Below are 144,179 nucleotides of genomic sequence, written 5' to 3' on the forward strand. Positions count from 1 at the left end.
AACACGAATTTTTTGGGTAACAGTTGATCCGGATGTCGATAAGATTGTTATAAACAAAGAACTTGAGGAATTACATAGCAGCGATTTTTCGCAAAACAAAATATTTTTTTGTATTTTTTGGGTGATTCTCAGCAAAAAATGGTCTCACAAGTTTTTTCGTAGGACGCGTAGTTTTCGAGATAAACGCGGTTAAACTTTAAAAAAATCGAAAAAGTGTAATTTTTGAACCGGAATATCTTTTGATTAAAAATAAAATAGCAATTCTGATTACTGAATTTGAAAGTACAAGTCAAATTCTATCGGTTTTGATTATTTGCATTGCTAAAAAATAAGTTTTTATTTGTTAAATAAAGGTATAAACACATAGTGTTTCCTGGGCCCAATGCATGCGTTTTAATGGACGTAAATGTATGTAGAAATTCTGTATGCGCGCCTACTCGTTCGATTTCAAATTAGAAATGCATTGAAAACATCATTCAATCACTATGTGTTGATAGCTTTGTTTAACAATAAAAAAATTAATTTCTAGCAATGAAAATAATCAAAACCGATAGAATTTTACTTGAACTTTCAAATGCGGTAAGCAGAATTGCTATTTTATTTTTCAATCAAAAGTTATTCGGGTTCAAAAATTGCAATTTTTCGATTTTTTGAAAGTTCAACCCCGTTTATGCCGAAAACTGTGCATCCTACCAAAAAACTTGTAAAATAATTTTTTGCTTAGAATGACCCAAAGAATACAAAAACATGTTTTGTTGTGCGAAAAATCGCTGTTATGTGATTCCTCAAGTTCTTTGTTTATAACAATCTTATCGACATCCGGATCGACTGTTACCCAAAAAATTCGTGTTCTACGGGTGAAAATACATAAAGAAAACTTGGGTAAGTCCATCTGAATTAAGGAGGCCGTTGTACCCCTACTGGCGACAGGACTATAAGTATGTTCTTGGCTGACACATTTCCAGACGGTCTTTTGAAGATTCTCACCTCCAAAAAATTATGTTCTTAGAGGCATTAAAATTAAAACTTTTTGGGGCGCCAAAGTCTCATTATCTACAGGGTGATTGATTATTGGAGTAAAGCTCAATAGATCCGCTATAGTAATATATAGCAATAAAAATTATTAACAAAAATGGTAGCCAACTTTGAGCTTCATATTACAAAATTAGTTAGAATGTTACAGGGTGTCCGATAACACAGTGGCAGACAAAACTTTTGTTTTTTTAAATGGAACACCCTATATTTTATTTTTTATTCGAAATCCTTTTAACTTCTCCATCGCAAAAATATAAAAGTTTGTTATCTTGTACAGGGTATTTACAAAAGTTCTTCCCTTTAATTTTATATGAAAATTGTAACAAGTCCAACTCCCTGTATAAATAAAAATAAGCAATGGTTTATTAATGCCATGTTTTTTATTTATTGTCAAAATTTTCAAAAATTATTGACATTGCTTTTTTTATATCAAATACAGGGTGAGTCAAAACGCCAGTACATTATTTTCTCAGAAATTTTAAATGGAACACCCTCTATTTTATATCACTATTGAAAAGTACCACTACCGTACTTTAATTTTTATATAACATTCCCTACATCCAAATTTATTAGTTTTCGAGGTATTTTCATTTTCAGAGCAAATTATTTTAGGTGTCTAAACTTTTCCATATTTTAAGTAAGCCATGACTGAATTGACAATTCACGATTACTGATTATCAATTCGGTAATCAATGTAGGAAATAAAGAAATAAAAATATTTTTTATTAAGCTAATGCCTCGACAACTAATGGCCATTGGCATGATCTCTCTCCTGTCGTTTCCCCATTACTGAGGATCGTGATTCCTTCCAATATTCCTAACAATGTTTCTCCATTGGTTTCTATCTTCAGCTGCTCTAAGAGCTTCGCAGAATGAGTTTTCAGCTGAATGCTTTATTTGGCATGATAGGTATGGTGAATTTTTGCAATCAGGTACCTAGTGTCCTGTGTAGTGTGTGCGTTGAGTAAGTGTCTTGTTACTTTGCAAATTCGACGTATTCTCTTTGCAAAGAGACGCTAATTGTATCCGAACATCTGCGGTCCCTTCGGTGAGTACCGATCCCACAGGGACAGAAACTATATTCATTTATTAATTTATAATAAACCAAAATATTTTATTAGTAATATATTTTACAAAAAAAACACAAGCACAACATGCAACATTTTTTAAACAATTAAACACTACTTTTGTATGTAAATGTAACAAATAAAGAAAATAAAAATAATTTATTAGTAGGTAATAAACTTTACAAAAAAAAACACACAAACACAAAATACAACATTTTGTGAAGACAAAACACTAGATACTTTTGTATGTAAGTGTAACAATGTTACAAATAAAGTTACAGTAATACATTTTACAAAAATAATCATGTTTGAAAAAATTAAAAGCTACTTTTAATAAAATATTTTTAATATTTAATTACATAAGGTTTCCAAAATTACCTCCTAACACAGGTAATCACGCCTAAAAACGATCATTCAATGAGCTACTTTCACTACGAAGTATTTGTAAATTAACACATTGAAATACACTTTGTATTCTATTTTTCATCTCATCCCTTGTTGTTGGAGGTATTCTATAAACTTCATTATTAACGGAACCCCAAAAAATCAGTCCAGTTTATTAAATTCTGGTGATTTGGGTGGCCCCACTACTGGTCCATTGAAAAATGAAAATATCTCGAACACTTATAAATTTAGACATAGGGAATGTTATCTAAAAATTAAAGTACGGTAATGGTACTTTTCAATAGTGATATAAAATACAGGGTGTTTCCATTTAAAATTACACTCAAGGAAAAAGGTACGTAATACCTATCAATAAAAATATTAATTCAGACAACAAACGCAATACATAAAAATTGTCCAATTCTTGGTTTTATTAGAACAACAAAGCGATGTTCATCAATTCATTATTTTCGTTAGTTGAGCCAATGTATTACGTTTATTAAATGGCTGAACATTCATTATGTATACCATAATATCACTTTATTGATATTACGAACTCTGTTCATTGAGTAAACGAACAGTATTCGTTGAAACAACAACGTCGTTAATTGACCTACGAAGATTATTCGTTGTGTCAATAACAGTGGTATTTCTCCTAACGTATTTCGTTTATTTCTACAATTATTTCCGTTTATTCTTACAATTAATTCCGTTCATTCCCACAATAAATCCGGTTATTCTTATAAAGCAATTCTATTCATTCTGACAATCACTTTCGTTCATTCCTACTATGAACGTATTTTATATTAATAATTACCGAATGCATTAGCCCAATGTATGATATTGATTAATAATAATAATTTTTTGAATTCCCTTTTTTTGTCCTAAACCTAATGGATCACTGTATAAGTGAAATCATATTATGATTTCACTTATACAGTGCGCTGGAATCCCTTATTAACTTATTTATTTTTAGCACATAAGCAAAATGCTCGGAGAGGTTGATTTTTAAAATAATCAAAGTATATTATAACATCAATGTTTCGAACTTTACACGATCCCTCTTCAGGTGACAGGCATAACTTTGATTTTTTTAAATGGGAAGTTCATCATGTGACACCTCATTTAAAAGCGTCTAAAATGATGATTCCAAAAATGTATAACACTTTAATACTTTTTGAGAGCGCAGGTGCAAACTTGCGATCGAATTCTTTTTAAACGCATTCATTTTTTTGGAATCCTGAGAAAACTAATAAGTATTTTTGAAAACTTTAAAAGCAGAATAAAAGACTACATTATTACCGAGGGCTGAAAGTCCCTTAGAATAAACAAAAAGTTTCTTTTGAATGGTATATTTGAAAATAAAAATCATACTAAATTTTCTCTTTTTCACCCCGGTGACTTATTAAAATAATCATTATAGAAGTTCTCAGGGAGTTCAGAGGCTCGATAATACTGTAATATTTTATTCTGCGTTAAAATTTTCAAAAATACTAAATAGTTTTCTCAGGATTCGAAAAAAAATTAAAAAGAATTCGACCGAAATTTCACAATAATAGACACACGAAAACTTCCTTCCACTACGTACTACACTTGTAAACGAAATGAAATTATTATTCGGCACTTCGGCAGAGGTAACAGCATTGTTTAACAAATAATTATTTTTTAAACAATGGTAACACAGAGAAGCTAGGGGTATCACGATAAGGAAAAGCCGTTACATTTCAAATGGTCAAGCAAAACATTTATAGTCTCAACAACTACGTTTATTGTCACCATGAACGCATTGATTGTGGTTATTAAACGCAGTAGTAGATTGATTAATGCATTCGTTGTCACAACAATCAGTTTACATCTATACAATAATCATATATTACTCTATATTAACAACATTTGTAAATCGTTTTAATGAAATCTGTACACTGTCACGATAAACCAAGGTAATTGTTTGTCATCTACGAAATCAAGAAAGCGATCTGTTGCCAAAATTAACATTATTTATTACATTTATGAAACTAAGTTATTGGCTGAATAATTTGAGTGTTATTGATTAATGTACTCTAGTTATTTTCACAATCATTATTCAATCATTGTGACAATAACCAAATACATTCGTCAATGCCTAAAAGTTCGTTGAAACAAAAAATTAAATTGTTGTTACAACGAAATACTTTTCAATAATCACTGTTAATCAATATTATGAACTAAATTTTTTTGAGTGTACTGAGGAAATAAGGTACTTGAGTTTTGACTCACCCTGTATTTGATATAAATAAAATTAGCAATATCAATCATTTTTGAAAATTTTGACAATACATAAAAAATATGGCATCAATAAAACATTGCTGTTGTGCGCCTTCTTATTTATACAGGTAGTCGAACATAAGGCAGTTGATGGAAAAATACAGGAATAAAGAAACAAACGCTCATATGGTATTCATTGATCTTGAGAAAGCATATGATAGAGTTCCTCGAGAGATTCTGTGGTGGGCACTCAATAAGAAAGGAGTCACTGGTGAATATGTAAAGATTGTGAGGGATATGTATGAGGGAGTAACGACTAGTGTTAGGACAGGTGTGGGAGAGACTGATAAATTTCATGTGAAAGTAGGATTGCACCAAGGCTCTGTGCTTTGTCCGTAATTATTCTCATTAATTTTGGACCAGATAACAGCGAAACTACAGGGTAACATTCCATGGTGCTTAATGTATGCTGATGATGTCGTGTTAGTAGGAAATAGTGAAAGAGACTTAGAACAAAAACTGGAACAGTGGAGACAAACTCTGGAGGAAAAAGGTTTAACACTTAGTAGGACAAAAACAGAGTATTTGGAATGTTCATTTAATGATGGAACTACTACAAATAAAATGGTATCTTTGGATGGTGAAATGATTGTGAAAAGCTATAGTTTTAAGTACCTAGGATCGGTATTACAGAGTAATGGAGAAATAGATGGAGATGCATGCAGTAGAATTAGGGCTGGATGGATGAAGTGGAAAGAAGCGAGTGGTGTGTTGTGTGACAGAAAAATTCCAATGAAGCTGAAGGGAAAATTCAAAACAGCCATAAGACCGGCTATGATGTACGGAACTGAATGTTGGGCAGTGAAAAAGAAAGAGGAACAACGAATGCATGTGGCGGAAATGAGAATGCTTAGATGTATGAGTGGAGTGACAAAGAAGGCTAAAATTAGAAATAAGTATATTAAGGGAAGTCTAGGTGTGGCACCAATTGATGCCAAAATGAGAGAGTATAGGTTAAGATGGTTTGGTCATGTTCAACGTCGAGACGTTAATCACCCAATACGAAGAATAGCTGAAGTGCAGATTCATGGAAGGAGTAGGAGAGGAAGACCAAAGAAGACTTGGGGGCAGACGATAAGGCAGGACATGTTGGTAAAGGGGATTAACATTGCTATGACCCAAGATAGAGTTGTGTGGAGAAATGCAATTAGGGAAGCCGACCCCGCATAAGGATAAGGCAAAGAGAATGATGATGACAGGTAGTCGAACTTGTTACGATTTTCATATAATAGTTATTTATGATATAAGTGTTAAAAGTACACGTTTAAGGTACGCATGTGAAAGTTTGCAGAATGAGCGATAGCGAGTTCTCCAATTCACATGAGTGTCTTAAAAATGTACTTTTTGACACGCATATCATACAATATTTTTTCTACAAACGTAATTACAGGACAATATCTACAAAAACTTTTACTTGAACTTGACTGACATTCCAATTTTATATATTTTTTTAATTACATCAAAATTTCATATACGGTCAATACGAACTGCAGTGCCTTAAAATTTTTTTAAAGCACTAGTGCCTTAAAGTAGCATTTTTAACGCTCGAATGGATTGCTAAAAATTGCATTTTTAACACGGTTGTAGAAAAAATTGGTTATAACTCTGTAAATATCCTGTATAATACCGGGTGTCCACTTATATTTTGAACACCCAGTATATTTTTTTGCAAATTAAAAGAAAAGTCATTCACCTATCCAGCGATATAAAGTAGCTTTTCAAAATCGGTTGTAAAATCACTGAGTAATTAATTTTTAAAATGAGGGGTGCAACGTGGATATCACATACCTAAATAACATAACTGAGCAAAATGATATTATGTTATGTGTTTTCCACATTACATCTTTCATTTTAAAAATGAATTGCACAGTCATTTGGCAACCGATTTTAAAAAAAAATTATATCGCTGGATAAGTAAATGACCGTTTTTTCAAGATACAAAAAAATATACTGGGTGTTTTAATAAATAAGTCAACAACGTTTTTTTTTTTAAATTCCGCCATTTTTTTATTTAAAAACGATACAAAAAATGGTCACTTACCTAAAAACTTGAAAAAACGATCATTTATCTATCCACTGATATAAAATTTTTTAAAATCGGTTGTCAAATGACTGAGCATTTAATTTTTAAAATGAGAGATGCAATATGGAAATCACATAACTTGGTTAGTAGGTACTCTGGGCTAATTAGCAAAATTAATGGAAAAGTTATTTACCAGCAATTTTATTACTGGAATCGAATTCTAAGATCCTATATATTAATAATATAGGTATGCAAAGTCCGCAGATAGTGTGCTACTTTTTTTATAAACAAAATGGCGCCGACAAATCGTATTTTTTTCAATTATTGCTCTATAACTCCGAAGATTTTAACTTTACAACAAAAACACTCAAATAAAAATTCACCGCAATAAAATTCTGCATAGAGATATGTTTTTTAGGATTTGCTCCGACGAAAATTTTCCTCGGAAAATGCGTGTTTTCCTAACAAAAACTCTAATTTTCAAATAAAGTTTTAGGTAAGTAATTATTAATCAATAATTAAATAACGTAGGGACATCAAAGATTTCTTTGTATAGATTGTAATTCCAGAAGCCGGTGAAAATTAAACAAATATTTTAGCAACAATTCAATTGTTAATTAACAATTTACGATCGCAATAATAACCAAAATAATCATGATACATTGATCAAACTTATAAAGATTATAAAGATGAGATGCTTATTTAATATTTTATCGACAAAATATAAATTTTTCTTTTTTTGCATAATCTTTAAATTAAAAAAAAATAGTTATAATACGCTGGTCTAATTAGTAAAGTACAAAGAAAGGTTATTTACCAGCAATTTTATTGCTGGAATCGAATTATAAGATCCTATATATTATTAATATAGGTATGCAAAGTCCGCAGATAGTGTGCGACTTTTTTTATAAACAAAATGGCGCCGACAAATCGTATTTTTTTCAATTATTGCTCTCTAATTCCGAAGATTTTAACTTTCCACCAAAAACACTCAAATAAAAATTCACCCCAATTTAATTCTACATAGAGGCAGGTTTTTCCCGATTTGCTCCGACAAAAATTTTCCTCGGAAAATGTGGGTTTTCCCAACAAAATCTGGAATTTTCAAATAAATTTTTTGGGCCAGTAATTATTTATCAATATTTATATAGCTTTGTGAAATAAAAGCTTTCTTGGTATAGATTATAAATTCAGAAGCCGTTGAAAATGAAACGAATATTTTAGCAACAATTCAATTGTTAATTAACAATTTACAGTCGCAATAACAACCAAAATAATCATGAGACATTGATCAAACTTAGAAAGATTATAAAGGTGTGAGGCCTATTTAATATTTTGTCGACAAAATATAATTTTTTCATTTTTTTTCATAATCCTTAAATGTTTAAAAAATAATTGTTATAAACAAATTAACATTTCTCAGAAATTGTTTATTATATTCTAATTTTAAAAAATACTTAAAATGCGTATTTCATAGGGCTTGAAAATGAATGCTTTAAAAAAATTTTACAACCATATGCAAAATATTTATGAAGCAGCAAAGTAAATATACGAATTCTCCGTTGTTTATAATTTGTTTTAATTGTTTCAAAGCTTAAAAGTGAGTCTATGGTACAATCTAATTACTCACAAAGAATGTCAAAAATTAGTGGAATGGTTATATTTTAATCAAAGATTAAAAATACTTTTTTTTTGTAATTTTTAGCGCAAAAGTAGGCCTGATACAGAGTCGGAGCTAAAATTTTCACTCGAAGCGACTGACACGCAGCATACATTATTTATTAAAAGTGTACTTCGCGCGGCCGATCGTCGCTCCGAGTGAAAATTTTAGCTACAGTACTGTATTATTCTACTTTGGCGCGTGTAAATTACAAAAAAATATATTTATAATCTTTAATTAAAATATAACTATTAAACTGATAATCGATATTTTTTTGTAAATAATTAGCTTGTACTTTAAACTCACTTCTACGCTTTGAAATAATTAAAAAAAAACTTTAAACACCGTAGTAATCGTATGTTTATTTTGCTGTTTCACAACTTTTTTGCAAATCGTTGCAAAAAAGTTTTAAAGCATTCATTTTCAAGATATTTAAAATGCGCATTTTAGCTAGTTTTTAAAATTATAATATAATAAAAATTTTCTGAGAAGCGTTAATTTGTTTATAACTATTTTTTTTAAACGTATAAAGATTATACAAAAAAATAAAAAATTTATGTTTTGCCGACAAATTGTTAAATAGGCATCTCATCTTTATGAGATTTCAAGGTTTGATCAGTGTATCATAATTATTTTGGTTATTATTGCGACCGTAAATTATTAATTTACAATTGAATTGTTGCTAAAATATTCGTTTAATTTTCACCACCTTCTGGAAATATAATCTAAACCAAGAAGGGTTTTAAGTCACCAAATTATTTAATTATTGGTAGATAATTACTTATCTAAAACTTTATTTAAAAATTATAGATTTTGTTGAGAAAACCCGCATTTTTCGAGGAAAATTTTCGTCGGAGCAGATCGGGAAAAACAAGTCTCTATGTAGAATTTAATCACGGTGAATTTTTATTTGAGTATTTTTGTTGTATAGTTAAAATCTTCGGAGTTATAGAGCAATAATTGAAAAAAAAACACGATTTTCGGGCGCCATTTTGTTTATAAAAAAAGTAGCACACTATCTGAGGACTTTGCATACCTATAATATTAATATATAGTATCTTATAATTCGATTCCAGCAATAAAATTGCTGGTAAATAACTTTTCCCAAAAATGGTCTATTCTCCGATAATCAGCCCAGACTATAGTTGGTATGTGATATTCACGTTGCACCTCTCATTTTAAAAATTAATTACTCAGTGATTTGACAACCGATTTTGAAAAACTTTATATCGCTAGATAGGTGAATGACCTTTCTTTCAATTTACAAAAGAATATACTGGTTGTTCCATTAAAAAAAAAGTCAACAACGTTTTTTTCAAAAATCCGCCATATTTTATTTCGTATTTGAAAGCGATATAAAAAATTCAATCAATTCAGACAAAACTTTTACTAAAATAAAACATTCCAGTGAAAACCGCATATTTTTATCTTGAGCCGTTTAGAAGTTATAGGCAATTAAAATGGGGGGAAATATAAGTGGACACCCGGTATAACAAACCTTTATATTTTTGTGATGGAGACGTTAAGAGGATTTCGAATATAAAATAAAATATAGGATGTACCATTTAAAAAAAAACACAAGTTTGGCCTAACACTGTGTTATCAAACACGCTGTAACATTCTAACTAATTTTGTAATGTGAAGCTCAAAGTAAGCCACAATTTTTGTTATTAACTTTTATTGCTCTCTGTTACTATAGCGGATCTGTTGAGCTTTACCCTACTAATCATTCACCCTGTATATGATATCGATATAAAAGTGGATCTAGTTCGTTTGCAGCATAATTAAGGTTCGTAAATTATGTGAACGCACCCACATAAAATGTTCGTTTTATACACATTCGTGAATTTATAACAATTTTTTGACCATTCGAATCGAAATCCACCCTCGAAATTCGTAATCAGAAGCCAAAAATACATAAGAAATACTTGGGTTTGCCCATCAGAATTGAAAAGCCACTGTCACCTCTATTTGGCGCCTAGACCTTATCCTCTGACCAAATATAGTAAGATTTGTTTTTAACAGAGAGGTTTAACATTTATAGAATTATTACTTATACTGAAAAAATGCATATAAAAAGGTAAATCAAAGAAATTGATTTTTTTTTCAATCTCTGAATATGTACTATCTTACGACTAGCTACAAGTTATTATTCCTTGCAGAGGTCGAATAATAATCTGATAACACAGGCACAATTTACTATTTACGATAACAAAATATACTTGTAAAGATAAATTTTTTTTATTATTAGAAGCAAACAAGGACAGGGTTGGATTTGTTAGGAATTTTATATCAGTCGACCCAATTTTCCCAGAAATTTGTAAAAATGGATGTCTTTTAATTTTTGCAGAGATTTCTGAAAACTAATTTACCAAAACTTTTAGGGGAGTGCAATTAGAACGAAAATATGCATTGTTTCGGAAAAATTAAAACAAGCTTATATTTTTCTAAAACTTTTTCTGTTAGTTTATATACACGTTAAAGTAAAAAGTTCTTCTCACAGATTTGGCCGCTAATTGTTTATTAATTGTTTAAACAATAACAATTGAAGACCAAACGGAAGAAAGGCGAAATGTCAATTTTTTATTATTTTCGGGTCAAAGCATCAATATGTAGGTTTTTAGTAATAGTTTTATGTGAGTCATTCAAACATGGGAAAAAGACGAATCCTCATAGCTTAAAACACGTTATAAAATTCTTCGTATAGGGAAGAAAGGCGAATGGTCCTCGCGTAAATCCGAGAAAGGTGGAATGTCAGTGCTTGTCGGGACGTCGGGGGAGTACACGCCACATTTTGTTTACTAAAAACGTTAAATAAAGTGCGTATTATTGTGCTCTAAAATGACGGATAGTGAAAGAGATGATACGGGTCGCGAAAAAACACTAGAAAAAAGAAAATTACAGGTCGAATAAATGAAGAAATGAAGCGGTTAAGACAACAGAGCCATGAAACAGGTGACGATTGTCAATGTAGAGAGACTTAAGTGTTTTAAAACAGTAGATCAGCAAAACCGATCAAACATTAGAAACAATTTTAACCGTATGGTGCGTGATAAACAAAATATTTATTTGGCAGGCCTAATAACGTTAATGCCCGTAAAGCAAAGAAGAGCCCGAGATGAAGCTACATCAAGATTGCAACGTATTCTTTTAGAGTTAGAAAAACGACTGACGATAAAACTACTGACGTCCCAGTTTGTTTTAAAGCTTTTCTAAGCCTTCATTGAATTGGTCGGAAGAGTCTTGAAAATATTCAAAAAAGTTTAAAAGCTACTGGTAGTGCACCAATTGACAAACGCGGAAAACATCCAAAAAAACACGGATTACCAAAACAACAGCTAGATGGAAGTTATTGAACACATAAAGCATTTTAAAGGAAGGGAAAACCATTATAGTAAAAATAAAACTAAAAAAATGTACCTTCCGGATGACTTAAATATTAAGAAAATGTTACACTATGTACAAATCCGTTAAGGGCGCTCCTGTGTCTTACGAAACATATCGAAAAATTCAACGATCTGGTCCACTTGAGTCAGTTTTGCACATCTGAAAGGGCTAGATGGTTCTATAGAGGCTTACCTTCCAACAAAAACGTAAATAAAATGGGGAGAAAATAATAAAAGCTAGACAAATGAAGAACAGAAAAAAAAATTGTTGGTCATAAATTTCGCTTTTTTCCCGTGTTTGTAGTGACTTGTGTTTATATAAAGCAATGTTTCTAAGTTTTGCGTTTTATTTTAAATTCCGTTGATTAAATAATACGTTACAAAATAACTATGAAGATTAGTTAAATGAAGAAGTACGCAAAATATTTAATTATATGATGAGAGTTAGGGTTTGAAAGTTAAAAATTCAATTTTCTCGAATTAACCTCTTTGTGACATTTCGCCTTTCTTCCGTGTGGTTTTCAATTGTTTTGTATAAATATTTTTAAAAATATCGTTAAATTCATCATTTTACTTTGATCAAATATGTTTCTATTTTGTTTTTGATTATGCTGAATCCAAATATGGCATTACAATTTGAAAATTCTTATACAGAAGCTCTTATACAGTATGTTGCGTAGCTAGGAACCACATGGAAAACTTTTATATTATCAATTTTACGAAAAAAAGTTATTCCTAATAAAATGCTCTGGATAGTCAAAAATCTAAAACTCAACCATCAGATATCAAATTTTATCAATTTTATACGAGTTATGTCAAAAATATGAATTTCGTTAAAGCGTAAAGTACCTTTATATTCCAGAATATCAAAAAATGCTATTATGAAAATTTGTTTGAAATTATAAATTATGTCTAAATATACAATTACATCATTCTAACCAAAAAAAATTTAAATTTTTTCTCAAATTACGGATACTCATCCTCATTTTATTTCAGTTATGATAACTATTTTATTATGACTTTTACGAAAAAAAGTTATTCTTCATAAAATGCCCTCCCTGGTCTAAAATCTAAGATACAACCATTAGATATCAAACTCTTTTTATTTAATTTTATACGAGGTATGTAAAAAATATTAATTTTTCTTAAGAGTTAAGTGCCTTTATTATTCACGATATTTTAATTAGGAGGATGTAATTGAATATTAAAACATAGTTTTTAATTCGAAACCACTTTTCTTAATAACAATTTTCGATATTGTGAAATGTAAAGGTAATTTACTCTTGAGTGAAATTCATATTTTTTGACATACTTCGTATAACATTAATTAAATTTGATATTTGATGATTGCTTCTTAGATTATATACGATGCAGATTATTTTATAAAGAATAACTTTTTTTCGAAAAACTGATAATAAAAAAGTTATCAATAGGTTCGAAGTTACGCAGACATACTGTATAAGAGCTAAAAAGAATTTTTTTTGCTGCACATTTATTATTGTTGAAGCTTATTATTAAATGTATTTTAGGTAAGTTTTACAGAAAAAAGTTTTGATCACTTTGTATGAACATTTTTTTAGCTGGTTATTTTCGGTTTTTGTATTACATTTTTGTTATCTTTCTTAATTTTCTTAAAAATTATTATTTCATCTCTAAAGTAAAATAATTTAGTGTATGTTAAACATTACATCCTAGTCTTTAAAAAAGCACTTATAAAACTGTGATAGATCTGTTCAAACTTGAGTAATATCGTCTTAAAGTGGTGGCAATTCTATAAAACTACGAAGATTTCAAAAATTACATTATTTAAGACGTCATATCATTTGAATTAAATTTTTTAAATTTTTTTTAAACGAAACATCATTTAGTAAGATGTTTGAAAGGTAAGTTGTGCAAAATTGAGAGTCTTATAAGAAAAATTGTATTAGTTACACATTTTTAAATCATTTTTAAACAAAATTAATGTAAGGCTCATTTTCCGCCCACACCTTACTTATGCCCATACATTTTATTTGTTTCTATTATAACCATAAGATAGCTTAATTATTCTTTTTTAATGTTCGATTTGTAAAATTTCATTTGATGCATTAGTTAAAGAATTACATTAAAATAACTCAACCGTGCACTTCCCCGTACCCTAGTTTAGAGTGTGCCAATGTTTGTGAGAAGGGTGACTTTAGCATTAAAAATAAAAAAATTATAGACGCTACAGATTTAATTTTAGAAAAATCTTTATAAAAGTTATTTTTTGTAAAATTTTCTGAATTTTGCAATGGTCAAGTCAGTTTTTTTCTAAAATTTATATTTTCGGAGTTATTTAAAAAAACAACTAATTTCGCAGTTTATTTGTTAAATAAAAAATGAAGCACCCACTTCTCGAGTAGAACTTTTTGATATGTTGTTTATTAAACATTTCTTAATGAAATTAGAAAAAGTTATATCTTGTTTGATTTTTTACGAAGTGAAAATCTGTATGCACTCCCCTATTTAAGCATTACCGATATGAATCTAAAATAAAATAAAATCGAAAAACAAAATGAACTAAACTATAAGGAGACGAAATAGTATTTTTCGTTCAAATAAAACAGTGTCCTAGTAGGCGAGTGGCACACCCCTAATTTGAGCCTTAGAAATCTAAAAAGCGACCATGACAGGTGAATGGCAAATGTTTATCACTCTTTATATTTACGAGGTCGCTGAACCCGAATATGAAGTTTATTTTCATCTAGAATGGGTGAAACATGTTCAAAAATCAAATTTTAAGCAAAAATGCGAAAAATTTATTTGATGATTTGTACGAAATGTTCAAAAAAATTTAAAGAGGTATTTCTAATTTCTAAACATTTTGTCGTAAAATTTCGTAGTTTTATGTTTACTTAAAAAAGATGAGTGAAAAACTTTTTAGTTTATAATTTTAACCAACACAGCATTAAAACATAAGTCATGAAGAAGTTTTCTGGAAAGTTTCAAGTCAAAATATGTAACAGGAAAAAGTTTTTTTTATTGGCTTTAGGATTAGACCATGCGGCCAGAAACAAATAAATAGTACATACATAAACATAATATATCTTATCTAAACTATCTAATTAGTAATCTAAGTTAAGGTTATCTAAGTCTGACCGACCTTTTTGTTAAGAATATATATAATAAACATTTTATTTTCAAAGTGAATTTTTGCTAAATTAATCTTAATAAAAATTTTGGGATAAGGACAAGGGTCACACTTTTCTCATTCAAGGGTTTTTCTTTTTTCTTAATAATTATTGATTACCTAAATACCTACCCACCCCACACGGTAAGGCAGGCATGTAGGCAATCAAAAGGAAAGACATTTAAGGTTACAAGGCTAATCTAGTCATTCTATAACTTAATTTTACAGTCATATAGGAAAAACAAAATCAAATCAAAAATACGTTTATCCCTCAGTGCCAAAAGATACATAACATTATAGCGACCGTAAACGTTTAAATTTCTTAAATTTTTTGTAAGAATATTCGACTGATGTGTGTACTTCTTACAATTAAAAAATATATGATCCAAGTCCGCCGTTTCATTGCAAATATCACAAAGATTGGTATCAAATATTTTTATTTTGTATAAATGTGCCGGATAGCAAGCATGTCCAAATTTCATCCCAGATATGGTTGTTATGGATCTTCTCGGATAATCGTAATTTTTAAACGAGTAATTTTTTCGAATATCGGGTTCTAGCAATGTATATCTTGTGCCTTTTGTCAAAATAAAATGTTTATATTGTTTAGACCATTTTTTATATAAAATTATCCTTAGAAATATTTATTCTCTCATCTAATGTTAATAAGGATGTAGCATCTTCTCCCAACTGTATGTTTTCTTTAGCCGCTTTATCAACTTGTTCATTAAATGTGATACCTGCGTGTGCTTTCACCCACAAAAAAATAAATTTACTAGTTTTTTGCATTTGAGAGATAGACCGGTAAGGATCTGTGAAAAAACGTCTATTTTTGGATGTGAAAGGTGGCATTCGGATTTTTGCAGATAAAGTTAGGTGACACCTTCAGTAATAATAATTGACTTATGCTCCTTCTCAAATATGCCGGAACATTAATAAAAAAATAAAATATTTAAAAATTTTGAAAAATGCCGATTTTTCCTGCTTTATTTGCTTATAACTTTAAAACGATTGGTTTTGGAACAAAGTCGTACAAAAATAAAATAAAGATAATTGAATTTTGTATGATATACGACTGGTCAAAAATGTCTTAACATATTACCTTTTCTGCAATATAGCAATAAATACAAAATAAGGGGGCAAAATACGCCTGTTGATATTCAATATTTTTAACCACTTTGGTGGCACTTATAACCTTAATAATTCGCTAAGAAATTATTTGTAACATACTTAAAGTGTGTACCAAATTTCATTAAAATCGACCTAATAGATTTTGCATAATAAATTTGCAATCTAAATGTTTTTAAAAAAGTTCAAATTTTTTAAAATCTTTCTGAACAAAAAGTAGACCATTTAGAAGTTGTCTAATTTTTTTACACATAAAGAGGTGCTCTACCTATCTAATACACTATACAGAATTAAAATCGGATTATTTAAGGGGCCTCAGCAATGTTTTAAACTTATAAACAATTTTTTGGCTTATGGTAGGGGAGCCCAAGCGGGGATTTTTGCAGTTACTCGAGCGCGTCAGATTAGCATATGGGGAGAAACCTGGTACCCTGCAGATAAACCTCTACCATATATTGGCTCTTAACACAGGGGAGTTCGTTAAAAGGGTCCCGAAAAATAAAATCTATCCTTAAAAAACTCGAAATTGTCAGATTAAGATAAGGTAAGTTAAATACATGCAAAAGAGTGTATATTTTAAAAATCTGACGATTTGAGCCGGGCGTAAGGAAATGGGTGAGTCCCAAAGTTTCACAAGAAAAATGCGAATATTTCGCGAAATGAATGACAGGTCGAAAAACTAAAAAATACGTGCTCAATATTTTTTAAAAATCTATCGAACGATACTAAAAACGACTTCCCACGGAGAGGGGTGGGGGATAAATTTAATATTTTAAAAACGAATCCCGCGATATTTCGCGAAATGAACATCAGATCGAAAAACTGTAAAATACACTTATTCAATATTTTTGAAAAATTTATCGAATGGCACCAAACATGAACCCCCATGGAGGCGGGGTGGGGGGTTACTTTAAAATCTTTAATAGGAGCCCCCATTTTTTATTGCAGATTTGGATTTCTTATGTAAAAATAAGTAACTTTTATTCGAAACATTCTTTCGAATTATGGATAGATAGCGTTATAATGGGAAAAAACGAATGTTGGAAATGGAAAATTAAATTAAAAAATGGCAAGCGCCCACTAAAATGAAAAAATTTACTTAACTTTTTTTGGTTTTAGGACCTACTCTTTACAAACCAATAGTTCTCCATAACGCTCGAGTGACTGCACATTTAGCATACTTTGCTCCTCTACCATTATAAACAAATAGCTTTGTTTAATAATAAAAAAATTAATTTTTAGCAACGCAAATAATTAAAACTGGTATAATTTGACTTAAACTTTCAAATGCTTTCAGCAGAATTGCTATTTTATTTTTTAATCAAAAGTTATTCGCGTTCAAAAATTGCAATTTTTCGAATTTTTGAAAGTTCCACTGCGTTTATCTCGAAAACTGTACATCCTACGAAAAAACTTGTAAGAACATTTTTTGCTGAGAATTACCCAAGAAATGTAATTCCTCAAGTTCTTTGTTTATAACAATCTTATCGACATCCGGATCAACTGTTACCCAAAAAAATCGTGTTCTACGGGTCAAAAAATATATAAAAATCTTGGGTAAGTTCATCTAAATAAAGGAGCCCGTAGCACCCCCTCCTGGCCACAGTACTAATTTTTTTATAAGCCAAAAAATTGTTTATAACTTTAAAACATCTCTGGAGTGATGGAAAATCATTGAATAAGGACAGGCTTGTTTGCCCCCCTTATTTTATATTTATTGCTATTTTGCAGCAAGGGTGATAAATTAAGACATTTTTAACTAATCGCATCTGATATAAAATTTAGTTATCTTTGTTTTATTTCTATACGACTTTGTTACAAGATGAATCGTTTTAAAGTTATAAGCAAAAAAAATTAAAAAAAAAACGAAATTTTTTGAAATTTTTAAATATTTTACTTTTTTTATTAATGTTCCGGGCATATTTGAGAAGGAACATAAATCAATTATTATTAACGAAGTTATCACCTAACTTTATCCGCAAAAATCTGAATGCCACCTCTCACATCCACCTAAAAACAGATCCTTACTGGTCTAAGAGCAAAGTTTTTATTTTGGCTATGTAAGGATGACTATATGAGGAGTTGATTTGTAAATGTGATTGTAAACTTGTATGGTATGTTAAACAGTAAATGGTAAAGTTCAATTAGTTACCACTATAAACAGCCCGGATTAATCGATAATAGTATAAAAGGCCCGGTTTCAGGTAAAATTTATATTAGGCTTTATTATGGGATTACCGTCTAGTCAGTGTTAATTGCAAAAGACCAACTCTGTCTACCTCGGTGGCTTATCGCTCTGGGTGGGTCTTAACAATGGGCCAGGTCAGATAAATTTAATAATATTTACGACCGCACTAATTGAACTCAAACCATTTACTGTTGAACAAACCATACTGTAAACTTGATTGAAGTTGATCATTTTATTTCGTAGTATAGTCTAGTCTACACTATCATAAGCTCCTTTAATATCAAGAAATAATGAAGCTTGGTAGTCATTTCGAGAAAGACACAGCTGTGTATCTGTAACCAGTTGACCAACAGCATCACCAGTGCCATATTTTATTTTAAAACCGTTCTGAATTTGAGGAGAAGCATTTGTGTTCTTGAACCACCATTCCAATCTGTTTTTGACAATCCTTTCAAACATTTTTAATATACATGGTAGCAAAGAAATGGGTCTGTATGATTCGCTTTCATCTGGGTTTTTATCGGGTTTCAGAATAGACACAACAATAACTCTTTTCCACTCTTCGATACATTCACCGCGTATTAAAATGTCCTTCATTATTTGGGTTAAAAATATTTTAGCATTCATTGATAAATGATAGAAAAATAGAAGCATTCGAGATGTGGATGTACCGCAGGATGTTGAGAATATCGTGGACAGAGAGAGTGACAAACATGGAAGTGTTGCGAAGGATGCAGAAAGAAAAAGAACTAGCGCTTACTATTAAAAAGCGCAAACTGCAATACTTGGGACATATAATGAGGGGACAAAAGTACCAGCTACTACAATTAATTATTCAGGGAAAAATAATAGGTAAAAGATCCATTGGCAGAAGAAAACATTCATGGTTGAAGAATTTAAGAGATTGGTACAAGTGCAACAGCTGCCAATTATTTAGATCTACGGTATCAAAAATACGCATAGCCTTGATGATAGCCAAACTTCGGAACGAGGACGGCACCTGAAGAAGAAGAAGGTAAATGATAAATCATAGGATATTGATTTGATCATATCCAGGAGAGGTATTTTTTCTATTATCTAATGCAAAGTCAATGTCATTTAAACCTATAGGCTCCAAAAATATGATTTTTCTTGTTTTATTCTCGCTTGGTCATTCAATGGTTTATATTGTTATACACCATTGGCGGAGCTATTATATCGAAAAAATGATCTTAATAGTTAGAGTTACCAGATTTCTTAGTGGTTTTAGTATGTCTTTGCATTTTTTTTGCTTGGGTCCAGAGCTCCGTAACTGGAGTATTTTTGTTTAAATTCGCACACCACATACGCCAGTTATATTTAGCTTTTTCTTTGAGATACTTCTTAACTCTGGCTATAACTTCTTTGCACATTATGTAATTTCCCAGAGTGCTATTTATTTTATAAATATGCAGTTTGTGTTTTCTCTCTTTTATAGCAGCCTCACATTCGTTGTCCCACCAAGGTGGTAAAACTTTTGTGAATTTATTTCTAGGAGCCTTGTTTATAGGTATTGCTGTTAAGGAAAAAAATTAAGTATGTGACTTTATATACGAGTAGCACACAAAAACGCTTACAGTGGAACCTCGATAAGTCGGATTAATCGGGACCGCGGCCAATCCGGGTTATCGAAAATCCGGGTTAGCCGGAGAATATGGTAAAAATTAATAAAATATGGTATACTTACAGATAAACTCGATTATTAATTCAAAAACATGAAATACATATGCACAGTACATCTGAAATACGTACAGTTGTATACGGTATTGTTTATTTCTTGGTAAAAAACTCAGTCAAACTGAAAAAATGCTTGTTCTGTCTGATGAAAATCGGTCCGGGTTAGCCGGACTTCCGAGTTATCGGAGGCCGACTTATCGGGGTTCTACTGTATTTCTCGAGATACTGACCACAGTGTGGTGAATGGATAATTGTGGTCATAATTTATGTTTTTGATGGTGCTGAAAACGAAAATGAGATTTATTTTAAATTTTATGTGGGGGAACATTGTCAAAATCGCAATTTTACCCCAAAATAAAAAAAGACGAAATCAAGTTTCTTTGCGTTTTACTCGCTACAACTCTGTTCTATTTTAATATTTTTTTCTGAAATTTTTACAGTAAATATTTGTTACCTTTTTAAAGACAATGAATTCTGTTTCAATATTTTACTCTTATTTCAGTAAAAGTTATGAATTTTCTAAATAAAAGGTGCAGATTCCTGAATTGCAAAGTTCAGTCGCAAAAGTTGAGTGACAAAATTTGATATTTAGCTTTTTAGGTAATTAAGTTTATGTTAAAATACATATATAGAGTACAAAAAAAAATGTTTTATAGAAAAAAGTGGTTCAACTTTTAGTTTAAAGAAAAACATGATTTCATTTTTTTTATTTTTAGGGTAAAATTGCGATTTTGACAATGTTCCTCCAATTAAAATTAAAAACACACCTCATTTAATTTTTAGCACCGTCAAAAATATAAAGTATGACCAAAATTAGCCATTCACCACACCGTGGTCAGTATCTCGAGAAAGAAGCGTTTTTTGGTGGAGTGCCACTCGTATATAAAGTCACATACCCTGTGTTGGTTAAAATTATAAACTAAAATTTTGTTACTCAATAAACAAGAAACTAACGAAATCTGACGACAAAATGTTTAAAAATTAACAACTCTTTTTTAAGTCTGTTTAAACATCTCAGAAAAATTTCATTATAATCTAAATACTTCAAGGCTGATACAGTAATAATTTTCGAAAGGAAATATTTACAGCAACCAAAGATACAATGAAAGTTATAATTGAAAAATCAACTAAATTGATTTTTCTCATTTTACATAAAATTTTATTTTTGAACATGTTCCACCAATTTTAGATAAAAATAAACTTCATATTCGGATTCCCCGACCCCGAAGACATAAAGAATGACCAAAATTGGTCATTCACCTGACAGATGATTTTCGTGGTCGGTATAACGTGATTTTAGGGGTTGCTGTCGCTCGCCTATAATAGATAAGTATGTAGATATTATCACATATCACTACTAGTCCGGCAAGGATTGTTATGCGCGCAAAAAAATTTGATGAAATGGCCTATGCGTCAGTCGCCAGTCAGGCGCCAGTCACTGCTATCACACTGTAAACAACGCTGTGCGCATGCGTACGTGTACTAGTAGTCCATGTGGTGAGACCGCCCCCGTCTGAAAAACATTTCTAATTCGGTTTCTCTGCGGATTCATATTCAAAAATGTCCCCTTTAAACAAATCTGAAGGGTGCCGGACGGAATTTTTGTGCAGAAATTGTTTAAATTTTTTTTTTTAACAAATACATAAGATCACCTTTTATTGCTCCAAAAAATATATTTTTATATTTTTAGGTTTTTTGGGTCATTCTAAACAAGAAAAGTGTCTTGTGATTTTTCTCAAAAATTGACAGTTTTCGAGTTATAGGCGATTTAGAATCTAAAAAATGCGAAAATACGCATTTTCGAGGCCCAAAAACTCATATTTAAATTAGTATTTTGAAGGGGGCCAATAACTTGGATTAAAGTTTAAAAATTCCTTTTCAATATTCCGAAGAGTGATCGGGTCTAACTTCAATTTAGACCGTAGTTTTTTAATTGTTAATTATGCATATCCATCCGATTTTTTGGCCGGTGCGGGACTCTCTATTGCAAAAATCTACCATTTTCCTCCGAAAAATATTTTTTCTGGATTCTTTGGTACATTCTAAATAAAATAAGTTTCCTGACATTTTTCTTAAAAGTTACTAGTTTTAAAGTTATAAGCGATTTAAAATGCGAAAATGTTTTTTGTCATTTTTCGGATTTTAAATCGCATATAACTTTAAAACTATTAACTTTTGAGAAAAATGCTAAGAAACTTATTTTATTTAGAATGATCCAAAGAATCTAGAATAAATATTTTTCGGGGGAGAATAGGAGATTTTTGAAAATAGTGCGCGCCGCACCGGCAAAAAAACCGGATGAACACGCATAATTAACACATAAAAAGCTAGGGTCTAAATTGAAGTTAGACCCGATCACTCTACGCAATCTTGAAAAGGAATGTTTAAACTTTAGTCCAAGTTATTGGCACCTTTCAAAATACTAATTTAAATATGAGTTTTTGGGCCTCGAAAATGCGTATTTTCGCATTTTTTAGATTTTAAATCGCCTATAACTCGAAAACTGTCAATTTTTGAAAAAAATCACAAGATATCTTTCTTGTTTAGAATGACCCAAAAAATTTAAAAATATATTTTTTGGAGCAACAGAAAGTGATCTTATGTATTTGTTTAAAAAAAATTGTTTAAACAATTTTTGCCCAAAAATTCCATCCGGCATCCTTCAGATTTGTTTAAAGGGGACATTTTTGAATATGAATCCGCAGAGAAAGCGAATTAGAAATGTTTTTCAGACGGGAGCGGTCTCACCACATGGACTATAGCAGGGGTGGCCAAGCTTCTTGATATTCCGAGCCACTTTTCCAAAGTTGAAATTTTTCGCGAGCCGCAATTAAATATCTACGTATTCAAAAATAAAACTTTTTTAACAGAACTACATTTATTGAAAACAGAAATAAAATTACGCAATATTATCTAAAACTTAATTACATTTGTTTTCCTTCTTTTGACAATTTTTTAAAATTTGGTGAATAATTTGTGGCAGCACTTCTCAGTAATTATTTTTGAAGTCGCGTAAAATGACTAAAATGTATAATCCAAATTACAAATTATATCCGTAGCAATAGTTAAGCCGGTCACTCACGATACTGCGGCGTCGTTCAATTTTGTCGAATTCGACTAAATTGACAACAATTTTGATCGTGTGTGACCGTTCATCCAACAAAATTGTTACACTTTTACCACAAAGAGACTAGCCTATCTGCTGCAGTACTGCAGAATTGATATTATCGATGGTTTTATCGAACGACACCGCAGTACCTTGAGTGGTCGACTTCAAAATCGGTATTGAGTCGGTTGATTACTGACTTTTATGTCGCGCCACTCTTAATGTTCGTTCGGGAAATTTTCGATGTGTCATATCATTTTTAGCTCGGATGGAAATGGAATTTGTTATAAAGTAGCATTTAGTCTTTCATATTTGTTGTCAGTAATTTAAAAACATTTTGAAATACATATGGAACGATAATAATTTTTTTAAATAATAACACAAAATTGAAAAGGAACTCGGGTACATTTATCGAGAGCCACAAGTAATCCTTCAAAGAGCCGCATGTGGCTCGCGAGCCGCAGTTTGGCCACCCCTGGAGTATATTATAATCAGCTCTGATAAGTGGGTTCGCGGGTGCCTGTCGGCGACTAGTCGGCTACAAATTAGTAGCAAAACGCATGCGTACTTTAAAATGATATAATTTAAATAATATCGTTAAGAGATAAATATACACTGTGGGCCGAAATAAAGAAGTACATTTTTTAGTTGAAAATATCTTTTTGGTTTTTTGGGTGATTTAATTTCTTTTTGCAGAGCTAATAGCCCAACATGTCCTCAATATGACTGCAAATTTGGAAGCAAAAATAACGTACAGGGTCGGACTTATCAAAAAAATTATATAACGGTGCATTTCAGCTCGTTGCAAATGAAAACTGTCTTAGCTAAAATTGAACTGATATACTCTTTGGTAGGTTAACTATCCAGAACACTTCAGTATAAACGAAATTTTTCAAAATTGTCGGATTCGCAAAATATCATTTTTTAATTTAAATAATGTTCAGAAAGCGCCTTCGCCATAAAATTTAAAAGATCCCGAATTTGTAAAATATAATTTTTTTCTTAAATTGGGAAATCTTATTCGAGTACTTTTCTAATGTGTTTACCAGAACGAAACCCTCTTAAATGAAAATTAAAAAAATGAAAATATCTCGAAAACTAATAAATTTGGGCATAGGGAATGTTATATAAAAATTAAAGTACATTAATGTTACTTTTCAATAATGATATAAAATACAGGATGTTCCATTTAACATTACCTACTGAGAAAATAATGTACTTGCGTTTTGACTCACCCTGTATTTGATATAAAGAAAATTAGCAATATCGACCATTCTTGAAAATTTTGACAATACGTTAAAAAATATGGCATTAATAAACCATTGTTGTTTTGCTTATTTTTATTTATACAGGGAGTTGACCTTGTTACGATTCTCATATAAAATTGGTTATAACTTTGTAAATACCCTGTACAACATAACAAACCTTTATATTTTTGTGATGGAGAAGTTAACAGGATTTCGAATTTAAAATAAAATATAGGGTGTTCTATTTAAAAAAACAAAAGTTTGGTCTGCCACTGTGTTATCAAACACCTTGTAACATTCTAACTAATTTTGTAATGTGAAGCTCAAAGGTGGCTAAAATTTTTGTTATTAACTTTTATTGCTATCTATTACTATAGCGGAGCTATTGAGCTTTACTCTACTAATCAATCACCCTGTAGATATTAACTAATCAACAGAAAAAATCAGATGGTTAATAATTATTTTTCATGACCTCGTTAATTATACATGTTGGAGAATTTTTTTGATAAGACCTTGCAATTTGGAAGACACATAACATTTTGGCTAATTGAGATAATTGCCTTGAGAATTACCAAAAAAAAAACCAGTTAGTAATAATTCTTTGAGAATTATCAAATCAACATATTTCCCCGACTATAATGTAAGACATACATTTAAATATTCAAATAAAAATAAAATAAACAAGCCAGGCAATTTGCGATGGATTTTTAACTCTTCAAAATGCATGGGTATACGTATACTTGCATGGGTATATATATTTAATATTAATATTATATCGCACCTCCGCTCAAAGAGTGGCATAAGTCAAAAAAGCAAAGTTTCGAGAAAACGACGTTTAAAGTTTGTTCTACAAAATTTTCGGGTTTAATTCAAAATCTATTAAATTAGAATAATAGTTATTTATTATATAAGTGTTAAAAGTACACGTTTAAGGCACGCATGTGAAAGTTTAAGCACGCATTCTTGTTATCTGCTGCTTTTTCTGACGATTAGAATGGCAGACGGCACACGTTGGTTATTAACTTCTTGATTGTTGATATGTGTTTTACTGTTACAGTTTTTTGGAAAGAAATCTAACCTTTCTCCCTTCGGGAGCTTCAAGTCATCCACACCGGTGATGGAACTAAGGCTGACACAATGGAGACCATGAAATTTAGGCTGCAATGACCAAGACCGTAGCTGCTCTGACCTAGGGCCACAACATCTGCCCAGATCAAGAGAAGTCCACAGCAGCACCATTCAACATCAAGAAGTTACCATAGAATAGAATAGAATAGAAATATGCTTTATTGTCACTGAAAATACAAATTTTATGGAAAAAGCTTAAAGTCAGAAAAAATAAATAAATAATATCTAACAATAACAATAACAAATACAATTTTCTGAAATTTGGTAAATCGTCAATATAAAAAAAATATACATAAATACAAAATATAAGTTAATAAAGTAAAGAAAAAAAAACAAAATCGATATATTGCAACAATTTATAGAAATTGCAAAGTGAATATACAACAAAGTAAACTATTTATAGACATATGAACTAATAAGTTTAAGCTGTTGCATGTGACACCCAAATATAGATAAGTTTGGTTACTTGTACATTACTGTAATTTCTTAGTTAGTCATTAAGAAACTCTTCTACTGAATAATATGGTCTTTTAGATAGATGAGCTTTTGTCATTTTACGGAACTTGGGGAAAGATGTTGCAGATTTGAGTTGTAAAGGAAGATGGTTGTATAGTTTTTTTGCGGAATATAATATAGATTTCTTTACTAACTCAGAGGACGGGATCGGTAAATAGACATCAAAATTTGAATTTCTGGTGGAGTAGTCATGACGAGGCCTTGCTGGAAAGACATGCATGTGTTTACGAATTAAGCAAACAGTTTCTAAAATATATAAAGATGTAAGGGTTAAAATGCCGTGATCTTTGAAGTAACTTCTGCAATGTGTTGTTCTTCTGAGGCCAAACAGATACCTTATTGCTCTTTTTTGTAATTTAAAAATAACATCTAATTGGGCAGCTGTACTAGAACCCCAAAAAGGAAGACCATATCGAAGATGAGACTCGAACAAAGAAAAATATGTTAGTTTAGAAGATGCTAAATTGAGTTCTTTCGAAACAGATCATATAGCACAGCAGGCTGAGGCGAGTTTCTTACTTAACACATCGATATGAAGGGACCATTTGAGGTTGCTGTCTAAAAAAATACCAAGAAATTTTACAGAATCAACGGTAGAGATATGGCTGTTATTAACAAGCAGGGGTTGAAGAGCACTTTTATAGGATAATGCTACTGTCTTATCCACGTTAAAAGAGAGTAAATTAGAGTCAGACCAGGTTTTTATCGTAAGCAAATCAGAAGTTATAGTTGCATGAAGAGATGCAATAGTTGAGTTGCTCCAAGTGATACTGGTATCATCAGCAAAAAGAAAAATTTTTCCATCGATTTTTAAGTTAGTGATGTCATTTATAAAGATAAGGAACAGTTGAGGACCCAATACTGAACCTTGTGGTACTCCACATACAATGTTTTTGAGACTAGAGTCAGTATCATTTGCTAACTAGTTGTTTCCTATTATTCAAGTAAGATTGGAACCAATTCAAAGAAATACCTCGAATCCCATAGAAATTTAGTTTTTTAATCAAAATGTCGTGATTTACACAATCAAAAGCTTTGGCATAGTCACAGAAAACAGTGGCAGTATAAAGATTATTGTTTAGTGCTTGGTAAACCTCATGAAACACAGAAAACAAGGCATCAGTGGTACATTTATTAGTTAAAAAGCCGAACTGATTTTGGGATAAGATGTTGTTATCAATGAGAAAGGACATAAGACGGGTTTTTATGAGTCTCTCAATAATTTTTGAAAGTACTGGTAGTAAGGCAATAGGTCTATAGTTGCAAGCATTAGATTTTTCACCACCCTTATGAAGGGGAATAATAATGGCTATCTTTAGGCACTCTGGGAATTTGCCTCTTTCAAAGGAATCATTAATTAGTGAGACGAGGTTTTCCAACACATTTTCTGTGAGATTTGAGAAGATTTTTATGGATAGTCCATCAGTACTACAGGATGATTTGCTTTTGATACTATTGATAGTTTGGATCAGTTCAGATATATCGATTGGTCTTAAAAAGAATGAATTCGAGAACACTCCTGAATTGGGGAGATAGGAAATGGAATCTTTTTGTGGCAAAATAGTAGAAGTTATATTTTTACTCACATTAACGAAATATTCGTTTAGATTTTCCGGGTCTGGAAGGGCAAATGTTTGAACTGCGTGAGTTCTATTTCGAAGATCGTTTATTATGGACCAAGTTTCTTTTGCAACACTTTTAGAGCTTTCCATACGATTTTGATAGTTAGGCTTTTTTAGCTGATTTGATGAGTTTTAGATAGGTTACCCTGTACTTGGTGATATATTGAGTGACAGAGACGTTGGTAGCAAATTTCTTGATATACAATAGTGAGCGCATATTTTTGGCTGATATGCGAATACCTTTTGTAGCCCAGGGTTTGTGATGTTTTGGCTTAATTGAAATTAAAGGAAATGCCTTATTGAAGATAGAGACAAGCTTTTCTATAAAATCATTGAAATTATAGTCCACGTCCGCAGAAGGAAAATGCCACTCAGAAGTTAAGCATAAATTTTGAAATTTATGAAAATTCCGAGCGGAAAAAATCCTACCTAAACGTCGGGTTTTCGAGGAGGGTTTGCTGAAGATGTTAAACTTCGTAAATACTGCTTCATGATCTGATAATCCCGCATTAATAATTGTAGAGCAGACATCAAGGGGTGATAAATCTGAGACAATATAGTCAATTATGGTAGATGAAGTTTTTGTAATCCTTGTAGGAGAATTAACGTGCATTGAGAGACCATATGATTCAAATATGTTGACCAAGGACATTTGGGTAGCACAAGCAGCATCATAATTAATGTTGAAGTCCCCGCATAGAATTTTTCTGCTTCTATGAGGCAAGTCATCTAACAAATTTAGCAGGTTCTGAAAAAATAGTTCCACAGGGGAGTCAGGTGATCTATAGATGCAAATAATGTAAAGATTAAGATTTTTATTATAAACTGGGGAAAACTCAAAGAAGGCTTCATTTAACAGAAAGTCATATTTTGTAATCAGAGAAAAATCATTATTTCTAGAAAGAATTAGGGTGCCTCCATGAGCTGAACTTGGACGATCATACCTAGCAATTGTGGTATATTTTTCTACAAAAAAAGGCTCGTTGACTTCAAGCCAGTGCTCTGTAACCGCAACTATCGGGGGAAATCCTAATTCTTCCAGAAACAAAAATAATTCGTCAGTTTTATTTCTTATAGAACGAATATTAATCAGAACCATACTAAAGTTGTCATCACTAAAATTATTCGAGGTTTCTAGTTCCTCAGAACACGTCGTGTTATTTAAAAATTTCGTCTTGGAGAGCTAGTAGAATAATAATTTCGGTGACATTCCCTTCATTTTTGGAGATGTATGATTCTTTCTGAACTTAGAAAGGACCTATAAGCAACAAGATCAGCTTCCACCTCAGCTGGGCCAATTCCATAGGCATCATTAAATTCTAGAAGAATTTTTCTTAGTTCCTCAGTCTTGGTAGGTAGTTCTTCGGAAGCCAAAAATAGTTTCACACTGGTGTTGGTATATCCATCACAAAATACTGAGGCAGGCTGGTCGTGTAGGAAAGCAAGATGTAGCTTAATTGCTTTTAATATATCCGGTTCCCTTAATCTTGCTAGAAGATATCGACTGTTTGAGTTATTGGTTAATCTAACTCTTGGTGGTGTTAAAGGATCCAAATTTATGGATGGTTCCAAAGTATCTTTCTTAATGAAATTAATTTGGGGACGGAACGGATCTTTAGATTTGCAAATTTCGATGACCTGCTTGTCAGTAAGTATATTTGTGTTTTGAACTTCATTTTTGTTTTTACTTGGGATGGTAATTGGATTTTCCAAGCTAACTGGGCTTCTGATGTGCTTCGGTTTCATATTTGCCTCAGATGAAGTTGTTGGTTCGGAGCATGAGGATTCTGTAGACCATTTAATGTTTACACCAGGTGGCCAAATTTCCTTATTAAATAATAAGTCAATAGATGTTTTAGACTTAATACCTATTTTGAATGAGGACCCTGTTGTTGTGTTGGCATCTTTAAGAAGGGCATAACATCTTATATATTCCTTGATACCTAGCTTCTCTTTAATGTAGTGAACTACTTGAATAGGAGTGTAAATTGGGGTTAAGTTGCTAATAACGACAAAGTGGCATTTATCTTCTGCACTTTTTGATTTTGTGACTGGACTAGCTTCGAAATGTTGAGTGTCTTCGGTTTGAGTACTTGAAGTGGCATACACAATGTCTCTCTTCGACACATCTTTCTTCGTTGGTATAGCAGATAGTTTATTTGAAAGATTACTCATTTGATTAGATATTTCACTTACGTTTGAAGAGAACCTATCTAGTCCCAATTTTATCTCAGATGAATTTGAATCTTGGACTTGCACCTTAATCGTGTCATTGGAACAGCCGAAAAAAACTGACGATATATTGAAGATATCTTGTTCCATCTGCCTTATCGATTTTAAAAGATATTCAGGGTTTAGCAGGTTATTTAATTTATGTATCTCGTCAAGTTTTTTCGTAATATAGTCTAATTTGCCGTCATTTTTGGTTAATAAATCATATGTCTCGATGAAAGTTGGCAAATTATCAGTGAGTTTTTTTGTAACTTGAATTAAGGCGTCAAAATTCTCTTGTGGTATTTGATTTTTTGAAAGATTGTTAATTTTTTCATTTAGATATCTGAGACTAGGCGAATCACATAAAGTACAGAAAAATCTTAAATGAGAATTTTTTGGGTCCAGTAGAGTTTTTGCCGTTGTTTTATTGAGACCAGAACATTTGATGCAAAAATACCGTTTACAATCTCCATTACAACGTATCTGATATTTTTCGTTTTCAGAAAATTCAGCTAAGCAAATTTCACAATTTTTGGACGTCATGGTGTCAAGGTTAAATATTATACAAATATTTAACTAGGTCGTTTAAACTTGGTGATGTGATGATATTAATAAAAAAAATAAAACACTTACAGCTAGTATTCACAACACATCAAATCAAAACAAATAACAAAATGTGTAAACACAAGAAACAAAACAAAACATACAACCGTACGCTTCCAGTGCTGGTTAACGTAACCATCAGCTACCAAAAGCCATAGGTATAATCCAGAATTGTTAGTTTTTGTCAAGAATTTGAATAAATTTGTTAATGCAATTTACTATGTCATATTTTTGTTATACCTTTCATCATCATCATCTTGGTGCTACAGCCCTTAGAGGGCCTCGACCTTCTCAAGCTTTCTACGCCATTCTGTTCTGTCCCTTGCTTGAATTTTCCAGTTGCCGACTCCGATCTTCTCGACATCCTGTGTTACCCCGTCCATCCACCTCAGCTTTGGTCTACCCCGTCTTCTCATTGCCACGGGTTGCGCTGTTAGAATAGTTTTTATCATGTTCGATTCAGGGGCCCGGGCTATATGTCCTGCCCACTGCATGCTGTTTCGCTTAATTATAGTGATAATATCTTTTCCACCAAACGTATGCTTGTAGATATTCTGCAGTTCAAAGTTATATCTACGCCTCCATATTCCGTTCTCACAGACCGCTCCGAATATCTTACGCAGCACCTTTCTTTCAAAAATCGACAGAGCGGATTCATCTGTTTTAGTTAGCGTCCATGCCTCTGATCCATATGTGAGAACGGGGACTATCAATGTTCTATACAGCCTTATACGAGTTTTTTGAGACAGACATTTGTTAGCTAAGTGCTTTGATAGACTGTGATAACACCTGTTTGCAATTATTATTCGTCTTTTTATTTCCTCTGATGTGTTATTATTGGGGTTAACCGATGTTCCTAGATATATGAACTCTTTGACCGCTTCGAAGCTTTGGTCATTGATGATTAGATCTGCGTCAACATTTCCAGCTCTTGTGTTTTTGTTAGTCGCCATGAATTTTGTTTTATTTCGATTTATATGTAACCCCATTTGTTCTGCTGCTGCTACTAGCTCGGTTAGGATTTCCGCAGTTCTCGCTCTGGTTCTTGTTATAATGTCCATGTCGTCTGCATATGCTAGAATTTGGACAGGTCTATTGAATATTGTTCTCCTGCTATCTATATTAGCGTCTCGTACGACTTTTTTTAATGCTACATTAAAAGGTTGACACGCCAGCGCATCTCCCTGCCTTAACCCCCTATGTATTTCAAATGGGGTTGACGAGTGGTTTTGAATTTTTACTGCTGATATCATCTTCGCCACTGTCACTTTTATCATACATATGAGTTTTTTTGGAATTCCTAACTCATTCACAGCGTTGTAGAGACTTGGTCTTAATACACTGTCATAAGCAGCTTTAAAATCGACAAAAATATGGTACATATCTATGTTAAACTCTTGCGCTTTTTCCAGGATCTGCCGTAGCGTAAAGATCTGGTTAATGGTTGAACGTCCACGCCTGAATCCTGCCTGAGATTCTCCTAGAAACTTTTCGGTATAAGGCTTCAATCTCTCGTGCAAAATGTTTGACAATATCTTGTATGCTGTATTTAGGAGAGTTATTCCGCGGTAATTATTGCATTCCAGTTGGTTTCCCTTTTTGTGTAATGGGCATATTAAGCCTAAGCTCCATTCTTCAGGCATTTGCTCCTCAGACCAAATTTTACAAACAATTTCTCGCATCACCTTGGTGAGCTGCTCTCCACCGTGCTTACATAACTCTGCTTGGATGCCATTGCTGCCTGGGGATTTCTGGTTTCTTAGTTTTTCTATAGATATTTTCACTTCTACCGAGGGGGGTTCCACGAGTTCCTCATTTCGGTATTCCAGCTCTATATTGTTAGTAGGTTCCCCTTCCAGTAACTCTCTAAAGTGCTCTACCCATCGTAACAGGATATCCTCTTTGTTGTTAAGTAAGTTACCTTCCTTATCATTACAACAGTTGATTCTCGGTTTGAATTCTTTTCTAATAATATTTATTTGATGATAGAACTTTCTTGTTTCTCCGTGACTGATATGGGTTTCGAGCCGTTCTAATATGTCATTTTCCGAGTCTCGTTTCTTTTTTCGGTGTATGCGTTTTTCCTCTCTCCTTAAGTTTTTGTATCTATCTATTGTTGTCCTAGTTTTCTGTTGTTGCATGGTTCTAAATGCCTCGTTCTTCTCATCTGTTATTTTTTTGCAGTCTTGGTCGAACCAGTCGTTTCTTTCTTGGGTTCGGGATATTCCTAATGTGCTTTCGGCTGCTAATTTCAGAGCCTCCTTGCAGTTGTTCCACATTACCCTGCTTGACTGGTCGACTGCCCAGGTGTGTTCTAGGGTTTCTTTTATATGTGACTGGAACTGTTTCTCTATGTTTTCATTTTTTAGCATATGTAAATTATATTTTACTTGTCTAGTGCCCCTTTCTTTCTTGGCATTGGAAATTCTTTGTCGTAACTTGGCCCCTACCATGAAATGGTCTAAGTCAATATTTGCGCCTCTGTAACTTCTGACGTCCATTAGGTTTGTAAAATGCCTTCTGTCAATTATAACATGGTCAATTTGATTTGTGGTGTGTCCATTTGGTGATATCCAAGTTGCTTTATGGATATTCTTATGATTAAAACATGTACTTCCCACAATTAATTCTTTGGAAGCTGCCATACTAATAAGTCTTAAGCCATTGTCATTAGTAACGTCGTGAAGACTGTGTTTACTACCAATATAATCTTGGTAGCATATCTCCTTTCCTATCTGGGCGTTCATGTCTCCAATGATTATTTTAATGTCGTTTTTGGCACAGTTATCATATGCTCTTTCGAGGTCTTCGTAGAATATTTGTTATATCTTTATTGAACAATAAACATGATTAGTTAAAACTATTGTTTTGTTTGCTTCCATTCTAAATTTTCAGAGTTCATTTCTAATATTAGGACAAGGCGAACACACGCCTGAGTGACTGAGCTAAACTGAGGGTGTAGCAATGGCTATCTTGGATGATTGAGGTAATATTTTCGAATATTGTTTCAATTAGCTGGGGTAGTCCATCGCTTATTTCGTTACACTGGCCTCTAACGAAATTCACATGAGTGCCTTAAAAATGTATACTTTTTCTACAAACGTAATTATAGGACATTATCTACAAAAATTTTACTTGAACTTGACTGACATTCCATTTTAATATTTTTTTGACATTACATCAAAATTGCTTATACGGTCAATACGAACTGCAGTGCCATAAAAATTTTAAAGCACTAGTGCCTTAAAGTAGCATTTTTAACGCTCGTATGGAGTGCTAAAAATTGCATTTTTAACACGGTTGTAGAAAATAACTATTATAATGGTTTTTGAAGCTCTATAAAATAGCCTATGTATATTAAAAATATTAAAAATAGACGTCACAGACTGTATAGTGTCACAGAGTTGTGACACAATACAGATAAAATATCGAAAAATTTACGAAATATGAATTATCAAAAGTGACACTTTCAGTACAGAACATAATATCATTATTAGTCTGGGCTGATTATATCGGAGAATAGGCCATTTTTGGGAAAAGTTATTTACCAGCAATTTTATTGCTGGAATCGAATGTTATGATTGTATATATTAATAATGTAGCTATGCAAAGTCCGCAGATAGTATGCTACTTTTTTTATAAACAAAATGGCGCCCGAAAATCGGGTTTTTTCAATTTTTGCTCTATAACTCCAAAGATTTTAACTTTACACGAAAAACACTCAAATAAAAATGCACCGCAATTAAATTCTGCATAGAGACGTGATTTTTTCTATTTACTTCGACGAAAACTTTCCCCGAAAAAAGCGGGTTTTTCCAACAAAATCTTTAATTTCAACTAAACTTTTAGATAAGTAATTGTTAATCCATAATTAAATAACTTGGTAATGTGAAAGCCCTTTTCATATAGATTATAATTACAGAAGCCGATGAAAATTGAATAAACAGTTTAGCAACAATTGAATTGTTAATTAAAAATTTACGGTCACTATAATAACGACAATAATTATGATGCATAAGAATAACTATGATTTTTTCATAAAAAGACACTATACCTATCTAATTCACTTTACAGAATTGGAATTGGACTATTTAAGCGGCCTCAGAAGTATTTTAAAATTATAAACAATTTTTTGGCTTATAAACAAATAGAATATCTCGGGAAATGTTAAACTAAATTAAATCGTAAAAACGGTATTCGAAAAATAGCGGTAGGACGCTTCTTTTGAAAGAAAAAACGTTTAATTATGATGAGTAGTTCCTGAGATACAATCGGTCAAAATTGACCGAAATTTACGGCAAAGATATAAACAACAGGATCATAATTTTCAAACCATCACCTTTTTATTTTTGTCCTCTTTCTCCACACCAGTTTTCATATCCTTAAAATACTCATAACATATATTATTATAATAAAAACTATCGATAATACGTGTGAAAATTGCCAAAAGTAGCAAAATTCCAATCAAAAATTAGGTTGGAGAAAATGTAACCCTCAAAGTTCAAAATCGGTATACGTTACAAAAATGCATTTTCTCGGCTTCCCATCGAGCAATTTCCTTCATTCTTTTTTTGTTCCCAACTAACTCGAGGAGAGCCATCGATCTAACGCATTATTAAATATCAAACTTGCTTTTGTTTTGTTATAATAAGTTAATTTATTTATTATAACACAAAATTTTAATTTGTTTAAATAAAAATTGTTTAAATAATTATACAGCTTTCAAATGAGAACGTTTATGTTTTTAACTTTAAAAGGTACAGTTGTAGTAAGTTTATCTAAAAAAAGCCTACAACTGGAAAAAATATGTAGTTTTCTGTTCTTATAAATAAATTAATCTATTCTAACAAAACAAAAGCAAGTTTGACATTTAATAATACGTTAGTTCGATGGATCTACTCGAGTTATTAGGGAACAAAAAAAGAATGAAGGAAATTGCTCCATGCGAAGCCGAGAAAATGCATTTTTTTAACGTATACCGATTTTGAACTTTGAGGGTTCCATTTTCTCTAACCTAATTTTTGATTGGAATTTTGCTATTTTTGGCAATTTTCACACGTATTATCGATAGTTTTTATTATAATAATATATGTTATGAGTATTTCAAAGATATGAAAATCGGTGTGGAGAAAGAGGACAAAAATAAAAAGGTGATGGTTTGAAAATTATGATCTTATTGTTTATGTCTTTGCCGTAAATTCCGGTCAAATTTGACCGGTTGTATCTCAGGAACCACTCGTCATAATTAAACGTTTTTCTTTTAAAAGAAGCATCCTGCCACTGTTTTTCGAATACTGTCTTCACAATTTAATTTAGTTTAATATTTCCCGAGATATTCTATTTGTTTTTAAGCCAAAAAATTGTTTATAATTTTAAAATATTCCTGAAGCCGCTTAAATAGTCCAATTTCAATTCTGTAAAGTACATTAGATAGGTATAGTATCTTTTTATGAAAAAATCATAGTTATTCTTATGCACCACAGTTATTGTCGTTATTATAGCGACCGTAAATTTTTAATTAATAATTCAATTGTTGCTAAACAATTCATTAAATTTCCATCGGCTTCTGGAATTGTAATCTATATGAAAAGGGCTTTTACATTACCAAGTTATTTAATTATTGATTAACAATTACTTATCTAAAATTTTAGTTGAAAATTAAAGATTTTGTTGGAAAAACCCGCTTTTTCCGGGGAAAGTTTTCGTCGAAATAAATCGGGAAAACACGTCTCTATGCAGAATTTAATTGCGCTGAATTTTTATTTGAATGTTTTTGGTGTAAAGTTAAAATTTTTGGAGTTATAGAGCAAAAATTGAAAAAAACACGATTTTAGGGCGCCATTTTGTTTATAAAAAAAGTAGCACACTATCTGCGGACTTTGCATACCTATATTATTAATACATACAATAACAAGATTCGATTCCAGCAATAAAATTGCTGGTAAATAACTTTTCCTTGTATTTTGCTAATTAGCCCAGAGTATATTATTATCTGGTTAACAGACTTCAACTTTTTAATGACGTAACTTTAAATACAAGTAACAACATTAAACACAAAATACTGCAAAGAGAAAGATAAATAAGTGATAAATGCTGTCACTTTTCTTGAGCGCATACGCAGATTGTTTTGAATAAAGTAATTTGAATAAAGTAATATACTGTCTTAACTTGACAAACGACGCACATCGTAGATGAACAAAAATACTTTGCACAAGTCGATATGTGACAGTGTTTGTGTTCGGTGCGTCGTTGATTTTGGATAATCGTATAATGACAATAATGTCATCTAACGATAAATACTTGACCCATAGACGTGACACTTTGTGAGATCGGAGTTTATAGTTTTATTAAACTGTTGATGCAATAACACTCTTTGAGTGGAGATGCGATATATGTAGATTTAATAACTCGGGTATAACTACTTAAAATCAGTCCGGTACTGTTTGTTAGCAATCTCGTGATAATGATTTGACATTTCTAACACAAATTTCGTCAGGTCAAGAATACGAAACTACAACAATTAAATGGAGTAACCAATTAGTCTGACCCTGCAAAAGTTATTTGACAAATTATCTTAAGTTGGCGAAATTGTCTTCTCCAATTATATATCTAAATCTTTTACAGCTACTTGGTGAAAGTTACGTGTCCGTTAACAAAAAATACAGGAAGTGTAAAATACAGTTCATCATCTTGAAATTATTTTAAAATATTTTTTACCACCTACCTATTTGTGGCAAACAGTCAGTAAGTATAAATGGAAAATATTCCCAAATATTCTTTATTATCGTTGTTAAAAATTATTCAAATTTTTTTGAAATATAGTTATATAATATGTGAAAAAGACAGTTTATGTTTCCTTTCGATTCAGAGGTGATACACAATATCGAGACAGCTGTTTCTGCCTTACGGCGTCCTCAGTGGAGCTGCGTTCACACCTCTGAAGCAAGACGAAACGAAACTGTTTATTTATATGGAATTTCAAAAATAGTTTAAAATCTCTTACGTTTAAAGTACTTTTCACTTTTATCTTTACTTTTTGTTAAGTTCAAACAAGAAAAGTTTTCAGATTTAAATAGTTATTTATTATTTTAATAAATTTTATATCTGAAACATTTTTTCTTTAAGAGATGTCGCTACAGCGTCCTAAAAGTGGATTTAAAACTATTTTTGAAATTCCACATAAATGGACAGTCTGTCACAAACAACTTTGTTTAAAACTTCAAGAATGCACATATTTTGCACTTCAAGTAGACGAAAGCGCCGATATAACAAACATAGCACAGCTACTCATATTTGTACGATTTTATTTTTATGAACAATTTATAGAAGAGTTTTTGTTCTGCAAAAAACTTGAATCGAACACTACAGAGGAACTCATATGTCAGGTAAATTGACAGGGCTAGTAGCAAAAATAAAGAGAATTGCTCCTGAATGCCGAAGTACACATTGTGTCATACACCGAGAAGTGTTAGAATTAGAAATAATTAGTAGAAATATTTCTGAAAAATTAGAATCGGGGGGAGCTTGCCCCCCCCCCTTGGAGGTACGCCAAAATCTTCAAAATATTTCAGGTGGTACGCAGTTGCTAGAAGGTTGGGAACCTCTGACTTAAAGCATCATTTGGATACCACAATAAAATCACCAATTGACATATCTTAATATTTAAAGGAGAGTTAGTGCAGTCACTGAAGGTGGATATGAGCTATTACCTCCGATTTCGTTGGACCTCCATCGATTTTCATGAAAATTGGTGTGTTTAGAGGACATCTCAAGGAACAAAGGTGACATGGTGTCAACTTGCGCTTTTACCCTGGGGGTGGTTACCACCCCTTCTCGGGGGTGAAAATAATTTTATTAAAATTATCCCCAGAATTCGATAGAGGGACAAATTCTAAGCAAAATTTGTTACATAAAGTTATTAAAATTTTATTAAACAAAGATTTTAATTATTCGTGAGAAAAATGCATGTTTTTAACCGATTTTTCATACATAACTCAAAAACTATAAGATTTTACAAAAAAGTTATTATTACCAAAGTTGAAGCTAATAAAAATTAAATGAACTGCTAACTGGAAAAACCTTTTATTGTTAACTAAAAGTGAGTTATAGGTAATTGAATGTAAGTATATTTTTTTCTGCGAGTAACCAAATCTAAATAGTCAAGCTTAAATAACGGGAAAATGATGCATTTTATATAAAACATAAGCTTCTTAAACAGTTGTCAAAGTACTTAGAAATATCTATCAAATCAGCCCCCGAACAAGTTGATAGCATTAAAATGTATGCACCAAATATTTTTCAAAATTTATCTTTTAAAATTTTTTCCAAAAAAGTTATTTTTTTTTAATAACTCCGTTAATTTTTACGATATCAGGTTTGCCTAAAAACTATTACGCCCGGTTTCATAATCAACTTAAAGTGAACATTAACTAAAGTTCACTTTAACGTTGAAATTTACACATATAATATGAATTGCATTGATAAAGGTACCAACCTAAAATTTAAAAGTCCACTTTAACTGATTATGAAACCGAGCGTTAGAAAGTTTAGAAAGTTAGAAACATTAATTAAATGGCTATTAAACCACGTTGAATTTATCTTTTGAACCCCTTACTTTTTTTTTAATAAAAGGTTAAATGGCCGCGGTTACATGGTTCTCGCATCAAAATGTAAGCTTTAAACGTTTTAATCTCGGTTATTTTTTACCCTAAAGAAATAGTAAAAAAGTAAAATATTTGATACAGAAAAAACTAAAATTTTTACGTATATTGAGTATTTTTGGAGTTATTATCAAAAAAAAAGGAAAATTACGATAATAATAAAAATTCTGAATTTTTTTAAATTACATCTTTTTTTTTTCAAAAATATGCATTCTAAACCGTTCAAAATTGTTGAAATTATTACTTATGCTAAATTCTTCTAAGGATTACGATAAATTTTAATTTTTGTGGAAATGGCGTTTTATTTTTCACTTTTTCCTAAAAAGTTCTAAACGATTCTCTTATTTTCATCATAACTTGCTTAATTGTGATGCTATTAACTTCTACTGCAGCTCATTTGATAGGTTCTCCGAAGTGCTTAGCAGATATATTTTATAAAATGCATCGTTTTCCCGTTATTTAAGCTTGTGTACTTAGATTTGAGTACACGTCGAAAAAAAATATACATTCAATTACCCATAACTCACTTTGAATTAACATTAGTTTAGTTCTTTAAGTGAAGAGTGTATTCAATTTTTTATTATCTTCAATTTGGGTAATAATAACTTTTTTCTAAAAGCTTATAGTCTATATCTAAGTGAGGAGTATATTCAGATTTTTATTATATTCAATTATGGTAAGAATAACTTGTTTGTAAAAGCTTATAATTTTTGAGTTATTCGTGAAAAACAGCTTTAAAACATGCATTTTTTACGAAAAAATAAAATTTTTAATCTTTAATAACTCAAAAAGTATTGATTTATATTAATAACTTTATATAACAAATTTTGCTTAGAATTTGCCTCTCTATCGATTTATGGTATTATTAAAAATAAATTCACCACCCCCGAGAAGGTATGGCAATCACTACCACGGTAAAAGCGCAAGTTTTTTTTTTTTTTTTTTTTTTTTTTAATGGCTTTGGCAGTTTGCCATACAGCCAGTTACATGTTTTTTTTAATCTCATTAGGAGCAGTAAAAAGTTTATGAATTATTTTCAATTAAATATAGACTAGAATAGATAAATTTAAAGTTGGAAATCAATACAACAATTAGTGAAAAGAAGAGAAAATTTTATATATATACATACACATTAACAAGGGTCACACGCTTCACGTCCAGGGGCCCATCAGGACATTATAATATAAAACATATACAGGAAAACTAGGCCACGGTAAATAGGATTAAACATATAAAGGAGAGAAAACAAAGGTAAACAGTAAAAACAAATTATTATTATTTTTTTTTATCTAAAGAAAAATATTACATTTGGCCAAAAAATCGATTATGCAGTCGTAAATTAATCTGTTTTGAGTCGCTAGAGCAGATAAAACGTTAAACGGAGATTTACCGGTAATGTGAACTATATTATTATATAATAAGGTGGATTCCAGATTATTTTTGGCACAACCAAAAATTACATGATCTAGGTCACCTTCTACTCCACATTCCACACAGTTTTTACTCTCAACCACATGAATTCTTGCAAGATGAGCAGGAAAGCAAGCATGTCCAAATTTTAGCCTAGATATCGTTGTTATATAACGCCTAGGGACATTATAGGTTCTATGCCAATGTGAAACAGGGACAGTTGTGTGTAAAGAAGTGTATCTATTTGGGTTGGTAAAGCAAAACTCAGACCATAGGTCACTCCATTTATGTTTCAAGGCTGCCTTACGTGTGGCAACCAAATCAGAAATACTTGGTAGATATTCTGTGGTTTCCCCTGAATAAATACTTAATTTGGCTAAATGGTCCACATGCTCATTATGTTTAATCCCACTGTGTGCTTTTGCCCATATAAATATCACATTTTTTTTATTTTCTTTAAATTGTTTCACCAATTTTTTAATTAATATTATGTAGGGATTGGAGTATGTGCTTGGAAAAATAGGTTGGTTAATAGCTGTGAGAACTGACATCGCATCTGTAACAATAATAACGGAGGATTCCCTGTTAGAAACAAAAACTAGGGCTTGATATATGGCAATTGCTTCCGCACTAAATATGGAAATATTTGCTTTAAATTTGAACATTTTTTCTACCTTTTCCATGGGGATGTAAAAGGCACATCCTGTACCGTCTCCTGATTTGGAGGCATCCGTGTAGATAGTACTGTGGTAATCCCAATTGGATAAGATGCTTGTTATAATGTTGTTATTTGCTCTTCCAGTGTTTACATAATTTGGTTTAATAAATTTAACGTCATAAAAAAATGTTTCAAAATCATTTGTATCTGTGTGTGATTTTAAGTTAATAGCTTCATCAGCAGAAACTGTGTTTTCTCTAAGAGCTTCACATAGGGTTGGAGAGTTTTTCTTCATCCAATATTTATTCGTTAAATCATAATTGTTTAAATTTATTAATTCGGTATAAAGGAAAGTGTTCTGGTGTTTAATTTTCAGTAAAAATTTTTCGGCCAGGAAATGTCTTCTAAGAGAAATTGGAGGCTCAAGTGCTTCAACATAAAGGGGCTCAATAGGAGTTGTCTTCATGGCTCCAATACAGATCCGCAGACACTGGTTTATAAATATGTTTAATTTGTTTAGTAAGTTCTTGCTGGCAGATCCATATAACCAACATCCCTAATCTACGATAGAGCGAATGTACGTCCTATAAAAAAGTAAGGAAGTCTGAACATCTGTTCCCCACCAAGTTTTAGTTGTCATTTTCAGAAAGTTTAGGCCTTTTTCACATCTATTTAACATATATTCTATGTGAAATTTCCATGTGAGTTTGTGATCCAGTATAATGCCCAAATATTTAACTACCTTTTTAAAAGGAATTTCTCGCTATTTTACTATAAATGTTTCTATATTGGGAATATTATGTCTACTGAAAATGGTCATTACTGATTTTGTGGTCGACAGTTGAAGGTGATTTTCTTCCAACCATATTTCTACAACATTGTAAGTATCCATTAAAAATCCAAAAGCTTCATCTCTCTTCTTTGTTTCGCAGTATATGCTGAAGTCATCTGCATATTGGATAATCTTAAAAGGATATTTTTCCAACTTTAATTTATGTAGGTCAGCTGTGTATAAATTGAAAAGCAAAGGACTTAAGACAGCTCCTTGTGGAATTCCTGTAAAAACATATCTTGGGCCTAATAAACGGTTGTTAAAATCCCTGACATAAACATGTCTTTCTGAATATAATCCGACAATAGCATATACTATTGCCTTAGGAATTTTAAAATCAATAATCATTTTTTTACTCAAAATATTTAAGCTTAAGGTGTCATATGCTTTCTCAATATCAATAAAAATTGTTGGAAGATAGTTATTTCTAGAGAAATTATTTTGAATATTTGTTACTAAGGTTGTAAGTGCATCTAGCGTACCCACTCCTCTTTTGTATGCAAATTGATAGGGCGTAAGCAGGTCTTTTTTATGTAGCCACCATTCTAGCCTATGTTTTAGCATACGTTCGAAAGTTTTTTGCACACATGATAGCAGAGAAATCGGTCTATACGAATGGACCAAATTAGGGTCTTTACCTTGTTTAGGAATCGGTGTGATTATAATTTTTCTAAAGTCTTCAATGCATTCACCTGCAAGCATCTCATCAAAAATTTGTAGAAGAAACCTTTTTGCTTAAATTTGGTAGGTTCTCTAACATTGGATACTTTATTTGATCAAAACCCGGGGCAGTACATTTTTTATTTATTAAAGCATAATTTAGTTCATTAATGTGAAATTTTTTTGCCAAAACATGATTTTTATCTAAGAACGTTTGTTCGATATTTACAGTGGAAGGAACAGTCTGGGGAGCTACATGATTAAAAAACTCATCTATTAAATCATCATTATGTGGCTTACCCAGGTTTATTGCTTTACGATTCATTTTTTTTGCTTGTTTCCATATCATGCTCGCTGGAGTATTTTTGTTGAGATTGGAACACCATTCAATCCAACTTTTTTTAGCTTTTTCTTTTAATGTTCGTTTAGTAAGTGCCATACATTTTTGGTAAGCAAGAAAATTATCTTCTGTGGGGGTTTCTTTGTATACTCGCAGTAAATGTTTTCTTTCAGAAATTATGTTGTCACATTCTGCATCCCACCAAGGTGAAGGTGTTCGATTTTTGCACTTAAATGGTCTGTATTCTCTTAAAGTTCTTTGTGCTGCATTATTTATACAATTGATTAAGAATGCATATTTTTCTTTGGTGGTTGGATATTCTGCATCAGTAAAATTATAAAAATAGTCTTCCACAATCTCTTTATATTGCTCCCAATTAGCTCCTTTTAGGTTCCATCTATATCGCGGAACTGTGATATCCTGCGGAATTTGTTGCATTGCAAGAGTTATTTTTATCATAAAATGATTCGATCCTAGTGTGTCGGAGTAAACTGCCCAATCTATATCACTAGCTACATCCGAGGAGCAAAAGGTAACATCTATCATAGAAACATTGCAGCCTGGCCGGGTAATGCACGTAGGTTCGCCCGTATTCATAACTACAAAATCACAATTATTACTTGCTTCAATGAGTTGTTTACCAATAGAATCGTTTTTATGCGATCCCCAGGTAGAATGATGCGCATTAAAATCCCCACCAATAATACATGGAGTTGAAAATTGCGAAAAAATATTTACCCAATCAGTCGTGTTGGTTTTAATGTCCGGTGCCCTATAAACGGAAACTATACTTAAAATTTTATTGTTGAATTTAATATTAATACCACAAACAAGAAGGTCGACATTAAAATTGGAAACTATGCTTAATTCTAGGTGTGAAATCGATTTTTTGACCAAAATGCAAACTCCAGAAAAACCATCTTGTCTATCCTTACGAATTACATTATAACCTAAAAAACTGTATACTTTGTTGGGTTTAAACCATGTTTCACTTATTATTGCCACATCAATATTATTATTTACAAGATAATGCATCAAACTATTTTTATTGGAAACAGCAGAACGTGCGTTCCACTGACAAATATTTAATGTCTTTAGTAATGGAGTGAAGGTTACTTTTTACATGTTTCCTCCAACACTTTATTTATTCTTGTTTGAATTAAATCATTATTTAAATTTTTTATATCTTCAATAGTATGAATACTTTTTAAAAAATCAACTATACAATCTGCAATTGACTTTACAATGTTTTTATTATTTAAATCTTGATAAGTTGGTGGATTATTATTTCGAGGCAGTGGTTGATTAGGGCCAAACTGAAAAGGGAACATCGGTTGTGGAGGAGGAGTGTCATTAGAAATTCGACGTTTTTTATTGCTGTTGCCGGTAGGACTACGTGTAGGATGTGTGGGCAAAACATAATTGCTATTTTTCTTAAAATTGGAGTGTAAAAAGGAGTTAGAATTTCCAGACCTGGATTCAACTGCTGGTAAAGGCGGAAAATTTTCGTTGGACAAAATAGAAAAACTATTTTTAACAGATATTCCCGAATAAGACATTTCATATTTTTCTCTTGCTTCAATAAAGAAATATTCTCCACAACCATAATATTCTTAATTTTACGTTGTTTCTCATAATGCGGACATTTTCTTGAAATGGAAACATGGTCATTAGTTCTGCAATATATACAGCGAATTTCTGAATCGTTACAAACGTGATTTTCGCCTTTTACGTTACTACATTTAATGCACAATTCCTCAACCCTTTTACAGTTCCCGGAAATGTGTCCAAAAAGCAGACACCGGAAACATTGAGTAATTCTGCTGAAAAACCGCTCTACCGAAAAATAAACACTATTTATTGAAATATAATTGGGTAAAATATTCCCTTCAAAGGTTACAATGACGGTTTTTTTTGGGACATACTGTATATCACCATCCTTTTCTATTCTACGATGTGTACGTTTAACATCAACTACTGTTGCGGAAGATGTTATGTTATCTAAAATATATTTCGTATCGTATTGAGTATCAACATCTCTTATCAAACCCTTAATTTCCAATAAATGATTTGGTATAAACGCTACAAGATCATTTTCTGATAAAAGAGGATTGTTTACCAAAGCATTGGCATCGGAACATGTTTTTAGACAAACTTTTATTCTATTTTTTCCAACGCTTCGAATTTGAATAATATTCTTAACGTTCAATTTCTTATGCAAAATATCTGCCACACATAAAGGATGCAACCGACCTGCATTTTGAATATTTTTCCGTTCGATATAAACACAAATATTATTCAAATTATACTTATCTCCATTCCTTAGGTTAAAAAGTTTAGGTATTTTGTTTTGTTTATGAATATCCTTTTCATTATCACTAATGAGCTGACGACTGGTTCCAGCTGTTGCTACAGAACAAGCAGTGGTATCCATCTCTTGTACGGGGACCGATTCATAATTCGCATCACTTTTAGAGTTATTTACACTCACTGTCTGGTTAATCGTTTCACCTAACGGCGTCTTTATATTTACAGCTTCCCCCATTTAGGGGGAGCTATTTACACTCCGTACACTTTATCGCAAAAAGAGTTTAAACTAGTTTACAAAGTAAAAATTAAATAATTAATAGCCGATATCGGTAATTATCACTGGTTTTGTTGATAGAAATACGTCCGGTACCTATGAAGTCTATCACGATACTGATAAAGCGCAAGTTGGCATTATGTCACCTTTATTCATGGAGGTAACCTCTAACGATTCACCAATTTTCATGAAAATCGATGGAGGTTAGATGAAATTGGAGGTGAAAACCTGCAGTGACTGCACTAAGTGGATTGAAAGATATTTTCCCTAATTTTGACATTGCTTTTTACAGTTATTTGTGCATCCCAGTTGCCAACTTGTCACTGGAAAGGTCATTTTCGAAAATGTCAAGAATTAAAAATAACTTCCCATCAAGTATGACGCAAGAACGTGTTTAAACAATTTGTCGATTTTGTCAAGAAAAAACATTTTTTTTTTAAGTCTCTTTTTGAAAAAGTCTCTGATGTGATCGAACTGGAATGACATTTTTTCCTGTTATAGGTATGTCGGTTAAAACTCAGACGCAACTGGCTAGATATTTTAGTCGATAATTTTTTTTGTTTTTTGCCAATTTGGCAAAAATTTGCAAAATTATTAACTATTTAGTAATTATTAACTATTTAGTAATTCTTTTTTGTCAATTTTACTAAAATTGGCAAAATTACCGACTAAAATATCTAGAAAGTTGCGTCTGAGTTTAGCGAACAGACTATATATAAACATCGTAGTTTAAATCCATTTTAAGTGTATTTTTATTTAAATGAAAATTTCTGCAATTTCTGCATTTTTTTCGCAAATATAGTTCATGTTTGAAGGGCGGCTACAAGAGAATTGTCTATGGCGTCAATGTACCTAAACGCGGCCCTATACAACATTCTTTGCTTAAAATTAGGTATTCTATCAATATCTGAGGTTATTTTGGAAAAAAAAAATTCCACCACCGAAAAGGGGTGGTAACCACCCCCAGGGTGAAAACGGGGTTCGGGTCAATATCACTTTTGAAGCTAAGGGTAGGATAAGCCTAATTCCAAAATTTCATGTAAAACGGTTCATAGTAAAATATTTCTGAGTAGTCCAAAGAAATAAGATTTTTCTCGTGACACATCCCCGTCCAGGCCGAAACCAAATTTTTTAAGTAGCATGGACATCTATATTAATAACCAATATGTTTCCTGCAGCCGATTTTGATGATATACATAGTTATAAACAAATGAAGATCAAAAAACGGTAAATTTTCGCTTTTTTCGTCAATAACCATAAAGTTAACCATTTTAAACAAATTTGAGAGTAAGAATCTCATAAATCGTCTAAAAACTTTCAATATGGCGTTAGCTGAATATGTCTATCCTTATTGGTTGCTTAGAAAATTGCAAAATAAATCATACATTTTGAGTTTTTATAAATATTCATAACTTATGTAAAAATTAACTTAGAACCTTCTTATTACACGAATTGCTGAGACTTCTGGTACTTAAATTATATTTTTAATTTCAAAGCAATTGGTCAACTAGTTTAAAACTTATTTAGTTTGTTTATCCCAAATTCATTTTTTTTGCAACAATACAAGTCAGAAAATTATGAGGTTACAGTAAGAATTCTGACAGTTTATGGAAGAAGAACATCTATGCTATTGACTTAATTAAAAAAAAAGAGAAAAAATAATTTTAAACAGTGTAAAATTATTTTGCAAATACACGTTGATTTTTTGCTTACTAATAAACAATTAGAATAACTTTTTAACCCTTACTCGTAGAAAAATTATTTTTTCATATTTGGAAAGAATGAATTTTTATACACATTTAGAAAGAAAAACAATTGTCCTAGAACAATTATGGACGAAGTTAGCCCCCCTTTTTTTAATTCACATGTTTTTGCAAAATAATTTTGCAGTATTTAGAATTATTTTTTGTCATTTTTTTTAATTAAATTAATAGTATAAATCTTCTTCTTTCATAAACAATCCAAAGTATTACTGTAACTTCATCATTTTCTGACTTATAGCGTTGCAAAAAAAAATAATTTTGGAAAAACAAATTAAATACCTTTTAAACTATTTGACCAATGGCTTTAAAATTTAGGGTATAATTTAAGCACCAGAATTCTCAGCATTCCGTGTAATAAGAACGTTCTAAGTTAACTTTTACATAAGTTATGAATATTTGTAAAAAGTCAAAATTTTTGATTTATTTTGCAATTTTCTAAGCAACCAATAAGGATAGACATATTCAGCGAACGCCATATTGAAGTTTTTTATACGGTTTATGAGTTTCTCATTCTCAAATGTGTTCAGAATACTTAACTTTTTGGTTATAGACGAAAAAAGCGAAAATTTACCGTTTTTTGATCTTCATTTGTTTATAACTATGTATATCATCAAAATCGGCTGCAGGAAACATATAGGTTATTATTATAGATGTCCATACTACTAAAACAATTTATTTTCGGCCTGGAGGGGGTTGTGTCACCAACAGGATATTTTTTTCCTTATTTCTCTGAACTAGAGCTAAAAAGCTTCAATGACTGCACTATTTTATTTCGGCAGTGGAGTAGCATTCTAGTAGTGTTCTCAGATCGGTCAGATCTTCTGACCTTCTATTCTATAATAATTATAATTTTAAATGTATTGTTGTCCTCGTTTATGTTAATGAAGAGCCCAGTGATCATCCTAAATACGTAAATTATCATCTATTTGGTAAATATATACTATAGAGTTGATAGTATTAGGTTGGTATTATCTTCGAAATTATATCGAAATAATTGTTTATTAGTCGTGAAATTCGTTCTATTTTTATTATATTATTGTTGTCAGTAAGATACTCCTGATCATTGTGAAACGATATCACGATTACTGACAGCACGACAGTGGTGAAAGTGATTTAGAGTGGTGAAAAAAAATTGAAAACATTAATTGCATTACCACGAATCAGTGCCAATACCAAGAAATAAAAGTTAATGTAATTAGTAATTGCGAGAGTGTTGTAATTAGGTGAGTAAGTGTATAAATAAATTTAGAGGCACTATTTCGTGCTACACTTAATCTCTGAAGATACATATCTGTAGCCACATATCTGTAGCCATATATCTGGCAGATGCTTAAGTAAGCAAATCAAGAAAAAGTAAGGAGAAGAAGAAGAAGTGTTCTGGCAAAGGTTGATACGTGCGTTTAACTAAATTTTTGAGAAAAGCATTTTGAAAATTTGAATCATGTTTTGCCAAAACAAAACCGAAAAGTAATCAACATAAGATATCAAAAAATAACATATAATATATCAAGTTTTGTCCTAACTAATAAGTTAAAAGCAGATATATCATATTATTGTCATTCTCATTTTTAAGGGTTTTACCTTCATCATAGGCAGACCAAACTCTACTATCTTGAAGAAATGTTATTAAATAACATATTAAGCAAATAAACGGACCTATCAGAACATCGGATTAATCAAGTTTTGCCATACCACTACAGATATAGTACATGCTATATAGGTAAAAATCAACCATTACCTTCGAGTTCGGTTAAATTCTATTGATTTTCATGAAAATTGGTGAGTGTAGGGTGGGCTGAAAAAACACTTTTTGTTTTTTTTTATTCGCAATACATCACAAAAGTTGTTAATTACCTGTCTGAGTAAAACTCTGAAAAAAAATTCCAAATAAAATAATGTTTTCCGTTCGCGCATTGCATTCAAACTTTTAAAAATTTGTGAAAATTTGCTGTTTTCTTTAATTTTTTTAAAAATACAAAATGTATTATTATGAAAACGCAATAGGTCCTAATGATGAGTTTAAGGCATGAAGAAAACAAAAAAACGACGAATTTAATAAATTTTTATTGTTAAACGTTCGCGCAAAGCAGTTAAATATTACAATTTCTCACAAAAATGACCGATTTTCCAATTTTTTTTACATCACATTTACTTACTCAAATAACTATAATTAGAACAAAATAAAATAATTAAACAAAAAACAAACAATTTTATTAAACAGTTTGCACTGAAAAGTCAGATTTTGTTGAAAATTCAGGCATAATGGACCGTGACAGGAGGGTGGTTCTTATCAAGCCATCTCTTGCGTCTACTCCACACACTTTTTTTGAAGCTTCAGAAACGAGCTTTACACACCGTTCTACTGCTTGTGTGTGACAAGGAAAATCATCAAAATCAGGTGCCAGAGGTGTGCCAGAGTGTATCAGTTGTTTAATTTCTTCATCCGTGATCCTCCTTAAAAGGGGAGGAGGAGAAAGTTTACACGTGTCCCAAAAAATCATGTCGGTGTAGTCTGTAGCATCGAAATTTATCCTCGGAGTGTAGAAATTTCGTATTAGCTTTCCCTTCATAAGCGATCGTGCTTTCCAAATTCGGCGCAACCCTAGTTCTCTGATGAATCTACTTTAATCAACTATCATTGTAAGAAGCAAATTTTCGGGATGAGCGAAAAATGCGTTCCGCTCAATCACAGGGTCAATGACTTGCAGCAAGTTTTGAGATAGATAGCGTGATGTTCTGATGGTTTCAAAAACAATTTTCGGACCATCTGTAAACTTTTTGCTTGTTTTAATTTTGAACCACAGAGGCATATAGCATTTTAAAATAAAATGTATTAACTGCTTAACCTCTTCAGAGGGTATTTACATGCTTACATAAAGTCGGAGTACTCGATTAGCCGCAGTCAATCACCTTGAATGTGAAAGGGGGCCAGGATCACGGGCCGCCAAATCTTCTGAAATAGTACCTGTATTGATGGCAACAGAAATGTCAAGTAGGTACATTTGATCCTTGCTCAGGACTTTTCTGTCTATAATAGGTATGGGGCAATCCACAGGCTCAAATTGGACCGGCGGTAGTTTTTCACAGCCAACAAGTTTTTTCCCAATTGGTCCACTGAAAGATTTTGGCCCTGTGGTTACTCCATCAAAAGTGGTGAAAAAGGTGGCGGAACGGTAGCTCATTGAAGTGCAGCAGACAAATAGCCCACTGCACTGGTCTTCTAACATGCAACTCAATCTGACGAATGACACCTTTTTTCCAACCTGTATTAATCACCGTTCCATCACTCCCAATCACATCAAGTTCTTCAAGGGAAATCCCTTGTTTAGCCAAATAGGCAACTATAGAAGAAGCTATGTCTTTGGATAGTCCTGAAGAGGGAGAAACATGGCCAATATATTTTGATCCAGGTTCTTGAATGAGGGAATAGTGGTCTTCTTTCTCAGTTTTTCGAAAGCGCTTTGAATTAATTTCTTTTATTACTATGGTTTCATCTTTTCTCCCATCAAAGTACAATCCATGTAATGCTTCCTTAATCGATTGACACTGCAAAAAATTTCTGTTTTGAGTTTTTCCTCTGCGTATTTTATTTTTGTCAATAACTTGGGAAGTGTCTGTGTCATTAATGATACCAAAATCTTGAAGGACAGATGACGCGATCGCGGCCGTGGCTCGATCAGAGACTCCGAAACGATCACTAGCTAGAGATGTTGTTTTGAGATTGATCCTCATCTGCCATGGTTTTTTATTTTTGACAACTCGGTGCCGCACTGGAGGGTCGTATAAGTCAAGGTCATCATCACTATCAGAATCTTTTTTCACCTTTATAAACTGTACGTTTTCGTCAGATTCCTTAATTATTCCTCTCGACGTACTTGGCTGGGGCTCTATGTTCTTGGCTTTTCTGTCAAGCCGTTTCGCTAATTTGAGTGTTTCCTGCAAGTCCAACGAGCAAATCTTTCCCAAATCATACCTTCTTTGTAGATAAATAAATCGTAATTCAATAGCTGGAATTTTGTTGGCTTTCTCACAATGACAGTTTATTGAAATCGTGCACTTGCACTCACTCAACTTAGTTTTTTTACAAGTGCAGTTCACGACAATTGGACATTTACACGCAGCCATATCAAAAAGCAAGGCAGAATCACGTTTGAACTCGTCAATCTTTTTTTTGAAATCGGGTTTGTTTATGTCACGATGCATGGTAAGATTTTCTGATTTTGTAGTACTTATCATGGTACTTATTAATAAGTTGCACTATTCTTTCTTTGGTCACCGAAGGAATAGAAGCTTTTGAATACAAATTCATTATCTTTGTAGCAACCGTATTAGCTACTTCACTAAAGCTCACTTTTTTGTTGTTAGTGTAGAGTGACATCTCATACCTTACTTGGAAGCAGCACAATAAGACATCTTCGTAATTGGGGAGTTTATTATTTGGAAAATCTCGAGGATTACCAAGAATCGGGCATTCAAAATCCTTTCTTGTAGTGACTTTTTTACACGACATTTTTTACCAAAATTCACTAACACGATGAACAAAACAAAATGTTGAAAACGAACTTGAAACAATTTACAAATATGACTTCGGTAATGGATAGGTAGTAGGTAACTGAGGAAGGAAGGTTAGACGAGATAGAGAAACACTCGAGTGAAGAGTGGGGAGTGTTGGGAAGAACCGGTTTCCCCCAACAGATCATATGATCTAGAGTAACCTCCGTAACAACCGCGTAAAGTAAATTCGCCCGGGCGGAAACCGGTTTTACATGATTTTTTGCATTCGATGATTACTTTAGAATACGACCATATGAACTGTTCAAACCGCAGCTTCGGTGGGAGATTGAAATAAGCGGTACTTATTATTACTAGTTTTGTTCAAAATTAAGCAAAAAGTTGTAAAAATACCATGTTTTACACGATTTGCGCGGTCAGTTAATGTTGAAAAACTACTGATTTTGAAGTAAAAACCTCACATGTAGGTAGGTGGTATATAATTTATTAAAAAAATTTTTCTAAAAATGATCCAAGATGGATAAAATCACAAACGTTTTCGGACCAATCAGTCCATCATCAGGTGGTAGAAACCTAAAATAAGCAAACCACTGTATTAAAAAAGCCAAGATGAAATTTGACTGTCTGAAAGTTAGGAAAATTACAACATGTGGTTACTTACTACAGATCCAGAGTAGTTGGAACTAGCTACATATTTAGGTCAAAAGACCTTAATGTAATAATAATTATGCCATTTAGGCTACAAAAATGTCGACAATAAGTCGATGTCACAAGAAATTAAATTGCAACGGTATTACAAAGTGGTCTTCATCTTGGCCTCAAACTGACAGACTAAAATATGACATTGAACGGATATTGACAAGACCTTCTAGGGAATTTTGTGTGTATGTAGTTATATTGTATTTTAGAAATGCGAAAAATATAAAAAATATTTTTACTTAACTGAATGAAAAATTATTTTTTATATTTTTCGCATTTCTAAAATACAATATAACTACATACACACAAAATTCCCTAGAAGGTCTTGTCAATATCCGTTCAATGTCATATTTTAGTCTGTCAGTTTGAGGCCAAGATGAAGACCACTTTGTAATACCGTTGCAATTTAATTTCTTGTGACATCGACTTATTGTCGACATTTTTGTAGCCTAAATGGCATAATTATTATTACATTAAGGTCTTTTGACCTAAATATGTAGCTAGTTCCAACTACTTTGGATCTGAAGTAAGTAACCACATGTTGTACTTTTCCTAACTTTCAGACAGTCAAATTTCATCTTGGCTTTTTTAATACAGTGGTTTGCTTATTTTAGGTTTCTACCACCTGATGATGGACTGATTGGTCCGAAAACGTTTGTGATTTATCCATCTTGGATCATTTTTAGAAAAAATTTTTTAATAAATTATATACCACCTACCTACATGTGAGGTTTTTACTTCATTAGTAAGTTTTTATTATGGTATACAGCCAATGAGAGGAATCTTTTCCTTTAAATTTTTTTTAGGTTTCTCATACGCTAAATTCAACATTAGGACCTATTGAGTTTTGATAATAGTGAATTTAGTTATTAGAAAAAAAGTCAAAGACGAGCAAATTTTCGCAACTTTTCAAAAGTTTGAATGGAATGCGCGAACGGAAGATATTTTTTATTTAGAAATTTTTTTCAGAAATTTACTCAGATAGGTAATTAACAACTTTTGTGAGGTATTGCGAATCAAATAAAAAAAAAATGTTTTTTCAGCCCACCCTAAGTGAGTGGTGAGAGGATACCTCACAATAAGCAAAAATGACTCAGGATACAATAAACAAAAGTGACATGGTGACAACTGGCGCTTTTACCCTGCGGATGGATCCCCTTCTCTTGGGTGAATAATAGCTTATTAAAAATAACCCCATAACTTGAGAGGTACAAATTCTAAGCAAAATTTGGTATATAAAGTTATCAAAATAAATTATTATCTTTGGAGTCGGTAAAGATAAAAATTTGAATTTTTCGTGAAAGAAATGCATGTTTTAAAGTGGTTTAAAAAAACTAACCTTTAAATCCCTTATTTTTTAGGATAAAACGCTAAAGGGTCCAAGTTACATGGTTCTCGCAGTAAAATTTTAGCTTTAAATATTTAAATATAATATTTCGTATTTTTTTTATCCTACAAAACAGAAAGATATTTTTTTAAAAGTCTCAAAGTTTCTTCTGAATTATTTTTTACGTATATCGAGTATTTTTAGAGGTGTTATTAAAAGAAAAGAATATTAACGAAAATTTGACAAATTCTGTTTTTTTTTACATTATAATTTTTATCAAAAATATGCATTCTAAACTGATCAAAATTTTCATTACTTTACTAAGATAGAGTTGTATAAAAATTATTATATGTATGTATTATATGTATGTATTATATGTATGTATTATATGTATGTATTATATGTATGTATTATATCTATGTATTATATGTATGTATAATAGACTTTAAAATTTTCGGCGTATTATTATTCGGAAATGGCTCATGTTTCATTTTTTACTTTTTCCTAAAAAATTCGAAATGGCTCTCCTATTTTGATCATAAGTTGCTTAATTTTAATGCTTTCAAATTTTTTGGACCTTATTTGGTAGAGATATACTGAGTACTTTGACAAGTATTCAGTGAGAATATTTTATAAAATGCATCGTATTCCCGTTATTTAAGCTTGAATACTTAGATTTGAGTACTCGCTGAAAAAAATATACATGCAATTACCTATAACTCACTTTGAATTTGACTACTAATGGATTTTTCAATTCAAGTAACGCATTTATTCGATTTTTTATGTGTTTAAATGTAATAATAACTTTTTTGTGAAAACGTATGGTTTTAAAGTAATTTGTGAAAAACCGCTTTTAAAGATGCATTTTTTACGAATAATAAAAATTTTTGACCTTTCTAACTCAACTTTTTAATAATTTCTTTTAATAAATTAACAAATTCTGCTTAGAATTTGTCCTATCGATTTACGGGGTTATACTTGAATAAAATAATTTTCCCCCCGAGAAGGGGTGGCATCCACTGTCAGGGTAAAAATGTTAGTTTGCACCATGTCAGTTTTCCTTCTTGCGGTATTCCCGCAATATTTAATAAATTTGGATGAAAGTTCAACGAAATCAGAGGTGAATACCTTTGGTGACTGTACTAATAGGCGGGTAATTTTTTATCAAAAAATGTTGCTTTTATACCCACAAGCCGAAATAAATAAAAGTTCTCCATGAAAACTTATTTAATTATTATAAAAATCATTAAAAAAATTATAAAAATTGGTTTTTTGTTTGTTTTTTTTTTCTGGCCTTGATTTTGAACTTTTAGCCACGTGTTCCAAACGGTTTTGACTGTATTCTAAAATTCTTAAAAGAAACACGTTTATTCCAACTAATCTAACCAGTGCACGCACAGTGTTTAATCTACAAGTTTTTATTGTTTGGCTTCGCTTCACTAATTAAGAACTGGCCGTATCAAATGTATTTATAATGTATTAATAATTTGCAAGCAAACATAATATACAGAGATTGTCTGTAATTTGGAATAAATTCAATATCTCAAATACTAATTGTTTTTTTGAAAAATGCTCAGACCCATCGATTAGTATTTCAAATTGTCCTTTTTGACATACAATAATAATGTATACAGGGTGTCCAAATTTAGAGATATGACGTCATCGTCGATTTTCTTAAATGGCAACGCTGTCATTTTGATAGCTATTTTGATAGGGTGTGTAAAGTTATACACAACTGCAAAATATCAAATTTTTATTCTCTACCATTTAGAAGATAATAAAAAATAACAAAGTTATGTCTGCAATTTGGAATAAATTCAATAATTAAAATACTAATTGTTTTTTCTAAAAATGCTCAGATCCGTCGATAAGTATTTAAAATTGTCTTTTTTGACATACAATAATAATGTATACAGGGTGTCCCAATTTAGAGATATGACGTCATCGTTGATTTTCTTAAAGGCAACACTGTCATTTTGATAGCTATTTTGATAGGGTGTGTAAAGTTATACACAACTGCAAAATTTCAAATTTTTATTCCCTACCATTTACAAGATAATAAAAAATAACGAAGTTATGAAAAACAAGTAATTAAATAATAATTCAATTTAATTATTTCAATTAAGCAAATGCTCATAACGTTGCCCATTGACAATTTGACAATAATTGAGGGCAACATTATGAGTATTTTCTTAATTGAAATAATTAAATTCAATTATTATTTGATTACTTGTTTTTCATCAGTTTGTTATATTTTATTATCTTGTAAATGGTAGGGAATAAAAATTTGAAATTTTGCAGTTGTGTATAACTTTACACACCCTATCAAAATAGCTACCACAATGACAGCGTTGCTATTTAAGAAAATCAACGACGACGTCATATCTCTAAATTGGGACACCCTGTATACATTATTACTGTACGTCAAAAATTACAATTTGAAATACTAATCGACGGGTCTGAGCATTTTTCAAAAAAACAATTATTAGTATTTTAATTATTGAATTTATTCCAAATTACAGACATAACTTTGTTATTTTCTATTATCTTATAAATGGTAGAGAATAAAAATTTGATATTTTGCAGTTGTGTATAACTTTACACACCCTATCAAAATAGTTATTAAAATGACAGTGTTGCCATTTAAGAAAATTAACGATGACGTCGTATCTCTAAATTGGGACACCCTGTATACATTATTATTGTATGTCAAAAAGGACAATTTGAAATACTAATCGACGGGTCTGAGCATTTTTCAAAAAAACAATGAGTATTTGAGATATTGAATTTATTCCAAATTACAGACTCTCTCTGTATATCCCAAAACGTAACGGTATCTATATCAATTTGTTTATGGATTTTTTAAACTGATTTGTGTCATATAAAATCAAAATTTACGTATACGGAATTTACGTATACGGAATTACGTATTTTGAAAGTACTTAAGGATTTATCTGATATTTTTTTTAAATTCGTGTTAAAGTAAGCATTTTACGAAAAAATCACAAGGATAACTTTCATCTTAAAATAACCCAGATTATGAAAACAAAAAGTGGTTTCGAAAAAAAAAAGCAATTTATGTCAGCAACAGCTGACAACAAGTTATGCCATATAAAATCAAATAATAGAATTACGTATTTTGAAACTACCTAACCTACTCTTTTATCTCCTTTTTTTAATTCGAGGTCCAGCCAAATGAAAAATGGTCTCTAAAAACTCAGTATTTGGCTTTTTTCGTCATTTTTAATTGTTTATTTGCATTTTACGCTTAAAGTGAGAATTTTACGACAAAACCACAATATAAACTAAAAAAAAAGAAGAAAACCCATTTAATTATAATTTGCTTAACACTAAAAAGTCGGAGGGGCCAATGTGGCCCCTGTTGCGGTTTGAAGTTATTGTAGTTTTTGTTATTTGAGGCAATAATAATTTCATATTTTTGGGATCGGTACTCACCGGAGGGACCGCAGACGTTCGGATAAAATTAGCGTCTCTTTGCAAAGACAATGACGTCGACTTTGCAAAGTAACAAGACACTTACTCAACACACACACTACACATTACACCTGAGTTAGTGATAAGTTATACAATTACGTGGCTAAAGGTTCTAGTTCTAAACCAAGGCCAGAATCAAAGAGAAAAATTTTCATAATATATGACTTTTAATATTTTGATACAAAGACTTGTTTAACACAAAAAAATATTGTTTACTAAATTTATTAAACGGTTTTTTCTAACAAATCTACCATAAAAGTCTAAAGGGGCCAAATTGGCCCTGTGTAATTTATTGTGGTTTTCTGGAAAATTCGACGAGCCTTTCTTTCAAATTTCTGTCGGATGGGTAAAATTATATTTATGTATATTTATTGTAAATGGTTACCCTTATACTAGTACTGATCATCTACGTAATAAAGATAAAATTGTTGGTGCACACAACTGAACACAAAGATACAATTGTGGGTGTAGAGGACCAAATGACGAGTCTTTATACTACGAAAGTAACTTCAAGACTTTATAATACTCTTGACTTGGAAGCAAAAAATGCATGGATTGTTTATAAAGAAATAACTGGAAGTAGACTCAGTCTTTGTAAGTTTATTCTTCGGCTGTGTGAAGAATTATGGGCCCCATACCTTGCCTCCCGAAATCTGGAACTACGCCTAGCAGCACCAGGTCTACCAACAACTATCACTGTAACTATCCAAAAAACGACAAAAATATTAGCTGAAAATATTTTGTAAAGGAAATCATACTTCCAATCATTACCGCGGCTGTAACAAGGCAATGTGTGGCAAATGTCAAAAACTGCAAACTGTATGGTAGGTATTCCGAATGTTTTTGATAGGCAGCGAATGTGTTAAACAATGAAAGTAAAAAATAAAATTAGGTTAGGTATATTGTCTAGAGTAGATTTAATTTCTTTAAAGTGAGTTTTAATTGATTAAAGAACGTGGGGCCAAAATGATCCCTTCCGGCTTTCTAGGTAGGTAAGCTAAGCCCGACTTTCTAGTGTGAAAATTATTGTTAGATATAAATAAATATGAAGTTTTGAAGAAAATATGAAGTTTTGAAATATGAAGAAATAATTGACTATGAAGTTTCATGATATCATAAAATACCATTAAAAATTACCATTAATTTATGGATAAGAGGTCGACAGAAAAAACCAAATACTTGATAATGAAGGGTTACATATTACATTTTTTTCATTGTATGAATTTCGAGAACTTTGATATGAATATGCCAGTATTGAATTCAAATTTTTATAGTATGTTTGGCAAAGGTGGTAGTAAGTAGTGACACAAAGTTATACTATTATGAGCACAACAATATTTTTCTTACTAATAACTAAAAAATAATCTTAAAAACCTTTACAAGAATAAAACCGTGGAATGTAAGTTGATGTAAAATTCACTGTGGCTTTTAATAATTCCATTGGATCAAATAAGATAGGTTAAATCTTCATACTTTTTTCTGGCAATTGGAATTTTTTTTTTTTGATAGATCCTATTAATTCCAATATATTTAAAAGAGGATATTTTGTTGGGATTTCTGGTTGGTATTTCTTTGAATAAGTTGACGGTTTTAAAATAATAAGATTCATTAAAAGAAGTTTTATAGGAAAATGCTAGGATTATCCTTTTCGACTTTCAGTATTTAAACATCACTTAACTTAAAGACTTCTGCTTAAAGACCTAAAGTAATACCTAAAGTCGAAGTGAAAAAAACTTTGCACACTCTTATTTTGTACATTGTTTAACAAAATGAAAAGCATTGTTATTGGTTCTTCCACCACTTTTTGCTACATTAACCTGTTGCATCAATGCTATTATACAGTATGTCCCTGTAAGTTGTATCCATGTGGAAAACTTTTTTATTATTAATTTTACGAAAAAAAGTGATTCTTTATAAAAAGCTCTGCATGGTCCACAACCTAAGATTTAACCATCAAATATCAAATTTTTTGAATATTATACGAGGTATGTCCAAAAATTTGAATTTCACTCAAGAGTAAAGTAGCTTTATTTTTCGTAATATTGGAAATTGCTATTATGAAAAGTTGTTTGGAATTAAAAACTATATTCTAATATGCAATTATATCCTTCTAATTGAATTTTTTTTTTAATTATGGATAACTGTCATTATTTTTTCAGTTATTTCAATTCTGATAACTCTTTTATTATTAATTTTACGAAAAAAACTGATTCTTAATAAAAAGTTCTGGATGGTCTAAAACTTAAAATACAACCATCTTATATCAAATTTTATCAATTTTATACGAGGTATGCCAAAAAAGCTAAATTTAGATCAAAAGTAAAGTCCCTTATAGTACAGAATATTTCAATTAGAAGGATGTAATTACATACTAAAACATAATTTTTAATTCCAAATAACTTTTTGTAATAACAATTTTCGATATTGTGAAAAATAAACGAATTTTACTCTTGAGCGAAATTCATATTTTTTGACACACCTCGCATAAAATTGATAAAATTTGACATAAGATGGTTGTATTTTAGATTTTAGATCATGCATAACTTTTTATTAGGAATTACTTTTTTTCGTAAAATTAATAATAAAAGAGTTATCTGAATTAAAATAACTGAAAATAATGCTACTTATCCATAATTTTTCAAAAAAAAAAAAATTTAATTAGAAGGATGTTATTGCACACTAGAATACAGTTTTAATTCCAAACAACTTTTCATAATAGCAATTTTCAATATTGTGAAAAATAAACGGTAAGACCCCATTTTAACAGTCCCCGTTTCAGCGGTTCTCGATTCCACCGACCCTTTTCAGCAGTCCCCGGTTCAGCGGTACCCATTTCAGCAGTCCCCGTTTCGGCGGTTCTCGATTCCACCGACCCGTTTCAGCGACGTTTGGTTCTGCAGCATGTCGTTTGAGAGGCATCTTTCAGGAAAATGAGTAAAAACAGGACCCTCTTGGGGACAGTAGCTTTAACAATAAAAAATGAATTTTATAAAATAAACAATAAATTGTCCCAAAATCACCCTATATATAGCTTTGCAATTGCATAAAAAGTAGGGTAATATAGTAAATAATTTGCAAAAAAAATTTTAGATTAATTCATGCAATAGTTTTTGTAAAATTGTAAAAGTTTATCCTAGAGGCTAAATATTTATAACATTATTCTACATAAACCAATTTACTTAGGATGATTCTGCGGGTACCTATCGAAAGAGGGAGAGCGGGTTTATCAAATCAATTTGTTAGAAGTAAAAAAAATATTTTTTCTACTAGCGTGCGGAAAATCACATTTTCCGCACCAAAAAAACAGTGAGTAAAATCCATTTTTTTTTACAACCACTACTCAAAAAGAGCTTTTTCTACGCCCCATTTTTAAAGTTCCTAATATTACACCGGTTTGTTGCACTTAAAACGGCTGTTTATAGTTAGAGTGACAAAATGTAAAAAGGCATTAAAAATAATGCCACAGCGTTAACTTTATTTCACGGTTTCCATATGCGAACACAATTATTGATTAGTCCAGTTAGTCCACACCATACCGAAAATAAATTGTCAAGTCACCTTTGACTTTGACAGCATATGAACTACACGTGTTTTTACGTGTGTAAGTGACTTACAAAATAATAATAATTGTAAAATTCAATAACTTTTATAATAAATGTAATCAATTTACTTTTCAGGGATTTTCCATTTAATTTAAAAGGGTCCTTACTTTTTATTATTTCACTGCATATTCTTCTTCTTCTTGTAGTGCCTATCCGTTTCGGAGGTTGGCGACCATCATGGCAATCTGCACTTTGCACACTGCTGCTCTGAAAAGATTTGTAGTGGTTGTGTTGAACCACGTTCGTAGATTTTTAAGCCAGGAAATCCTTCGCCTTCCTGGTCCTCGCTTTCCCTCTACTCACTGCATATACAATCCATAAATTAGAATATAAAATGTAGATTCTTATATAAAATCTTTCAATTTTTACCTATTAATATTTGTAAACAATTGAAGTATGATTTATTAAAAAACAAATGTTAACTTGATTTCTACTAGTCATATAAAACTATTTTTTTCTTTTTTAATGTGTATTTTTTATTATATATTTATCTTAATAATATACTTTATTTAATAAAATTTACAGAATCCTTCCGAAATAATTGTAAAATTAAATAATTAAAAAAAAAGTAATCAATTGATTTTTCAATGATTTTGCATCATTTTAAATGGTCACAACTTTTTATTATTTCACTGCATAGGCAGTTCATAAACTGGATCATAAAATGTAGATTCTCATACAGTACGTAAATCGTTCAGCTGGACATAGGGAACATACATTATACATATTTAGATACATAAATACATACATTGTATTATATTGAGACAAGTGTGGCAACTGAGCTCTCTCGATGACAATATATTTGTTAGCATTAAGCGGCATTAACCTCAAAATCGATAACTCTGACACAAATAAACGTCAAAATATGACAATGTAGTAGCTAAATATTTTTGGCCTAAGGTAATGGGAAAATTGTTTAGTTTTGAAATTAGTTTTTAAAAATAAATATTTTAAAAATTAAAGTAAAATTATTAACTCATTAATCATAAACTTTGTTTTCGATTTATTTATGGACAGCCTTGCTTCAAAATTCACTCATTATATTCGTTCTAACAGCTCTATTGCACCAAAAACTCGTACTCGAACAGAAGCTTCAACTAACACAGGTTACCGCAGTTGCCACAGTTATCTCCATGTATAATCCCTATGTCCAGCCGAACGATTTACGTACTGTATACAATCTGTTCAATTTTCAGCTCTTAATTTGTATGAACAACGAAAATATGATTTATTAAAAAATAAATGCTAACTTGATTTCTGTTTGTCATATAAAATTATTTTTTTTTATATGCATTTTTTCATCAGCTTTTCATTGAGCCTACATGCAAGCACGGAACATAAAAAATATCTAAGTTATTCTAATTGTTTATAAGCTAAAAAGTCAGGTCTTTTTCAGTTTTTTTAATAACAATTTCAATAAAATGTTAAAATTTTTTTAATACGTCTTAAAATTAAGTCTCAAATAATCGACTGCGATCTGCTAAATATCTCACTGAGTCACTGTAGGGCAAGAACAGTTGTATAAACAATTGCTCTCTGGGATAAACAAATTGAATAACTTATAAACTATTTGGTCGATCTGGTTGAAATTTAGCACACTTAAATAACTCATTAATTGTGCAAAAAAGTAAAGTTATTAATATTTATAATTTACTGCAAAAATGAGGGTTCTTTGCAATTGTCTCGGTCAACTATTTATATATTACAATATGCTTACCACCAAATTAAAGAACTTTTTAAGATCTACATTTATTTGAAACATTTTTCTCTAAAATGTACAAGAAACGTTTTATAGTCAAAAAACTGCTTTTTTCATTCTTTACAATTGTTTAAAAAAAAGCAAAATCAGCTGTACGTCTTCACGGAATTATCATCAGTTATCCCTCATCTACCGTTTAAAACTTTGAAAACCCTGTAGAACATTTTTACGTGAAATCGATGATTTTTTTCCCTATTAACTGGGGTATATACCAGATACTTAGATATTACCTGTATATTTTCAAACAAGAATAGGTTAAAATAATATCCTACAATAAAACTAATTACTTATCATTGTCATATTATTTTCTTATTGAGACCGCTCTGTTGGGGACCGCGTTTATGGGGACCGTTGAATCGGGCACCGCTGAATCGGGGTACCGCTGAAACGGGGACCGCTGTATTGAGACCGCTCAATCGGGGGCCGCGCTTATGGGGACCGCTGAATAGGGGTGAAACCAAATAAACCTACTTTACTCTTGAGTGAAATTCAAACTTTTTGACATACCTCGTATAATATTCAAAAAATTTGATATTTGATGGTTAAATCTTTGGTTTTGGACCATGCAGAGCTTTTTATAAATATTAACTTTTTTTCGTAAAATTAATAATAAAAAAGTTTTCCATATGGATACAACTTAAAGGGACATACTGTATATCTATAGTTTCGCTGCTTGAAAATGTCTCCCAAATCGCAGTATAACTTAAGAAACGCTAGTCTCTCTTCTTCTGTGAATTTCTGGTACATGTTTGCCTGCATTTTGTGATGCCACGCGGCTCTTTAACTGATCTGGCTGGAACGCCTATCTTCCTGTCGTACATTAAATTATCCAGACTTTCGGAGGTATTTAATTCGGTTTTTTATCCGCTGAGAAGGTTGGACTTTCCTTTTTCTCGTTTTTTTCTTACATTATTCTCCTTCTTACATTTTAAGAGAAATACCGGGTGTCCACTTATATTTTCCCCCATTTTAACTAGCTATAACTTCTAAACGGCTCAAGATAGAAATATGCGGTTTTTGCTGAAATGTATTATTTTAGTAAAAGTTTTGTCTGAATGGATTGAATTTTTTATATCGCTTTCAAGTACGAAAACAAAAATGGCGGATTTTTGAAAAAAAACGTTGTTGACTTTTTTTTTAATGGAACACCCAGTATATTTTTTTGTAAATTGAAAGAAAGGTCATTTACCTATCCAGCGATATAAAGTTTTTTAAAAGCGGTTGTGAAATCACTGAGTAATTAATTTTTAAAATGAGAGGTGCAACATGGATATCACATACCTAAATAACATAACTAATAGCCTGGGCCGAAATGGGCAAAAAAATTTTTTTTTTGTAAAAGTGGAACTCCGTATAGTAAAAAATTTGTCTTTTGTAATAAAAATAAGACAGAAAAAAACTCAGGCCGGTATTCGAATTTTTAGCCGCGCCCCTGGGGCCCCCAAGGGCCCAATTTTTTTTTTCGTTTACTGATTATTTTTGTAGTGAAAAAATCCTTTCAAATATTGTCAAAAGTAAGCTGTTAAAAAATAAAATGGATATCTGAATTTTAAACTGCGCCCCGCACAGTTTAAGTGTAGTGAAAACATCAAAGAGAGACTAGTTTGTGTAGCATTTCGCTTGATTTGATCATTTAAATGTACTGTTTGTAATTAATTTTTATTTGCATTGCAAAAAAATACTTTAATAGATCAAACCAACCCAGAGCTTACCACGTGGAGGTAGCTACACCTCAAGCTCCTCCCTCCCACCCACCTGTCTTATTTTTCTATTTTAAATCTTCTGTTTTAAAATACTGATTTTTGTTTTCAAATTCTGGTAACTTTTTTCTAGCATTTAGTTTCGCCCTAATATAGCCGTCTCTTGTCGTTTCTCCACATACTTTTTCCGAAGCCTCTGTTACGATTTTCACACACCGTTCTACGGCTTGTGTGTGACATGGGAATTTGTCAATAAAGTCGGGTGCCCTTTTATCCTTGATTAGCTTAAGAAGGAAATAGTCAGTAAGCTTCGTTGTTAAAGGAGGCTCTGATAAAAAACACTTTTGCCAATCAATTAAAACAATATAATCATCAGCGTCAAACTGTATGTCTGGAATTTTAAAACATCGTACAACTTCTGTTGATTTTTGTTTTCTAGCTTTAATAATTCGACGCACTGCTAGTTCTCTAACATGATCATGAGAATCAAAAAGCATTGCTAAGAGTAAATTTTCAGGGTGCAGAAAATATGAGTTGGTTGAAATTACCCTCTGAAATATATTTTGCACATTACCTGGAAGTTCTCTTGATGCTTTAATCGCATTCCATAAATGTATTGCACCGTATTCTATTACGGGTTTAGATTTAACTTGGAACCACATTGGCGCATATACTTTTATAATGAACTTTACAAGCACTCTTAAATTTTCGGAGGGGTCATTTGTAGACACATGTAACCGTAACAACCTATTAACTGTTGTAAGCCAGCGAGCATGACTCATTTTTCCAGGTGTTTTATTCGCTAAGCTTTCTTGGCAATATCCCGCGTTAATTGCCAGACAAATGTTATAAAGGTATTGTTGATCACTACTTAAATCTTGTTGTATCACAAATGGGAGCACACAAGAAATTGATTCAAATTTAACCACGCACCTTGTTTCACATTCTTTAAGAAGTGTGCCTATCGGACCTGAAAATGTGTAAGGTCCTTTTGTGATGCCATCTAACTCTTGCAACAAATGTCTTAGAGGGAGCTCATTGGCATGTAGCAAACAAATACTCCACTGCAATGGTTTGCCAATGTGACTTTCAATTTTGCGAATGACTCCGTTTTTCCATCCTGTATTTACATTGGTTCCGTCAGAGCCGATTACTACTACTTCATTAAGATCTGTGTTCTGTTTTTCTAAGGATGAAATTAGTCCATTAAAAATATGTTCTGCAGTTCCGGAAGTCTGTAAAGTTACGTGTCCAAAGTAAATACTTCCTGGCTCTTGTATTATTGAAATATGTTCTTCAAGTTTCGTAGTTCGTCTTCCGTCAACTTGATGCAGTGTCTTATCTTTGCGCCCATCAAAGTATAACCCTTTTACTGTGATAGCGAGAGGTATCTGCTGAAGAGCTTTTCGATTTTTTTCTATTTCTCTACGGACCTTGTTTTTATCTATGACGTTAGATAACTTATCCGGAGCAATTATTTTCATATATTCTAGTACTGCAGATGCAATTTTAGCTACAGTTCTATTAGATGCACCAGTTAGGTCCGCTATTTGTGCAGTACAAGGCAATGGCGTACTCATTTGCTGCTTTGTTTTTAGTATTTTAAGCCTCTTAGGTTTATCAACATAAGGACATTTAAATTCTTCTTCGCTATCTTCAACAAGAGAAGATTCTGAAGAAGTTTCATTCAAATCAGAATCCGTAATGATGTCAGTTACCTTTTGTGTGCCGCTAGTACCAGGTAAGGATTCCTTATGATTCCTTAATAAGAAATCAGTTTCATTTTTAGTGTATCTCTTTGCCTCTTTTTCTTTTCTTAACATTTGTTTGTTAAGTTGTGCAGTTTTAGCTTTATCAATACCTCCTATTATCATTCTTCTGTCATTTCGTTGATCGGTAATAAATTCCCACTCTACTTCTGGTATTTTACGTGATTTATCGCACTTGCAATTCTTTAAGTTCACACATTTACAAGCACAAATGTCAAAAATTTTAAGGGAGTCTAATTTAAACTTGTTTAACTTTTCATCGAGAAATGGGGTTTTTCTACTTTTAAAAGGTTTAAGAATAGTCCGATATTTTTTATTGTAAGCTACAATCATCTCGCAAATACGCGTATGTCCTAGAACTGGAAGTGATGCACGAATCCATATGTCTTTAACTTTTTTTGCCACGGTATTAGCGATTTCACTTGCAGAAGGTTGTTTGCTACCTTCCGCTTTAAGTTCACGACGAACACTTTCATAACACTGTATTATGTCCTGGTAAGTCGGAAGTTGAACGGAACTGTCCACACAAATATCCTTAACATTTCCGAATAGAGGACAACTGTCACTCGCCCGGCTTTTTATAAAAGACATTTTAAAATATAGTTTTATTCTTATTTCACCAAAGCTCTCACAACGACGACTAATTCGAAACTGATAAGGAACTCGGCTGATCGGCTCTCGTGCATTTATGTGAAGTTGTGTAAGAGGGACACTTTCTAACACCGAAAATACCGAGATATGCGTTGCGCTATTTATAGATGATTGAACTTGAAAAGTGCGTCAGCAGTTACGCTAACAGCATAAAGAGGACTCTTTTGAAGGGGCGCGGTTAAATATTCGAATATTAATGTTATTTTTTGATATGATACTACAAATATTACTTACAACAATTTTTTTACTACGGAGGTGAAAAAAAAAAGAACAAAAAAAGTTGACCCCCTTGGGGGCCCAGGGGCGCGGCTAAATATTGGAGTAAGGCCCCAATTTTTTTTAGGATGTTTTTTTTGCACCAAAGACATATTTTTAGCACTACGGTAAGTTGAATTTTAGAAAACAGTTTTTTCGGCCCAGGCTAATAACTAAGCAAATTGATATTATGTTATGTGATTTCCACATTGCATCTCTCATTTTAAAAATTAATTGCTCAGTCATTTGACAAGCGATTTTAAAAAATTTTATATCGCTGGATAGGTAAATGACCGTTTTTCAAGTTTTCAGGTAAATGACTATTTTTTATATCGCTTTTAAATAAAAAATGGCAGATTTTTGAAAAAAAAACGTTATTGACTTTTTTTATTAAAACACCCAGTAGGTTTTTGAAACTTGAAAAAATGGTCATTTACCTATCCAGAGATACAAAATTTTTTAAAATCGGTTGTCAAATGAGTGAGCAATTAATTTTTAAAATGAGAGATGCAATGTGGAAATCACATAACGTAATATCAATTTGCTTAGTTATGTTATTTAGGTGTGATATCCACGTTGCACCTCTCATTTTAAAAATGAATTACTCAGTGATTTGACAACCGATTTTGAAAAACTTTATATCGCTGGATAGGTGAATGACCTTTCTCTCAATTTACAAAAAAATATACTGGGTGTCCCATTTAAAAAAAGTCAACAACGTTTTTTTAAAAAATCCGCCATTTTTGTTTTCGTATTTGAAAGCGATATAAAAAATTCAATCCATTCAGACAAAACTTTTACTAAAATAAAACATTTCAGCGAAAACCGCATATTTATATCTTTAGCCGTTTATAAGTTATACGGCTATAAAAGTAAACCTATAGGTACTGACACAACTGTCCTTTCATGACATAAAGTATTTGAAGTAAATTAAATTCTAAAGCGACACAACCTTATATTTTGGTGACATAAATAATATTAGACTAAAACATAAATATATACTAAAACATATAGACTAAAAACATAAAATATGTTTATTGAAGGTTATAAGAATTATAAAGTGGCATAACTTAAGTTTTATTAAAATGTGCCGGTATTCCATGTACAAGCAACACAAGCACATCGAAAGTCGACGGCATACTAATAGTCGGAGAGATAGAAGCGGATTTTGTGCGTGATAAGTAATATGGAAAAACTATACGGGGATATGTTGAATTAGTTGTGTACATGACTTTCACCAACGGCCGCAAACCAGAGTGGGGGTCGAGGGTAGTTATAAGGGGTCAAAGTGGCGGTTTTTATTATTTTTTTTGTGACGCTCATGATCGAGAAAGTGCACCAAAATTTGGGAATAAGTAGGTCATGACGTAACTAATTAAAATCTCTAGGAGCGGAAACTCTGCGTAGCCGACAAATGGGTGGGGATAGGGGTGAATATAAAAAGTATAAAGGGTTTTTTGCGACGTTAGTGATTGAGATAGTTGACCAAAATTTGGGAATAAGTAGACCATGATATTACTAAGTAAAGTCCCCAGAGCCGGAAACCAGAGTGGGGGACGAGGGTAGTTATGAGGGTCAAAGTCGCCGTTTTTATTATTTTTTTGTGACGCTCATGATCGAGATACTGATAGTTTCCGGCTCTGGGGATTTTACTTATTTATGTCATGGTCTACTTATAACCAAATTTTGGTGCACTATCTCAATCACGAACGTCGCAAAAAATCCCTTATATTTTTTTATTCACCCCTGCCCCACCCCTTTCTCGGCCACGAAGCGTTCCACTCCTTTAGATTTTACTTAGTTACGTCATGACCTTCTTATTCCCATATTTTGATGCACTACCTCGATCATGAGCGTCACAAAAAAATAAAAAACGGGGCTTTGACCCCTTATAACTACCTTCCTCCCCCACACTGGTTTTCGGCTCTGGGGATTTTACTTATTTATGTCATGGTCTACTTATACCCAAATTTTGGTGCACTATCTCAATCACGAACGTCGCAAAAAATCCCTTATATTTTTTATATTCACCCCTATCCCCACCCTTTGTCGGCCACGCAGCGTTGCGCCCCTAGAGCTTTTACTTAGGTACGTCATGACCTACTTATTTCTAAATTTTGGTGCACTAAAAAAATAATAAAAACCGCGAATTTGACCCCTTATAACTACCCTGGGCCCCCACTCTGGTTTCCGGCCGTTGGTGAAAGTCATGTACACAACTAATTCAACATATCCCCGTATAGTTTTTCCATATTACTTATCACGCACAAAATCCGCTCCCAGCTCTTAGACTATAAATATGTGCCGGTATTATAGTGCTGCCGCTCGAGCGAAATTGAGGGAAATATGCACGTGGTAAAACTCTACGGGATTCTATGCAAACTACGTTTATGCCGGTTTCGTTCAACTATAAAGTGAAATTTCGTGATTTTTAAGTAGTGGTTATTACAAAACACAATTTTTGAAAATGTGCCACTATAGAAGTCAGATAGCGAATGGTGGCTTTTAAACTTTCAGCTTGTGGCTCTTGAAATTGGCCTTTTTCGACAAAAGCGATCCGCCTGACAAAACATCCTAGTAATACAGAGTGAGGCAAAAAAAAAGGCCAATCAGAAATATCTAGAGAACTAAAGGTAACTGAATCGTGAAAATTAGAATTAAGAGGTTTTAAAGAGTGAAATATTTGATGAAAATATTTTCATCTATTTGCTACATTCGGTATTCCAGTTGCTTTTTTTATCATTATTATAATATGAATTTTTCTAATGAGGAACTGATTATTAGTATGGTTTTTGTTCTAGGAGGGTAAAACAAAAATGTGCTACTAACAATAAGGATTTATCATGAGCAATTCCCTGATAGATGACAACCAAGAAATGAAACTTTTCAAAGCGTACTAGAACGGTTTTGATGGACTACACTTAGATTAGAACGTTCGTACTAATATGCAGACTCTTAGTGACACTAAGCATTTACCACCGTTTTTGTTCTATCAGATTTCGCGTAATCTAAATGCCCAGTATGTTGAAACCGTTCTAGTAAACTTTGAAAAGTTTCTCTCCTTGGTTGTCATTTATCAGGGAATTGCTGATGATATATTTTTACTGCTATACAGCGTTTCACGTTAAGAATAGAACATTGCGCTTATGAAGATCAGTGTTGCTAAACCTCTCGGGCATGGGTGACTACTCGACTGCCGATATGCGATTAATTCTATCGAGTACGGCATGGCATTGGCGCCATAGGCGCGCTTCTATCGTTCATAAGAAATACATGGGGCTGCCTCCGCAATGTTCTATTTTTAATGTGGACCGCTGTATAGTTAGTGTAGTAGTACATTTTTGTTTACTCTTCTAGCACAAAAACCATACTAATCAGTTCCCAATTAGAAAAAAATCATATTAGTAATGGTAACAAAGCCACTGGAACTAAAAAGAGAACAATGTTTAAGCCAAGCAAAGGTTTAAGCAAATTAATATCAAATTCGTAGCCACCTAGGTAGAATGTTGTATGTTTTTGTTAATAATAAATGCACCAACAATCTTAAAAACGTAGGTATTTTGTTATTTCGATATTAATAAATTAAGGATCAGTCCAGATTAATATGTATTTAGTTTCGAAAAATTATTATTTATTGAATATTTTCACGGCCAACCTGTGAATATCGCTACAAAATTTATATAAAAAAAAACGTAGTTAACAGTACTGATTACACCAGAGCTCTAAAATTATCAATTTGTATCCCGAGTGACACATTGACAGTTTAAATTTCACGACCCTAAGGGAAGTGAAATTAACATACAATAAAAAACGGAAATGGAAGTGGATAGGATACACCTTACGAAAACCAGCAACCAATGTTGCTAGACAAGCTCTACATTACAATGCTCAAGGCAAAAGAAGAATGGGTAGACCATCTTATACGTGGAAAAGAACAATAGAGAAAGAACTCAAAGAAAATAATTTAACATGGAACGATGCAAAAAATATAGCAAAAAACAGAAGAGAATGGAGAAAACTAGTAAACAAAATTGGACGGAACTCAACAGATGATGCGTGGGACTAGCAACCTCACCATCATTCCCCATGCTACTTGAAACACCGCAAGGTGCCCTTTGCTCCACTTGGAGATGTATGATTATGATGATGAAGGGGAGTGAAATTATGTCAAAGTGTCATGAGGACAAAACAAATCGGTAACTTTTAAGGTAAGATTCGATAAGATTATTTCATCAGTAAAACTGTCTTTTTAAATGATTTTCACTAATGTTTTATTGACATATTTGCCTGAATATTTGCTAAATCTGTTCATGGTGTTCTCTTTGACAAGTTGTAAAACATTAATTGTCTTATTATTGTTCTTGTAATTAAAAGCATCTGACGTAAGGCTGAAAACAGACGGACCAAGCTACAGCGCTACGCTGTAATTGCACAAGAGCTCTAAAATTATCGAATTTTTCCGGAGTGACATTTTGACAATTTTAATTTCACGACCCGAATGGGAGTGAAATTATGTCAAAGTGTCACGAGGGCAAAAATTCGATAATAATTTTAGAGATCGAGTGCAATTTGCTGCGATTATTTTATGAATAACACTGTTCAAAACCAAAATTTTATTGTAATTTAATTATCTAAGTACAAATTAGTACAATAATTGTTATACTTATTTGACGGTTGAAAGTCATCACTTTTGTAATTTTTAAAACATTATTTGTCATTAATGTCACTGAATGTAATTTTTCGCAGCAATGAACGGCATCTGACATAATATACTTGACGACGGGATATTATCAAAAATTATCACTTTAATTTTTATTTCTGTAGCTTTCTATTGGTCAGTACCTCCTATGAATGAAATAATCGAAAAAATTTCTCGCTGTAATTTTTATTCTTGCAGCTTTTTATTGGTCCGAATCTCTATGAATGAAATAATCTTTTAAACCACCCTGCATAATATTACAAAACTTCATATTTTAAGAGAGAAGATATTGAGGAGAATCCAAAAATGTAAAAATATACAGGATGTCCCATTAAAACAACGAAGTTATAAGCAAATTCCAGTGTAACCGGATGTAGCAAATAGATGAAAATATTTTGTTTGTTCACTCTTCAAAACACCCCAATTAAAATTTTCAAGATTCAGTTACCTACCTTTAGTTCTCGAGATATTTCTAATTGGTTCTTTATCTGCCTCACCCTGTATTTTAACCGATTTTTCTCTTGCTCTTTTACAGATCATGAAAGCAGTTATTTTGATTTTATTTACATTAATATGCACAGTACATAACTACAATGTTCTCATAATTAGCCCAATGGTTTCATCTAGCCATTTTTATCTTGGAAATGCATTAGGAAGAGGTCTTGTAGAAGCTGGACACCAAGTAACAGTAGTTAGTCCTTACGAAGATAAAAATCCGTTAAAAGGCTATAAAGATGTAGTTTTAACAGGTTTAGCACAACAAAAAAGAGGTATGTATAATTTATTTTTTACATTATCCTTAATGTTGGTTTGTTTTTCCGTTACAAGTTATATTGGTAGGGAGCGCAAACGGGGATGTCTTACTCTAATGAGTCAGGGCAGTTAGTAAAAAATATATCCTCAGAAAAATTCGAGAACATCAGATTATAATCCGGTCAACTTAGACATCAAAATAGTTGGCAAATAAAAAAAATTGCCGGAGAGTCAAATTTTGGTGGAGAGCTAGAGTTTACCATAACAAATAAAGTTTTAAAAGTCCCCATCGATCCCATGTGTGCAACAAAAGTTATTCGGGGTCAAATGTCAAAATTGGAGATTTTTTGGATTTTTCTCGAAAACGGTTTTATCAAAAAAAACATCAAACGAAAGTTGTAGATCTTAACATTCTCTACAAAAATAGTCCTTACATTTTTTTCCCTAAGAGTTAACATTCCTGAGATATCGCGATTTTAAATTTACTTTATACATTATATGCACATATAAGCCACGTATATACATAGTGTGGCACTTAAGACAAGTATAAATGCCTATTTGTGTTTCTTTTATATAATATATTATACTATTCTGAAAATATTTCTTCAAAAAACAATCAGTCCCAAACTTAATTTCCGCTACCCACGTGGCCTTGGAAAACATTTGGCTATACCATTGTTTAAAAAAGAACAGGTTGCCTATTGTAAACAATGGCTATACAGTATTGTCCGTAGGTCTTGTTCATATTCAGCCCTGTGATGGATGACCGAAGTTATCGTTAACGTAAAGTTATCCTGTAGTTATGTTATAACTACAGGATAGGTTAGGTTCATCTTTTGACTTGTTTTTAGACAGAAATCAAGTGAATTTAGAAGCTAGTAATTTAATAATTAAGAATAGAAGGGTAATACAATTTTAAAAATTATACAAAAATCAAATCGAGCGATATAAGTTGAAATTTTATTTTAAGTACCTACTGAGCTTTCTATCCAGAGTTGCCAGATGATATTTTATAAATCCCCCACTTAGAAACTGAAATTCCCTGAAATTGAAGCTGAAATACCCCAAAGTCCCCAAATTTAAATTGTTGCCGCATTTTAATAAATTATTAGTCAAATGAAGAGAACAGTAAAGCAAAGTTCATACTACAATATCAACGAGGGCCATGGAAATAATTCATAGTTCCTATCGTCTTCGATTATATGGGAGTATAATATACAGTTCTATGTACATTCGCAAATTTAATTTACCATGACCCCTTAAAATCATCCATAATTTTCCGCCCCCAAAAAATCCCACTACAATTTCTGCTTAGAAAAATTTCAATAGACGCTTTCAAATTAACCCAAAACTTTGGGAAAATACACCAATCTGGCAACCCTGTTTCTATCTACCGTTTGAAAGAAACACCAAGGAACCCAAACAGCTGTTTGCTGTTCGGTCATCGGCAGTAGCCGACGACGGGTATGTTCGGAACAATCTCTCGCGCTCACTCCAACTTGTACTATTTGTACATAAGGTTCTCTTTGTTACTTCAAAATTTGTTCCTCAAAACTTCTTTCTAATATAACGTTGATGATATAACTATTTCATAACTGGGAGCGATACATCACACCAAATTTTACCTATACAGTTATGAGCACGTTATTCCTGAGAGTTATCTTAACTTTAACTCAAACGTTAAACTTAACTTCGGTCATCCATCACACGACTGATTATCTGTTTCTTTTAGTGCTAAAGGTTCAGTCGTTCAGTTCAAGTTAATATATATAAGTACTTATTACAAGCATCTACCATTTAGCAGATATTACGGGCTTACACGACAGTGGTATTTGACGGCTACAGTGACTCGACAAAGAATATTAAAGCTGCAGAACAACGTCGTCGAACTATAAAAACATCATCGGGTTCCGAGATTATCTTTGATGAAAATATAACAGTTCCAGCGAATCAACAACAGTTTTTCTCTAACATTAATAATAAATCTCGTTTCATTTCCATGTTAACTGACAAATTAACAGCTGCGAATATTGAAGTGAAACAAGCTAAAAATGTCGCAGATGTCCTTATAATTGAGACAGCAATTGAAAATGTTAAGGCAACACACACAACAATTAATTGTAGTTGGTGAAGATGTTGATTTGTTAGTAAGTACTGCAATCACTCCAGTAGATAAAGTTATTTATTTTCTGAAACCTGGAAGGGCTCAACAGCGAACAGAGATATATTCTTCGAAAAGTGTATCGGCTTATCCCAAATGCCAAAAGTACATTTTATTTTTACATGCGATAACCGGCTGTGACACTACGTCAGCATTGTACAGAAGGGGCAAAAGGTCAGTACTTAAATTATCCCAAAAAAAAAAAGATTTGACTGACTGCTGTAAAGTTTTTACAGAACTTGATTCCACACCGCAAACAATAATTACGGAAGGAAGTCGCTTTCTTCTTGCGGTTTATGGAGCTCCAAAAAAAATTTGTTGTCTTGATAAATACCGATCCTTAACTTTTGTAAAAAATACGCGAAACAAGAAACAAGTACAACTATCATGTCTTCCTCCAACATCAGCATCTGCTTTTCAGTATTTGTACCGAGTATATTATCAAGTTCAAACATGGCTAGGCAATGAACTGAATCCAGAAGACTGGGGTTCGAAATTAATAGGTAATACTCTGGAACCGATTAAAACCTTACTCCCACCTCCTCCAGAAAAACTCCTAACACTATTTTTTGCAATTGCAAAAAATGTTGTAGTGCCAAATGTGGATGTAAAAAAGTCGGGTTGCTGTGTTTTCTAGCGTGTACCAACTGCCAAGGTCAGTCTTGCCGCTTGCTTGCCGTGACCAGGCATCTCGTAACTCGACAATTCGTACCCGGAAAAGTGGTAACGGACAAATCGTAACGGCGATAGATCGTAACTATACAAATTCGTAACGGACAATTCGTAACGTCCAAATTGAATTATTCTGTTTATTTTTGTTAACATGGAAACTACATAACTGCCCTAATAACACAAAACATTCCAGGAATTTTCCTAGAAGGTACACACAGGACATTGAAAACATTCCTGGAATGTCCCCAAAAGCACACGAACGTCCCTGGAAAGTCCCAGGAAAGTGCTGTGTCAGCATTTTAAACATTCCCTGAATGTTTTGTTGGAACATTCCATGAATGTCTACGATTGTTCTTTGAACATTCACAGTATATTGTTTAGACTGAATGTCTTGTTGAAACATTCCATGAATGTTCTTAGGACATTCAAAGTATATTTTTTAGACATTCTCTGAAATATATCGTCAGTGATGTGACAATACCTCCTATATGTTTTTTCATGAGTTTTGCAGGAGACGAAAAACATTTTTTACGGTCACCTCCTGTTTTCATACATAAGTTTTGACTTGTTTTGTAGTAAATAGATAGTTGAATTTACTACAAAACAAATCAAAAAATATATGAAAACACGAGGTGGCCCAAACAAGTTTTTCATCTCCTACAAAATTCATGAAAAAGCAGATAGGAGGTATTGTCACATCACCGACGATATACCAGAAGTACAGTAGGAAAAATGAAAGAATACCCATGAACGAACATATAAAACACGCTGTATTTTCCTGTCACCGTGTCACACAAAAAACTGGTCAGCACAAGTACATGTAATAATTATTGTTACTTGCACTGAACAATTTTCTTTGTGACACGGTGACAGGAAAATACAGCGTGTTTTATATGTTCATTCATGGGTATTCTTTCATTTTTCCGACTGTATATGTAGCTATACCAAATAATACATCCTTGATAAATATAAACATTTTTATTGCACAAAATCTTGTCATATATTTTTTTCCATAATCATCACTACGATGACGATTCATTGTATTGAATTGTTCATTAGAATTACAATCTGGTCATAACTATGACCAATGAGCAATTTTAATTTAACCTAAATTACTACTGTTCCTTAAAATGAAGAGCTTACCCATAGCGTCTCTTATCTAATCTAACAGGCACACAAGCACTATGCTCTGCTTTTCTAACCGCACTATTCTAACATACACATACACACAAGCATTATGCTCTGCTTTTCACTATCACTCAAACTAGTTCAAAAGGCTTTGTCCTCTTCAATCTTCTAGTTTGCCCAGTAGTATCCAGGAGCTGGATTTCCTCAATATTCTTGTAGGTATTTACGAAGTTGTTGCTTGTGACTTCTAACTTTACTCCAACTTTAAAAACAAATCCAGCTGTAAAATATTTATGTGCCTGAAGGCTTTTGTATGCTTTCATCTATAATATCTATAATAGTAATTTGGTGGAATGCACTTTATGGTAAAATCCAATTCTGACTGAATTGTATATGGATCTAAATCCCCAATTATTTTCATCTTCAATAAATATCTAAAACAATAGAAGAAATAATGTTATTGCTTGCAAAATTCATCAATATTGATAAATATCAGAGAAAAATGAACATTGATAAAAATTGTTTGCCCTACCTTTCTCCAAACATCTGGTGTCTCCAATAATAATTTCCTTAAATAATCACTTTGCAGTGTGGTAAAGTTTATAAAGTTCACAAAATACAGCAAACGAAATCCAAATGAATCCAAAATATGACGATAAACAGTGAAATGATGAAATGAAATGATATTACAAACATAACCTCTGTAACCTGTATGCCATGCCAACCAGAACCAGAAGTCACGTGGTTTGGATTGCCTAAATACATATACACGCGCAACAAATTTGAAAATGAATGCAAATTGAACAGTAAATGGCCTCTCTTAAAATATAGGACATTGGTAGTATGTTCATAGAATGTCTTGTGGTAACATTCCACGAATAACTTAATCAGATATTCATCGAATGTTCCTTGAATGTCCAGTACATTCAAACGTTAATAGAACTTTGATAGTACATTCCTGGAATGTTTTGTGTTGTTAGGGTGTTATTACAGTTGTAATTGAAATTATGTTTATCAATTTAACGAATCAGTACCAGGATGAATATGTTTAACACATTTTATATTTCGTGTTTCAGAATATATTAAAAGTTTTTAAACACAAACAAATATTTAATTACATACAAACTTTTAACAATATTTTTAAACGTTTATCCCTCTTATTGTTCCTTAAATTTGCATATACCTAGACAAAGGAATAATGAAATAATTCATGATATCTTTAAGCTAATAACGGTCTTTAGATATTCCCAACTTTCTAGGTATGCATTTTGTAAAATAAAGATTATAATTACCTTATTAAATGCCCTAAAAATATTTGCCTTAAAAATATTTTTATCCTGATACTGACTCGTTAAATAGATAAACATAATTTCATTTATAACTGTAACACCAGTTAGTTTCCCCGTTAACAAAAATAAACAGAATAATTCAATTTGAACGTTACGAATTGTCCGTTACGAATTTGTATAGTTACAAACTGTCGCCGTTACGAAGTGTCGCCGTTACGAACTGTCGCTGTTACGAATTGTCCGTTACCATTTGTCCGGTTACGAACTGTCGCGTTACGAGATGTCATGGAACCCAGTCTTGCTCAAATGTCCAGTTTAGTACAACAGAGGAAGACTCCTGTGATTTTAATGAAGAGACCAATGACTCAGTCACATTTGAACAATTTTTGAACATCCAGCAAGAGGAAGAGGAAGAAGATGAAATCGAAGAAGACTGTTGAAGTAGACTTTCAAGAATATGAATCTGATTAAAATATCTAATGGAATCAAAACAATAGTTAACCTAATAATCAATAGCAATATCAATAATCAATATCAATAATAAGGTAATATCTAGAACTTGACCGGTATTGATTCCTTAAATTATCCTAAAATTGTCAAAACAGTGGAGTAGGCCTACAGGGGAAACCACGGTAAAAAAACGCGCCGAGTACACTACCTCACAGTTGGTGTGGAAACCTGTGCATATCATGTATAATGTGATTCTTAGAATCGCGATATCTCAGGAATAGCAACTCTTAGAAAAAAATAGTAAGGACTATTTTTGTAGAGAATTTTAAGATCTACAACTTTGGTTTAAGGCTCTTTTTTGATAAAACTTACCATTTTCGAAAAAAAATCCAAAAAAAACTCAAATTTTGACCTTTGACCCCGAATAAATTTTGTTGCACACATGGGATCGATGGGTACTTCTAAAATTTTATTTGTTATGGTATACACTAGCTCTCTACCAAAACTTGGCTCTACGGCAATTTTTGTTATTTTAAATGTCTATACAGGGTGTAACGAAAATACAGGTCATAAATTAAATTACATATTCTGAGACCAAAAATAGTTCGAATGAACCTAATTTACCTTAGTACAAATATGCACATAAAAAAAGTTACAGCCTTTGAAGTAATAAAATAAAAATCGATTTTTTCGAATATATCGAAAACTATTAGAGATTTTTTATTGAAAATGGACATGTGGCATTCTTATGGCAGAAACATCTTAAAAAAGAATTATAGTGAAATTTGTGCACTCCATAAAAATTTTATGGGGGTTTTGCTCCCTTAAACCCCCCCCCAAACTTTTGCGTACGTTCCAAATAAATTCTATAACTTTTTTGCCTCTTAGTATTTTTTCGATAAGGCAGTTTTTATCAAGTTGCGGCTTCTTTTTTAATATGTTTACATAAAAATTTTATGGGGGTTTTGTTCCTTTAAACCCCCAAATGTTTGTGTATGTTCCAATTAAACTTTTACTGCGATACCATTAGTTAAACACTGTGTTTTTAAAACTTTTTTGCCTCTTTGTATTTTTTCGAGAAGGCACTTTTTATCAAGATGTTACTTCTTTTTTAATATGGTTTAAAATATACCTTAAAATGTAAATCATAAATAAATTTTCATATTATTACAAAGTCTCCATAATCGTACTTAGACATATACAAATATGTGGTGGATTTGACAAATATTCAAAATATCTAGCTAAAAACTGACTTTTGGAAAAAGTACTAAGAGGCAAAAAAGTTTTTAAAATATTGTGTTTAGCTAATGGTACTACAATAATGATTAAATTGGAACGTACACAAAAGTTTGGGGGGGTTTAAAGGAACAAAACCCCCATAAAATTTTTATGGGGTGTCCAAATTTCACTATAATTTTTTTTAAGATACTACTACTATAAGATATTATAGTAGTAGCCTCATGTCTATTTTCAATAAAAGATCTCTAATAGTTTTCGATATATTGAAAAAAATCGATTTTTATTTTGTAACTTCAAAGGGCTGTAACTTTTTTTATGTGCACATTTGTACTAAGGTAAGTTAGGTTCAATCGAACTATTTTGGATCCCAGAATATGTGGTTAAATTTATGACCTGTATTTTTGTTACACCCTGCATAGACCGGGTTATTAAGGCAAAGTAAGTGTATATTTCAGTGTAAATATAGTGTAAAAACAGTGTATATTTCAATATTCTGATGATTTAAACTTTTAAACGGGACGTAAATAAATGTGCGAATTGTAAAATGTGCGAATCAAAAAATTGTAACAAAAACGTTACATTAAAATACACGAGCGCGATTGATTTCCTTTTTTTTATTTTGAAGGAAATCCTTTAAGAATTACGGAAAAAATATAATCTAACGATTTTCATGGGGCAATGTAGCTAAAACCATATACAGTATGTCCCTGTAAGTTGTATCCATATGGAAAACTTTTTTATTATTAATTTTATGAAAAAAAGTTATTCTTCATAAAAATCTCTGCATGGTCCAAAACCTCAGATTTAATCATCAAATATCAAATTTTTTGAATAGTATACGAGGTATGTCAAAAAGTTTGAATTTCACTCAAGAATAAAGTAGCTTTATTTTTCACAAAATCGAAAATTGTTATTATGAAAAGTTATTTAGAATTAAAAACTATGTTTCAGTGTGTAATTACATCCTTCTAATTAAAATATTCTGAACGATATTAAAATATTCTGCGTCATTTGTGTTGCTTCTTACCAAGATTTACCTTACTTTGTAATATCTCTGCAATGTCGCTGCTCTACTCTAAGGCCCCGTCTGATTTTCCTAATTGGTTTTGCGTCCCACATACTTTTCACTTGTCTATTACTGTTCATCCGTGTTATATGCCCGAACCACGTCAATTCCTTTCTCTTTTATTTTCTTTTCTTCGCTCTGAGGCATTTAATGTTTGCTTCTTGTACCCTACTCTGGTGTCTTCTGTTTCAAAAGTTTTTGCTCCTTATGTCAACGTTGTCTATATATTGTCTGCTTTGTTTTTCTTGATATTTCCGTGTTGTTAAGCAATCCTTTATTTATTACCTTGAATAAATTTTCTGTACTCTCTATAGTACAGAGTAATAAGGATTTTCTCGGGACACTCAAAGATCCAGATAGCTGACTACTTTTTTAGTTATTTTAGACCTATAGGAAGAGGACAAACCTACCTGTTTCCTGCCTAGAGTTCGCATCCGTTTTTAATTATTAACAATTTAATTAACGAGTTAATGAACTCCATTCAAAAGGTAAATAGTTGACATAAAATTACAAAATTAGTTTTTTAGAACATTGAAAAACCTTAAAAATTCCGATTTTTGAAAGTTAAAATGTTAATTTCTTGCTAGGCAAACTGCAAAATAAGTGAAAATCGTTATTTGTTAATGTTGTTCTGAAGCTATTTCCTTGTGGCATTTTTATGATTAATTATTTATATGGGAAATAAGCCACAATTAAAATGAAAAAAATAATTTTATTAACGTTTCGAAGCCCAAATCGGGTGCCGTTGTCAAAATACAAAATATTACTAAATAAAAAATTTAGTTGATTCAAAAAATTCAACAACATTCAAAACAACAAACACATTGAGATCTATTCTATCTAAAACTAAACCTAACAATGATCAAGAAAGAACAAAGAATTGCATTTATAAAATACCTTGTGAATGCGAACAATTTTATTTAGTTGAGACATCAAGACCATTAGGCGTTAGAATAAGTGAACATCAATCTTATATTAAAAATAGAGAATTTGATAGATCTCAAATATGTCAACACGCATGGGATAATGAACATAGAGTTCAATGGAGAGATTCAAGTATAGTCCTGAAAGAATCAGATAGTAAAAAGAGAAAAATCAAAGAAGCGGCTCTAATTCTGCTAAATGAAACCAATTGTGTCGCAAATTCCTCGGTAGAATGCAGTAGGATGTGGTTGCCCATACTGAAAGTGGAAGTCAACAGAAAGAAAATACCAAGATTAGTAAGTCAATAACATCGAGCTGGTACATATTTTATATTTTAGTATTACTTATACATTCTAGTATTATTAATATTATTTATAATTTAAACATATTACAAGTCAGAATTTGGTATTATTTTTTTGAGAGTAAATTAAATGTAAGACCAAATACTTACGATGTCGGGATAGTATCACAGGTTTTTCCTGGTTTTCCCTTGTGATTTACTATGAAGTCTCTAACGCGAGAATTTTACTGTCGTTGCATTTGGTTGTCTTTTTAAAGACAAATCACATGCTATAATTTTTTTGTGACGGATATTCTTGAGTTGGGGTTGATTTCATGTAATCGAATGAACTATCTTTCAGTAAGTCGTCCCAGGAACGCAACTCATAAATATTGGCAATATCATTTTAAAGTCTTCTACTTTAAAATGTATAATATATGTCTAAATTGCCAATATAGCTGAGTCAGATTAAATAAATTATTAGAAGAATTTTTTTGCTTAGCAACAACATTTTTGTTTATTTAGTAATATTTTGTATTTTGACAACGGCACCCGATTTGGGCGTCGAAACGTTAATAAAATTATTTTTTTCATTTTAATTGTGGCTTATTTCCCATATAAATAATTAATCGTTATTTGTTAATAACTTTTACTAAAACTACCTTAGAACTTTAGTATTTCACCCAAAGTTGGGTATTGGCGTACTTAACAAACCTTCAAAATTTGAGACCGGTCCATTAACGACGTTCTACACCTTCGTTGCGGGGTATGCCTCTCAGAGGAAAGGGGGGAAACTTATATGCAAGCGAAAGTTGGTAACAATGCATTTATAGCAGAATACTCAAATCATATGTTTCAGTATTAAATACTTTATAAAAATAAATTATAATAAATTACGGAAATTACGGAATAAATTACGGAATTAATTATAATAAATAAATTAAAAATAAATGGTACGGTAAACAATCCTCATTTTTTAATATGTTATTCCTTACAAAAAAACCTTTAATTTAAGCACAAATAATTAAAAATCGTAAATTTGGGTCAAAAGTTATTAACTTTTTAAGAATTCCCATAAAAGCCCATACTAAAACTTAACTTTGACCCTTAACAGTAATTAAACGGCACGGTAAAACAATTTTTAAAAAATCAAGTCTTAGTTTTTTGAAGTAAACTATAACATACTAACATTTCATGCAAATCCTTAATTCTTTGCCGAAGGTGTAGAACGTCGTTAATTAGTTAAAGAGTTATTCTATTTGATTATCCCAGAGACCTTTATTTTACAATAAGATAAGACAGAAAATAATGAAGACAGGGCAATTCTGAGTATGCCAGATGAAATTAGAAGAGTGATAGTACCAAAATGTATTAAATAAAGAAAAAAAAATAATTAATATAGTCAAAAATCCTAATGCCAAATTTTTGAAATTTTGTAGTTTAAAAACACTTAGAATAACTTTAAAAATATTATCCGTAGAAACAATATTTTTATATATTCGAAAAGATAGTATTTTAATACGAATTTTCAATTAAAACAATTTAGCCTGGTTCATTCGGGACAAAGTTAGCCATGTGTTTTTTTTTTAATTCACAGCTAATTTGTTTATAATAATTAAGGAATCTTATTAATGCCATTTTAAAGAATGGGATTTGTATTTTTCCTTACAAAATTTGCACAAACATTGTACCTCCACAGCATACTCTACGATTTTTCAAAAATGTAGTTCAAACGATTACTAGGGGGAATCTACAAATCCACCGAGTTAAAATACCGAAAAAGCCGAAAAAACAGTCTAATTTTTTCAAACAATTCTTGAAAAAATATAGGATTTTTGACTATATTAGAAATTTTTTTTATCTTTTTTAATACATTTTGATAGCATCAGTTTTCTACTTTCATTTTTCATACGCAGCATTGCCCTATGTTCATTATTTTCTGTCTTATGTTATTGCAAAATAAAGGTCTCTGGGATAAACAATTAGAGGAGCGATTAAACTAATTAATGGATCGGTCTCAAATTTCGAGGGCCACAATTAATTAAGTGCCACAATTCCCAACTTTGGGTGAAACACTAAAGTTCTAAGGAAGTTTTAGTAAAAGCTATTAACAAATAACGATTTTCACTTATTCTGCAGTTTGCGTAGCAACAATTTAACTTTTTAACTTTAAAAAATCTGCATTTTGAAGGTTTTTTAATGTTCTAAAAAATTAAATTTTGTAATTTTATGTCAACTATTTAGCTTTTGAATGGGGTGCAAAAAATCTAAAAAATCGCGATTTTTGCACTAAATTGTTAATAATTAAAAAACGGACGCGAACTCTAGAGAGTAAACAGGTAGGTTTGTCCTCTTCCTAGAGGTCTACAATAACTAAAAAGTAATCAGCTACCTGGATTTTTAAGTGTCCCGAACATGGTCTATTTTTAGCTTATTACCCTGGAGTACTAGTCCGTTGTTGAGATGGTCCTTGATGCTGCCTTTGTTATTGATTACTTTTGCCAAGTAACTGTATGTGTTGGTCTGCTTTATTTTTTATTGATCGATCACGACTTCAATTAGGTCTTCAGTGTCTTTTTTTCTTCTTATTTTCATTATCTGTGTCTTATCTTTGTTTACATCGATGCTACTATTTCGGTAAATAGTACTATAGCATTTGTTCATCTCCGTTAAATTCATGAAATATGTATTGATTATTAGATACTCGAAAGCATTTAATGGTCTAAACAATGGACAGAAGCTTTTTCTTCAGCTCAAAAGATGACGAGAACAGTAATAGCAACGGGGGATACGTTGTAGGGTCTCAATAGAGCCCTATACGACTCAAAAGATATATTGGTTATTAACTATTTAAAAAATTAAGAATAAAACCATACTTGAATAAATGTGTACATTTAAAAAAAATCACACGCATAGTTCATGCTTTTACGTAATAATATGTCTATTTTACTTTATCGTACTATATACGTAGTCAGAGCTGAAAGTATCTTTAGTAAAAAGATAAAAAAATGTATCTAAGATACTAAAAGTATCTTAGATACTTTTATTTAAGATACTTTTTGGTTCATTTAAAAGTTACTTTTACTTTAGATACTTCTTAAAAGTCTCTAGTATCTTTTATCTTTAAAAGTATCTTTAGATACTAAAAGTATCTTAGATACAAAAAAGTATCTTAGATACAAAAAAGTATCTTAGATACAAAAAAGTATCTTAGATACAAAAAAGTATCTTAGATACAAAAAAGTATCTTAGATACAAAAAAGTATCTTAGATACTTACCCAGGACCTGAGAAATAGATACTTACCCAGGACCTGAGAAATAGATACTTTTCATGATCCGACAAGCTTCGACCTGTCGCGCCGGCCGTAGCGGGAGAGACGATGTGTATTGTTCTTTGCATCCCGCCCGCCGGCCCGCAGCATTATCCGTTTATCCTTTACAGCGTTAAGTTAGTTTGCATTTGCCGTTCGTACTCGCTAAAGGAAAAAATATTATTGCACTAGAAAAGGTAAGTTTCTTACTTTGCTTTTTATAACCTATTTTAAATTTAAATAAAATGTTTATTTGTTTAAATTTAAAAAATAAAGTGATTCAATAAATTATGATCCCTGATCCCTGCAATGTAGAGTAGAATACCTAAAATCCTATGGTCAAAGAAATCAAAATAAAATTATAAAATTAACATTACGGTTGTATCTACAGGGTGCAGGGCGCAAAAATATATATCCTTATCTGATATATATCTTGATACTTATCTTGATACTTATAAATATCAAGATCAAGATATATATCAATATTCTATTTCCTTTCCTATATTTCAGACTTATAAAGTTTGACGGGAATTAATGTTTTTAAGTTATTTTATAATATTATTGCTTTTCTGTTTTTATTTTGATTTATATTGAAGACTTAAGAGTGTATCAATTTATTAATTATTTAAGAAGGAATTTATGGTTTTGTTTCAAAGGCATCAAAGGTTATATTTTTGTTAATTTTGTTTCTTATTTTTATCTTTTATGTATCTATTAGCATTATTTGTTTTTTCGCTTTAGCGTAATATCATTTCACATTTTACTAGCATACTTAATTTTTTATTTAGTTTTACATGTTTTTTTTTATATTCACTTTTGAATAAACTTATTATTTCTGCTTTTTTCCATTTTGTAACTTTTTTCGAAAATATATAAATATCACATTTGGATATATATCCGATATATATCAAATATATCCGATATTTTGATATTTATATTTATATAATCTATCATGATATTTTTGCGCTCTGACAGGGTGTCCCAATTCCCAATGGTGCAGTAAAGTTCGATATATCTGATACTGTACAAAAAAAAACCTATTTATAAAAATTGTGGACAACTTTAAATTTCACGTTTTAAAATTATTTACTTTTATACAGGCAGGGTGTTTCATATTTCCAGGATTAACTAATTAATATTTTTTTAAATGGAACGCCCTGCCCCTGATGTATATTTTCATCTTTTTGGATTCTTTGCATTAAGCCGATTCAAACAATCTCTAATACTTGGGGTCTACAATTAGAAGTTTAAGAGATACAGGGTGTTAAAAATCTTATTTTTTGAAGTTTAAGTAGTTATTGCAGCGTGGTCCTTGTAAAATCATTCAAAAAATAATTATAGTAGTGCTAACAAAATTAGGGTCAGGGCCACATAAAACTTGACAATTTTGTTTCAGATGGATATATATGAGAATTGTCATGATAAAGAACTAAATGTCGATGTTGACATGACATTTACTGAACCTGAATCACCTGAACCTGACCCTTTTACACCAAGTGAAGATGAAAAAGACCCTACATATGTTTCTGAAAGTCCTGAAACAACAACAAAAAAGAAGTTCAGAAAATTTTTTTGGCTTCAAAATCTTCGGAAAAAACCTATGAAAATCAGGATTCAGATTCAGACAACTCGGCTGCTACTAGTGCTACTGCTGCTAGTAGTTTTACTAGTTCTGTTTCTGTAACTAATAGTCAATCCTCACATCATAATGCAGCAACCTCAAATCTCTTTGATGGGAAATATTTTGAAATTACGCAACAAATGTTAGAAAAACTTGACGGGACAAGAGACATTATAGCTAAGTGTAGAATGTGTTTACCTAATAATAAATATTTAAAGGGAAATTCAGGTTCTACTAGTAAATTCTTAAAACATTTCAAAACGAAACATTCAACATTTTATAAGGATTATTTAAGTTCTAAACTTACGAAAAAACTGGAAATTAAAAATATCAATGATAGGCAAATGAGCATTAGACAAATGATTACAAAGACCGAAAATGTTACACAGGATTTTAACAGAAGACTTCTTCAGTTTATTGTAGATACCATGTCACCTTTGTCGTTGTTACAAAATCGTAGCTTTTTAAATTTATTTAAGGGAATTACTCCTTTAAAAATCATATCCAGGCCTACAGCTGTAAAAAAAATTTCCTCTATGGTGTCTGAGAACAAAGAAAATTTAAAATTAACATTACATGATATCCGTTACGTCTGCACGACGGCTGACATTTGATCATGCAAAACTCGAAGTTTTCTTGGTGTTACATGTCATTAGATTGACGACAAACTTCTACGAAAGTCAGCACCGCTAGCATGTAGAAGATTTTCTGGAGCGCATACACACGACCGTATAGCTGAACTATTAGAAGACATACATACTGCTTATAATCTACATCCAAATAAAGTGTTAGCAACAATTACTGACAACGGCTCAAATTTTGTCAAAGCATTTGGTGTTTTTGGTATCAATAATGTTTTACACTACACTGGTGACGACGGTGAACATCAACAACAAGTGCCAAAAGATGATATCGACATCATTGAGGAAGATCAGGAAGATATTTTGGAGGATGAAGAGGATATTCCTGACATATTTGAAAACGAAAATTATCTCCTTCCAAATAATTTAAGTGACAATAATTTGATCATGATCATACCTACTTTATCTGAAAACATACGTTGTGCAAGTCATACACTTGCCCTAATAACAACTACTGATATTATGAAAATAATTAATTCAACCAGTTCTCTTAGATCAAAACATGAACAAGCAATAGCTAGGTGTAATCATATATGGAAAAAAGCAGGTCGTCCTAAATCAGCTGAAGTGATAAAAAAAGTATTAGGACATACTTTAAGTTACCCGGGTGTGACTCGTTGGAATTCCATGTTCGATGCTCTGAACCAGATTCTTAAGTCTAAAGAAAAACTGGAATCTCTATACGAAAAATTAAATTTTGCAAAACAAGATCGGCTCAGAGATACTGATCTAAATTATTTAGCAGAATTATGCCAAATACTAAAACCGTTTGCTTTGGCACTTGACATTCTTCAAGGCGAACAAAATATGTACTACGGTTTCCTTCTACCATCAATCGTAAGCTTGTTTGTTAAAATTGAAAAGCTTAAAACCAATAAGTTTAAATATGTGGAACCTATTTTGAACGCTCTGACAGTATCTTTAAACTCCAGATTTGAAAAACTTCTTAAGTTGACTAACCAATCTGCAATAATTGCTGCAGTTACTAATCCTTTATTTAAAACACGTTGGCTTACTGCATTTCGAGGAATCAGGAATATCGAAAATGACCTTAGTGAAATTAAGGATTTGGTAATTACAGAAGCTATAAAAATTATGAAGGAAAATGAGGAACAATTAAAACAATTTGATGTAAGTACAAATAACATTACTACTGTAATGAAAAGTAACAAAATGCAAAACGACTTCTTTGAATTTGATATTAACTCCGATCTTCAAACGCAAAACGAAAACACTGGCTATACTGATTTAGATTATAAACGACAAGCTGAGCTGCAACTATTACAATATTTGGCCGATTCTGAAACCAACATACAAATGTTAAAAAAATATAATATTATAGAACAATTATTTAAAAAGGTCAATACGCCATTACCTTCTTCTGCAGCTGTTGAAAGAATGTTTTCTTTTGCAACTTTTATTAATTCACCCCGACGTCATGCCTTGTCTGATCATACTTTTGAAAATTTAGTTTAACTAAAAGCTAGTGGTTATACTAACTAGTTATTAGCTACCAAAATGTTACTATTTTTTATATCCTATCCTATTGTGTTTAAAAATTTAATTATGTTGAATGTTCTGTTTTTAATGCATAATGCATCTTATGCTGTTTTTAACACACGAATTTATGTTTATTTTATATTGTTTTGAAAATTTAATGTTTGATTTTTGTTTTCAATACATAGTTATTAGTTTGTAATAACTTAACGTCTTTTATTTCTTATCTACCCCAAAGCCCAAAGTATACCATTTCAAAGTACCTGCTGGCTTAAATTAAAATTGTATGATAATTTAAAGGGTTAAAATGATGTTTTTAAAACAAAAGTATCGACAATCTACTGTAGAGTAGTAGAGTACCGAGTACCTTTATATTATACCCTAAAAGTATCTTAGTTACTACAAAAGTATCTAAGTATCTTAGACACTAGAAAAGCATCTTCATAAAAGTATCTTCCATACTTAAAAGTATCTTAGATACTTAAAAGTATCTTAGATACTCAAATGTATCTTAGATACTTGAAAGTATCTAAGATATTTTTGTATCTTTAGATACTTTCACAAAAAAGTATCTTAGATACTTAGTATCTTAAGATACTTTTTGCCTCAAGTATCTTAAAAGTATCTAGATACTTTTAAAAAGTATATTTTACAGCTCTGTACGTAGTATAGTATAATAGATAAAGTTATAGGATCGTGCAAAAAAAATTTTTTTCAGATTTCACTTTTTTCGACGTTTTGAGTCCCCCGAGTCTAAAAAGCAAATAAAAAAAACATGTCGGAAGTATGTACGTACGTACATACGTACGTACGTACGTATGTATGTACGTACGTACGTATGTCGCCACCGCCCAGCAAAAACTACTGGACCGATTTTGATGACATTCGGTATGAGTAAGTTTAAGAGAATTTTGTCGAGAAACTAAGCTTTTAAAAAAAACCTCTGCCGAAATAGGGGGGTTATTTAGGGCCCATTTTTGCAAATTTTGACCGAAATGAATGAAATTCAACTCAAAGTAAGCTCATCGATAGATAAATAAAAATACGGAATTTGACATTTCCAAATTCAAAATGGCGGCCAACATGGCCGACCGCCCACCCGACACATTTCCCTATCTATCTAAAAACTTGTTTAAGATAAGTTTAATTTGAAAAAGTCGTTATGTAGCCTAAAGATGGGGCTATAAGAAGGATGTTATCATTTTTCAGAAAACGTTACGGGTTGCCTATATTTAAGGGGTCAAATTTTGACATAAATTTGAACTAGATTTTCTCAAAAATGGCTACAAGGAATTTTTTCTTTTTTGATATATTTTTGATATCCTATCAGTAAATTGAATGACATTAGTCATATATCTTAACTCCCCATAGGAGGGGAGTTATGAATTATTTATAAAAAAATATTCGAGTGCCCGTAACTTCCTTGTTAATAGAAACTAAAATTTGAAATTTTGCAGACATATATGGTACTTTATTATCTATTATCACAATAAATTTTACCAAAACTATGGCTTCCGGTTAAACCGGAAATGAATAAAAAATCTTAATTTTTTAGACTTAATATTTTAAGATCTTAATTTAGTATATTTGAACATATTTTGAAAGAATGCAAAATTATCTTTCCAATGACATAAAATTCATTGCTGTGAAAAAAACTTGAAAAGTTACGGTAAATAGAAATTTTGCTATAATCTTATGTGTGTCCTCTCTCACGCGTTCATAGCAGAGCATTATTGTAGGGCAGTCAGTGAGGGTATTTGGCTCCGAATTCCATCCTACTACATTGATGTGCTTGATATTTTCACAGTAAGTAGGGAATAGCTCAAGAAACAAAATCTACCATATATACTATGGCGCTTTTATCTTAGGGCGGTTCCCACCCCTTCAAGGGGGTGGAAAATTTGTTGGTCAAAATAAGCACGGAAGTGGCTAAAGAACCTATTTCTAAGCAAAAACTGGTCTATACTTTTTTTTTGAGAACTCAATACTTTTTGAGTTATGCGTAGTTGAAAATTGGCCATTTTCATTGAAAAATGACACCTTTTCGGACGGATTTTTTGTGAATACCTTAAAAACTATGCATCGGACTAAAAACACTATATAAAACATTTTTTAGATTATAAATAATAAAGAGATTTGTTCCTTCGTAAATGTTCTATTTATAATACAAAAGAGATATGGTAGGTGAACATAGTTTGTTTTTTGGTGCATGCTCAAATTGGTGTATTCAACTTGATATAACAGAGGAACGGTAGGTTTTAGGTGTATAATGCTACCAACACCTTTTGTAGTGTTTGAAAAAGCCTTTAAAACGAGCACCGTTAAATGTCGGTTACTTACAAACTAAGCGAGATATGGTGCAAAAAAATATATGACTAATGTACTTTAAGGAAAAATGAAAAGTATATACATTTAACTCCCCATCCACCATAATTTAAATGCATTGTTTTCCTTCTACAATACCTTTTAATATATATAGTGTTATTTCTACTTTCAAAAAGTTGAACGGGTTTAAAATGAATGGTCCATAATAAAAGCGGCATAGTATATTGGATAGACTTTGAACTAGGAGATTGGGCTACTCACAAAATTTCATTAAAATTCATGCAGTAGGATAGAATTTGGAGATAATATCTTGTTCTTAATCTCGCGCATTGACTGGCGTAATCGAAATAGAATGAAATGCAAATATTGTAAACTATTAATTTCTCAGAAAAATGAATTAATTTGAAATGAAAGTATGACTATAATATTCTATTGATTTATGCAATAATCTACACATCTATAGTGTGTCCCCGAAATATGGCATCGAACATTTTCTCAAATGCAGGAATTAATGATGCGTAGAACCATAAAATACTTTTAAGTACAGTAGGTGTTTCTAAAATATCAAAATAACGAGTAACTTTGTTATTTTTATAGAATGCCAGTATCTAGTACCATAAAGATAATAGATCGGTACGATAAAGTTCTCGGGCGGCCCTTCCGTCCAGCGTTTTTGAATATCATAATGTACTCAGTTACTTCAAGTCATAATTAACTGCAAGTATAATTTTTTTTATTTTGTGAATTTGTTCAAAAATTATATTTCCAATATTTTTACGAATTTTACGTATGGTACACAACCTGTTTCTAATTTCTGTCACTAAGGTGCGCCAATTTTAAAAATTCGAGAAATTGGTGTTTTAGTGGTTTTGGGGATTTTCCCCATTTTTTGACTTCAAAATAGATCCAATCAAGGTTATGTTATAGCTTATATGTGACTTGAAGTAACTGAGTACATGATGATATTCAAAAACGCTGGACGGAAGGGCCGCCCGAGAACTTTATCGTACCGATCTATTATCGTTATCGTACTAGATACTGGCATTCTATAAAAATAGCAAAGTTACTCGTTATTTTGATATTTTAGAAACACTTTGTATACTTGAAAATATTTTATAGTTCTACGCATCATTGATTCCTGCATTTGAGAAAATGTTCGATGCCATATTTCGGAGACACACTATAGATGTATAGATTATTGCATAAATCAATAGAATATTATAGTCATACTTTCACTTCAAATTAGTTCATTTTTCTGAGAAATTAATAGTTTACAATTTGCATTTCATTATATTTCTATTACGCCAGTCAATGCGCGAGATTAAGAACAAGGTATTACCTCCGAATTCTATCCTACTGCATGAATTTTAATGAAATTTTGAGAGTAGCCCAATCTCTTAATTCAAAGTTTATCCTATATGCTATGGCGCTTTTATCATGGGGGCGGTTCCCACCACTTCTCGGAAGTGGAACATTTTTATTTTCGAAATACATGGAGAAAAAGGAAGATTTTTAAGAAAATTTAAAAATGCATTCTATAATTTGATCACATTTTTTACAAAAACCATTTATTTTAAACCCGTTCAACTTTTTTAAAGTAGAAATAACACTATATTAAAAGGTATTGCAGAAGAAAAACAATGCATTTAAATTCTGGTGGATGAGGGGTTACATGTATGTACTTTTCATTTTTCCTTAAAGTACATTAGTCATATATTTTTTGCACCATATCTCGCTTAGTTTGAATGTAACCGGCACTTAGTGGTGCTCGTTTTAAAGGCATTTTCAAACACTACAAAAGGCGTTGGTAGCAATATACACCTAAAACCTACCGTTCCTCTGTTACTTCAAGTTGAATACACCAATTTGAGCATGCACCAAAAAATAAACTGTTTTCACCTACCATATCGCTTTTTGCATTATAAATAGAACATTTTCGAAGGAACTGTTATTTATAACCTAAAAAATGTTTTATATAGTGTTTTTAGTTCGATGCATAGTTTTTAAAGTATTCACAAAAAACCGTCCGAAAAGGTGTCATTTTTCAATAAAAATGGTCAATTTTCAACTACGCATAACTCAAAAAGTATTGAGTTCTCAAAAAAAGTATAGACCAGTTTTTGCTTAGAAATAGGTTCTCTAGGCACTTCCGTGCTTATTTTTACCAACAAATTTTCCACCCCTTGAAGGGGTGGGAACCGCCCCAAGATAAAAAGCGCCATAGTATATAGGGTAGATTTTGTTTCTTGAGCTATTCCCTACTTACTGTGAAAATATCAATACATCGATGTAGTAGGATGGAATTCGGAGCCAAATACCCTCATTGACTGCCCTATAATTAATAATGCTCTGCTATCTATGATAGCGTGAGAGGGGACACACATAAGATTATAGCAAAATTTCTATTTACTGTAACTTTCTGAGTTTTTGAGCTACAGCAACGAGTTTTATGTCATTGGAAACGCAATTTTGCATTCTTTCAAAATGTGTAAAAATATATAAGGCGTATCAAAAAATTAAGATTTTTCTTTCATTTCAGGTTCAACTGGAAGCCACATTTTGCACAAAATTTATTGTGATAATAGATAATGAAGTAACATATATGTCTGCAAAAGTTCAAATTTTATTTTCTATTACAAAGGAAGTTACGGGCACTCGAATATTTTTTAATAGAAAATTCATAACTCCCCTCCTATGGGGAGTTAAGAAATCTGACTAATGTCTTTCAATTTACCGATAGGATTTCAAAAACATTTCACAAAATAAACAAATTCCTTGGAGTCATTTTTGAGAAAATTTAGTTCAAAGTTATGTCAAATTTTGACCCCTTAAATATAGGCAACCCATAACTTTTTCTGAAAAACGATAATATTATTCTTATAGCACCATCTTTAGGCTATATAACGACTTTTTCAAATTAAACTTATCTTAAACAAGTTTTTAGATAGGTTGGGAAATGTGTCGGGTGGGCGGTCGGCCATGTTGGTCGCCATTTTGAATTTGGAAATGTGAAATTCCGTATTTCTATTTACTTATCGATGAGCTAACTGTGAGTTAAATTTCATTCGTTTTGGTCAAAATTTGCAAAAATGGGCCCTAAATAACCCCCCTATTTCGGCCCCCCCTTGAGAGGTTTTTTTGAAAAGCTTAGTTTCTTGACAAAATTCTCTTAAACTTACTCATACCGAATTTCATCGAAATCGGTCCGGTAGTTTTTGCTGGGCGGTGGCGACATACGTACGTACATACGTACGTACATACGTACGTACATACGTACGTACATACGTACGTACATACTTACGTACATACGTACGTACATACGTACGTACATACTTCCGACATGTTTTTTTTTATTTGCTTTTTAGACTCAGGGGGACTCAAAACGTCGAAAAAAAGTGAAATCTGAAAAAAAATTTTTTCACGATCCTATAACTTTATCTATTATACTATACTACGTATGTAGTACGATAAAGTAATATTATACTATAATACGTATGTAGTACGATAAAGTAAAATGAGACGAAAGACGTTTAAACCCCTCAAAAAACGCACTTTTTGGGGGATTTTACCGTGTTTCTCTTATTTTGAAGTCCAAAAAATAGAGAGAATCTTCAAAAATACCTAAAAATATTTTCGGCTTTAGGTGTTACGGAAATATCAAAAAAAATAAAAATTTATTTTGAGGTTATGTACCTACACTCAACCTACGAGTCTATAAAAAATAGACATGTTTTTCAAAATTTTCATTTATTCAGTTATTCAGTTATTCGTGTAAATAAAAAACAAGGTATGACGTTTTTGGGGGTAGTGGTACCTAGGGGGAGGGGTGGTGAGTAAAAATTGCGTTGAGTTTAATTTTTCTATCATATGGAACGTATAAAAAAATGAAAAAAATTTAATTCTATAAGTGAGGGCATCTTAACGGGGATACCCTTTAACAAACTAATTCTAAACATTTCACACTAATGCAGAACAAATCAAACTTTTTTGACCCATCACATGAGAAATTTAACTATTACGGAAATTTATTGATAAGTATTTATTCTTTAGCTATTTCTCCACTGGACTTTTACCACATGAATCCATTCTCAAAGGGTAGTCATTTTGCTGATGTGGGCAACGGAATTGTCAACAATGCGTTCAAGCATCCGAATTTTAAACCTGATTAATTCTGATAAAAAATTCGATTCATATTCGATACTCTGAACATTTTACAATGTCACTATCATACCCCACTGATTATTTTTTGTATAGTTGGACCAGTCTTTTGGGTTGGCAACTCTCTAGAACCATCGTATTTCCCAGATTTTTTCTTAAAATATTCCAGTAATATGATTTTTTTGAAAAAAAAAACAGTTAATTCACTTCTTCTACTATTTAACTATGTACACAAACATTTATATTTTGTCCCCCAACAAAAAAAAGTTCATGAGAGAACATTTTCCAAAATGCACTGATCAGGATGCAGCATTTTATAAGGCTTCACTGGTATTTGTGAAATTTTGGTAAATTCACTGGCACTTGGCTCATGAAAGTGCACACCAACCTGTACCTCTAGTAGAGATTGATCTACCTACGGCGCAATTTTAATACACCACACCCCTTCCCCCAACCTTACCACCAAAAACCCATTTTTAGGTGGGATGCAATCAATTTAAGAATTTCAAAACATTCACACGCATAGTACATGCTTTTGCATAATATGTCTATTTTTTATATATCCGTAAGTTAAGTGTAATTTTTTAAGCCGTATTACATTTTTTTGGAGATGTCTAGAGGTCTAATTTTTTTAATTGTGTGAACTTAATCAAAATCTAAATTTCTAATATTTTTTACAGATTTTTCTTATGGTACATAACCTCAAAAAGCATTTTTTTATTTTTTTTTATTTGGAAAAAAGCGTATAACTTTTCTTGGAGGTGCCTGCAGGTTTATTTTTTTATTTTGTGTATTTTATCAAAAGCGAAGTTTGTAATAAGTCTTTCCGTAAGATGCGTCAATTTTAAAAAGTCAGGAATATGGTGTTTTGGGGGTTTTTGGGGATTTTCCCCAACTTGAACTAACTGAGTCCCCTAGGACATTCAAAACTTGGACGAAGGACGTTTAAACCCCTCAAAAACGTACTTTTGAAGTTATACTTCTTTACCGGCGATATGAGGGTGAATTTTTATATGTTAAAACCTATGATCCCGGCGCATGCGCATTATAACTTTGTTCTGATTGGATGTTCAAATGACATGTCAAAGATTATTCAATATGGCGGCTGTGGCACAGCTGTACATTGTTTGATTATTTATTGTTGTTGCGTTTTTAAATTTGTCGGAAAAGAAACAAAGTTAGTTAATAGTTATACTGCCTTTTTAAATAGTTTTCATATACCTATATTTTTGGACTTTTGGACTATTTTGGACAAGGAAAACTCATTCTAATTTGGTAAGTAGTTTTTATTAGAATCATATTGTAATTACACATTTGGATTAGGTTGGAATACATACATTTGTTGGAAATCCCAAATTAGGTCCGATTTTTATTTTTAAATTATGATTTTTTAGCGTAGATTTATTTATCTAGTAGGTATGTAATGCTTTGATTTACATACTTAATTTGATTACCAACAAAAGTTCTACCAATCTTCATCTAATATATTGTTTTCTTACTGTTTTGTTATATTTTAATATTTTCTTCCACAAAATTTAAACTACATAATTTAATTATATTCAAAACAACTGTCAAACAGTAAAACGTTCAGTTACCCTATTTTTCCACATGACAAATAATGTGGAATTGGACGAGTGAGTCTAGGCTTCGATTACGAATCAAAGCGCCTCGAAATTCACGGGTTCGATTCCCGATGCAAGTTTTTATTTTTTTATTTTTTTATGCATTTTATGATTGTAAGTATATTTGTTATATATTTTTTTTCAGAAAATGCGTATTTAAAATTTTTGCCAACAATTATTATCGTTCAGAAATAATTTTTTTTGTGGCATTTTTCAATGTGTTTGTGTGCGTTTTATTCTTTTATTTTTTTAATTTTTTTGTATTCCCTTAAAAATCACATAATATGTAGTAGAAGCATAACTTCTTACGTGCGTACAAAGTACACACACATTCATTTGGGGGGGGGGGGGTTTACGTGTTTTTCCTATTTTGAAGTCTATAGAATATAGAGTCTTCAAAAACACCTAAAAACAGTATTTAGACTTTTTAAAGGTATTACGGATATATCTAAAAAAAAATTTGAAATTTCTCCAAAAAAAAGTTTACGCTTTTAAAAAAAATAAAAATTTATTTTGATGTTATGTACACTTAACCTACGAGTCTATAAAAAATAGACATGTTTTGCAAAATCTTCAGTTATTCGTGTAAATAAAAACAAGAAATGACGTTTTTGGTGGTAGTGGTACCTAGGAGTAAAAATTACGTCGAGTCTGAAAGTGACGGCATTTTGCATATATTAACGGGGATACCCTTTAAAAAAATAATACTGAAAATTTCACACTATTGTTGAACAAATCAAACTTTTTTGACACATCACATGTAGAAATTTAAATGGTACAGAAATTTACTGATAGGTATTTATTTTTTAGATATTTCTCCACTGGACTTTTACCACATGGATCCATTTTCCATAAGTAGTCACTTTGCTGATGTGGGCACCGGAATTGTCAACAATATATTCAATCATCCGAATTTTAAAAACCTCATTAATTCGAATGAAAAATTCGATGTATTAATTATACAATACTTCAGATCAGATGCTTTAAACATTTTACAATGTCATTACAATGCTCCTCTGATTGTTTTTAGTATAGTTGTACCAGGTTTTTGGGTAAATCCCATAGTTGGCAGCCCTCTAGAACCGTCATATTTCCCAGATTTTTTGTTAAAATATTCCAGTAATATGAATTTTTGGGAAAGAACGGTTAATTCACTTCTTCTCTTATTTAACTATGTACACAAACATTTATATTTTATCCCCCAACAAAAAAAGTTGATGAGCGAACATTTTCCAAAGTGTACTGATCAGGATGCAGCGTTTTACAATGCTTCACTGGTATTTGTGACAGCTCATGAAAGTGCAAACCAACCTATACCTCTAGTACCTAGTATGATCAACATTGGTGGTCACCATATTAAGCCTGCGAAAGAATTACCGAAAGATTTAAAAATATTCATGGATAAAGCCAAGGAAGGAGTGGTGTACTTCAGTCTTGGTACGAATGTTGATCCTACTAACATGAAGCCAGAGCAATTACGGGACATACTTAATTCTTTAGGAAAAATAAAGCAGAAAGTTCTTTGGAAATACGGCGGAAACGTAACAAATTTGCCCAAAAACGTTCAATTGGGAAAATGGTTTCCACAATCAGATTTATTAGGTGAGTCATGACAACAATAATTAACATCATTTTAATCAATTTGGTATTTATTACCCGTGTAAACCAGTTTACCAGAGAACGGCAGTTCTCGCCAGTGGCGCACACACACACACCCCTTCACGCGACACTATATATACACGAAATTTTCGATTTTCTAAATCTGACTGAATTGAAAATTGGACCAATTTCCATCTTAAACTTCACGAAAAGACTCACCCATTCATATGTCAACCATCCATTTTGGTCCAAGGGTGTGGATTTTACGGCTCTTCCTATTTAAAGTCTGTTTTTCGTTCTCGTCTCCAAAACTCCCAAAAACTTCGAAAATTAAAGTCCAACCTTTATGTCTTCTAATAATGCTGATCATTACCTTTACAACGCATGCCTAATTTTGAAAATCGGTTATACCATTCAAAAGTTACCGAGCTCAGAATTATGACTCAATTTCTATTTAAAAAAGGTAAAATGTTTGTGGATACTTATGTCTCTATGTATGTGGAAAAGTTAAACCGATCTGAATTTTTTTTGTATTTAAAGAGACGGTCAGGGCCGATTCAGAACCGGTGTAGTTTTTAAATTTTGACCAACCATAAGCCAGCTATAGGACTTGGCAGGTACAACATGGCATATTTTTGGGGGCATATATCTTCGGTTCAAGAAGAGACAAGAGAACCGCAAATACACCAAATCAATAGTGGTGAGTTATGCTTTCAAATTTTGTTTAAGCCGTCAGGATCAGACATACACACGGCTCAGTATAGCCGAAAAACTGAAAAACAAACTTTGAAAATTTTGGTTTTTCGACAATTACTCAAAATTTAAACCTACGTATTGCGCCAATAACTCAGCGTTTGTAGAAGGACTCTAGACGGATCTAACGGTGTACACCTCATATCCGGGAAAATTCGAATTTTTAAGTTATAGGCTTCATAAGTATGATCAAATCTATTTCCTATGGGACAAAACGGTTTTTCAAGCTCAATAATTCCTGTAATAGCTTTAGTTATCGTACTTGACCTTGGATGCATCAAATACTACTTGTTAATACGTTTCAAGCTGATGTTTAGTGATCAAAATCGGTTAAGCCGTTTAGAAGTTATTAAGCTAGAAAAGTATAATCCAGTTAACGATTATTCCCGAAATGGTGTATGTAGTTGTAGTGGTTACGACGCTAAATTTGATCTGGCAACGGACAATCCGAGTATATTTACCGGCCATCGCAATATTTGTTTCAATCTATTTCGAATAGAAAAAAATCTAGTGTACATTCGATGGACACTAAATCATTTGGGAGATAATGCTACAAACGCGACCATTTATAAATCTTAACGTGTAATCGAGAAACTTTGCATTCAACTTCATACATTTAATTTATAAATAACTTTGAAAAACTCCTGATACCAGAATAAAAACCCGCTAAACGCCGTAAAAATGAGTGGCGCATACAATATTCCAGCTACAAAAGATCTGATATGAATATTACGTGGCGCGAAAATGTATTTTCATTTTGATGCAAAACAAAATTCTAATTTTATTTTAAAAGATTTTTCCATAATATTTGCTAAATTTGAAGTAAACGCGCCACAAAAGAATTTCAAAATTCAAACTGTATCAAAGTTACTCTTTTGTGGCGCGTTTTACTTCAAATTGAGCAAATATTATGGAAAAATTTTTAAAATAAAACTATAATTTTGTTTTGCATCAACATGAAAATACATTTTCGCGCCACGTAATATTCATATGGGCTCTTTTGTAGCTGCAATATTGTATGCGCCACTCATTTTTACGGCGTTTAGCGGTTTACTGCATGTAACAGCGAATTATTTGATATAATTTTCAATTCAGAGCAAACCGTAGACCTGTCTGAAGATGCCAAAAGAATGAAACGTAAGAAAGATGATGGTGATTGCCTCTGAAACGGAATGAAATATTAACTGTCTTTCATTTTCTTTTAGTTTTTTTCCTATCTGATTACAAGAACCCAAGATTCGATGGAATTTCACCTACATGAATTGACGGTTTGTGGATTCCCCCTAGTCTACTTTCTTCATCGTTCAATTGGTTTGCAAATTTTAGAAGGCACGAATTCATTTTGTCCCTCGACACGACACTTAGTTCCAACAATAGAAGTTCTAGATTTTCGGAACTGTGTGTGTGTGTCTTTGTGTTTTATTGGCACTGGTTTAAGCAACAAACTGGCAAGCCAATATGTTTTCAGTTCTCTCTTTTACAAAATATATGGTTAGTATCTAAAGTGAAAACTATTACTGCTACTAAGTTTTTTACTATTTTTTTTTTATTTTTTATTTGTATTATATTTTTTAATTATATTTTAGATTTATTTATTATTTTTATTTAGTTTTTTTTTGTTTTTTTTTTGTTTTTTATGTATTTTTTTGTATATTTTTTACTACGCTAATACCTAAACCCGATTCAACACCTCGAAAGTTTAGATATTCTTAGTAACTTTTTATTTTAGTTTAATATTTTTTTTATATTTTTTTTATCGGAGATTTAATTTTAAACAATTAACACTAGAAAGTCGGAGGGGCCAATTTGGCCCTTGTTGCGATTTAAAATTATTGTAGTTTTTTTATTTGAGGCAATAATAATTTCATATTTTATGACTTTTAATATATTGATACAAAGCCTTATTTAACACAAAAAAATATTGTTTACTAAATTTATTAAATGGTTTTTTAACTAATCTACCATAGAAGTCTAAAGGGGCCACATTGGCCCTGTGTAAGTTATTATCGTTTTCTGGGAAATTCGACGATCCATTCTTTCAAATTCCTGTCGAATGGTAAAATTATATTTATGTATGTTTATTCTATATGGTTACCCTGGTTACCCTTATACTGGTACTGATCATCTACGTAATAAAGATACAATTGTTGGTGAACACAAGTGAACACAAAGATGCAATTGTTGGTGTAGAGGACCAAACGATGCGTCTTTAGACTACAAAAGTAACTTCAAGACAATGGCCTATGTACGTGTTTTATAATACTCTTGACTTGGAAGCAACAAAAGCATGGATTATATATAAAAAATTACTGGAAGTAATCTCAGTCTTCGTAAGTTTATTCTTCGGCTGTGTGAAGAATTATGGGCCCCATACCTTGTCTCCCGAAATCTGGAACTACGCCTAGCAACACCAGGGAGTCAATTCTCGAGAATGATCGTTCTCTGTCTCTGAGCGTACACGCTCACGAACGATTGAAATAGAACGTATAGTTCCCGCAATGTTAATTCTCGAGGGTATTTTTAACTACTCGCTCCGATGAACGTATTCGCTCATTTTAACAGATCTATAGATTTGGTATCGTGGTAAATATTATTGAAAAGTTTGTGTTCCATGTGATAAAACTGTTTCGGTGTTTATTTAAAACCTGATTTGTCACATTCATTCACCAATATTGAAATATATAATTACATTATGAAAATGAAATGATTTCAGTTTAATAATTGGTAAAAGTCAGTAAATTTTCAATTTATTTCTTTAATTGTGAAAATAATTCATAATAATAGGTATAACAGTACTAATTAAATCTTACTATACTAATTTAGGTTCGATTCTCAGGCCGTACCTTGTGGTATATTATAAATAAATTCTGACCTAATAGGTAAAAAATGACCTTGATCTTAAAAAAAAATTTCGTGGCATATTTTGGTAGTTGTATTGATTCCAAATAAGTTCATCATGTGTAGCGCCTGGATAACGTGTATTTACATTCATTATCTTATAGTTACTACATATATCTAAAAATAACTTATTTACTGTACCAATCAAATTTTGATGAATTCATTATAAATAAAGGAATGAAACAAGGGGATGCCTTATCCACGACACTGTTTAATCTAGCTTTAGAATATGTACTACGAAATATAAACAAAGGAAACCTAAGAACAAGAGGTGGACAAATAATCGCATATGCAGACGATATTGTTATTATTGCAAAAAAGAGAAACATAATGAAAGAAATGCTAGAAGAAATAAAAGAGAAAGGGAGACAATGGGACTCAGATTAAATGAAGAAAAGGCGAAAATATTAATACTAGGGAAACTAGCAATAAAAGGAAAAACCAAAATAGGAAATTCAGAGTTTGAAGATGTAGAACATTTCAAATACCTAGGAGTGACAATAAGCAAAACGGGTGAAAGAATACCAGAAATAAAAGAAAAAATATTGGCAGCGAATAAAGCTTATTTTGCAAATAAAACACTACTTAAAAGCAAAATACTGTCTAATAAAACCAAGATGAGAATGTATAACACCATAATTAGACCAATATTATTATACGCAGCAGAAACAATGACGATGACTAAAAAAGATGAAGAAAACTTAAGAATAGTGGAGAGAAAGATCATGAGAACCATACTGGGACCAATCAGAACAGAGCAAAATGAATATCGAAGCCGAACAAATGCAGAGATTAAGAAAGTAATAAAAGAAGATATCGTGACCAACATAAAGCAATGCAGAGTTAGATGGTTAGGTCACATCTGGCGGGCAGGAGATGAAGCAGTGATATATGCTATGATAGAATGGAATCCAGGAGGAAGAAAGAAAAGAGGAAGACCAAGATCAAAGTGGTTGCAAGAAGTTGAAGAAGACTTAAAAAACGCAGGAGTCAGAGAATGGCGGGGAAAAACTAGAGACAGGAAAAAATGGAGAGAAATCGTTAAGAAGATAACATAAGCAAAAGGGACTGATCCTCCTAAGAAATAGGATCTAGAAAGCTTTCGCGACTTAGCCCCATATCGGGGTGTACAGTCACTATATATATAATCAAATTTTGAAAGAATGTAAAATTACCAGGAATCTAACCTAAATCTATCAAAAAAATGTCTTTCGCGGCCGTCTTCCACTAAAATTTCAGCTTCCTTCACAACACTCATCATATTTTCTAATATCAAATCTTCCACATTAATTTTCCCAAAATCTTATTTACAACAAAAAACAGAGTTGAGGTTAAGAAGAACGCCGTTACTATTATCGAACGTATGATGAAAACCACTCGTTGTCGAACGATCACTTTGAGCGATGATTTCGAACGAATCGTTCAAGATTCATTCCTCCAGAATTGCATTTTTTAGAAACGTTCGCTCATTACGTCACGAACGTATACGTTCAGCGGACGATCGTTCTCGAGAATTGACTCCCAGGTCTATTACCCACAACTATCACTGTTACTATCCAAAAACGAAAAAAATATCAGTTGAAACTATTTTGTAAATGAAATCATACTTCCAATCATTACCACGGCTGTAACAAGGCAATGTGTGGCAAATATCAAAAAATGCAAACTGTATGGTGTTCCGAATGTTTTTGATAGGCAGCGAATGTGTTAAACATTTATTTATTTATTGTTCATACATATGACCTGGTCTGTAGTGACTAATCCAGGTCGTTTTTTTCCTGATGATATTACAGATATTTTTTTTTTATATTTTTACATTTTTTACTATACTACTAAATCTCTTTTTACAATTAATAATTCGCCATAATCTATTAATTACATTTAACAAATTTAAAGAAACAATATATATTTGTTAAAATATTTTTGGTACTATCAACTCCCTTCTAACTTATAAAGACAGTCCCTCTATTTTCAGAAGAGAGTTGGTAGTTTTTTTTTTAATTTAATGAATTATTTATTGAATTATTATTTTTATTTATTTATTTTATATTGAATTATTATTATTATAATTGTGAATATCTATTTTTGAATTTATATTTTATTTTATTTATTTTAACTTTATCTTACTCAACTTCATCAGGGTTGGATTATTTGTTGTCTTCTTCTATTATTATAAATTTCTTGTTGTTTTTTAGATATTATTTCTGTTAGATTGTTTAATATTCCAAAATATTCTTCATTTTGTAATATATCTCTTATTTCAATTCTTTCTAATCTTCTTCTCATTTCTCTATGTTCTTCATTTTCTATAGTATTTTCACAATGTAACACTATATGTTCTGGTGTACCTAGTTCTCCACATTCACAATATGCATCATCTTTTAAGTTAAATCTTTCCAAATATGTTGGGTACGGTCCATGTCCTGTTAAAAAGTGTACTAAACCTTGTTTTGGATTAAAATAACTTGGAATGTTTTCTAATATTGGTATATAATTGTATAAACCTCTAGATTTTGTTGAATTTTCCCATTCATTTTGTCTTTTTCTATTTATTATTTCTTTTAATTCTCTTTTATTTCTTATATCTTATATCTTAAATAGGCAGCGAACGTGTTAAACAATGAAAGTAAAAAAAAATCAGGTTCTACCGTCTAGAGTAGTTTTAATTTCTTTAAACTGAGTTTTAATTGATTAAAGAACGTAGGGCCACAATGATCCCTTCGGGCTTTCTAGGTAGGTATGCTAAGCCAGATTTTCTAGTGTTGTTGTGGTTTATTTGGGTTTATATGACTGCGGACACTAAATCCATTCGCCAATTTTACTCTTTTTTATTTTATTGATCATTTTTTCGTATCTTATCCTAAAGCTAATACTAATATTAATCTCTAATAAACAATTCTACTAATAAATAATTATTTTTGTATTTATTTTTTTTAATAATTTTTTATAATATATATTTTTTTTCTAAATGATGTTCTCAGAGTTCCACAGCAAAAACTGCAACATTCTTTTTTAGCCCTCTACTTAATTCGAAAGCTTTTTACTATGGACTGTCCAAGTCCGTTATTCATTTTTATTTACATATTTTTTTAATATATATTTTTTTATTATATATTTTTTTTCCTATTATTTTTTTATATTTTTTTATATTTTTTTTATATTTTTTTATTTTTTTTTATTTATATTATTTTTCTTTTCTTTTTTCTTTTAATATATAACAATTTACAAGAAATACTTACTCTATATTTTACTATTACAATTTAAGTTTAATATCTAAAATATGTTTATATAATAGTCGGTATACCAACTCATTATTTTCTAATGTTAATAAATAATTTAAATTAATGGGATGGTGGACATCAGTCAAAGAATACAGTGCATTTAAAAACATATTAACTTTATTAGAAATAAGAGAACAGTTCAAAATTTTGTGTTGCAGGTTACCAAACTGACCACAAATATATTGAGGGCTATCAGCTATATTAAGTTTAAATATATATGATGGTGTAAGACAGTGGTTTAGCCCCATTCTGCATATCGTTATTGTCATATCCTTTGTCGACTCCATTTTAGAAAACCAAGGTTTATCTGTTATATAGTATCTGATTGATCTGTAGTGGTTTCCTGTATTTATATTCTCATCAATATACCTTTCTTTCCATTATTTCTTAAGCTCTTTAAATAAATCTGATTCAATATCTCTAGACGTACAAAGATAATGTGTTAATGCTCCTTTTGTCACAGCGTTTTTAGCCAATTCATCTAACATTTCATTTCTAGTTATTCCAAAGTGGCTTTTAACCCATGCTAACTTAACAGACTTTCCTTGTTGCTGAAGTTCTTTAATTTTATTTATTATAAAATAATTCAATGTAATTCACTTTTGATTTAGGATTTATAGCACTAATTATTTTACTTACAGAACTTTTACTGTCAATATAAATTATAAACTTTGAATGATTTATATTAGATAAATATTTTAGTGCTTCCATTATCGCTATTAATTCAGCTGTGTATATAGTTATAATAGAATTTAGTTTGAACATTTTACTAATTTTATTACTGCTATCCCAATAGGCACACCCCACACCTTCAATATTTTTTGATGCATCTGTATATAATGTAACGTGACTAGTGTAATTACTTCTAATTACAATAAAACTAGCGGTTTGTAATTTATATACGACTTTATTTATATAAGTTACAGACGAATTTATCTTATACACTAAACTTATTCACAAAATATGCCCGTATTTATACCCAGTTGTTATTCTGGAACAATCGACTCCCATCTCGAGCTATCGGCTTGTTCCGCCTACGTGACGTACCTTCCAGAATTCTCCGGCGAGGCCTAGCACATCCGATTACGTCATTCTCGAGGTGTTTACTGTTATACGGGGATCGGCCAAGATTTCTCTTCCGCTACACTGCTCCCCTCTTAAGATCTGAGCGTCTCGATCAGCAACTCTAAATGAAGGCCCAGGATGGCGGAATCTACACGACTCTCCAGCTCTGCATACACCCTTCAAGAAGAAATAACAGTCTACTGTCTTTGAAGGGTACGACATCTTCGGGTTCATGCAACACACAGTGATTTGTACACCAGTTCCTCTGAAGACCACTTCAAGCATGCTTCTCACAATCTTCCAATCCAGATTTTCTACTGCATGGCCTATTTTTGGTAAAGCCAAATTTTTGATGTCATAATTACACACGATTTTCTTCAAATTAGTTAGAACACGCCAGATGTTCTCGTAGCTTGGCGTGTCCGTATAAGACTTTCTGGTCACCATATACAGCAAAGATCGAGGACCATCTTCCAATCGCAGTACTCTTCCAATTTTAGGCTGCTGATTTCTTAACTCGTCCAGGCGGACGAACTTTCTATTGAATACGGACGATATTCCTTTAGTCATCTCGAGGTCTTGGGCAACACAGTGGGCCAGAGAGACGTTTTCTGGAACACCAAACAGATCTTGCTGAACTTCTGTGGTCACGCCGAATCTAGCACTCTTTCTCGCTGCGTAATTTGACATAAATTGATTAAAACTTGGCTGTGCGACATCTTTCATCTCCTGTTGGAGGACTCGTGCTTCTTCTGTTTCATTTGAGCCAGCATATGGTGCAAGACGATTTATGTGAATAACTTTTGGTTTACCGTTTGGCAACTTCTTAATTCTATATATTACGTCATTTATTTTCTTCTTAACTTCATATGGACCTTCCCATTGTCTTTGCAGTTTAGGACATAAGCCTCGGCGACGTTGCGGATTATAAAGCCAGACAAGATCACCTACTTCGAAGCTTTCATTCTTGCATCGAGAATCATATTGATCTTTCATTCTGTCACTGGCTATCTGGATGTGTTGTCGGGCAAGTTCATGAATGTTGTTCATTCGTAATTTCAGGCGGTCAACGTAGTCTTCGCCTGCAACATGTTCCTCGGAAGGTCCGCAGCCAAACTCTAGGTCGCAGGGCAACCGAACTTCACGACCCAACATCAGGCAGGTTGGTGTTTGACCTGTAGTTTCATTTACGGCCGAGCGGTAGGCCATCAGGAATAAATGAATGTGTTGGTCCCAATCTCGCTGATGTTCAGATACAACTTTGGACAAGTGTTTACCCATCGTTCGGTTCATCCTCTCGACCATCCCATCTGATTGAGGATGCAGGGGTGTTGTTCTGGTCTTATTGGCACCAATCAATTTACAAACGTTTTGGAAAAGAGCTGACTCAAAGTTTCGCCCTTGGTCGGAGTGGATCTCCAAGGGAACACCAAATCGGCTAAAGAATTCTTTAACAAGTACCTCTGCAACGGTAGCAGCTTCTTGATTTGGTAATGCATAGGCCTCAGTCCATTTTGTAAAATAATCCATGGCTACCAGGATGTATTTATTTCCAGCATCGGTTTCTGGAAATGGACCTGCAATGTCGATAGCTACTCTTTCCATAGGACTTCCAACATTGTACTGTCTCATGGGTGCTCTCTTTTTACCAACCGGACCATTACCGGATGCACACGGTTCACATTTTCGGCACCATCTTCTTACATCATCTTTACAGTTCACCCAATAGAACCGTTCTCGAACCTTTTGCAGAGTCTTCGTAATACCAAAGTGTCCACCTGATGTACCGTCATGCAACTGACGCAATACTTCTGACACTTTACTTTTAGGTACAATTAACTGAAGCTTAGATTCTGTACCATCATCGTTCTCAAAGGTTCTGTACAGAAGATCATCTTTTAGTACCAGGCAATTCCATTGGCTCCAGTAGGCCTTGACTTCTGGACTACATGCACTAATGTTCTGCCAACTAGGTCTCTCACCTTGCCGCATCCAATCCAATACTCTTTTTATACATGGATCATCTTCTTGGGCGTCTTGTAACTGTTGGGGCTGCCATTGCTCATTAATTACGGTGGTTCGTCTCACGGGGCAAAATCGTTCCTCTAATTTGGCACAGTGATTACAATTCGCACTGCATGGTCGTCTCGAAAGGGCATCAGCATTTGAGTGAACTCTTCCGGCCCTGTGTTCTATCTCGTAATCATATTCTTGTAATCGTTCTAACCATCTTGCCATCTGGCCCTCTGGATTACGGAATTGTATGAGCCATTTTAGAGCAGCGTGATCGGTGCGAAGAAGGAACTTTCTGCCATACAAGTATTTATGGAAATGTTCGCAAGCCTTCACTACACCCAGCAGTTCTCTTCTGGTAACGCAATAGTTTCTTTCCGGTTTCGACAGGACTTTGCTGAAATAAGCGATGACTTTTTCCTGTCCGTCCTGGATTTGGGAGAGAACAGCTCCTATAGCACTGTTGCTAGCATCGGTATCCAAAACAAATTTTCCTGCCTGTCCCGGGTAGCTTAATATCGGTGCACTGATCAGAGCCATTTGTAGTTGTTCGAAAGCTTTTTGGCACTCTTCACTCCATGTATATTCTTTGCCCTCCTCCGTCAACTTTGTTAGGGGCTTGGAGATATTGGCAAATCCTTTGACAAATCGTCGGTAATATGTACATAGGCCAAGGAAACTTCTAATTTCATGTTTATCTTTTGGTACTGGCCAATCTTTAATTGCTTCAATCTTTTCAGGATCAGCTGTTACACCATTACTTGATACAATATGTCCCAAATACTTAACTTCTCGTCGAAACATGTGACATTTCTTCGGACTTAACTTCAAGTTCGCTGCCCTCAATCGTTGAAAGACTTCTATTAGATTCTTGGCATGTTCATCAAAGGACCTTCCAACCACAATTACATCATCCAAGTAAACCAGGCATGTTTTCCATGTTAGACCTCTTAAAACTGCCTCCATTAATCTTTCAAATGTGGCAGGGGCATTACATAAACCAAACGGCATAGCCGTAAACTGCCAAAGCCCTGATCCTATCGAAAATGCGGTTTTCTCCCGATCGGCTGGCTCCATGTCTACTTGCTAATATCCACTTTTTAAATCGAGTGTGGAAAACCAACGAGAACCGGAGAGAGTATCCAATGTATCGTCTATTCTGGGCAAAGGATAACTATCTTTTTTTTGTTACCGCATTGAGCTGGCGGTAGTCGATACAAAAACGCGTTGAACCATCTTTCTTCTTTACCAGAACTACTGGTGATGTCCATGGACTGTTCGATGGTTCAATTACCCCTTGTTTGTCCATATCCTTGATAATCTCTTCGGCTTCATCTCTTTTCGCAAATGGAAGTCGTCTAGGCCGTTGTCTGATTGGCTGAGCGTCTCCGGTATTTATTTTATGCGTTACTATACTTGTTTTGCCCTTATCCTTCTTATCAATAGCAAAAACATCTTGATACTCTATCAGCATAGACCTTACTTTTTCCGTTCGTTCATAGTCAAGGTCTTGGCATCTTTCAATGATCATCTCGACAAGGTCTTTTGGATACTTTGACTTTGATGATTTCTCATTGGTATTCATAGAGCAAATTGAAGCCACGGGAACACACTGTCCGATCAAAGCTCCTCTACTTAACTTAATAGCAGTTTCCCTTAAATTCATAACTCTTACAGGGATGACATCTCGAACTTTTACCAAAGTTTTCGCCGTTAGGAACTCGACATTTTCTACATCTTCGACCATCCTTAAACTTCCCTCTCGGCAGTGTCCATCAAGCATGGTCATCAGAATTTTCTCACTATTACCGGGTATGGTTACGTCGCATGTAGTTAGTAAGCGGATGACATCTTCTTTGTCGTCGTGAAAGGGCAACTCTTCACCGTTGATCCTGAGAACTCCATTTTGAACATCCAATATTGCCCCCACTTTTCGTAGTACGTCCATCCCCAATATGAACTCGTCGGAGATCTCGGCAATTAATACTTGATGTTCAACTGTGGTCTGGCCAATGGATACTGACGTATTAGCCTCGCCATATGTATTAATTAGCTCACCAGTCGCTGTTCTAAGCTTTACTGTTGCAGGTGATAATTTATTATGGTCTCGTACTACATCTGGACGTGCGATAGTTCTCGTTGCACCTGTATCCACCAAAAATGATCTACATCTATTACTGATACGACCTTCGATGTATAAGTTGTGGATTCCACCGGAGGACGTAAGGTTGACAGTTACTATGGGGGCTCTAGTTCTCGAGGTCGGCAGTTGCCCCTTGGTGTCGACCCGCTCTAGTTTTCCGACGGCTGTACGATCTTCTTACAATTACGACGAATGTGGCCTACGTCTCCACAATTCCAACATCTAGGCTCGCGTCTCTTTGGCATCTGATTACTTAATACTCTCCGTATCATTTCCTCCAGACGTTCATCGTTGTGTTCGTCACTTTCTTCAATGGTTCTTACTCTATGGCCTCGTGAAGTTTGACTAGCCGTTTCGTGTTCCAATGCAATAGCAAGTGCTTCATCTAAAACTTTCGGTCTTGCTAGTCGTAAAGCTTACTGTAGTTCATTATCTTTCAGCCCATTGACGAAGGTATCTACTGCAATTTCTTCTAAAACGCTGTCTGGCACCTCTGGATAAGCCAACCGCACCACACGAGCCACATCTGCTTCAAATTCTTGCAGATTCTCACTTGCTCGTTGACTTCTACTTCGCAGTTGTGCTTTGTATACTTGTTGTAGATGGGCATCTCCATAGCGTTTTTCTAGACGAGTGAACAAGGTCTGGTAACAATTTTCTTGACCCTTGGGAATTGACCTTAATATATCTGCAGCATCACCTCGTAAAGCAGCAGTCAAGGAAACAGCCTTTTCTTGTTCGGTCCAATGATTGGCGGTCGCAATAGCTTCAAACTGTCTAAGATATATGGACCAAGAGGACTTTCCATCAAATGGTGGTAATTTGAATCTCATATTATGCGACGTTTCGTCTCTCGGTAGTTCATCTTTCACTAAAGGATCTAACGCTGCTGCATTAACTGATGGTTGTACTTTTGTATCGGTTATCCTGCTCTCTAGCTGTTTGATCTTTTCTTCTACGGTCTCTATACTTTTCTGCATCTTATCGAATGTTCTAGAAACTTCTTCAAATTTCTCATTGTTCTGTTTACAAACTTCTTCTAGTTTTTCGTTGTTTTGCCTACAGACCTCTTTAATTATTTGAGAAGTCTCATCGAATCTTTTAGCAACATTTTCGAATTTCTCGTCGCTTTTTCTACTAACTTCTTCAAGTTTCTCGTCGCTTCTTCTAGAAGTTTCATCGATCGTTTCAGAAACAGTTTTTAATTTCGATAAGATTACTTGTTCTGCTGACTGGAAGTGGAACGTCTTTGGGTCTTCTCCGTTCTTCGTGAGGACATCCTCGAGTCGTGCTTGTAGGACTATCTTGAGCCCACTGCTGTCCAGATCCCGTTCCTCGAGCTGTTCACGGAGCTGTTTTACTGTAAGTTCTTGTAGCAACATCTTTGGTCGGCACACACGTACTTTCCAAAATGTCTTTTAACAGTCTTTCCGAATACCGAACAATCAACGCACTTTAACTATTCCCGACGAATAAAGTCCAAAAGTATTTTAAAGTCTTTCCGAATACCGAACAATTAACGCACTCCGGTTATTCCCGACGAATAAAGTTCAAAAGTCTTTTAAAGTCTCTCTGTAATTCACTTATTTATATCGCACTAAGTTAACCGAACACCGACACCAACTGTAACGTGACTAGTGTAATTACTTCTAATTACAATAAAACTAGCGGTTCGTAATTTATATACGACTTTATTTATATAAGTTACAGACGAATTTATCTTATACACTAAACTTATTCACAAAATATGCCCGTATTTATACCCAGTTGTTATTCTGGAACAATCGACTCCCTTCTCGAGCTATCGGCTTGTTCCGCCTACGTGACGTACCTTCCAGAATTCTCCGGCGAGGCCTAGCACATCCGATTACGTCATTCTCGAGGTGTTTACTGTTTTATACGGGGATCGGCCAAGATTTCTCTTCCGCTACAATAACATACAACAATCTTTGAACATTTGTGAACTGTCGGAGATAAAAACTAATTTTTTAAAAGATAGAGGCAAATTGCTATAGTCCCTTAAAAAGTATACCTGAACTTGTTCCCTAGTATTAAAGTCAATATTATAATTTTGTTTATCATATATTGTCATTTTTGAATATAAATCTACTATATTTAGAGTTTTCTCTTTTATCCAATATTTTTCTGTCAAGTCTGCTAAAAACAGTTGATGTATTTTGGAAATTAAATTTGCCTTTTTTTCATACAATCTAACTAAAAGGCTGATTCCAAGTTTCTTTCGTCTTATATCCATCGGCATTTCACAGCATTCAGCTTGTAGATTATTTATCGGTGTACTTCTTAGGGCTCCTATACACAATCTAAGGGATTTATTAATGATTTTGTCTATTTTATTTAAATAACACTGATGCGTCACTATATAATATTGATCAGTAGTCGAATATAGCTCTTATATCATTTTTTAAATAACAACAAAGGAATATTTGGATCTGCTACCCAACGTAAGTGTGATACGAATCGAAGAAGGTTTATTCCTCTTTCTGTTTTTTTAACTATGTATATGGTCTATATGTTCTTTCCAGAGAAGCTGTCTATCCAGAGTAATACCCAAATATTTAACATAACTTTGTACTGGATAGGAGATATTGTTTATTAAGATGTGATTAGGTATTTCTTTTCGTTTTCTTGTAAAAATACATAATTTGGTTTTGAAATCAGATATATTTTGTCCATGTAATTCACTCCATATATTAATATGTTTGTCTCCTTCTTCAATGGATTTGACTGCATTTTCTATTTTAAAGTTTTCTTGATAAATAACTGTATCATCTGAAAATTGTAAAATTTTTGTTGAGTTTGAATTTTTTTCTATATCAGAAGTGTAAATTAGATATAACAAAGGGCTTAATATTCCTCCTTGAGGTAAACCACCCATCGCTAGTCTTGGACCAAATGTGTTATTATTTACTGATATATAAATTTTTCTACAGTCATACAATTTTATTATTTTTTGACAGAAACATCCTGGCAGACCTATTTGTATCATTTTGTTATATAGAATATTAAATTTTAATTAAAGTTGTCGTATGCTGCTTCAACATTTAATAAAAGAGCTATTACTGAAGAATTTTTCGTAAACGCTAAATTTATATCTGTTACCAAATGGCTCACTGCTTCCGCAGTAGAATGATTTTTTCGAAATCCAAATTGTGTTTATGATAATTTATTGTTTTTTTCTAGCCAACTTTCTAGCCTAAGTTTTATCATTCTTTCCAGTGTTTTTGTTATGCAGGAGCTCAATGAAATACCTCTATAAGATTCTGCTGAATCAGGATTCCGATTTGTTTTGAGAATAGGAATCACCCGGTACTCTCTCCAGTTATCTGGAATATCTTCTGATAGCCATATTTGATTAAAAAATTTTAATAGTGTTTCTTTTCTTTTTTGATGTAAATTGGCCAACATAATATAATGTACATTATCTATACCTGGAGAAGTATTTTTCTTATTCTTAAGGCTTATTTCTAATTTACAGAAACTAAATGGAACTGAAATTGGATGGTTAGAGATTTTCCTTTCCATTACATTAATTTTTGAAAATATATTATCCGGACATAATTTTCTTAAAAACTCCTCAACCCATTCTCCTTCAGTCACTGGATTTACTTGTGGTTTAAAAATGTTTTGTAATCGTTTGGCTTGATTCCACATGTCTTTAATTGGTGTATTTTTGTTTAAAGTTTTACAAAAATTTTTCCATCTAGTACGCTTACTCTCTAATACAACTTTTTTTGGTTCTTGCTACATATTTATTATAATTTATATAATTTTGTATATTAGACTGTAGTTTAAACTTGCGTAAAGCTAGTTTTTGTTCTTGTATTACCTTTTTACAATTGTCACTCCACCAAGCTTTTCTAAATCGTGGATTAATCCCTGTTCTCTTCTCCGGTATACATATCTTACAATATTCGTTTAATTTATTTAAAAATTGTTGGTAACTTAAATTATTATCAATTTTCATGAAATTATCAGTGATAGAAGAGAAAAGAGACCAATCCACTTTATTTATGTTCCATTGGAATTTTGTATTTACACATTCCGCTTTATTAACATTAATATTTGACTTAATAACAATAGCAAAATAATTTGATCCTAATGTCTCGTCCACAATATCCCAATCGAAAAAATGACTAATATTTGCTGAGCATATTGTAAGACCTATTGCAGTTTTATTATTGCTATTCGGTCTACGCATCAAAGTTTCTTTACCATTATTTAAAATTACAAGATTACAGTCCTCAATAGCTTCTAACAGATTTTTTCCTATAGTGTCTACAGTACTACAACCCCAAACATAATTGTGGCTAATAAAATCACCACCAATTATAAAAGGCTTCTCTAGACTATTAAAAAACTTTTTTCATTCATTTACTGTGATTTTAAGATTTGGTTTTACGTATATTGAATAAATGTTTATCTTTTTGCCGGATTGAATTTTAATTGATATGCTATTGCACATTATGTCATTGATATGGTGAAAAGTAGGAATGTTGTAAAATTTAATAAATTTTTTCAAAGGGATGGCTACTCTACCATATCCATCATCTCTATCATTCCTAAAGACATTATAACCAGTAGAGCTAATAAAATTACTTTTTTTAACCAAGTTTCTGATATTAATCCTATATCTATTTTATTGTCATACAAGAATTTTTCTAAATAACCCTTATTTGTTTTAATTGATCTCGCATCCCCTTGAAGAAATGAAACGTTAGCCATGACGAGGTAATAATAATTGTGAAATATTTTTTTTAATAATTCCAACGTTTTTTGATCTAAATTGTGATTAATTTGATTTAATGTTCCTGAAATAAAGTTTACTATTATTCCTCCTATATTATTTTGATTATCGTTTTGTGTTTGTGTTTTGTTAGAATAAATGGGATTATTAAAATTATAACAAGGCAGTCTTTGTACTTTTGGTGTTTGCAAATTTTTTCTGCGTGCTCCAATTGTTCCATTATCTACACTATTAGAATCAATACTACTTGATCGTTTTCGTTTAGATATTGTATATTTATTTGAAGTATTTTCTTGGTCTTTACTTAGTGTTAAATAATATTTTTTATATTTATTATTAGCTTCATAATATGTTATATTTTCATTATTCATAATTTTTTTAATATATTCCTGTTTTTGTCTTTCTGTCCAATCTGCTCCCTTGTCAGTAGCGCTGTGTTTTCCTTTGCACAATAGACAAAGTAAATTATTCGGATTGGAACAATTCGATTTGTTGTGTTCTTCGCCACATTTTTCACATCTATCTTTTCCTCTACATTGGGCACTTATATGCCCAAATCTCAAACATTTTAAACATTGGATTATTCTGTGTGTATAATTTTCCACCTCGTATATTATTTTTTATATTATTATATTTTTTGGTATAGACTGACCTTTAAAAGTGACAATTACGGTTCCTGTTTTTACATAAATAGTATTACCATTATCTTGAATCACTTTCCGCATAATTCTTTTTACATGTAATACTTCGAACTTAATTCCAAATCTAGGTTTAATTAATGATAATAAATCATTATCTTCTATCTCTTTATCTACCAATTTTATAACACCTTCCTTTTGAGTAAAAAACGTTGGAATATATGCCTCACACTCTTTGCTTTTTAGAATTTCAGAATCAATTAATTTATTAGCACTAGCAAAATTATTTAGTTCTACCTTGATTTTATTTCTACCAACTACTGTAATTTGTGTGATATTATTTTTAATTTCAGGTACTCAACTTAAAATCAAACGGGCCGTGCCGATCCTGTGTAATCGACTGATGTTACCGTTTTTATTTTCTATATGTACGATATAAGGTGCATTATCTCCAAATTAATATCTATGTTTTAATTTTAAATTTAATACTTTATTTAAATTTTGCTTACCTGACTTATCTGTTTGATTTAAATTTGTTACTTACCTCAATAGTGCTACTTGTTTGGTTTTGTTGGTTTGTTACCTTATTATTTACCCTATTGTTATTTTTATTTTTTTCCTCATATTATATCATCCCATCTCCTTCCATTTCTACATAAAATTTCCCTCTATCTGGAGGTTCGGGTTGTATACCTTCCATATTATTTGTTTTCTGAAATTTAATTTCTAGGCGCGAAATTTCACACTTTCTTATGGAGCACTGGTTTAGTACTTCTTTATACTACTCGTAATACTCAAAAAGTTAAGAAAAAACCTTAAAAATTAATAATTTTTAGGAGAACTTCTAAATAAACTGCCTTTCAATTTGGCGTTTATTTGACCCAACTGATTTTCTAGTGTTAACATGATTGTATAAAAATTTTTTAAATGATTTTCGGAACTAAAACTTCTCATGTAACACGTAGTTTGGCCTTGTGGCATTGTCTTTTCTTTAACTAAAACTGATATTTTTATTTTAGCTCATCCGAATTTAAAACTGTTCATTACCCATGGAGGCTTGTTAAGTACTTTGGAAACAGTTTACCACGGTGTCCCCATATTAGCTTTACCAGTATTTGCTGATCAAAATATGAATGGAGCCATAGCTCAAGAGGCAGGTTATGGTATTAGTCTTCCATTCGCGGAAGTAACTGAAGAGAAATTGACTAATGCACTACACGAAGTTTTAACAAATCCAAAGTAAGTTGTATTATGTTTTTCTTATCTCTCTTCAACCCTGATCCGCCGAAGGGGGTGTAGTGGACGTGATGCAGTGTATATCTTCAAAGATATCTGTCTCTGGTCATTTCTTTTATCTCATGCATAGGTCTTTTGCATATTCCTGTAATTTGATCGATCCATTTTATTGGGGTCTTCCTCATGATCTTCGGCTTTCCTTGTTTGATGAGTCTTTCCATGGTTTTTGTGATTGCTTTCATAACATGTCCAAAATATTGTAATTATTGGAGATAGACTTTACTGGAGAGTCGTTCGATAACTTTCAACTCTCTTAACATTGAATTATTTGTCCTACGGTTGGTCTATAAGGAATTCGTAGCATTCGTCTAGAACAGAACATTTCAGTGGCATCTATCTTTCTTCTTTCCGATTAAATCAGTATCCAAGATTCATATCCCAAGGTCAGTATTGGTCATTGATATGTAGCATTATCTTGCTGGCATGTGATATAAGAGAAATAGTTCTATAATTGTTGCATTTATTAACCCTTTCGCTGCGGAGCTACTGAGAGTATTTGCACCTCGTCACTGCGGCGCTAATAGACGTCTCCCGCAGTGAAGCAAATATTTTTGGCTTTTAGGTTACAGTTGACTTAATTGTTGGAATTCTATCATTTGTTTTACTTTATTATTTTATTTCAACTATTTATTGCCAATTCTAGAACTATTATAATATATATAATAAATAATGTAGTAAAACAAATGATAGGGTTCATTTGTTCTTATGGTTCTTCCAATTCCGCCATCGAATAATGTTTACCCCTTTTTGGTGGCAGCGGCATGATGTAATAGTTATTACCAGTATTTTTTATCTCAAACAAAACGTAATAATTAGCGACAATTTCACTTTACGGTACTAACGCATTCGCAATACTAAACACCTTCTCAGTTACCCCTCCTACTCATCCCGCTCGAGGCATTTTTGGTGGGCGGTTCACGCCCATTCATTAAGAAAACATCTGATGACATATTTTATATTTTTTTACGTTATTTTTTGTCTTTCCGCAAATAATCGCTAACCACAACGAAGCGGTTAGCCCTGTCGCATAAATGCGTTTCCCGCCCCGCACATCTCGTGCACTACTGAAATTACGCAAATATGCGGTTCCCGCAGTCAAAGGGTTAAAGCTGCCTTTTTTATATATTGTTGTTATTGTAGATTTTGTCCAGTCTTCAGACCATTGCCTGGAATGCCATATTTGGTTACAGAGTAGATGAAGTAATTTCACGTCAGTTTCTTGGGCTTTCTGTGGATTTGAGCATTTCTGCTGTTATCACATCTGGCCCTGGTGCTTTATTGTATCTCAGCTTACTGATGGCCGGTCTTAATTGATTTTCAAGTATATCAGGTTCTTTTTCCACCTCGTCAGGGATTTGGTTAACAAGTTCTTGGTGTTGATCATCCTTATAGAGGTCCCTGCAATATGATCTCCATGTACACTTCGCGTCATATAAAACTGGTACACTTTTTTTTCCCAATGTAAACCTGTGTTCAGACTGACAATTATTGTCCGTGAATCACCTCGTTGTTGCCATCACAGATAACGGAATTGCACTAAATCTAAATACAAAAAAATAACGTTCAAAATGTATATTTCGAATTGTAATACATAGATATATTTAAATTGCACACTTGTTCACTGTAAAAGTTATTCATTTTGTATTAATTTCAAATTAAATTTTTAATTTTTCCAGTGTGTTTTATTTATTCTACACAACTTAATGCAGTTTTGTCCTACAATTTACGAGAAACCAATCACACCTCTCGATTTGACATTAAACATAATAATTTAAAGACATGTCAAGATTTATTATCTATCATTATTTTTGAATTGAAATATTTTCATAAATTATAATAAAATACGAATCAATGTATGGATACTTAATTGAGATGACGGAAAATTACAATTGTTTTAGTTTTTAGTATATTAAAAAATGCGGTCTGTCGCACAGACCCGTTTTTACCTAGTTTGATATAATATTTTCGTTGAACTGGCAACGTTGCCCTAGAAACTAGAATGACACTTGTGACAAGATCAACTTACACAACTTGAAAAACACGATTTTCGGTTATAAGAGTTGTACCAGTTTTTTTTTTGACGCGAAGTGTACCTGCTATATTATGTTGTCGGTTTGTTCCCAGAATTCCAGTGTTGTTTTCAATCGCCCAAGTTCGGGCTTTGAAGTCTCTTGTTAGGTAGCGTATTTTTCTAATCAAATGTTTTTCTTATGAAATACTAGTTTTTGTAGTTTGATCAGTTGCTTTATTTCACTAGTGAATTTAATCTGTTTTGTAGATATGAAGAAACCGTTAAAATCAGATCTAGCATCTTTCATGATCGCCCTATGAAACCGTTGGATTTGGCAGTATATTGGACAGAATTCGTAGTCAGACATAAAGGAGCACCACACTTAAGGGTAGGATCCATGGATCTTCGATGGTACCAATATCTGTTGCTTGACGTGATTGCAGCTGTATCAGTCGTTATCGTTATTGTGTTTACAGTATTGTATATTTTATGCATTAGTCTATGTTGTTCAAAGCAAAAAAGGAAGGATAAAGCTGAGTGATATAAGTTAAATATAAAATATGTTTGATTTAATTTAAATGTATTGTATTTTATACTCTATTAAGCGGCGTATATAATACGGATATGTACTTATGTTTTGTAAACTTTGAAAAGGCATTTGATTAGGTTCAATATAAAAAGCTTGTAGATATATTAAAAAGCAAAAATATTGAAAGTTGTGATATGAAAATTATATCCAACCTATATTGGAATCAAACTGCCAAAATAAGAGTTGACAACCAGAACACCAAAAATATCAAAATACAGAGAGGAGTTCGTCACGGTTGCGTGCTGTCCCCGCTACTCTTCAATGTCTACAGTGAAGCGGTATTTCAAGAAGCGCTTTCAGATTCAATAGGTATAATGTACATTGTACATCTCTCAATGGAGTTTTGAACAACTTACGTTTTGCAGACGATTCAGTAATAATAACGGATAACAACAATACTTTACAAAACGTAATGCAATGCCTTAATGAATGCTGTCATGAGTACGGACTGAAGATAAATTTAAAGAAAACTAAGTGCATGATCATGAATAAATCAGAAGATGCAAACATCCAATTGACCATTGGAGATACTATAATTAAGAGTGTGAATAACTACAAATACTATGGAACATGGATAACAATAAATGTAGACCAAACTAAAGACATTAAGACACGCATTGAAATAGTACGTGCATCATTCATTAAACTTGAAAATTTCTTTGTTGTCGGGATATAAGGTTAGAATTACGCCCAAAGGTGCTTTGGTGTTGAGTGTTCTCTACTCTTCCTTATGGGTTGGAAGCGTAGACATTAAAACAAGTCCATCTGAGTAAGTTGGCCGCTTTTGAATTTCACGAGATGGCAGAGAGGCAACTACAAGTTTGCCTCGTGAGCCATGCCCCGCTTAAGCTTGTCGCTCACTTATGCGCTGCACTGCGAAGCGAAGCGCGGAGAAAAAGGTTGCTATGAATTATCATCATGTAGTTAAATATACCCGCGCCTATCTGTGCGAAGCACACTCCTTTTATAAACCTTCTTCTCCGCGATTCGCTTCGCAGTGCAGCGCATAAGTGAGCGACAAGTTAGCAGCCTCTCGAAATGGATTCACCGCTTTAAAATTGGTTAATTACTTTCGGTTTTCTGCAGTATATCAATGATAGTGGCGAATATATTTATGGAAGGTTTCGAAACAAATATAATTTCTAAACAAAATTTAAAATCCACTGTATGGTGGATTTATGTAGATGATATGTTTTCAATGTGACTTCATGTATCACAGTTTTTGGACATATTCGTGAATAATCTTCTTGAAAATCTTCTTAAAGAAGAGAAAATAATAATATTTCATAGAATATATCTCAAAGAAGAATACTGCATATACGACTCAGATAGATAGAAAACCAAAAGACACACCAAGAGATATCTAAATTACCAGTCATACTAAACAATAATATTGAAAAGAGAATTAAAAAATTCTTAAAAGATAGAGCCAAAATTACTTGTTTCAACTAAAATTCGTTCTAGAGGAAAACGTTTGTTCGTTCTAAACAAATTCGTTCTAAACAAATTCGTTCTAAACAAATGTTTGTAGCCACCTTCTCAAATGCCGCAAAAAATATGGGCTTGCAAGTAAATGCGGAAAAACTAAGATGGTGGTATCGACACCCAACAATAGAGCCAGAAATATCGGTCACCACAACAACTTATTCACGGTTGATAACTGTACCTTTGAAGTGGTGGACAAATTCACATACTTAAGCTCCCTGATCACCACGGAGAACGTCATGACGGAAGAAATCAAGCGAAGGATAAGTCCATACGTTAAATAAAAGTTAGTTTTAAAATATTATATATATAAAATCATAGTTCGGTGTTAATGTTGAGAGCAAACAAATGCAAGGCCAAATATTTTCCATGTCGGGATAATACCATGAAGTACCTTTTTCCTAGATTTATCCTCGTGATTTACTAAGTATGAGATCACAACAGCAGAAATTTACTATCATCAGTGCATATATTTGTCTTATTAAAGACAAATCACATGCTGTGATTTTTCTAACGAATATTCTTAATTTAAGTTGATTTCATGTAATCAACTGAACTATTATTTGAATTGAATATCAACTTGAATTGAATATCAACTAAGTTGTCCCAAGAACACAATTCAAAATATTGACAATATAATGTTTAAGCCATATACATAGCTTTTTTTTTTCTTGGGTTTGTATGACTGCGGACCTTTGGGTCCATTCGCCCATCTAAATACATAGCTTAAAACGTATAATATAAGTTAAGCGCTTAATGCTAAAGCGCACTAAAGTTAATTGTCCATATGAATGACTCAAATAAAAATAAATCATTAGAAGATTTTTTTTACCAAGGAACAAAAACAAAATTTGCTTAATCTGTTAATATTTTGTACTTTGAGGACGATTTCCGAAGTTGAAACCCAAACTTCAAATAAACTTATTTGAAAGTAAAATTATGACTTCCCTTATTGTCAACAAAATACTAAATTACACAACAAATATTTGCCTTTACCTATTAGGATTTTTTATCATAGCTATCATCCCAGCTATCATCCTAGCTATCATCCCAGGCACAGTGTTTAGATTAGACCAAGCTAGGTGGACAAAATTATTTTTCATCATATTTACATTTATATCGAGCAATTAAATAATTTGATAATAAAATAAACCATTTTTATTAGTCATGACTCAACCAAAGAGGTCTAGAGGCCTAGAGTAAATAAAAACATTAAAAACAAAAGATGTTCTATACGTAATACATTATAATAGTTATTAAGGTACCAAGGGTATTATAAGGATAATAACGCTTGAGGTCAATGGTGTATGGACCGAGGGCTTTCGGCCCGAGGTATATACGTTGACCGAAAGCGTTATTATTATAATACCCGTGGTGCCTTCAACGTTTAATGTCCGACTAAATTATTCTTTATATGCAAAAAATTTGAAATTAGTTTTCAAATAAGTACATTTACCAGAAATAGTCGTAAAGTAGTTGTGGTAACCATAGTTTTAGTTAGAGTTTTATTTGTCAACTTGACAATATTTAACTCGTTATTTAAATTTAATATACCCTAGGGCGTTAATTTCAATAACACGCCCTTGGGCGTTATATCGTACTTAATAGACTTCGAAATAATATCATTATTTGTCACATAATAGACCAGTCCGACATTATAGTTATTAAGGTACCAAGGGTATTATAAGGATAATAACGCTTGAGATCAATGGTGTATAGACCGAGGGCCTTCGGCCCGATATATATATATATATATATATATATATATATATATATATATATATATATATATATATATATATATATATATATATATATATATATATATATATATATATATATATATATATATAAGTTGACCGAAAGCGTTATTATTATAATACCCGTGGTGCCTTCAACGTTTAATGTCCGACTAAATTATTCTTTAGATGCAAAAAATTTGAATGAATTTTGAATTAATTCGTTTTCAAATAAGTACATTTACCAGAAATAGTCGTAACGTAATTTTGGTAACCATAGGTTTACTTAGACTTCGAAATAATGTCATTATTTGTCAAATAATAGACCAGTCGGACATTAATATAAATAATACAATGTTATAATAAATAAATATTCGTCTGATTGTGAAGTAGATTTGACAGAGTTCTAAACTCTACTGGAGGAGCTATAATCAACTTTAAAACCTCTGGATACAATTGACCAGTTTTTTTTAGAATTTCTCTGAGAATAGTTATCAGTGGATCAGATGTTATGGTCAACATTGAAAGTAAATCTGTTGTCGTGGTAATACGTGAACAGTTTCTGGTGTATTGGTCCCGGAACCTGGCGCACTCTTTGTTCCTTGCTTCTTGAGCTTTTTTTGAAAGCTGTCCAAGTGGAACTAATACTGATTTGATTACTTCCATAGTATGTGTATGTATTTTATTTACAGTGGCTTTCAGTGCCATGAGAACTGGCTTAGATAAACTTCTCTGAATTCGACACAGAAACTTTCAAATCTCTTTAAAAAATGTTGTGCTCACGTATGCTGATTATAGTAAGTCTTATTATCAATGGTAAAGTTTCCGTTATTACATATTGCAACTTTAACCCTGGTACAAAAGGGTAAAAGTCATTGCTATCATTTGAAAATTTCAAAACGAAGAAAATTTCCTTCGTTCATCATCCAAACTTTTTTTAATATTATTTTTTATCATATAGATTTATTAAATTAGAACAAAACTGGATATATATTATCCATCTGACATCTATTTAATTGACATCTGACAATTATTTTGTATAAATCATGGAAAACTTTAATTTCGTGTGATTGAAATGATGTACGTCGTAAGTACCTTTGGACACTATTACTCTAAAAAAAATGATGTACCCGAGTATGTAGGTTACAATAAGTCTTGTTATTAATGTGATATATGCAGCTATGACATATAGAACATTTAGCCTGTTAGTCTGTTCTTTAACGGTAAAATATTGCAAAACCTCTAAATTTTAAAGAACCGAACTGGATTGACATGAAATTTGGCATACCCTTAGCTAACAAATCAAAGAAAAAAAGTGATATTGTGCCGATATGTGGTTTTGCCCTGGGGGAGGTTTTCACCCCCTCCTGGGGGTGGTTTACCCCCTCCTGAGGGTGGTTTTCACCCCTCCTGGGGGTGAAAAAATATTCGTCCAAAGAAAGTAAGGAAATGGATAAACTGGCTAATTTTAAGTAACTTTTGTCCTATAGAGTTTTTTCATTAAGTCAATACTTTTCGAGTTATTTGGCAGTAAATATGTTCATTTTTTCAACAAAATAACCACGCTTTTAGACGGTTTTTCGCAAATAACTCAAATAGTAAGTATTTTGTCGAAAAAACAGTTGTAGCAAAAATATAGCCTGTCAAAAATTTTAAAAAATGGTGTATACATCACGTCTCTACACCTAGTAGAAGCAGATTTATAGCTAATGAAAAATACGTTCATATTCGTCAAATTCCAAATGGAATATTTTAACGTGAAATAACCAAAAATGAAGCACGTTTCGGGGAAAAATCATTACAACTTATTTAACGTGTTTAAAAAAGCTTCATTTCTGTTTTATAAAAAAATTTTCTAGCATCAGTAGTAAACAAGTTACGCTCAAAATAAAGTTAGTCCCTTTTGGTTTTGTTAAAAAAATCGAGAAAATCACCCCCTAATTAGTATCTTAAATGAACTTAATCGTTACGACTTCACAAGTTTGTGGACTCGTGTATATATTGTTTATATGATCTGTAAGTATCATCGGTTCAAAGTCCTTATTTTTAAAAGAGCTGTAGTTAAAACGGCTTGAACGAGTCAATTATCACGAGTGTATGCAAATTTAGAAACACCAAATATTAATCAATTTTTGTCCAAAAGAAAAACAAAAAAATACATGATATTTAGAAAAGCAAATCTGACTTTTTTTGTTTTTCGAGATTTTTGGTATCTCTAACAATTTTTAAGCTATTTTAAAAAAAAGCATATTTTTCAAAATTTAAATTATTAAAAATTTTACTTTGAAACCAAATTTTTTCAAAAATAAGCACATTGAATCGATGAAACTTACAGATCATATAAACACAACATAAGTAAAATAATTTGTGGAGCGGTAACGATTAATTTCATTTAAGTTGCTAATTAGGGGTTGGTCTTAGCGATTTTTTTTTTGCAAAAACAAAAGGGACCAACTTTATTTTGAGCGTAACTTGCTTAAATTTATGGCTAGAAACTTTTTGTAGAAACAGAAATAAAGCTTTTTAAACGCTTTAAAAAAGTTATAATGGGTTTTCCCCAAAAAGTGCTTAATTTTTTGGATATTTCACGCCGAAATATTCTATTTCAAATTTGGTGAATATGAATCTATATTTCATTGGCTATAACTATGGTTTTACGAGATCCAGAGACCTAACGTGTACACCATTTTTTTCACTTATTTATAGGCTATATTTTTGCTAAGAAGGTTATTTTCGACAAAATACTTATTTTTTGAGTTATTTGCGAAAAGCCGTCTAAAAATGTGGTTATTTTGTTGAAAAATGAACATATTCACTCGCAAATAACTCAAAAAGTGTTGACTTGGCGAAAAAGCTCGATAAAACAAAAGTTACTTAAAATTAGTCAGTTTACCCATTTCCGGACTTATTTTTGACATATATTTTTTCACCTCCAACAGGGGTGTGACTATGGGTACAGAAGGGTTACAAGTAACTGCCACCATTCCAAAGCTTCAAAACGAAGAAAATTTCCTTCATTCATCATAAAAACTTTTTTTAATAAGATACAAGAATAAAAAACCGCTAAACGCCGTAAAAATGAGTGGCGCATACAATATTCCAGCTACAAAAGGACTGATATGAATATTACGTGGAGCGAAAATGTATTTTAGTTATGATTCAAAATAAAATTCTAGTTTTATTTTAAAATATTTTTTCATAATATTTGCTATATTTAAAGTAAAACGCGCCACAAAAGAGTAACTTTTGTGGAGATACAATTTGAATTTTGAAGCTCTTTTGTTGCGCGTTTACTTTAAATATAGCAAATATTATGAAAAAATCTGTTAAAATAAAACTTGAATTTTATTTTGCATCAAAATCAAAAACCATTTTCGCGCCACGTAATATTCATATCAGATATTTTATAGCTGGAATATTGTATGCGCCACTCATTTTTACGGCGTTTAGCGGATTTTAATTCTTGTGTCAGGAGTTTTTCAAAGTTATTTATAAATTGAATGTATGAAGTTGAATGTAATGTTTCTCGATTACACATTAAGCTTTAGATATGGTCGCCTTAATCTCTTAAAAATGATTGAAAAAAATGGGATGGCCGGTAAATGAACTCGGATTGCCCGTTGCCCGATCAAATTTAGAGTTGTAACCACTACAACTACATAAACTATTTCAAGGATAATGGTTAATTGGATTATACCTTTGTAGCTGAATAACTTCTAAGCGGATTAACCGATTGTGATCACTAAACATGAATTTGAAGCGTATTGACAAGTGCATCTGATGCATCTAAGGTCAAGTATGATAACTAAAGGTATTACAGGTATTATTGAGCTTAAAAAACTGTTTGCTCCCATAGGAGATTTGATCATACTTATGAAGCCTGTAACTTAAAAATTCAAATTTTCCCGGATATGAGGTATACACCGTTAGATGAGTCTAGAGCCCTTCTACAAACGCTCAGTTATTAGCACAATTCGTAGGTTAACATTTTGAGTAATTGTCGAAAATCCAAAATTTTCAAAGTTTAGTTTTTCAGTTTTTCGGCTATACTGAGCGGTTTGTATGTCTGATCCTGACAGCTTAAACACTATTTGAAAGCTTAACTCAACACTATTGATATGGTGTATTTTAGGTTCTCCTGTCTCTTTTTGAACCGAAGATATATACCCCCAAAATATATGCCGTTTTGTACTAACCAAGTCCTACAGGTGGCTTACGGGTGGTCAAAAGTCACAAACTACACCGGTTCTGAATCGGGCCTGACCCCCTCTTCAAAAACAGAAAAAAAAATCAGATCGGTTTAACTTTTCCACATACATACATACATACATACATGTATACATACATACATACATACATACATACATACATACATACATACATACATACATACATACATACATACATACATACATACATACATACATACATACATACATACATACATACATATGACACAAAGTCTGGTCCGAAGGAATACAAAATCACTGGAGGAGTACCACAAGGTTCTGTACTAGGACATCTCTTGTGGAATATTATGTATGACGGACTATTAAAGGTAGAATTACCAAGGGGTGCTGAGCTCGTGGCATATGCCGATGACGTGGCTGTGGTAATTGTCGCAAAGTACCTTGAAGAAATAAATCTGACGTTTGACATCATATTCGAGAGAATCTGCCAGTGGATGAATACAGTTAATTTAAAATTAGCTAAGCACAAAACTGAGGCAGTACTTATTACTAGTAGGAAACAGATAGAAACTGTTACGCTGACTATGGGAGAACATGAAATTACATCACAACCATTCATTCGTTACTTGGGTGTGATGATTGATACCAAACTAAGTTTCAAGCAGCAAGTAGAACATGTGAGTGCTAAAGCGTCAGTAGTCAGAACAACCTTGTCACGGCTAATGCCGAATATAGGTGGCCCAAAACAAAGCAGAAGAATGTTACTGTCGTCAGTAATAACATCAGTATTAACCTACGGAATATCCATTTGGGCTGACGCCCTCGGAACTCAAAAATCAAGGAGGAAGATTGCATCAGTGTATCGCTTGAGCGCATTGAGAGTTGCCAGCGCATTCCGCACAGTATCAGATGATGCAATACACGTCATAGCCGGAATGCTACCCATTAGAATATTAGCTGAAGAAAGGAAAACCCTTTATCGACAAAGAGATGAGAGAGACGAGAGAGGTGAACATAGAAGAACAGAACGCCAAAACAGCATTAGACGATGGCAAATACAATGCGATTCCACAACAAAAGGCAGATGGACACATCGTCTTATACCACAGCTAAATCTCTGGCTGAATCGCAAACATGGTGAGGTCAATTACTATTTGACGCAGATGCTCTCAGGGCATGGCTGCTTTCGAGAATACTTATACCGCTTTAAACATGACGACTCTCCAGAGTGCCCATCCTGTCTCGGAATAAGTGAAGACGTGGAGCACGTGTTCTTCGTGTGTCCTCGTTTCAACTTGCTTTGAAATTCTCTGAAAATTATCATCAACCAACAAATAAGACCAGAGACCTTAGTAGGAACGATGCTTTCATCAACAGCAGCTTGGGATGCCATAAGCACCTTTGCGATGCAAGTCCTCCAGGAACTTCGTCGAATTGAAAGAACACGAGCAGAAAATAGAGACGATTAGAAGAAAACTTTGACAACATGAAGAAAGAGTAATAAAAAAAATCTAGATCCTCCCCCTGCGCAGTAATACCTCACGGTAGGTCCGCGGGGGAAACAGAGGCAGAAGAAAGGGGACGGGTTTTAGTCGGTATTGTAACTCACGAGTCCGATATACCAGGCTGGTCACCTAGTCCTGATGATACGTAAATGTATTTCCTACCTCTATAAAAAAAAACATACATACATACATACATACATACATACATACATACATACATACATACATACATACATACATACATACATACATACATACATACATACATACATACATACATACATACATACATACATACATACATACATACATACATACATACATACATACATACATACATACATACATACATACATACATACATACATACATACATACATACATACATATAGTATTTTTACTACAAAAACGTTATTACGTAGGTCAAAATTTTTGACGTAAGAGAACTGTCAAAACATTAGAATGTGACTTTTCATTATTGCCGTGTTTATAATAAACATAGCAATAATGAAAAGTTACATTCTAATGTTTTGACAGTTCTCTTACGTCAAAAATTTTGACCTACGTAATAACGTTTTTGTGATAAAAATACTATACATACATACATACATACATACATACATACATACATACATACATACATACATACATACATACATACATACATACATACATACATACATACATACATACATACATACATACATACATACATACATACATACATACATATCCACAAACGTTTTCCATTTTTTAAAAAGAAATTGAGTCATATTTCTGAGCTCGGTAACTTTTGAATGGTATAACCGATTTTCAAAATTAGACATGCGTTGGAAAGGTAATGATCAGTACTATCACAAGCTGCAAAGGTAGGACTTTTTGGGAGTTCTGAGGACCAGAACGAAAAACAGACCCTAAATAGGAAGGGCCGTAAAATCCACCCTCTGGACCAAAATGGATGGTTGACATATGGATGGGTGAGTCTTTTCCTGAGCTTTAAGGTGGGATTTAGCCCAATTTTCAATTCAGTCAGATTTAGAAAATCGAAAATTTCGTGTATATATAGTGTCGCGTGTAGGGGGGTTGCGCGCCACTGGCGAGAATTGCCGTTCTCTTGGGATATTTATCAGATCTGTTAAATTTGTTAAATCAGAAAAAATCAGCATTCATCATCATCTTCAACAATTAATCCCGAAAATTATGGAATACTTTGATTTCGTGTGATTGAAATGATGTATTGTTCGTCCGCTATAACTTTTCCCATGCATCACGATTCATTTTCAAACAAATTAAATCAAAACATAAAGTGAAACGAACGTCGATGTGTGTATACATTTTGTATACTGTATACTATATACTACACACATCGACGTAGGTTTCACTTTATGTTTTGACTTAATTTGTTTGAAAATTAATAGGGGGGAAAGTTAATTAGTAGGGGGGTTGCGCGCCACTGGCGAGAATTGCCGTTCTCTTGGGATATTTATCAGATCTGTTAAATCAGAAAAAATCAGCATTCATCATCATCTTCAACAATTAATCCCGAAAATTATGGAATACTTTGATTTCGTGTGATTGAAATGACGAATTGTTCGTCCGCTATAACTTTTCCCATGCATCACGATTCATTTTCAAACAAATTAAATCAAAACATAAAGTGAAACGAACGTCGATCTGTGTATACATTTTGTATACTGTATACTATATACTACACACATCGACGTAGGTTTCACTTTATGTTTTGACTTAATTTGTTTGAAAATTAATCGTGACGCATGGGAAAAGTTATAGCGGACAAACTATACCTATGGAATTCAACTGATTTATGGCACAGTGTTTCGATAAGTATAAGCTAGGTGGACAAAAGTCATGTTCAAAATTAACTGAACTGTTGTTTGAATAATGTAAACAATACTTTAAAACATGTTACTCAAATAACTATTACATACTATGAGAATACGTACTTTTGGGCTTTATTACTCAGCGGTGGGATGTGTCAGACATAAACAAATATTTGAGTAACATGTTTTAAAGTATTGTTTACATTATTCAAACAACAGTTCATTTAATTTTGAACATGACTTTTGTCCACCTAGCTTATGTAATAGAATAATTTGGAAGAATTGTGCCAATGAAATGGGTAGAACACGTGGCACGGCATAACAACGAGAAGTGGACGAGAAACATGCTTCTTCAATATTTCTTTTTTTGTTTGTTGTCACTTCAGGTGTTGGTGGTTCGTTATCGTTATCTTTAGCAAACAGAGATCGAAAATAGTCTGCCCAAGTTTCCTTCTGAATGTGTTTCGTTTTTATTAGTTCGTTCATCTCTTTTCTTTGTAGTAAGTTAGTTTTTTGTGCAGAAGTTTATCATCAGTTCTCCATTTTCGTTTTTGACATTGACGTTTTTGATATTCTCATTATATTTTTTCGTACTTCCGGGCCTAAAGTGACAACTTCACTCCCTTGTGACAGGTACTAAAGTGTCACATTTAATCCCTCCGGGATTAAATATTGACGAAACTCCCGGAACGATTAAATCACAAACAAACGAATTTAAGGGATATTTTATTGAAAAATATAATTAATTAGAATGGTAATTAACGTTAATATTCAAATTAATATTGTGACAGTTCGTCATATTGACCAGTCTTTCCTGGGTTAATGCAGCAGGTAACTGACGAGTAACAGATAGGTCCTTTTCATATTGAACTGGTGTTTGTTTCGAAGATCCTGCGGAAACAGGAAGCGAGAATGAGGACTGTGGCATAACTATAGTGGACGAATCGGCGACTTGACCAAATATTTTATCTGAAATTTTTTGTTTATTTTTAATAGACGATTCAATATATCCCTCGGCCACGTTGGAGGATTTCCATCCTCCATGTCTCTTCAGCACGTCTATTGTTGCTCCCGAATCAGCTAACAAAGACGCAGATGTGCGTCTAAAACAATGTCCCGTATAAGACGTCGCATTTTCTAATTTCAAGAAAGCTGCTATTTGCCGTGGAATTGTACCAAACATGTTTTTTCCTACTACTCGCGTAGTACATTCTTTGTTGATGTATTGAACAAAAAATTTTGAATGAGTTGTCCCTGTCTTTCGCAATGCCACATATTTCCGAAATATCGCCACAAAACTGATGGCACTGTTTTCTGAATTTTTGATCACAAAATTTCGGTCAATTTTATTTTTGGTGTTTCTAATCGCAATTAGGAAGGAATCGCCCAAATCTCTCACATCGTCGATTTCTAAATCAACCAACTCTTTTCCACGACAAGCTCCCGCAACGCCCAAAATAAGTGCAACCTACAAAAAAATTGATTTCTTAAAATTTCTGAATATAAACAAATTTCCAAATTTACCTTAAGCATTAAATATTTATCATCCGGAGCCTCCCGTAAGAACTGATCTACCTGCTCAGACGTGAGAATTCTTGACTTCTTTGGCTTAATTCCCTCATTTCTTCTCTTCAAAAAAGCTAATAATTTTGGAAATTTACTTATATCAATATCTTCTCTAATGTTAATAACCGATTTCAGCATTGAGTAATGTGCCCAGAGAGTTGAGGCACAAACCGCTTTTGATTTATCATCGAAGTAGACTAACAGCGCATTTTCAGTAGGTTGTCTCACATTTTTTAAGCGGCACCACTTTTTAAAAGCATCGTACTGCTGCTCGTATAGTTTTCTAGATTTCGGTGGTAACAATTCTTCACCTACTTCGGCTGCTCTTTTATCAATATCAGATACACCTTCTTCACTCATGATACCAATAATTATCAATAACAATGTTTCTTTACAATGACACTAGTAATGACAATGTTTCTAAATTATAACTGTCACAACGCAATGTTACTATGGTAACTTATTTTAAAGACAGTTTATTAAATGAGTTGAAGAGAGAAAAAACTGATTGAAATTATTGAAATAATTAATAAAATCATACCGGAAGTACGAAAAGTATCGTATATACCTTGCGACTGAAGTACATTTAATCCTTCAGGTAAATTATGGCCCTCCCTGCGGTCGGGCCATAAACTTTACCTTCAGGATTAAATGTACTACTTCAGTCCCGCGGTATATAATGTACTATTGTTTAATTCCGGGTATTACTTGGTTGCCTATTCGAGCGTTAAAATCCCCCAGTATTATCACCTTTCCTCTAACTTGATCTACTACTTGTTGCAATTAATTATAGAATATTTTCCTTGTTGTTTGGGGCTTACTATTTTCTGGGCTGTACTCAGCTGATGCTCTGCTCAGGTCTTCCTTCTCCATTCAAATTTTTGCTGCGACAATCCTTTCTGATACATATTGGACACTCTTTGATGTTATTTTGGTATCTTTGGCAAGGGCGGATCCAGGGAGGGGGCCATGGGGGCCACGGCCCCCTCCGAGAATTTAAAAAAATATAAATTTAAATATTTGCAGTTCAAATTTTTTTAATTTCAAACACATATATGTACAAAAGAGGAGATAAATATGTTTTCTGGACTAGAATTAAAAAAGGAAGTAACGGAGGCTTCAAGAATGACTTGGGTTTTTTATAAATCAAAATGTTGATAATTTTACAAAGTGTCAATTGTTAGAACGACCTTGACAGCCATCAAATCCTATAAATTTCCATATTCTATACACACAAATAAAGAAGAGAAATCAAGCGTTACTTGGGTCACTAGCACTTAGAACAAAGGAGTTGGTTGGTATTTTCGCACAGTTAAAAGGAATTGTTTTACAATTATTGCGTTTTATGTTTCTAATGAAAGATATGGTCACAATAACGTGATGACAGCCCAAAGCCATGTCACGAAACCTTTAACATCTCTTGACAAACTCATGAGCACAGACGGAGCCATATAACCCATGAAAAAGATCATACCACAAGGAGTGCGTTCAGGTTGAGCTGGATTTTCTACAAAGTTATCGCAACCGTCAAAAGTCAGTCATTAACCAGATAGACTCTCAGAGGTCTAAACAGATACTTAAAAAATTAAGAAAGATTACGGCCAATAGTAGGGTCTATAGTGTTCTTAGGTCGACAAAATATTCCTGTAAGGGACCATCTTTATGATTGCCTTCTTCTTCTGGACGAAGATACTGGATCTAGCAATGAGAAGAATCGCATCAGAAGATAAGACTCTTAAATAACACCTATCCACAGCGTTTAGGATAATAACGCTTTAGGTAAGGTGTATATACCGAGGGCCTTTGGCCCGAGAGATATACGTTAACCGAAAGCGTTATTATCTATAATACCTGTGGTACCTTCAACGTTTAATTTCCGACTAAATTATTCTTTATATGCAAAAAATTTGAATGAATTCTGAATTAATTAGTTTTCAAATAATAGTTTTACCATAATTTTACTTAGGTTGTTATTTGTCCACTGGGCAGTATTTAACTAGTTATTTAAATTTAATGCCCTAGGGCGTTATTTTTCAAAATAACGCCCTAGGGCATTATATTTCATACTTAGATGACTTCGAAATCATGTCATTATTTGTCAAATAATATACCAGTCGGACATTAAATCAATTAATAACATGTTGTGGTGAAAAAATAATTGAACAAATAATATTTGACGAAACGACCGACGTATCCCACGTGGAACAGCTTTCTCTAAATTTGAGATACATACACAATAACAATAACATTCGTGAAGACTTTGTCAAATTCATTGACGCTTATGAGAACCTAAAAATAATTAGTTAAAATCAAGAAATAGGGAAAGAACAAGGCCTGACAGGAGAAGCATTGGGTAAAATAGAATTAGATTTGTTGAAACAACTGCACTTGATTCGGAGAAATGTGTAGGAATCGGTACTATAGCAGGAATAGTGAGTTGTAAGGAACTTCTCACACACTGTAAAATTGTGTGAAAAGTGCCTTAAAACTCGCCATTGTAAGCCTAATTTTTAAAAATTACCTCCCGTACCTCCGGTACTCCTCCCCAAAAAAAGTTTATGGCCGCTGCCGAAAATCGGTCCTGGATCCGCCCTTGATCTTTGGTGTATTAGTAAGGCTACACTCTCTTTGGCCCTGTTTTCTGCAAAATAAGTGAAAATCGTTATTTTAAGTAGATTTGTTCGTAGTACGATCAGCAACCGTTGCCAACTATCAGACGCATGCGCGTTCGTGGTCTACGAACGCTAAGTGTTAACTGCGCGTTCCTAACTGTTAACTGCGCATGCGTCTGATGGTTGGCAACAGTTGCAGTTAACAGTTAGGGATGCAAAGTTAACAGTTAGCGTTCGTAGACTACGAACGCGCATGCGTCTGATAGTTGGCAACGGTTGCTGATCGTACTACTAACAAAACTAACTTTTACTTAAACTAACTTCGAACTTTAGTGTTTCACTCAAAGTTGGGTATTTTGAGACCGATCCATTAATTAGTTATTCTATTTGTTTATCTCATAATTATTTATTAAAAATAATTTTTTTATTAAAGTGTACTTTAACTTTTTCTACCTATCATAATTAATGATACTATGATTTAAAAAATAAATTTTTGGAAGACAATTATTTTTTCAAGAATAATTGTTTAAACAAATTAGACCATTTATTCATTAAGGTGATACAGTAGCGATCAACAGGTAGCGAAAACGCGTTCTAAGATTGCGGCTGTAATTTTGAATATTTTTTCGAGATATTTGGCACACATATTCGTAATATAATAAAGAATGGCGGTACAGAGGCCAATTTGAAAAATATATTAATATGTGGAAATTACTCTGTAATTAAATACAATATTAAAAAAACGAGCCTGTACCGCCATTAAGAAGAACAAAAAAATAAACTTTCTTCAAATAAACTTTTTTATCCGATGCGATGCTTAGATTTTGTGTCACTTAGATTTTGGAACTACTAATTTTTTTTATTTCATTAGTAGTTCCAAAATGACACAAAATCTAGGCATCGGATAAAAAAGTTTATTTGAAGAAAGTGTATTTTGTTGTTCTTCTTAATGGCAGTACAGGCTTGTTTTTTTAATATTGTATTTAATTATAGAGTAATTTCCACATATTAATATATTTTTTAAATTGGTCTCTGTACCGCCATTCTTTATTATATTACGAATACGTGTGCCAAATATTTGGAAAAAATATTCAAAATTACAGCCCCAATCTTGGAACGCGTTTTCGCTTCCTGTTGATCGCTACTGTTTCCTCTTAATAGAGTACACCTCACAAACCTTATGGAAATTAGGTCCCAGTGGATGTAGTTCATACTTTGGGAAAATACTCTTTGAAGCATCCTGATGAAAAGTTTTCATGCGCAGATCTCGATCTAATGGAGGGTTTTAAAGATATGGAGGCTCAAACTCTGAAGATTTACCGGGTATTTAAATTCCCGGAGTTACTGGTTATCTGGAAACATGTAGAGGTTAGGATAAAAAAGAAGTAATAGTAGTCTAGGACATTTTCTCGATTATCCATTGGCGACCTTTACTTTTACTTTGACCTTGACCTTCAAGGTCATGCCAAGGTCTACAAATGGATATATCTACGTTTGAATATGACCTTGAAAATCATGGTCAAGTTTATTGGGTTAATGGGTTATAGATTCCAAAGTAATGTAATAGGAGCTTGAGATTTTTCCACGGCTTAACAATACCGACCTTGAATTTGACCTTGATCATGACATTCTTGATGGTATCAAGGTCATGAGAACTTTTATTCAAAAGGGGCAATATTTTTGACTCTGAAAAAGATGATAATATAAATATTCTTCTTTCGAATAGGACCTCAAAAATAAAGGTAACTATTCCTTCAAATATAGCGATTATCAATTATGTCAGTTTCGTAAATCAACGTTCATTTCTTTTCCTTCTTCATCCTAATTGCATCCACTCCTGGACAAAGGCCTACCCATGAACTCTCCACTTTTCTCTGTTTTGTGCTATTTGGTGCCAGTTTCTCCCCACTTTGGCTTTGATGTCGTCTAGGCATTGTTTTTGTGGTCTTCCTCTACTACGACTGTATTCGGGTCGTCTTCAATGTACAATGTTTCTCGTCCACTCCTCGTTGTTATGCCGTGCTACGTGTTCTACCCATTTCATTTGCACAATTCTTCCAATTATATCTTCCACTTTCGTGCTGCTTCGCACGTCCTCGTTTCGTATATCTCTCGTTTTCGTATATCGTATATTTCCTCAGAGATACTCCCAGCATAGCTCGTTCGATGGCTCTCGATCGTTGATTTACCCAATATAAAACCTTAATGGTCTTTCTCTTTTAGATAACGTATTGTTTCCTATGTGTAGTTTAACTTAATTGAATTTGTATATTTAAATTAATCAGATGCTAACTATTAATATTTATTAAGATTATGTTCCTACTAAAATTATTTCGCCGCGGAAGGGTTAAAAAAATAAAAATTCTCATGATATTGATACGATCAAGAATGTTATGATCAATGTCAAATTCAATTACATTACTTTGGAATCTATAACCCCTTAACCCAATAACCTTGACCATGATTTTCAAGGTCATATTCAAACGTAGATATATCCATTCCATTCATTGTTGCAGTTAGAAACATAGGTTCCCGCTCGAATACAAACGCGTCACCTTGGCATGACCTTGAAGGTTAATGTCAAAGCAAAAGTCGTCATTGGATAGCCAGGAAAAGTCCTAAACTACTAGTACTTTTCTTTGATCCTAACCTCTACGTGTTGCCAGATAACCAGTAACTACGGGATTGGAATACCCAGTAAATCTTATAATTTTCCAAGTTTGTGCCTCTATATCTTAAAAACCCTCCATCAGATCGAGATCTGTCCATGAGAACTTTTCATCAGGATCCTTCAAAGAGTATTTTCCCAAATACTCTTTGAAGTATTTGCATCCACTGTGAACTAATTTTCATAAGGTTTGTGCGGGGTACTTTATAAAAAAAATTGTGTATTTGTAATGTACGTAGAAATTACATACAAATTAAAAAAGAAATATCAAAATCCGGAGATATAGAAAATTTTATTAGTTTGAAGTTGCTTTTTCAGGATTTTAATTCGGTGAATTTGTAGTTTCTCCCTAGTAACCATTTGAACCACATTTTTTTAAATTCGTAGAGTGACCTGTGAAGGTACAATGTGCGTGTTAATTTTTTAACAAAAAATACAAATCCCATTATTTAGAATGGCATCAATAAGGTTCCTTAATTATTATAAACAAATTAGCTGTGCATTAAAAAATTACACGGCTAACTTTGGCCCAAATTCACCTAGGCTAAATTTTTTTATTTGAAAATTCATGTTAATCAATAATTTTGTGTTAGTATTATTTTACTATATTAAATAAATAATCTTTTATTTTTTCTTAATACATATTGATGGTATAAGTCTTTTACTTTCATTTCACTAAAGAATATATTGTTAGTGTTAGTAAAAGATAAATATCGATTATCACTTATTTTGCAATTTGTAAAGCAACAAATTTATTTTCTAAAAAAAGTTACATTTTTAACACGTTTGTAGAAAAAATTATTTTTGTTTTAGTTTTAGAAAATCATAAAAACGCTGGAACCTGTTGATGTTTATATATAAATGTGCCTTTTTTAAACATAAATTTAAATGTACAGGTTGGTTCACGCAAACCTTTGCATAGCCCATAAGCTTTCATTTTAATGGAATACTGTGAATATTTTTATATTTTCTCCTTACCAAGCTGATCTTAACGATCTATATAATATATAGGGTCTTTTATGAATAGTACAAGGTAAAATTTAGAAATAATGTATAATTTTTGTCACGAAATTAACCCTAGCTCCTGACGACCAGCTCTAGAATTTTAAATCTTGTCGAACAAAACTATTCTAGTATTGAGAAAGAATTATTAGCCATATTATATTATTGTTAACATTTCTGTATGTATTTGTACAACAGAAAAATTTACTACATCAACAAATCACAATCCCCTTGTGTGTATTTATAAAATTAAAGACGCCACTTCTAGACTGTAATTCGACAATCTATAATAGACGAGCGGCACACCTCCAATAAAACGCTTATTTCTCGGGATACTGACCACGAAGAGGTGAATGGCCAATTTTATGTGGGGGAACATTGTCAAAATCGCAATTTTACCCTAAAAATAAAAAAAAATATGAAAAAAAAATTTAGGAAACGCTTTTCTTTAGTTCCGAGTCACTAAAATTAAAAATATTAAAAAATCAACTAAAAAGCAAAAAATAAAAAAAAAATTGAAAAAATCCAACACATTCGTCAAAGAAAAGCGTGGCGCGTCTTCATCGAATAAACGGTTTTCGCCCCACGCTTTTCTTTGACGAATGTGTTGCATTTTTTATTTTTTTTTTATTTTTTCTTTTTAGTTGATTTTTTAATATTGTTAATTTTAGTGACTCGGAACTAAAGAAAGGCGTTTCCTAAAAATTTTTTTTTCATATTTTTTAATTTTTTACTATTTAGTCTTACACTTTTCAAACATTAAAATATATCGTCTTGTTTATTAAAATATGCATAAAACATATGATGTAAAAACATGAAAAGTAGTCGGAATCGGTAAAAAATTTGAAACTCTATTGTTTATTTATGAAACATAACGTAAACAATTAACGTAAAAAGTGAAATTATGTATAGTTCATATAATTAGCTACATTCTCTATTGTTTATTTATGAAACATAACGTAAACGATTAACGTAAAAAGTGAAATTATGTATAGTTCATATAATTAGCTACAATCTGTAAAAGTTTCAATTTTTTTCATTGTAAAAAACAAGAGAATTTAAGCATTTTTTGGTAAAATCGTTTTTATATTTAAACAATTAACAAACATAAAAAATTATTGACTATTCGTGTATTGTTCCAGCGAATGCATATGTCTGCAAATTTTTAGTCATTTGCTTTGAAGAAAAGGCAGTAAAATTAACGTCCAAAGATTTGACCCAAACGATTGAACTAAAGAAAAGCGTTTAATTAATACGCCAAAACGAATTCTAATGTTAATTGTAGCACAAAACGTCTCTACCGGTGGTTTTTCTAAGACTACGATAAAAACACAAATTTTTTGAATTCGAGTTTTGGGTGAGGTTCTATTTCGTATTGTATTGAAATTTGACACGAATAAGCGCCGATTTTTATATAAACAAATATATTTTCGGTCAATATTTCGTTATAAGCGTTCAAAATTTGAAACTTTATTGTTTATTTATGAAGTACAACGTAAACAATTAACGTAAAAAGTGAAATTATGTATAGTTCATATCATTAGCTACAATTCGTAAAAGTTTTAAGTTTCTACATTTTAAGAAACACGAGAATTTAAGCATTTTCCATTAAAATCGTTTATTTTTATTTAAACAATTAATAAACATAAAAAAAAATAATTTTTATTGACTATTCGTGTATTGTTCCCGCGAATGCATATGTCTGCAAATTTTCATTCATTTGCATTGAAGAAAAGGCAGTCAAATTAACGTCTAAAGATTTGACGCAAACTATTGAACTAAAGAAAAGCGTTTAAAAAAAAGAAGAATGTGTGTAACTTATTAAATTTAAATTAAAATACATTTTACTGCTGTCAGAAACCAGACAAAAATGTTTATATCACAAATAATAATCATTGCTTTTCGCTTAAATTGAATGTTAAAACTTCCAAGAGGCAGGTGGCTGGCGGGAGCTGGCTTGAATATTTAATTTAATCGAAAAGCAATGTTTATTTCTGAAATACACATTTTTTTCTGTTTACGGGCAACTGTAAAATGTATTCTGGGTTAAATAAATTACACATACATTCTTCTTTTTTGTCAAATAATTTAATTAAAAAATAAATTTTGGACACCCTGTACAAATAATTATATAAATTTTTACATTACTGAATAAAGAATTGAATGACCTTTCAAATGAGCTGTCGCATGTCCCCTATTCTCATTTAAAAAAATCATCAATTACGTCATCGCGCCCAGATGGATGACGTCACTAAAGTGACTTAAAGTCGCTTGTTTACGAAATAACGAATTTATTCCTTTCATTTGCATCGTACTGTATAAACAAATATATGAGTGTTCAAAATTTAAAACTTTATTGTATATTTATGACGCATAACGTAAAAAGTGAAATTATGTATAGGTTATATCGTTACCTACAATCCGTAAAAGTTTCAAGTTTCTACATTGTAAAAAACAAGAGAATTTAAGCCTTTTTCCATTAAAATCGTTTTTTTTTATTTAAACAATTAATAAACATAAACAAACATTTTTTGTTGTCTATTCGTGTATTGTTCCCGCGATTGCATAAATATGTCTGCAAATTTTCATTTATTTGCATGGAAGAAAAGGTAGTCAAATTAACATCCAAAGATTTGACGCAATCTATTGAACTAAATAAAAGCGTTTAAAAAAATAAATCACGTTTTTTGCATTGCAAACTCTGTTCAACTTTAATATTTTTTTCTGAAATTTTTACAGTATGTATATAGTACATACTAACCTTTCTGAAGACAACGGTACCTGTTTCAAGTTTTCAGTCTTATTCTGATAAAGGTTATGAATTTTTTAAAGTGACAGGTACAGATTTATGAATTGCAAAGTTTAATCGCAAAAATTGAGTGACGAAATTTAAAATTTAGCTTTTTAATTACGTGTATGTTAAAATATCGAGTACAAATAAGTTTTCTGGAAAGTTTTAGATTAAAATGTTTTATAGAAAAAAAATAATGTAACTTTTAATATCGACATTAGAAATCCCCAAAATAATGCTTATTTTTCGAGATAAGTACTGACTATGGGTGGTGAATGACTAATTTTGGTCTCACTTTATGTTTTTGCCGGTGCTTAAATCCAATATGAAATTTATTTTAAATTTTTGGTGGGGGAATATTGTCAAAATCGCAATTTTACCCTAAAAATAAAAAAAATTAAATGACGTTATTTGTGTTTAGCTCACTAGAACTCTGTTCCATTTTAATATTTTTTAAGGATTTTACAGTACATATTGCTCACCATTATAAAGACAATGGTACCTGTTTCAAGCTTTTTGTTTTATTATAAAAGTTATGATTTTTTTAAAATGAAAGGTGCAGATTCCTGAATTGCAAAGTTTAATCGCAAAAGTTGAGTGATAAAATTTAAAATTTAGGTTTTTAATTACATTCCTGTTAAAACATAGAGTACGAAGAAGTTTTCTGGAAAGGTTTAGATCAAATTATTTTATAGAAAACAAATTGTGCAACTTTAAACATCGACGTAATAAATCCCCAAAATAACGCTACTTTTTCGAGATACTGAACATGAGTGGTGAATAGCTAATTTTGGTCTTAGTTTGTTTTGACGTTTTTGATGGTGCTGAAAATGAAAATAAAGTCTATTTGGAATTTCAGGTTGGGGAACATTGTCAACATCGCAATTTTACCATAAAAATAAAAAATTAAATCACGATTTTCTTAAAATTCAAAGTTGCACCATTTTTTTCTATAAAACATTTTGATCTAAAACTCCCCATAAGACTTCTTTGGACATATTTTCTTCTATAGTCTAACTTCTACAGTTTAACATAAACGTGATCAAATAGATAAATTTTTAATTTTGTCACTTAATTTTTGCGATTAAACTGTGCAATTCACGAATCTGCAACTTATAATTTAAAAAATTCGTATATTTTATTAGAATGAGACTAAAAGCTCTAAAGAGATACGATTTTCTTCAGGGAAGTGAGCAATTTATACTGTACAAACTTTAAAAAAAATATTAAAACGGAACAGAGTTGTAGCGAGTTAAATGCAAAAAAACGTGATTTCATTTATTTTATATTTTTAGGGTAATATTGAGATTTTGAGAATATTCTCCAACATAAAATTTAAAATAAAGTTCATTCTCGATTTTAGCAATGTCAAAAACATAAAGTAAGACGATTAGCCATTCAGCAGCCATGGTCAGTATCTCGAAAGATAAACGTTATTTTGGGAATTTTTAACGTCTATGTTTAAAGTTGCACCATTTGTTTCAATAAAACTATATAAGACATTTTTGTAGCTTATAAAAAACAAAGGGATTCGTTCCTTCATAAATCTTCTAGTTATAATACAAAAAGAGATATGGTAGGTGAAAAAAATTTGTTTTTTTCTGGCACATGCTCAAATAGGTATATTTAGCTTGAAATAACAGAGAAACGGTGCATTTTAGATGTATAATGCTATCAATAGCTTTTGTAGCGCTTGAAAAAACCTTTAAAATGAGCAGTAATAAAAAATGTCGATTACATTCAAACTAAGCGAGATATGCTGCAAAAAAATTGAAGACTAATGTATCCTAAGAAACAAATGAGAAGTATATTTAACCTCTTATCCACCATAATTTACATGCATCGTCTTCCTTCTACAATACCTTTTATTATAGTGTTATTACTATGTTCAAAAATTTGGACGGATTTAAAATGAATGAATTTTGAAAAAATAAGTCAATCAAATTATAGAGCGCATTTTTAAATTCTCTTAAATAGCTTCGTTTTTCTACATGTAACTTGAAAATGATAAGAGACACAGTAATAAAAAAGAAAAACAATCATTTTATTTAAAAAAAAAGCTCTACATTTTGTACGGTATCTATTTTCGTATCTGTTATCATTTTCGATTTACGTGGAGAAAAAGGAAGATTTTCAAGAATATTTAAAAATGCGCTCTATAATTAGATCTTTTTTTTTTCAAACACCATTTATTTTAAACCCGCCCAACTTCTTAAACATAGAAATAACACTATAATAAAAGGTATTTTAGAAGGAAACCCATGCATTTAAATTCTGGTGGACGAGGGGTAAAATATACTTCCCATTTTTGCTTAAAATACATTAGTCATCAATTTTTTTGCAGCGTATCTCGCTTAGTTTGAATGTAATCTACATTTAATATTGCTCAACTTAAAGGTCTTTTCAAGCACTATAGAAGGTATTGGCAGCTGTATACACCTTAAATCGACCGTTTCTCTGTAACTTCAAGTTGAGTAAACCGATTTAAGCATGCACCAAAAAAACAAACTCTTTTCACCTACCATATCTCTTTTGTGTTATAAGTATTCAATCAAAGGTTATAACTAGAAGAGTTATGAAGGAACCAATCTGTTTGTTTTTTTTTTATAAGCTACAAAAATGTTTAAGATAGTCTTTCTAGTAAAATGCATAGTTTTTAAAGTATTTACAAAAAACCGGCTGAGAAGGTGTCATTTTTTAATTACAATCTCTAATTTTAAATTACGAATATCTCAAAAAGTATTGAGTTTTCAAAAAAA

The 144,179-nt window shown here is 32.1% G+C and overlaps 1 protein-coding gene across 3 annotated transcripts; it reads left to right on the forward strand.

The window, feature by feature from the left end:
* The first annotated feature begins 36,710 nt into the window (after positions 1-36,710).
* Positions 36,711-120,005, forward strand: LOC126881514 (UDP-glycosyltransferase UGT5-like). Of its 3 annotated transcripts, none has more exons than XM_050645809.1 (5): positions 36,711-37,201; positions 72,368-72,602; positions 97,781-98,572; positions 117,145-117,364; positions 119,700-120,005. In XM_050645809.1, the coding sequence occupies exons 2-5, from the start codon at positions 72,371-72,373 to the stop codon at positions 119,971-119,973; spliced, it is 1,518 nt and encodes a 505-aa protein (XP_050501766.1). In that variant the 5' UTR covers positions 36,711-37,201; positions 72,368-72,370; the 3' UTR covers positions 119,974-120,005. The 3 variants fall into 3 exon arrangements, with proteins under 3 accessions (XP_050501766.1, XP_050501768.1, XP_050501767.1); XM_050645811.1 differs by lacking the exon at positions 36,711-37,201 and adding an exon at positions 46,081-46,102; XM_050645810.1 differs by lacking the exon at positions 36,711-37,201 and adding an exon at positions 48,302-48,587.
* The last annotated feature ends 24,174 nt before the right edge of the window (positions 120,006-144,179 follow it).

The sequence above is a fragment of the Diabrotica virgifera genome, chromosome 3, assembly GCF_917563875.1.
Source record: "Diabrotica virgifera virgifera chromosome 3, PGI_DIABVI_V3a".
Lineage (NCBI taxonomy): Eukaryota > Metazoa > Arthropoda > Insecta > Coleoptera > Chrysomelidae > Diabrotica > Diabrotica virgifera.

What these genes read in the sequence shown, in the direction of transcription:
- LOC126881514 (XM_050645809.1), top strand. Translation starts at nt 72,371, where the DNA reads ATGAAAGCAGTTATTTTGATTTTATTTACATTAATATGCACAGTACAT. An exon ending in TTTAGCACAACAAAAAAGAG is followed by an intron (nt 72,603 to 97,780) that starts GTATGTATAATT and finishes TTTATTTTTTAG; the next exon opens with ATATTTCTCCACTGGACTTT. An exon ending in TCCACAATCAGATTTATTAG is followed by an intron (nt 98,573 to 117,144) that starts GTGAGTCATGAC and finishes TTTTTATTTTAG; the next exon opens with CTCATCCGAATTTAAAACTG.